We start from the raw sequence: 144,179 nt of genomic DNA, 5'->3' as shown, positions 1-144,179 counted from the left end.
TCAACAAAAAGGCTGCATCAACCTATGCCTCCGACCGGACCGACCAGGAAAAGGCCCCCTCTTTACTATCACCATCCGCACTACTAGTCCAGCCATGGTCCCCAAAGTGATTGGTGTGAACCCCTTCGTACAACCATCCGCCACACGCCTACTCAAAATCCGTCCGGCAGGAACACCTAAGCCTGAGTAGATACACCTTATTCTCGCCCATGTCCAAACACAGGAAGAAAATGACTACAACCCGATGATGAGGAACAGTTGGTACAGATACACCGCACTCACAGCCCGCGCCTCAACCAATGAGTTGTTATGTCTGTTCCCTCTTGCCTACTGCCGTAGCCCAACCACAGCTATGGTCCAACCGACAGAACGAAGAACTCGCCAACCTCACCTACAACTGTATCCTGGGTAATCTGAGAGAATCCTTCCAGCAAAGCTCGACCGCCTACATACCATGGTCGCAGTACCATTAGCAGCTACAGTCAATACCGCAACGTATGTCCAGTGCAACAACCGAACAGACTGTTATCCATCCTGTTTCAACTTCAGCGGACCGGATCCGAAGACCCCTTTGGACCAAGTTCACGTCACCAGGTGCGCCGAGATCAGACACATTCCTTCCCAATCATGGACAGTACTGGACCAAATATGGTGGCTCTGCGAATGGCAAGTGTATATGATCATCCCCACCAATACAACTGGGCTCTGTGTCCCTACATCTGCATCCGACCACACGTACGTTCTAACAGCAGACTCGATTCCAACTGTCGACGCCAACCCACATCTACCCACCAGGCGTCAACGACGGAGCTTTGATTTCTTCCCCCATGATTCAGTTTGGGGCTCGGATGTCCCCCTCTAATACAAACACTGGTCAGTCTCCTCCAAAATCATGATGGCGGTGTTCCCCAGGGTAGGAACAGCGAAGAACACCCTACGTCTGGAAACCATTGACTACAGATTCCAGGCCTGACACTAATCAATTACTTGTTGCCCTGCAAATGACTGAAACGTATCTGTCCAAAGTCTTAGGGACAACTGTCAGTTTTGCCTGTATTTAAGACACACTCACTGGTCATTCGACTAGAGTTGCAGTAACATCGCAGTGAACAGGAGCCCACTGTAGGAACTCTCACTGTCCACTTTGCAGTCTGGTCATACATATTTTCTATTTACATTTATCTCACTCTTTCTTAGCCTGCTCCTGAAGTTGTATTTTCAGACCTAACAAACATTTCAGTTTTTTTGCCCTAAGGATGCTAGTAAAGAAGAGCCGGGTCCATTGTTGGAGACCCATACCACCCTGGACACGGCCTGTTCCAGTTGCTTCCATCTGGCAGACGCTACAGGTCCTACAAAGCACGGACAAACAGGCTCAAGGACAGCTTTTTCCCAAGAGCCATCAGGTCTCTGAACCTGCAGCAACACGTGACGTGACGACTACACATATCCCTACTATGAAATTAAGTCAAGTCGAAATGAAGTAACAGGAAGGTCGTTTGGCGCAGATCTGCCTTCCAAAGGCTGACTGAGGGAGGGTAAGTATAAAGACTGAGAGGTAAGTGATCCACCTTATTCTTGTTGGCATCGGTGAGGCATCTTGCAGTCGCCGCAAAATGGCGCTCAAGGCGGAGAGCTAACAAGTATGAATATGTCATAAATAAATGTCATAAATGTGTCTGGCCTGGAAAGACGAACTTGTGGTGAAGCACTATACAATTTCGTCATACGCTGCTGAGGGTATGATGACTACTAAGCTTTTTGTCAAGTCAATGATGACGACAATGCCTATGTCTGATTTTCATTTTTTCATTTTTTCAACTACTATTTTTTATCGCAAAATGCATGTTTTGGAGACTATTTATGGTGGTAAATACCCCTAGAACCATCCTGGATCTTTATTTTTAGACAGAATAGTGAAGATACATCCACCTACACAATCAACCCTAACTCTGGGTAAAAGCACCAACCAGAACCGACTGGGCTTGGGTCTACTACAACCACCATGCAAAATAAAGTGCCCAAATGGAGGTCATTTATTCGGGCATAGAAGAACTTCTGAACATCCCTAGATGATCATTTTTATACAGAATAGTCAAAAATACAACCCCATTCCTATTGGACACACGTTAAGGGGGTATACACAAACCAGAACCGACTGGGCCTGGTTCTAATACAACCACTATTTTTGTCGCAAAATGCATGTTTTTGACACTATTTCTGGTGGGAAATAGTCTCAGAACATCCCTGGATCTTTATTCTTACAGAGAATAGTGAAAATACATCAAACCCACACAATCGACACTAATTGTGGGTAAAGCACCAACCAGAACCGACTGGGCCTGGTTCTAAACAACCACTTGTAAATAAAGTGCCCAAATTGAGGTCATTGATTAGGGCATAACAGAACTTCTGAACATCCCTAGAATATTATTTTTATAAAGAATAATAAAAAATACATCCCCATAATCATTGGACACAATTTCTGGGTAAAAACACGAACCAGAACCGACTGGGCGTGGTTCTAATACAACCACTACTTTAACCGCAAAATGCCTGTTTTGGACACTGTTTGTGGTGGGAAATAGCTCCAGAATCATCCTGGATCATTATTGTTATACAAAATAGTGAAAATACATCCACTCACACAATAAACACAAATTCTGGGTAAAAGCACCAACCAAAACCGACTGGGCCTGTTTCTAAACCACCACTTGTAAATAAAGTGACCAAATGAAAGTAATTCATTCGGGCATAACAGAACTTCTGAACATCGCTAGATGATTACTTCTATTCAGAATAGTCAAGTATACATCCCCATCATAATTGGACACAAGTTTCGTATACAAACACCCACCAGAACCGACTGGACCCTGTTATAATGCAGCCACTATTTTGTATCGCAAAATGCATGTTTTGGACACTATTTATGGAGGGAAATAGCCCCGGAACTGTCCTGGATCTTTATTTTTAGACAGAATAGTGAAAATACATCTACCCACACAATGGATACTATATCTGGGTAAAAGCACCAACCAGAACCGACTGGGCCTGGTTCTTAAAAACCACCACTTGTAAATAAAGTGCCCAAATTGAGGTCATTGATTCGGGCGTAACAAAACTTCTGAAGATCCCTAGATGATTATTTTTATACAGAATAATCAAAAATACATCCTTATCATCATTGGACACAATTTCAGGGTAAAAACACCAACCAGAATCGCCTGGGCCTGGTTCTAATACAACCACTATTTTAATCGCAAAATGCCTGTTTTGGACACTTTTTATGGTGGGAAATAGCTCCAGAATCACCTAGAATGATGCCAATGAAAGACTTACATGGATAGGACGATTTTACACTATATACACAGGAACTATGTGTCTCTGACAGTGCGTTGGCAGCAGGGGAACGTTTCAGTTTTTATTGCCTTAATGTGCTTTTCATGGCCTGATAATCACGTTTTGGCCAAGTATGATAGTTTTCATTGTAACTTAATTTCTATCACTTTGAACGATGCCAAATAAAAAACTTACTTGAATTGGACGATTTTACACTATATACACAGTAACTGTGTCTCTGACAGTTTGTTTGGCAGCAGGGGAACTTTTCAGTTTTTATTGCCTTAATGTACTTTTCATACCCTGAAAATCACGTTTTGACCAAGTATGATTGTTTTCATTGTAACTTAATTTTTAGCAATGAGAATAATGCCAAATGGATAACTTACTTGAATTGGACGATTTTACACTATATACACAGTAACTATGTGTCTCTGACAGTTTTTTTGGCAGCAGGGGAATATGTAAGATTAGACAAAGTATCTTTGCAAATGCTTGTTCATATTGTATAAGTTTTTGTGAGTATAACAGCATTGTAGTCATCCTTACGGCTGACATAGCAGCATAAACACCCAACTGTCTGACTGAATAAACAATCTTAGTCTTGTGATTGGGGTGACATGTCAGCACAAATATTCAACTGTCTGACACTGATCAATTACTTTTTGCCCTGCAAATGACTGAAATGTATCTGTCCAAAGTCCTAATGACAACTTTCAGTTTTTCCTGTATTTAAGACACACACACTGGTCATTCGACTAGAGTTTCAGGAACATCGCATTGAACAGGACCATACTGTAGGAACTCTCACTGTCCACTTTGCAGTCTGGTAATAAACCAATTGGTCCGGGACCAATGAAAGTAGAACAAGAATTAGCAAAGGCATTATAGTCTTGGTCTGTTAATAGAGTCAGGGACTTAACTAAGACAAAGTCAGGGACTTTTGGTCTTTGTGTTTTCAGAAATATTGGGTTAATCACAAAGTGGAGATCAATTTCGGGTAATTTAGAAAATAATTGTTGTTTAAACTATTAGGTAAGTAATTAATATGGGTCAGAAAGCAACAAAAGGGATGGGTTTATTGTCAGACTGCAAAATGAAAATCGGAGAGTTACCGGGAAGAGATATCATGGTCCAGCTTGGGCTAAGCCTAATGGCCACCCAAAATGGCCTCCGACCCAGGGAATTACAGACCAAAAATATCTTCCACACCACCACATCTAACAGCTTCTACTCTCTCGACATTGTCGGGAATGATTCTGCCAAGGTAGCTGAAAGTCTAAGAGAACACTCTGAAGATATCTGCCCAGCAGCACCAGGACAGGAACAACAAACATGGCCATTACATGTCACCCTGAAGTTCATGGGAGACCGGACGACAAGTGGTTAAACCAATTCTCACAGTTGCCCACTCAACGAATCATAATTAACCACGTATATGCAACTGACCTAATGGACAACCCATTGCCCCCGGACACATTGCCTATGGGGATGGATCATCATCAAAAACCCTGGATGGAGAAAAACACAACGTATATGCCGTGGTGACTCAAAAAGACAACCTCAAGACAGGACGACTCCCCGGCGACTGGTCTGCACAAGCCGCAGAAATAGTGGCACTGACAGAGGCATGTAGACTATTCCTAGAACAAGACGTGACGGTGGAAAGACACAGCCCAATCCCTGCTGAATTCCTAAGAGAAATGCAAAATCATTCCCCAGAAAAAGAGAAACTGCAATGGGAAACAGAAGGAGCCACTCAACACAAGAACGGACTCTATGCAGTAGAAAACAAGCCATGCGTGACACGATCATTGTTTGAAGTAATTGCCAAATTGAGCCATGGGAGGAGCCATGTCTCAACAGGAGGGATGATCAGTGCAGTACAACAAACAATGCATGTTCCCAGAGGTCTCCAAACTTCATTTTTTTTGGCAGAAACTGTCTGAACTGCTGTAGACACAACTCTCAAGGCAATGAACGACCCAAGCATGGAACAAGGCAAACAGGAACATATCCCTTCGAGCTTCTGAACATGGATTTCATCAAACTGAACCAAAGTGCTGGACTTGTCGAACAAACCATTAGAACAGTAAAACTCAGACTCAGAAAAACCATGGAAGACACAGGAAAACCATGGCAAGAATGCCTGAGCCTGGTAGAAACGTACATGAAAATCATTCCAACAGCACAGGGATGCACACCATTTGAGGCAGTGAACGACAGACCCTTCCACTTAACAATGTGGGAAAAAGATCTGGTGGTAGAAGAGAAAAGAGAAACAGATTCCCTCACTAAGTGGTTATGCAAAATGTTCCAAGAAAGAACTGTGATGAATGCAAAATAATCTGCCGACATCTTCTCTGTCTCCCACAGAGGAGGTCCTGTCCCCAGGAGACCTGGTACTCGTCAAGGTGATAAAAAGAAAGTGCTGGTCTTCTCCACGTTGGGACGGACCTCACCGTGTGATTTTGGCCATCATCATCACCGCTCTGTGTTCAACCACATGGGGGGAACGTACCAGAACCTTGGTACACTCCCACTGGAGGAGAATGCCCCACTAGCTGGTTCAGGAAACGATCAGGGGCCCCCAGATCTGCATCCCATTAACCAAGACACCAATCGTCGTTCAAGTACCTTTGCTCAGCCTACAGCTTACTCACTTGGGATTACACAGGACTGACTCCAGTTATTTTTATTGGTACCTACAAGCTCCCAGAGTCTGAATGGTCTGGCCAGACACCTTGGACCAGGTCCTCCTCCATACACGCTACAAAACCATCACATGGCCCCTTTCCAAAGAAGCTACCACCATGACCGCTAACTTCACCAAGTTAGCCACCACCATCAAAGATGGTAAACATATGCTAGACCTTACGACCAATATTCAACAAAAAGGCTGCATCAACCTATGCCTCCGACCGGACCGACCAGGAAAAGGCCCCCTCTTTACTATCACCATCCGCACTACTAGTCCAGCCATGGTCCCCAAAGTGATTGGTGTGAACCCCTTCGTACAACCATCCGCCACACGCCTACTCAAAATCCGTCCGGCAGGAACACCTAAGCCTGAGTAGATACACCTTATTCTCGCCCATGTCCAAACACAGGAAGAAAATGACTACAACCCGATGATGAGGAACAGTTGGTACAGATACACCGCACTCACAGCCCGCGCCTCAACCAATGAGTTGTTATGTCTGTTCCCTCTTGCCTACTGCCGTAGCCCAACCACAGCTATGGTCCAACCGACAGAACGAAGAACTCGCCAACCTCACCTACAACTGTATCCTGGGTAATCTGAGAGAATCCTTCCAGCAAAGCTCGACCGCCTACATACCATGGTCGCAGTACCATTAGCAGCTACAGTCAATACCGCAACGTATGTCCAGTGCAACAACCGAACAGACTGTTATCCATCCTGTTTCAACTTCAGCGGACCGGATCCGAAGACCCCTTTGGACCAAGTTCACGTCACCAGGTGCGCCGAGATCAGACACATTCCTTCCCAATCATGGACAGTACTGGACCAAATATGGTGGCTCTGCGAATGGCAAGTGTATATGATCATCCCCACCAATACAACTGGGCTCTGTGTCCCTACATCTGCATCCGACCACACGTACGTTCTAACAGCAGACTCGATTCCAACTGTCGACGCCAACCCACATCTACCCACCAGGCGTCAACGACGGAGCTTTGATTTCTTCCCCCATGATTCAGTTTGGGGCTCGGATGTCCCCCTCTAATACAAACACTGGTCAGTCTCCTCCAAAATCATGATGGCGGTGTTCCCCAGGGTAGGAACAGCGAAGAACACCCTACGTCTGGAAACCATTGACTACAGATTCCAGGCCTGACACTAATCAATTACTTGTTGCCCTGCAAATGACTGAAACGTATCTGTCCAAAGTCTTAGGGACAACTGTCAGTTTTGCCTGTATTTAAGACACACTCACTGGTCATTCGACTAGAGTTGCAGTAACATCGCAGTGAACAGGAGCCCACTGTAGGAACTCTCACTGTCCACTTTGCAGTCTGGTCATACATATTTTCTATTTACATTTATCTCACTCTTTCTTAGCCTGCTCCTGAAGTTGTATTTTCAGACCTAACAAACATTTCAGTTTTTTTGCCCTAAGGATGCTAGTAAAGAAGAGCCGGGTCCATTGTTGGAGACCCATACCACCCTGGACACGGCCTGTTCCAGTTGCTTCCATCTGGCAGACGCTACAGGTCCTACAAAGCACGGACAAACAGGCTCAAGGACAGCTTTTTCCCAAGAGCCATCAGGTCTCTGAACCTGCAGCAACACGTGACGTGACGACTACACATATCCCTACTATGAAATTAAGTCAAGTCGAAATGAAGTAACAGGAAGGTCGTTTGGCGCAGATCTGCCTTCCAAAGGCTGACTGAGGGAGGGTAAGTATAAAGACTGAGAGGTAAGTGATCCACCTTATTCTTGTTGGCATCGGTGAGGCATCTTGCAGTCGCCGCAAAATGGCGCTCAAGGCGGAGAGCTAACAAGTATGAATATGTCATAAATAAATGTCATAAATGTGTCTGGCCTGGAAAGACGAACTTGTGGTGAAGCACTATACAATTTCGTCATACGCTGCTGAGGGTATGATGACTACTAAGCTTTTTGTCAAGTCAATGATGACGACAATGCCTATGTCTGATTTTCATTTTTTCATTTTTTCAACTACTATTTTTTATCGCAAAATGCATGTTTTGGAGACTATTTATGGTGGTAAATACCCCTAGAACCATCCTGGATCTTTATTTTTAGACAGAATAGTGAAAATACATCCACCTACACAATCAACCCTAACTCTGGGTAAAAGCACCAACCAGAACCGACTGGGCTTGGGTCTACTACAACCACCATGCAAAATAAAGTGCCCAAATGGAGGTCATTTATTCGGGCATAGAAGAACTTCTGAACATCCCTAGATGATCATTTTTATACAGAATAGTCAAAAATACAACCCCATTCCTATTGGACACACGTTAAGGGGGTATACACAAACCAGAACCGACTGGGCCTGGTTCTAATACAACCACTATTTTTGTCGCAAAATGCATGTTTTTGACACTATTTCTGGTGGGAAATAGTCTCAGAACATCCCTGGATCTTTATTCTTACAGAGAATAGTGAAAATACATCAAACCCACACAATCGACACTAATTGTGGGTAAAGCACCAACCAGAACCGACTGGGCCTGGTTCTAAACAACCACTTGTAAATAAAGTGCCCAAATTGAGGTCATTGATTAGGGCATAACAGAACTTCTGAACATCCCTAGAATATTATTTTTATAAAGAATAATAAAAAATACATCCCCATAATCATTGGACACAATTTCTGGGTAAAAACACGAACCAGAACCGACTGGGCGTGGTTCTAATACAACCACTACTTTAACCGCAAAATGCCTGTTTTGGACACTGTTTGTGGTGGGAAATAGCTCCAGAATCATCCTGGATCATTATTGTTATACAAAATAGTGAAAATACATCCACTCACACAATAAACACACATTCTGGGTAAAAGCACCAACCAAAACCGACTGGGCCTGTTTCTAAACCACCACTTGTAAATAAAGTGACCAAATGAAAGTAATTCATTCGGGCATAACAGAACTTCTGAACATCGCTAGATGATTACTTCTATTCAGAATAGTCAAGTATACATCCCCATCATAATTGGACACAAGTTTCGTATACAAACACCCACCAGAACCGACTGGACCCTGTTATAATGCAGCCACTATTTTGTATCGCAAAATGCATGTTTTGGACACTATTTATGGAGGGAAATAGCCCCGGAACTGTCCTGGATCTTTATTTTTAGACAGAATAGTGAAAATACATCTACCCACACAATGGATACTATATCTGGGTAAAAGCACCAACCAGAACCGACTGGGCCTGGTTCTTAAAAACCACCACTTGTAAATAAAGTGCCCAAATTGAGGTCATTGATTCGGGCGTAACAAAACTTCTGAACATCCCTAGATTATTATTTTTATACAGAATAATCAAAAATACATCCTTATCATCATTGGACACAATTTCAGGGTAAAAACACCAACCAGAATCGCCTGGGCCTGGTTCTAATACAACCACTATTTTAATCGCAAAATGCCTGTTTTGGACACTTTTTATGGTGGGAAATAGCTCCAGAATCACCTAGAATGATGCCAATGAAAGACTTACATGGATAGGACGATTTTACACTATATACACAGGAACTATGTGTCTCTGACAGTGCGTTGGCAGCAGGGGAACGTTTCAGTTTTTATTGCCTTAATGTGCTTTTCATGGCCTGATAATCACGTTTTGGCCAAGTATGATAGTTTTCATTGTAACTTAATTTCTATCACTTTGAACGATGCCAAATAAAAAACTTACTTGAATTGGACGATTTTACACTATATACACAGTAACTGTGTCTCTGACAGTTTGTTTGGCAGCAGGGGAACTTTTCAGTTTTTATTGCCTTAATGTACTTTTCATACCCTGAAAATCACGTTTTGGCCAAGTATGATTGTTTTCATTGTAACTTAATTTTTAGCAATGAGAATAATGCCAAATGGATAACTTACTTGAATTGGACGATTTTACACTATATACACAGTAACTATGTGTCTCTGACAGTTTTTTTGGCAGCAGGGGAATATGTAAGATTAGACAAAGTATCTTTGCAAATGCTTGTTCATATTGTATAAGTTTTTGTGAGTATAACAGCATTGTAGTCATCCTTACGGCTGACATAGCAGCATAAACACCCAACTGTCTGACTGAATAAACAATCCTAGTCTTGTGATTGGGGTGACATGTCAGCACAAACATTCAACTGTCTGACACTGATCAATTACTTTTTGCCCTGCAAATGACTGAAATGTATCTGTCCAAAGTCCTAGTGACAACTGTCAGTTTTTCCACCCAAAATGGCCTCCGACCCAGGGACTTACAGACCAAAAATATCTTCCACACCACCACATCTAACAGCTTCTACTCTCTCGACATTGTCGGGAATGATTCTGCCAAGGTAGCTGAAAGTCTAAGAGAACAGTCTGAAGATATCTGCCCAGCAGCCCCAGGACAGGAACAACAAACATGGCCATTACATGTCACCCTGAAGTTCATGGGAGACCGGACGACAAGTGGTTAAACCAATTCTCACAGTTGCCCACTCAACGAATCATAATTAACCACGTATATGCAACTGACCTAATGGTCAACCCATTTCCCCCCCGGACACATTGCCTATGGGGATGGATCATCATCAAAAACCCTGGATGGAGAAAAACACAACGTATATGCCGTGGTGACTCAAAAAGACAACCTCAAGACAGGACGACTCCCCGGCGACTGGTCTGCACAAGCCGCAGAAATAGTGGCACTGACAGAGGCATGTAGACTATTCCTAGAACAAGACGTGACGGTGGAAAGACACAGCCCAATCCCTGCTGAATTCCTAAGAGAAATGCAAAATCATGCCCCAGAAAAAGAGAAACTGCAATGGGAAACAAAAGGAGCCACTCAACACAAGAACGGACTCTATGAAGTAGAAAACAAGCCATGCGTCCCACAATCATTGTTTGAAGTAATTGCCAAATTGAGCCATGGGAGGAGCCATGTCTCAACAGAAGGGATGATCAGTACAGTACAACAAACAATGCATGTTCCCAGAGGTCTCCAAACTTACTTCAATTATTTTGCAGAAACTGTCTAAACTGCTGTAGACACAACTCTCAAGGCAAGGAACAACCCAAGCATGGAACAAGGCAAACAGGAACATATCCCTTCGAGCTTCTGAACATGGATTTCATCAAACTGAACCAAAGTGCTGGACTCGTCGAACAAACCATTAGAACAGTAAAACTCAGACTCAGAAAAACCATGGAAGATACAGGAAAACCATGGCAAGAATGCCTGAGCCTGGTAGAAACGTACATGAGAATCATTCCAACAGCACAGGGATGCACACCATTTGAGGCAGTGAAAGACAGAATCTTCCACTAACAATGTGGGAAAAAGATCTGGTGGTAAAAGAGAAAGGAGAAACAGAATCCCTCAATAAGTGGTAATGCAAAATGTTCCAAGAAAGAACTGTGATGAATGCAAAATAATCTGCCGACATCTTCTCTGTCTCCCACAGATGAGGTCCTGTCCCCAGGAGACCTGGTACTATTTATGGACACTATTTATGGAGGGAAATAGCCCCGGAACTGTCCTGGATCTTTATTTTTAGACAGAATAGTGAAAATACATCTACCCACACAATGGATACTATATCTGGGTAAAAGCACCAACCAGAACCGACTGGGCCTGGTTCTTAAAAACCACCACTTGTAAATAAAGTGCCCAAATTGAGGTCATTGATTCGGGCGTAACAAAACTTCTGAACATCCCTAGATTATTATTTTTATACAGAATAATCAAAAATACATCCTTATCATCATTGGACACAATTTCAGGGTAAAAACACCAACCAGAATCGCCTGGGCCTGGTTCTAATACAACCACTATTTTAATCGCAAAATGCCTGTTTTGGACACTTTTTATGGTGGGAAATAGCTCCAGAATCACCTAGAATGATGCCAATGAAAGACTTACATGGATAGGACGATTTTACACTATATACACAGGAACTATGTGTCTCTGACAGTGCGTTGGCAGCAGGGGAACGTTTCAGTTTTTATTGCCTTAATGTGCTTTTCATGGCCTGATAATCACGTTTTGGCCAAGTATGATAGTTTTCATTGTAACTTAATTTCTATCACTTTGAACGATGCCAAATAAAAAACTTACTTGAATTGGACGATTTTACACTATATACACAGTAACTGTGTCTCTGACAGTTTGTTTGGCAGCAGGGGAACTTTTCAGTTTTTATTGCCTTAATGTACTTTTCATACCCTGAAAATCACGTTTTGGCCAAGTATGATTGTTTTCATTGTAACTTAATTTTTAGCAATGAGAATAATGCCAAATGGATAACTTACTTGAATTGGACGATTTTACACTATATACACAGTAACTATGTGTCTCTGACAGTTTTTTTGGCAGCAGGGGAATATGTAAGATTAGACAAAGTATCTTTGCAAATGCTTGTTCATATTGTATAAGTTTTTGTGAGTATAACAGCATTGTAGTCATCCTTACGGCTGACATAGCAGCATAAACACCCAACTGTCTGACTGAATAAACAATCCTAGTCTTGTGATTGGGGTGACATGTCAGCACAAACATTCAACTGTCTGACACTGATCAATTACTTTTTGCCCTGCAAATGACTGAAATGTATCTGTCCAAAGTCCTAGTGACAACTGTCAGTTTTTCCACCCAAAATGGCCTCCGACCCAGGGACTTACAGACCAAAAATATCTTCCACACCACCACATCTAACAGCTTCTACTCTCTCGACATTGTCGGGAATGATTCTGCCAAGGTAGCTGAAAGTCTAAGAGAACAGTCTGAAGATATCTGCCCAGCAGCACCAGGACAGGAACAACAAACATGGCCATTACATGTCACCCTGAAGTTCATGGGAGACCGGACGACAAGTAGTTAAACCAATTCTCACAGTTGCCCAATGTTAGACTATAAATATTTTACCTGACTCCAATTCCTTAACTCTGTAGTCTCCAGTCTAACAATGGAGCGTGTTCAGCATCGGAGGAGACAAACCAGGGTTGAGCGAGTTTATCCACAGATGATTTATTCCATTCAAATTGATTCATACAGAGCTCCGGGTCTCCCTCCCATAGAATAAGCCCGCTGAGTGTTGATGTCCCAAAGCGGAGGATGGAAAAGACATTGTCCAAACCCGCGTTTGCCCAGTTATAGTCCAACAAAAATGCATATTCATTCGCTGATTAATAATGAGATGTGGGCTGGTCCAGGGCTGCTGTGAGGGGGGGTTTCTCTGGGCTCCACATCTTCCAGCCTTGAATCCACATCATCCAGACCTCTGTCTCCGCTGGTCCTATAAAGTCCCGACCCTCCGCCCTGCTCTTTGTTCCTCTGCCCTTTGAAGTCCTCCATCTGGTCTCTTATCAGTGTGGATCCCACCTTGAAATAAGAATGTCAGGAAGAGCCTTTTGTTAACATTATAGTTGAGGAGTCTCAGACCCATCCTTCTGTTCATATTGTATTTGAGTTGGGAACCAGTGGCGACTCTAAAACAAGACCGCCACAACAAAAGGAATGAGTAAAATGTGATATCAAAATGAAACAGCTATACTAAAAAGAATGAGTAAAATATGATATCAAAATGAAACAGCTATACTAAAAAGAATGAGTAAAATATGTTATATTCTTCATTCCCTCTCTTGGTCTCCTAAAGAGACCACATCAACAACACCACACAGGTTAGTGTCAAATGAAATGTAAAACTATATTAGTATAAAAACAAAGAAGCACTACATTAGTATATCCATGAACACGTGCCCAGCGGGGGGTCCAGAGGGGTCAGTTTGGCGCAACTGGACATACTGACCTCTAGGGCCTGGTCCCACTGCTTTATCGATCAGTCGAGTGACTAGAGTACGAGCTAAGGGGAAGATACAACAGCTACAGAGAATAAGCAGAGTAATGAGCACTCCAGCAGATATGAGGATGTTGCCTATCAAACCTTTCCAGGCACCAAAATAATCCATCCATTGGTCCCAGATTGAGGTGTCCACACCTGACTGATCGGCCATCTTATTAGTCAGGGTTCGGAGGCCTTCTAAAGCTTTGGTGAGACGTCCATTTGGAGCAGTGTTATTAGGAATGAAAGTACAACAGGCATCACCAAAGATAGCACACACACCACCCTTCTCAGCCAATAACATGTCTAATGCTATACGATTTTGGAAGGCCATGAGGGATGTTGCCGCTAGCTGGTCACGTACCGCCTCTAACGACTCAACCGTGTAATTGCCAAGTCGCTGGACATTGTAATGAATATAATTGATGCGATCAACATTTTTGTTGGGAGTTACCCAAATTAGAATACTTTCGAATCCCGCTGAAACCTGATTAGCAAGTTTATACTCATTAGGAACGCCACGGGGGACGCCTATGGCGTCAATATAGGTGGGATCGGAGTTACCCATCCAGGTGTGTGGTGCTCTCTTTTGGCGATGCAAGACCTCCTTCAGGTTTGGAGGTAACCTTATTTCAGCTGTGAGATTCACTGAGGAAACAGAAACAGGAAGTAACAGAGACACCACAGAACACACACCCGCATCATTTGTGGGCAATCTATCATACAACTTATCACTTCCACACCATAACCAGATGTCAGCTCGGGATAAGGGGTATGGTACCGGAAAGAACATGTTTGATACACACCAGTCAGACGGAATGCTTCCCAATGATGTTCCAGTCCCTTGTAATTTGAGCCAGGTAAAATTTTGGCGTGCTACATATTTGTCAAAAATTGTTTTTTCTTTGTTCTCTCGGGTAAGTGGGAATATCGAATCGTATTTAGAGCACTTAAAGGTTGGATTGGTGTTTTTTAGGAGGTCCACAATACATTCTTTATCAATTGGGGCCGAAATGATACGGAGTACGGGTCGGGCACCCATACATACGAGACAATCATTTCGGGTTTCGCTGGCAGCTTGTTCCGCCATTAACAGCCAATTGTTAGATAACGCTGAAACACCTGTAGTCATTCTAAACCACTCGTCCACTGATGGTTTGCCATGAATTATCTGGACTATACTCGATCTAGGGGATACAAATGACGGAATCACCTTGCCGGTTGTCGCCTGAGTAATATTGGGGTTTTTACATATCCCCACTGACCAGCATGGATCGTTGTCCGAACACCATACAACAGGTTCAGGAAGCTACACTTTGTGGACGATGAAGTCCAGTCCCCCTCCCTCCACAGAGGTAAAGTGCCTTCCGACTCATTTATCCTGAGATACAAACCAGAATTATCAACAGAAAAATTTGAAACCCTCTTTTGCCATTCTTTAGCTGTTTTTGACCAGCCATAAGTACCAGGTGACCAGCGGGTCGACTGATCCATTACAAAGGTGTGTGCCCAATTACCCCCTGTGTCCTGGTACGGCCTAGCATCAATATACCATTGGTATCTGTTTCCCATTTCCATTATTTGTTGAGTATAACGCTGCATATGGAATAAACATGCGAATTTCGAACGTACCGTTGTAACAAAACCATAGCCTATTGTCATATAATAATTAATTGAAAAGATTATTGCTCAGCAAGCAATACCATAAAACTATAGGGAACTCTTTTATATTGGGTTTGACGTCTCCATATGGTTTCAATTGAGACTAAACCATCTTACAAAGGATTAGGATAACCTACCAGACAAGGGAAAATACGATGGGATCTAACAACTCCCTCAATCACCATTCTTTTGGGGAAAAGTGTTTTTACAAATGAAAAAACGTGTCCTACTTGGCAAGAAAAAAAAATATTGAAACAGTGTTTATCCTGTTACGCAGTAAATAGGAAGTCAATTTTTCCACTGTTTAATCATTTTACCTGCTTAAACCTTACAGGGCATGGTCTGAAGCTGGGGGCGATAAATGAGACGTGGTGTACCGGCGTTTTAAAACAAGCTACACCCCTGATACCACGTTCTTGCCTATGGTGGCGGGGTGGTAGATAAATTATACGACTCCTGCCAAAACGCGGCAGGACTAGGTACTTTGGTCTCACTGCTCTTACCGGTGTCTGTTTTTCCATCCACAGTGGAGGAGATACAATTGGCGGCTCAGAATTCGGAGGTGAAGGGTCGACCCTCCCGACATCGTCGAGAGGCATGGAGGGAAGGAGATCCAACATACATTGATGCGATTGGCATCCCCCGGGGCGTACCAGATGAGTATAAGCTGGCTAATCAGATCGCAGCAGGTTGGGAGTCCATCTTCCTTCTAATCACCCCAAACAAAAATGTGGATAGAATAAATTACTTACATTACAATGTCCAAAACTTGGAAATTATGTTAAACAGGGATTTGTGGCCATGAAGGAACAACTGGCAGCTACCAGTCTGATGGCGTTCCAGAATCGCATAGCGGTGGATATGATCCTTGAAACAGGGGGCGTGTGTGCAATGTTTGGAAAACAATGTTGCACCTTCATACCGAACAACACGTCACCCAGTGGATCTCTCACCAGGGCCATTACTGGCCTGCAAACACTGAACCGCAATATGCAAGAGCATTCTGGAGTAGATACGTCCGCATTGTCAGATTGGTGGGATAAGACCTTTGGAAAATATAAAGATTTGGCTACATCCTTCATGGTGACTATTGGCACAATAACCGCTATCCTAACATTGTGTGGGTGCTGTATTATCCCCTGTTTGCGCTCCTTGCTAAGCCGACTTATAAATACTGCAATTGCCCCTACAAATTCTAAAGTACATGAGTTGTATCTTATGGGACGGTTTGGGGAAAGCAGTGAGGTCCAGGAGTACGGTAAATCCGAGGACCAATTGGACGAATATAATTATGTTCTTTCTCTTTCAGACCAGCCATGGGAGTAAGGAGTAGGCGGGAAAAATCACAGGCACCCGACATTACCATTTAGTGATTACTAAGAAATGACTAATAACATACATATTATAAAAACGGGGGAATGTTGGGTTTATTCTGTTTTACTATTATAATAGTTATATTAATTCATTTCTTTATTAAATCATTCTCTTTCTATTCTCTGTATTAATTCATTACTTTGTTAAATCATTCTCTTTCTGTTTTCAAAAGTGTTGCGAGGTCACGAGTATTGCCAAGTCATCTTTAACCTGGACGGCCTGTTCCAGGATGGTTATAAAAACAATCCACCCAATCTGGGTCCTTGAGATTTGGTGGGCCCTTGGTGACGAGGCCAGGGCTATTCGGCCAATAACAAGAATGTTGTTTTCGTTATGTAACCGTGCACTTCGGGTTTTTCTGTATGTAACCATTATATGATTATGATTATATTATATGATTCATTAGGTCAAGGAGGTTGTATAATTACTCTAATCTAAATGTTGTTAGGTCTAGTCTCCTGTTTTTGTTATTAGTAAAAAACTTTGATTGTTATTGTAGTCCCAGATGTTGTTTTTACTCATACGTGATGGAATGATCAACAACTCTGTAACTTGTTTTGATTCATGACCATAAGAGTGGGACGAAAACGTCTATTCGGTGAGACGTTCGGAAGTTGTAAGGTGACACTTGCTGACTCTCCCCTTCGGAGGCTTTTATCTGTTGTATCCATTTCTATTTAATTAAATGTCAATAATTGAATAAGATGTCTTCCTGCAGTTATTGATAATTACGGACGAAGGTAATTATTAATGAACCTAATAATTTAGCATCATTCTAAGTGATAGAAATTAAGTTATAGTGAAAACTATGATACTTGGCCAAAACGTGATTTTCAGCGCATGAAACGCACGTTAAGGCAATAAAAACTGAAATGTTCCCCTGCTGCGAAACAAACTGTCAGAGACACATAGTTACTGTGTATATAGTGTATAATTGTCCAATTCAAGTAAGTTTTTTATTTGGCATCATTCTAAGTGATAGAAATTAAGTTATAGTGAAAACTATGATACTTGGCCAAAACGTGATTTTCAGCGCATGAAACGCACGTTAAGGCAATAAAAACTGAAATGTTCCCCTGCTGCGAAACAAACTGTCAGAGACACATAGTTACTGTGTATATAGTGTATAATTCTCCAATTCAAGTAAGTTTTTCATTTAGCATCATTCTAAGTGATAGAAATTAAGTTATAGTGAAAATTATGATACTTGGCCAAAACGTGATTTTCAGCGCATGAAATGCACGTTAAGGCAATAAAAACTGAAATGTTCCCTGCTGCGAAACAAACTGCCAGAGGCACATAGTTACTGTGTCTATAGTGTAAAATCATCCAATTCAAGTAAGTATTGCATTTAGCATCATTCTAAGTGCTAGAAATTAAGTTATAGTGAAAACTATGATACTTGGCCAAAACGTGATTTTCAGCGCATGAAACGCACGTTAAGGCAATAAAAACTGAAATGTTCCCCTGCTGCGAAACAAACTGTCAGAGGCACATAGTTACTGTGTATATAGTGTATAATTGTCCAATTCAAGTAAGTTTTTCATTTTGCATCATTCTAAGTGCTAGAAATTAAGTTATAGTGAAAACTATGATACTTGGCCAAAACGTGATTTTCAGCGCATGAAATGCAAATTAAGGCAATAAAAACTGAAATGTTCCCCCGCTGCGAAACAAACTGTCAGTGACACATAGTTACTGTGTATATAGTGTATAATCGTCCAAATTAAGTAGGTTTTTCATTTGATATCATTCTAAGTGATGGAAGTTAGGGTTAGGGTTAGGGTTAGGGTTAGGTTAAGTTATAGTGAAAACTATGATACTTGGCCAAAACGTGATTAACAGCACATGAAACGCACATTAGGGCAAAAAAACTGAAATGTTTGTTAGGTCTGAAAATACAACTTCAGGAGCAGGCTAAGAAAGAGTGAGATAAATTTAAATAGAAAATATGTATTACCAGACTGCAAAGTGGACAGTGAGAGTTCCTACAGTGGGGTCCTGTTCACTGCGATGTTACTGCAACTCTAGTCGAATGACCAGTGAGTGTGTCTTAAATACAGGCAAAACTGACAGTTGTCCCTAAGACTTTGGACAGATACGTTTCAGTCATTTGCAGGGCAACAAGTAATTGATTAGTGTCGGGCCTGGAATCTGTAGTCAATGGTTTCCAGACGTAGGGTGTTCTTCGCTGTTCCTACCCTGGGGAATACCGCCATCATGATTTTGGAGGAGACTGACCATTGTTTGTATTAGAGGGGGACATCCGAGCCCCAAACTGAATCATGGGGGAAGAAATCAAAGCTCCGTCGTTGACGCCTGGTGGGTAGATGTGGGTTGGCGTCGACAGTTGGAATCGAGTCTGCTGTTAGAACGTACGTGTGGTCGGATGCAGATGTAGGGACACAGAGCCCAGTTGTATTGGTGGGGATGATCATATACACTTGCCTTTCGCAGAGCCACCATATTTGGCCCAGTACTGTCCATGATTGGGAAGGAATGTGTCTGATCTCGGCACACCTGGTGACGTGAAGTTGGTCTAAAGGGGTCTTCGGATCCGGTCCGCTGAAGTTGAAACAGGATGGGTAACAGTCTGTTCGGTTGTTGCACTGGACATACGTTGCGGTATTGACTGTAGCTGCTAATGGTACTGCGACCATGGTATGTAGGCGGTCGAGCTTTGCTGGAAGGATTCTCTCAAATTACCCAGAATACAGTTGTAGGTGAGGTTGGTGAGTTCTTTGTTCTGTCGGTTGGCCCATAGCTGTGGTTGGGCTACGGCAGTAGGCAAGAGGGAACAGACATAACAACTCATTGGTTGTGGCACGGGCTGTGAGTGCGGTGTATCTGTACCAACTGTTCCTCATCATCAGGTTGTAGTCGTTTTCTTCCTGTGTTTGGACATGGGCGAGAATAAGGTGTATCTACTCAGGCTTAGGTGTTCCTGCCGGACGGATTTTGAGTAGGCGTGTGGCGGATGGTTGTACGAAGGGGTTCACACCAATCACTTTGGGGACCATGGCTGGACTAGTAGTGCGGATGGTGATAGTAAAGAGGGGGCCTTTTCCTGGTCGGTCCGGTCGGAGGCATAGGTTGATGCAGCCTTTTTGTTGGATATTGGTCGTAAGGTCTAGCATATGTTTACCATCTTTGATGGTGGTGGCTAACTTGGTGAAGTTAGCGGTCATGGTGGTAGCTTCTTTGGAAAGGGGCCATGTGATGGTTTTGTAGCCTGTATGGAGGAGGACCTGGTCCAAGGTGTCTGGCCAGACCACTCAGACTCTGGGAGCTTGTAGGTACCAATAAAAATAACTGGAGTCAGTCCTGTGTAATCCCAAGTGAGTAAGCTGTAGGCTGAGCAAAGGGACTTGAACGACGATTGGTGTCTTGGTTAATGGGATGCAGATCTGGGGGCCCCTGATCGTTTCCTGAACCAGCTAGTGGGGCATTCTCCTCCAGTGGGAGTGTACCAAGGTTCTGGTACGTTCCCCTCATGTGGTTGAACACAGAGCGGTGATGATGATGGCCAAAATCACACGGTGAGGTCCGTCCCAACATGGAGAAGACCAGCACTTTCTTTTTATCACCTTGACGAGTACCAGGTCTCCTGGGGACAGGACCTCCTCTGTGGGAGACAGAGAAGATGTCGGCAGATTATTTTGCATTCATCACAGTTCTTTCTTGGAACATTTTGCATAACCACTTAGTGAGGGAATCTGTTTCTCTTTTCTCTTCTACCACCAGATCTTTTTCCCACATTGTTAAGTGGAAGGGTCTGTCGTTCACTGCCTCAAATGGTGTGCATCCCTGTGCTGTTGGAATGATTTTCATGTACGTTTCTACTAGGCTCAGGCATTCTTGCCATGGTTTTCCTGTGTCTTCCATGGTTTTTCTGAGTCTGAGTTTTACTGTTCTAATGGTTTGTTCGACGAGTCCAGCACTTTGGTTCAGTTTGATGAAATCCATGTTCAGAAGCTCGAAGGGATATGTTCCTGTTTGCCTAGTTCCATGCTTGGGTCGTTCATTGCCTTGAGAGTTGTGTCCACAGCAGTTCAGACAGTTTCTGCCAAAAAAATTGAAGTTTGGAGACCTCTGGGAACATGCATTGTTTGTTGTACTGTACTGATCATCCCTCCTGTTGAGACATGGCTCCTCCCATGGCTCAATTTGGCAATTACTTCAAACAATGATCTTGTCACGCATGGCTTGTTTTCTACTGCATAGAGTCCATTCTTGTGTTGAGTGGCTCCTTCTGTTTCCCATTGCAGTTTCTCTTCTTCTGGGGCATGATTTTGCATTTCTCTTAGGAATTCAGCAGGGATTGGGCTGTGTCTTTCCACCGTCACGTCTTGTTCTAGGAATAGTCTACATGCCTCTGTCAGTGCCACTTTTTCTGCGGCTTGTGCAGACCAGTCGCCGGGGAGTCATCCTGTCTTGAGGTTGTCTTTTTGAGTCACCACGGCATATACGTTGTGTTTTTCTCCATCCAGGGTTTTTGATGATGATCCATCCCCATAGGCAATGTGTCCGGGGGGCAATGGGTTGTCCATTAGGTCATTTGCATATACGTGGTTAATTATGATTCGTTGAGTGGTGAAGAATATGACATATTTTACTCATTCTTTTTAGTATAGCTGTTTGATTTTGATATCATACTTTACTCATTCTTTTGAGTATAGCTGTTTCATTTTGATATCATATTTTACTCATTCTTTTTAGTATAGCTGTTTCATTTTGATATCACATTTTACTCATTCCTTTTGTTGTGGCGGTCTTGTTTTAGAGTCGCCACTGGTTCCCAACTCAAATACAATATGAACAGAAGGATGGGTCTGAGACTCCTCAACTATAATGTTAACAAAAGGCTCTTCCTCAGATTCTTATTTCAAGGTGGGATCCACACTGATAAGAGACCAGATGGAGGACTTCAAAGGGCAGAGGAACAAAGAGCAGGGCGGAGGGTCGGGACTTTATAGGACCAGCGGAGACAGAGGTCTGGATAATGTGGATTCAAGGCTGGAAGATGAGGAGCCCAGAGAAACCCCCCCTCACAGCAGCCCTGGACCAGCCCACATCTCATTATTAATCAGCGAATGAATATGCATTTTTGTTGGACTATAACTGGGCAAACGCGGGTTTGGACAATGTCTTTTCCATCCTCCGCTTTGGGACATCAACACTCAGCGGGCTTATTCTATGGGAGGGAGACCCGGAGCTCTGTATGAATCAATTTGAATGGAATAAATCATCTGTGGATAAACTCGCTCAACCCTGGTTTGTCTCCTCCGATGCTGAACACGCTCCATTGTTAGACTGGAGACTACAGAGTTAAGGAATTGGAGTCAGGTAAAATATTTATAGTCTAACAGTTTTGGTGACCCAGTCCGTGAGTCGGTTGCGTAGACAGATAGGGGTTAAGGCCGATAACTCCGTCCGTGAACCAGGGAGGAGACTGCGTAGACATATGGGTTAAGGCCAGCCGCGGACTCTAAAACACGTCGGCGAACGTGGAGTCGCGGTTATCGAAACACGTCAGCGAACGTGGGAATAAGGAAAAGTTAAACACGTCAGCGAACGTGGGAATAAGGAAAAGTTAAAACACGTCAGCGAACGTGGGAATAAAGAAAAGTTAACCATGTCAGCGAACGTGAGGGCACGCCGGCGAGCGTGAGACCTTTCTCTTGGGACTTCTCCGACAGGCGCCTGATCAACTGAAAGGTAAGCAGAATACCTATTACTGAAACGTTAAAATTCTGCTATTGGATTTTTAAATTATGGAGAAATGACTATAGAAAGGGGATATCGGGAATAGGTGATTCCGAAAAGGTTGTAATATACCTAGAGTCGGAATTAATGACGATCCCAGAACGGTCGTTTTGAGATAGAGAAAACGGTCGTATGAAACAAAGGAACAAGAGATTCCGGAAAGAGTTGTATGCAGGAGTTATTTTAAAGTCTTCAGCAGGGAAACGACTGGGTCCACAGATGTTTGATTCCTAGAATTGATTCTAAAAAAAAAAAAAAAAGTAACAATAATTCCTAGAATTGAACATACTAAAATTCCAAATTTATCCGGAGACTTGATCTAGATTGAATTGGTGAAAATGGAAGGATGTGAGAGTGCGGGAGAATGTGGAGAATGGAATGAATTGACAATTTTGTATGCAGATGTGGAAGCACATGTTCTGAGTGGTGTTCAAGTTAAAAAAAACAACCAAAAATAAGACGCGAGTTGGTGAAACAATTTAGTACTTTAAAAGAAAATGTACATTTTGTAGGTCAAAAGCATGAATGGAATATGAATAACTTGTCCATTGCTTTGCGGAAAGTAGAGCGTGACGTCACAGCTAAGGAGGTGGAACTCCGAAGGAGAAAAGAGGAGGTGTGGAGGTGGAGGCGGGGGTCGATACTGAGAAAGGAGGAGGAGTTGGAACAGCATAGATTGGCAATACACAACCTGGTAATTGCGTCAATAGCTTTGGCTGCGGTGAGGGCCCCCACCCAGATCGAACCAACTTTGACTCTTGTACCTTCAGCGCCTCCACTGAATAATAAAGCTCCATTAAAACCTCACGGTATACCCATACAAGCACATGTTTGACATATTTTACTCATTCTTTTTAGTATAGCTGTTTCATTTTGATATCATATTTTACTCATTCTTTTTAGTATAGCTGTTTCATTTTGATATCATATTTTACTCATTCTTTTTAGTATAGCTGTTTCATTTTGATATCACATTTTACTCATTCCTTTTGTTGTGGCGGTCTTGTTTTAGAGTCGCCACTGGTTCCCAACTCAAATACAATATGAACAGAAGGATGGGTCTGAGACTCCTCAACTATAATGTTCACAAAAGGCTCTTCCTGAGATTCTTATTTCAAGGTGGGATCCACACTGATAAGAGACCAGATGGAGGACTTCAAAGGGCAGAGGAACAAAGAGCAGGGCGGAGGGTCGGGACTTTATAGGACCAGCGGAGACAGAGGTCTGGATAATGTGGATTCAAGGCTGGAAGATGTGGAGCCCAGAGAAACCCCCCCTCACAGCAGCCCTGGACCAGCCCACATCTCATTATTAATCAGCGAATGAATATGCATTTTTGTTGGACTATAACTGGGCAAACGCGGGTTTGGACAATGTCTTTTCCATCCTCCGCTTTGGGACATCAACACTCAGCGGGCTTATTCTATGGGAGGGAGACCCGGAGCTCTGTATGAATCAATTTGAATGGAATAAATCATCTGTGGATAAACTCGCTCAACCCTGGTTTGTCTCCTCCGATGCTGAACACGCTCCATTGTTAGACTGGAGACTACAGAGTTAAGGAATTGGAGTCAGGTAAAATATTTATAGTCTAACAGTTTTGGTGACCCAGTCCGTGAGTCGGTTGCGTAGACAGATAGGGGTTAAGGCCGATAACTCCGTCCGTGAACCAGGGAGGAGACTGCGTAGACATATGGGTTAAGGCCAGCCGCGGACTCTAAAACACGTCGGCGACGAGCTTTGCTGGAAGGATTCTCTCAAATTACCCAGAATACAGTTGTAGGTGAGGTTGGCGAGTTCTTCGTTCTGTCGGTTGGCCCATAGCTGTGGTTGGTCTTCCATGTTTTTTCTGAGTCTGAGTATTACTGTTCTAATGGTTTGTTCGACGAGTCCAGCACTTTGGTTCAGTTTGATGAAATCCATGTTCAGAAGCTCGAAGGGATATGTTCCTGTTTGCCTTGTTCCATGCTTGGGTCGTTCGTTGCCTTGAGAGTCGTGTCTACAGCAGTTCAGACAGTTTCTGCCCAAAAAATTGAAGTAAGTTTGGAGACCTCTGGGAACATGCATTGTTTGTTGTACTGTACTGATCATCCCTCCTGTTGAGACATGGCTCCTCACATGGCTCAATTTGGCAATTACTTCAAACAATGATCGTGTCACGCATGGCTTGTTTTCTACTGCATAGAGTCCGTTCTTGTGTTGAGTGGCTCCTTTTGTTTCCCATTGCAGTTTCTCTTTTTCTGGGGCATGATTTTGCATTTCTCTTAGGAATTCAGCAGGGATTGGGCTGTGTCTTTCCACCGTCACGTCTTGTTCTAGGAATAGTCTACATGCCTCTGTCAGTGCCACTATTCCTGCGGCTTGTGCGGACCAGTCGCCGGGGAGTCGTCCTGTCTTGAGGTTGTCTTTTTGAGTCACCACGGCATATACGTTGTGTTTTTCTCCATCCAGGGTTTTTGATGATGATCCATCCCCATAGGCAATGTGTCCAGGGGGCAATGGGTTGTCCATTAGGTCAGTTGCATATACGTGGTTAATTATGATTCGTTGAGTGGGCAACTGTGAGAATTGGTTTAACCACTTTTCGTCCGGTCTCCCATGAACTTCAGGGTGACATGTCATGGCCTTGTTTGTTGTTCCTGTCCTGGTGCTGCTGGGCAGATATCTTCAGACTGTTCTCTTAGACTTTCAGCTACCTTGGCAGAATCATTCCCGACAATGTCGAGAGCGTAGAAGCTGTTAGATGTGGTCGAGTGGAAGATATTTTTGGTCTGTAATTCCCTGGGTTGGAAGCCATTTTGGGTGGCCACTAGGCTTAGCCCAAGCTGGACCATGATATCTCGTCCCGGTAACTCTCCGATTTCCTTTTGCAGTCTGACAATAAACCCATCCCTTTTGTTGCGTTCTCACCCATATTAATCACCTACTTAATAGTTTAAACAACAATTATTTTCTAAATTACCCGAAATTGATATCCACTTTGTGATTAACCCAATATCTCTGAACAGACAAAGACTAAAAGTCCCTGACTTTGTCTTAGTTAAGTCCCTGACTCTATTAACAGACCAAGACTATAAAGCCCTTGCTAATTCTTGTTCTACTTTCATTGGTCCCGGACCAAAAAATCGTCCATTTCAAGTAAGTCATTCATTGGCATCATTCTAGGTGATTCTGGAGCTATCACCCACCATAAACAGTGTCCAAAACAGGTGATACAAAATAGTGGTTGCATTATAACAGGGTCCAGTCGGTTCTGGTGGGTGTTTGTATACGAAACTTGTGTCCAATTATGATGGGGATGTATACTTGACTATTCTGTATAGAAGTAATCATCTAGCGATGTTCAGAAGTTCTGTTATGCCCGAATGAATTACTTTCATTTGGTCACTTTATTTACAAGTGGTGGTTTAGAAACAGGCCCAGTCGGTTTTGGTTGGTGCTTTTACCCAGAATTTGTGTTTATTGTGTGAGTGGATGTATTTTCACTATTTTGTATAACAATAATGATCCAGGATGGTTCTGGAGCTATTTCCCACCACAAACAGTGTCCAAAACAGGCATTTTGCGGTTCAAGTAGTGGTTGTATTAAAACCAGGCCCAGTCGGTTCTGGTTCGTGTTTTTACCCAGAAATTGTGTCCAATGATGATGGGGATGTATTTTTGATTATTCTTTATAAAAATAATATTCTAGGGATGTTCAGAAATTCTGTTATGCCCGAATCAATGACCTCAATTTGGGCACTTTATTTACAAGTGGTTGTTTAGAACCAGGCCCAGTCGGTTCTGGTTGGTGCTTTACCCACAATCAGTGTCGATTGTGTGGGTGGATGTATTTTCACTATCCTCTGTAAGAATAAAGATCCAGGGATGTTCTGAGACGATTTCCCACCATAAATAGTGTCAAAAACATGCATTTTGCGACAAAAATAGTGGTTGTATTAGAACCAGGCCCAGTCGGTTCTGGTTTGTGTCTACACCCGTAACGTGTGTCCAATAGGAATGGGGTTGATGTTTTGACTATTCTGTATAAAAATTATCATCTGGGGATGTTCAGAAGTTCTTCTATGCCCGAATAAATGACCTCCATTTGGGCACTTTATTTTGCATGGTGGTTGTAGTAAAACCAAGCCCAGTCAGTTCTGGTTCGTGCTTTTACCCAGAGTTAGTGTTGATTGTGTAGGTGGATGTATTTTCACTATTCTGTCTAAAAATAAAGATCCAGGATGGTTCTAGGGGTATTTCCCAGTGTTGGGGCTACCAGCCAACACTTAAATAAACTCGAACACAGGAACACACACTGATGCGGATGGAATGAAAGTTATAGGCCGCGTCTGCAGAAGCGGGGGAGTGGACAAATCAGAGGCCCGATAGTGTGACTACTCTCCAAGCTCCTCAAGGCTGTTTCCCGCTGAAAAGTTGCTTCAACTGTGGTTTTATTAGAGATAAGACAAGTCATAAAAATGGGAGGCGTCAATACAAATGCAGGAAGTGGAGTACAAAAGGTTTAGTGCACATTTTAACCAATAGGTGTAAATTAATATTCTATTCTAGTAACCTTTAATATATCATAGTGAAATGGGTGCAAGATTATATATATATGCATGCAAATATATTTCACATATCCCCCCTGAAGTTACTTTGAAAGAATTTTCATTTTCATCAATCTATATCCCTCCTTTGCAGGTTTTAGAATACAAGTATCATTAATAGTCACTCAACAGGGTATGAAAAATAACTAAATCACTTGTCAAGGCAGAGGCGAAAAACTCAAGTTTACTCAGGGGTACTTGAGGAAAATTCCTCTGCGTCCCCCTTAATGAGCGAACACAATTTTTTAAGTCAAGACAAGTACATTTACCCAGACGACTCGACATCCGGGGATTCATCACACTTTGGAAGAGTGCTAGAATCTCCGGCAAGGTTTGTCATGCTGTGAAACTGTATGTCACTGTAAGCTACCAGCGTGTGCTGGATATTTTTTTGAATCATAACTTTCATACAAGGGATTACACACATTGAAAAGATGCAGAATAGAATTAAAACCGCAAAAAAGGGAGTTGCAAATTTAATCAGAATAGAGAACCATGATCCGGTTGTCAACCACGACCACAGTGATGCACCTATGGCTGAGTGATCTTGGGCCATGGTGTTGGCTAAGGCTTTCATTTCAGCTATGGCACGAGTTATGTTACCTTCGTCACCGGTTTCATCTGGGATGAAGGTGCAACAGTGTTCTCCAACTATGGCACACACACCTCCATCCTTGGCTGTTATCAAATCTAGGACCATGCGGTCTTGCAACTCCATTTCTCTAAAGGCTTTTAATTCCTCTGCTATACCTTGTAGGGCTTTGATAGTTTGGTTAATGAACAATCCCATCCGATAATTCAATGGTTCTACACGGAGCATAACTTTACCCACTCCAATCTGTGGAAGTAGTGACAATATGACTTTCTCGGAGGTGGACCATAATTTGTGATCATCAGGGACATTACTACCCCAAATTGAATCATGTGGTTTAAATTGTACAGGTATAAATCTCTTATATCTTACTGGTATTTTCACTCCCCTTAAAAGGAATGCATCTTGAACCATCTGCACCATTGCACAGCGACCATTCCATACTGTGGGCAAACCCAAATACACTGTATGCCCACACATCCAATACCCATCATCTTGGGGATCAGTGCCCATTACATAAGGGAGAGTGTAATAGTCCCTGCAGGTGGCACCCATGGGTACTCCTGTGGCATTGAACCTGGCTTTGTTAGTGGTGTCTCGTCTGCACGGGGTAAGTATATCCCTACAGAATTTCATGGGGACTTCTCCTACTGGTCTAGACTTACCCCAGAATGTCATATTACTAGCGAAACACACAGCCGTAAAATCACTTGGGTATGGGACGTTGCTTAACATAACTAGATCTGTCCAATCATAGTTCAAAAGCCTTGTGAATTTTCTACCTGTTAAAGGTGGTACAGTGGCATCAACCTCGGGAACTACAGATCTAAATGCACCTTCTAGACACTGTGATCTCAGTATGTCGGGATACCATAGAGGTGTGTAGGCATTATAGGTATAGGGGTTGATTGGCTTGGGATACACTGGTGGGGTACATGTGGAATAAGGCATACGACTACACAAATAACAACTTTCTTTCACACCAGTTATTTTTTTCTGAAATACCATGAAATTATACCACATATTTTCTTCAAAATGATTCTTTGGATTGTTCTTTTCATACCACTTCACTTTCCTCTGTGACAGTAGCACGGCATCGTCTCGTTTTTCAACTCGAATGTCTGGGGGCGGGGCACTCAGCCACACCCATGCTGCCACTGATAGTACAGTCACAGTGATGAGGGTGGCAGTGGCTTTCATTTTGGCTTCTGTGTGAGGGTGTAAAAACTGTGAGAGGTCAAGGTTAGGTTAGGGGGGTGTTTGGGGCAGGTGAGCAGACGTCAGATGATTCCTTCGCGGACAAGGGTTTTGGTACCGTCCGATTTGCAATCTACTCAGGGTTGCCGATGTCTCGAACTATTTTGACTTGGGATTGGTGAATCCACGTCGACCTCTCGGCAATCTTTACTGCGGTGGGGGTGGTGAGTTGAACCACGAATGGGCCTTCCCAACATGGCGAGGACCAGGATTTCCTTTTTATGACTCGAATCAGGATCTGGTCACCAGGCTTCACCACATCCTGTAGGGGAGACAAAGGGGATAACGGCAGCTTACATGTATTTTGGACAAGTTTTTCTCTAAACATTTTTACCATCCACTCTGTGAGTGGATCTGCCTCGCCCTTAGTCTCTTGCCATGGTTCACCTTCCCATAGGGGAAGTTGGAATGGTCTTCCATGAACTATCTCAAAAGGTGTTAATCCTGAGCTAGTTGGTACAATTCTCATATATGTTTTGACCAGTGGTAAACATTCTGGCCATGGTTTTTTTGTTTCTTCCATGGTTTTTTTAAGCCTTAGTTCTATTGTACCATTTGTTCTCTCTACCAGTCCCGCGCTTTGCGGATGGTACGAGCAGTGATTTTTTAGACTTATTCCTAGGTGGTTTGCTATGTATTGTATTATGCTGTTTACAAAATGAGTTCCATTGTCGCTCCAGATGATTCTGGGGATCCCATGTTCTGGGATTATGTGTTTACAGATGGCTTTAGCCACCGTCAATGCGTCTGGTGTTTTTGAGGGGACTATTTCAGTCCATTTCGAGAATGAGTCAATCAAGACTAAACAGTATTTATACTGGTTGCTTCTGGATAATTCAATGAAATCCATGTGTATAATTTCAAATGGGTAGGTACCTTTTGGGCATTGACCTCGTTTGGGTCTGAGGTTACCTTGCACATTATGTTTGCAGCAAGTTAAACAGTCTCTACAAAAAATTTTAAAATAGGTATTTAGACCTGTTGTCACATGGAAAACACGCTGTACCATGTCTATCATCCCCCTTGTTGAGACATGAGACTTTCCATGGCTCAATTTTGCTACCATTTGGAATAATTTTTTTGGCAAGCAGGGTAGGCCTTTTATTGTATATAGGCCGTCCGCAGACTGTTCTGTGCCTTTGAGTATCCATGCATCTTTTTCATTCTGTGGTGCAATGTTTTGCATTTCAATTAATACTGTTTTTGGGATTGACTCATGTTGTTGTTGTGTATACTGAGCACTCAGTGTTTGTGCTGCTCCTTTAGCTGCTGTATCTGCTCTAGTATTTCCTCTACTAATTCTGTCGCTGCTGTTAGTATGTGCCTTACATTTGCATACAGCTATGTGGCTGGGAAGTAGTACTGCATTAAGTAATTGTTTCAGCAGTTCGGCATGCTCTACTGATTTGCCTGTGGATGTTTTCATCCCTCTTCTAATCCATTGTGCAGCAAATACATGTAGAGTGGAGTGTGCATATTGGCTGTCTGTATAAATCGTGACCTTCCTACCTTTAAACAATGTGCACGCCTTTGTCAATGCTATAATTTCTGCATCTTGCGCTGAGAGATTAGATGGCAATTTTTCTGCACATAAGACTTTGTTGTCTGTGACGACTGCAAATCCTACTTGATTTTTTCCTTGTTCTGATTTGGATGCGGATCCATCTACGTATACATAAGTGCTGTCTGGAATTGGAGTGTCTTTTAGATCTGGTCTTGGTTTACAGCTTTCACTGGTTCTTTCATCACATTGGTGTGGATCTCCGTCTTCTTCAGTTTGTATTAACGTTGCTGGGTTCAAGGTATTGCATCGCTTAATCGTGAGATGGGGTTGCGATAACAATGTGGCTGTTACGGCCAGGTGTCTTGCTGGTGACAGGAACGACATTTTGGTTTGTGTTATCAGTAGATCCACTTCATGGGGGACTTGGAGTGTGAGTGGATGGAACAGTACAAGTTCAGCTGTCATCTGGACCGCTAATGCTGCTGCGCACACTGCTCGTACTTACGGGGGTAGGGCAGCTGCAACTGGGTCCAGTCGTTTTGGGTAGAACGCTACTGGTTTAATCTTTGTTCCATGTGGTTGTAGTAACACTGATGTCATGAACGCTCCTTTGCAAGTCACTGTTTGGGTGAATGGTTTTTCATAGTCAGGAAATGCTAGGACTCCTGATTCCAAGATGTGTTCCTTCACTTCCATGAATGTTCGGTTTCCTTCTTCAGTCCATGTCACTGGGTATCTCATTGTCATCTCAGTGGCATAGATCATGTCTAGAAGTGGCTGAGTTAGTTCTACATAATTTGGAATCCAACTCCTGCAGTAGTTAGTTAGGCCTAAGAAGGCCATCATTTGTTTTTTCGTCTGTGGTTTCGGACATTGCTGGATGGCTTCTCGTCTTCCATCCGTTAGTTCCCTTCCTTTCTGTGAGACTCAGTGTCCCAAGAAGATGACTGACTCCTGACAGTACTGCAGTTTCTTCAGCGACGCCTTGTTCCCAGTTTGCTCTCGATGTTTGAATAATCTGATTGCTTCCTCTTTGTTTTCCTCTTCGGTGGGGCTGGCTATCAGTATATCGTCTACATATACTAGGATCTGTGTGGTGTCTGTGTTCATGCTGATTTATACATGCTGCAATCTCTTGTGAGAATATTGTGGGGCTGTCGCAGAATCCCTGTGGCAGCCTTGTGTATGTGTATTTGGTTCCTTCGAATGTGAAACCAAACCAGTCTTGTGCTGTTTTGTGTAATGGTATAGAGAAAAAATGCATTGCTTAGGTCAATTACTGTAAAGAATTTCTGATTTGGCTTTAACTCGTTCAACAGTATGTGTGGGTCGGGTACGCAGGGTGCTCTGGACTTCACTGCTTCATTGACCCGTCTTAGGTCTTGGACCAATCTCCACGTTCCCGTCTCCGTTTTCTTCACGGGAAAGATAGGTGTGTTACATTCGCTTGATGGACTTTCAATTAGAATGCCTGCTTCGAGCATTTCTTTAATTACTGGTCTGATGCCATTTATAGCATCTGGTTTAAGGGGGTATTGTTTAGCCCGTGGTCGAAATGATGTCTTGGGCTCAATTCTTACTTCTCTTGCTGTGGTCATTTTTCCTACATCTGCTTTTGATTTGGACCACAGTGAACTCGGTACTGTAGGGAAATCTTCAGCTTGTAGTAGTATGTAGTCTTGTCATGCAGTTAAATGCGTCTTCGGACTTGCTTGGGTCATCCACTTCAGCTTCTGTCTTGTCACTGTTCCATATGGGGTGTTTGTTAGTACGCTGACTGTGGGAGTCTGATGTGACCACGACTCCTCGTTTCTGGTCTTCAAAAATTGCACCATGCGTCCTAGGTCTTTCCAGGACCTGTGGTGTTTTCTCTTTATGGACACATGAGGTGTTATCTCAAACTGTAGTAGTTTTTTCGCTTGTAGCGGCAAGTCCACCGAAGTGGCTGCATCTCCCTCTGCTGTGGAATACAGGTACTCCAGTCGGACTAGTTGGGGTCCCAGTCGCTCGAAGTGTTTAACAAATTCTGGTCTGGCTTATCCAAATTTCATGGTGTTGTGTAGTGGCCAGTGGGTTTGTGTTTGGCCATTAATATTTTCGACTTTGGATTTTAACTGTCGGATTACGGATGAGGGCCCTTGTGTTGCTAAATCTAGGGAGTAGAACGTATGAGGTTCCTCTTGATCTTCAACTATTTGGATTTCCGCTTCCTCCCATCTGTGTACTGGTTTCATACCATCGTCTGTGGGGATAAGGCTGATTCCCAGTTTACGGAGTAGATCTCTTCCCATGAGGTTCACAGGACAGTTTTTACTCAGGACAAATTTTGCTTCATGATTTTGTCCATTTTCATCAGTTATTTTTGTTTTCTTCGACTTCTTCAATAGCTCCATGTGTCCTCCTGCTCCTATCACAGTGATCCACTCCTTTCCTGGTATCAATCCTGGCACTTTGTCTTTGATGACTGATTTATCTGCTCCAGTGTCGCATAAGAATCTTACTGGTGTTTGACTTTGTCCCACCAGTAAGGTGTAGTATGGTTTGCTATCTCTCTCCCAGAGGGTGGACATGATTTCGGTTAAGTCTAACACTTCTACTGGCGAGCAGGGGGTTTCTTCGTCCTCCCAAACGCTTTCTTCAGTTTCCTCTTCTGTGTTAGACTTCCATTTCTTCTGGCGTCATTCTTGATATTGATTTTCAGGGTTGAACGGTGGGGGTCTCTGGTTCCACCTGTGTGTATTTTTGCAGTCTCGAGCAAAATGTCCTCTCTCTTGACACTTGAAACACTTGTCATCTGGGCTTCTTCTTCTTGGTCGGCCGTGTCTTCCTCGGCCACTTACTCTTCCATGTCCTCGTTGGTAGTATACTTCTGATGACTCTTCGTCCACCGATGAGGCCATGGCTTGGGTCAGAGCGTTAACTCCTGAACTTACCTGTTTTTGGCAGTGTCTCTCCTCAGCATGAATCGCCCACTCCATGAGTTGGTTCATTGGCATGGTTCGGTATGTGACACAGTACTTCTGCACGAACCCTTTGATGTGGGGCTGGAGGCCTTCCAGGAACCCTTGTCTCAGTTGGGCTTGGTACGCCCCTTGCTCATTTTGGTCTTCCGTTATCCCACTGTGGGCTTTGAACACTTCTTCAAATCTTGCTCTGAATTTATGAATTCCTTCTCCTTGTTCCTGTCTTGTGGCTCTAATTTTGTCATAACATGGTGTTGGGCGCCACGTCTCTCGAACTCGACTCAGGACTCTTTCTACTAGCATTGTTAGGTCTGGTGAATCATGGGGGTGAATTTTTCCTTGGTTGTTTTTTTCATCGAAGTTTCCTCTCACTCTTGCCCAGTTGTGTCCCAGACTCATGGTGAACGCTTTTCTTGTCTCAGCTCCATTCAGGTGAAAACTTTGCCTTAGCTGTTCAAAATTATTGGACCATTCAGTTGGGTTTTTTATTGGGTCTCCCAGTCCCTTTCATGCTTCAGTACATTCAGACTCGGTCCATGGACGGTGGACGAGAATGGTTTGATCACGATCTCCATTCACTTGGAAGTGTGGGTTTGCAACTTCAACCATGGGATACATTTGGCTTGGTGGTGCCCATGGCTGTGGGCCAGTGTAAGGTCCTTGAAATGCTATCAAGGGAGGATAGAGTTGTCCTCCTCCCATTTTTTCTCTTTGTGCTCTTGTCTGCATTTTGATTACTCCTGCTGGTTCTGCAGCGGCACCTGTGGACTCTGGCTCACCCCTCCTTCTTCATCGTGTGGATTGTAAGAGGCCCTTTGTAACTTGAGATGTTGTTCTTGTGTGTGCATCTCAGGTCCCCCTCCCTCTTTGTGCCCTTGGCTCGTAAAAGGTGCCTGGCACAGCCTGTCCGAAGTGAGTGCACTGGAGGGGGCCAGTGTCTCTTCGTGGGGCCTAATATTAATCAAAGCTGCCATACTTGTTTTTCGTTCAGCTTGTTTAATTTTCTTCATAATTTTTTGTTTCTGTCTTAATTGGGCTTGACCGATCCAAACTTGAATATCTTGAAGTTCTTTACATATCTTCTCTTTTTTTCCTCTTTCAATAGCCTTCTCGACTTGTAATTTACGCTTTATGGCCTGTAATGGCTCCTACAACAGTCTCCCATCCCACTCTTTGTCTTTATTCTTCCTCCATTCTTTCATATATGTGCAATTATCAGGAAAATGCTTCAGCATAAACTTCATGTCGGTTGAGAGTTCTTTGCTGTTTGTTAAACCCATTTTTGCAACTTTTCTTTTGTTTGAAGATTTTTGCTTATTCAAAAATTATATTGATATATTCCGTTATTCTTATAATGTATTCATTAGTTTTTATTTAGTGTTTACTCACCTTCTCTAGGGACGTCCCGTTTAATTTACTATCTTATTTTCCCGCCTAGATAGTCATTTATACTCTTATTTTGCGCGGCAAACGACGTGATTTACGAGGGTGTCACAAGTGCTGTGGTTTAAATTTCTCCTTAGGGAGATTACTTGCAAGTTTTATATTTATTATTCTATATATATATATATATATATATATATATATATATATATATATATATATATATATATATATATATATATATATATATATATATATATATATATATATATATATATATATATATATATATATATATATATATATATATATATATATATATATATATATATATATATATGTATGTATATATATATTCTTTATTTTGAGCTTTCATTCTCTTGGCACAGTGTAATAATATTTTTTCTATATCTTTAACGCAATCCTCGGAGTCCCTGGCGGAGAGTTGCGACCTCCTCCTCTTTGTCTGGTGATTCACGCATTAGAACTCAAACCAGAAATCTCGAGATCCTTACTTGATCTCCCGTTTAATTTACCTAACTTCTCAAATCCCGAGAACGTTTCCCCTAACTTACGGGGAGCGGTAAAGAAACATTTTTCTCCGACACACGGAGCATCTTTCTTCTCTAGAAAGACAGGGTCTCAATACTGGATTGGATTCTACAAATTAATTTTAAAAGTGCCTTACCGCTCAGATGTGCTCTGTGTCCGGTGGGATGGATTCGCTTCCTTCTTCTGAACAGCGGAGAATCGATCACCCTTCTCCCCAATGGGGAGACAGCTGACGTCAGATTTTTGGATTAATTATTCGCGATCCAAAATCAGGATGCGAAACCTACCGGGTTTCGGGCACCAGAATGTTGGAGCTACCAGCCAACACTTAAATAAACTCGAACACAGGAACACACACTGATGCGGATGGAATGAAACTTAAAGCCCGCGTCTGCAGAGGCGGGGGAGTGGACAAATCAGAGGCCTGAGAGTGTGACTACTCTCCAAGCTCCTCAAGGCTGTTTCCCGCTGAAAAGTTGCTTCAACGGTGGTTTTATTAGAGATAAGACAAGTCATAAAAATGGTAGGCGTCAATACAAATGAAGGAGGTGGAGTACAAAAGGTGTAGTGCACATTTTAACCAATAGGTGTAAGTGAAATGGGTGCAAGATTAAATATATATGCATGCAAATATATTTCACACCCAGCGTAAATTTTCTCCAAAACATGCATTTTGCAATAAAAAATAGTTGTTGCATTATAACTGGGTCCAGTCGGGTCTGGTTGCTGTTTATATCTGAAACTTGTGTCCAAAGATGATAGGGATGTATATTTTACTATTCTGTTTAAAAATAATCATGCAGGGATGTTTTGGGGCTTTTTTATACAAGAATCAAAAACCTCCAATGGATCTTTATTTTGCATGGTGGTTGAATTAGAACCGGGCCCAGTCGGTTCTGGTTGCCGCTTTTACCCAGATTTAGTGTCAATTGTGTGGATGGATGCATTTTCACTATTATGTGTAAAATTAAAGATGCAGGGATGTTCTGGGAATATTTCCCACCGTCAATAGTGTCCAAAACATTTTGCGATAAAAATAGTGGTTGTATTAGAACAAGGCCCAATCGGTTCTGGTTGGTGTATTTACCCAGAATTTGTGTTGATTGAGTGCGTGGATGTAGTTTCACTATTTTCTATAAAAATAAAGTTTCCCACCATAAACATTGTCCAAAACAGGCATTTTGCGATTAAAATAGTGGTCGTATTAGAACCAGGCCCAGTCGGTTCTGGTTGGTGCTTCTACTCATAATTAGTGTTGAATGTGTAGATGGATGTATTTTCACTATTCTGTGGAAAAATAATGATCCAGGATGGTTCTGGAGCTATTTTCCCACCATAAACAGTGTCCAAAACAGGCATTCTGGGATTAAAATAGTGGTTGTATTAGAACCAGGCCCAGTCTGTTCTGGTTGGTGAATTAACCCGAAAAATTGTATCCATTGACGATGGGGATGTATTTTTGAATATTATGTATAAAAATAATCATCTAGGGCAGGGGTGGCCAACCCGCGGCTCCCGAGCCGCATGCGGCTCTTACGTCCATATCAAAGTTTGCATTTGTGTTTTATTTTTATTTGCGTGTGCGCTTCGCTTGAGTTCAATACGGTATTTTCGTCCAATGCGCATGTGCTTGGGATGAAAATACCTCAAAGTTTCCCAGTAGGAGCAAGGTCATTTGATTAAACGTTTTTAACAGAGTGGGAGAGCTCCCGTGAACCAGAAGCGACAATGAACGGCGTCTCGCAAACAAAAAGTATCCCAAAGATCGAGCGTCGGCTGAAAAAGCCACACCCCCTGCGAGGCAGACCAAGGGGAGAGTGCTCAGCCGGGAGCAGCCAATAGGAGAGCGAGGTGTACACCCACGTGGTGGGCGCGCTAGTTAAAAGCCATTCATAATAAATGACAGCTCACAAGGAGCGAATGTTGCGCAAAAATAGGCTCTGATTTTATGACAGAAGTCCCACTAAGTAACATGCATAGTAAAAGAAAAACGCTATTGTAAATTATAATATTTTTGTTTGTGGACTTGGTTGAACTGAGAGTTTGTCTGGTTGGCCACCCCTGATCTAGGGATCTTCAGAAGTTCTGTTATTCCCGAATCAATGACCTCCATTTGGGCACATTATTGACGGAGCTCACGACCATGATCCATTGTGTGGCTCGGATGTGTCCCTCAAACACAAATACTGGTCAGTCTCATCCAAAATCCTAATGGCTCAGTTCCCTTGAGTGGGAGCGGCGAGGAACACCCTGCATTTGAAGAACATTGAAGGCAGGTTCCGGGCCTGTGTCGGCGCATCAGTCAGGCTGGGTAGCCGCTATGGCCCAGGTGATTTTTCAGGGCTGCCCTGCTCTTGACGGAATGGCCACCCAGCGGGGCTGTGTGTGCGCCATGGTGGGAGACTCGTGCTGCCCCTTCATCCCTGCCGGCATGTCCTGCTCGGTCCATGATGCCCTGCAGGCTATTAGGAACATGCAGAGAGCTGTGACCGGAGATTCGGTTCCACAACGAGGATGGCTTGACTGGTTCTTCTCTGGCTCATGGAAACAGCCACTTCAATATTTTGATATTTTCACAGACACAAAAGGAGGGAATTGTGGGATGGACTGGCTAACTGGCTTAATAATTAATTATTCTTGTCGCACCATGTGGTCATACTGGTTTTACCTTTGTTTTTTTAAGATCTAGAATGCAAGGTAGACTAGCCAAACTGGTTTTACAATTGATTTAAAAGATCGTGGAATGTAAGAAAGACTAACTAGTTGGCCTTGCAATTGTTTGTTCGCCTCGCAAAATATAAGAAAGGCTGGCTAACAGGGTTTGCAATTGTTTCCTTGAATTGTGCGATGAAAAAGAGTTCAACTTCAGGAGTAACTGTCACTCTCCAGGTCATCCAGGGTCAAGTGCACACTTGGAAACTTTCATATTCGACCAAAATGTGCTTATCAGCACATAAAAAGCACATTTGGTGGTACGCGGAAAAAACGGCAGCAGACAAAAAGGGCTATTTAGAAAGGTATCACCACTACGCAGAAGATCGTCGGCTACTCTGCCTTCACTGGAAGACATTGCCAGCCCTCGTTACCTCAGCAGAGCCAGGGACATGATCAGGGACCCATGCCACCCTGGTCACAATCGGTTCCAGCTGCTGCTCTCTGGCAGAAAGACGCTGTAAGTTTCCCACATCCGTAGGGACTCTAAACTTGGGGTAACACAACACAATCCCTTCTGTGTAATAACTTCGGGTGAGGTAATATGAATAGTCATCAGGTGATCTGACACCTACATGCTGAATGAAGGTAAGTGAAAGACAGTGAGAGGTAAGTGATCCACTCAGGGGGTGGTGATGCAATTTATCCATAAAGGCAGAATTGTAAATTAAGAGTCTGGAGTCATAACTTGTAAAACTGTGTAAAACTGTCAGAGACACAAATGTCACTCTCTATATAGTGTAATATCATCAAATTTTATAATTTAATAAGTTTTTAATTTGGCATCATTCTAATGGCTAGATATTAAGTTATAATGAAAACTATGATACTTGGTCTAAACATGATTTTCAGCGCATAAAAAGCACATTCAGGCAATAAAAACTGAAATGTTCCCCTGCTGCCAAACAAACTGTCAGAGACACATAATTACTGTGTATATAGTGTATTATCGTCCAATTCAAGTAAGTTTTTCATTTAGCATCATTCTAAGTGATAGAAATTAAGTTATAGTGAAAATTGTGATACTTGGCCAAAACGTGATTTTCAGCACATGAAACGCACGTTAAGGCAATAAAAACTGAAATGTTCCCCTGCTGCGAAACAAACTGTCAGAGGCACATAGTTACTGTGTATATAGTGTAAAATCGTCCAATTCAAGTAACTTTTGCATTTAGCATCATTCAAAGTGATAGAAATTAAGTTATAGTGAAAACTATGATACTTGGCCAAAACGTGATTTTCAGCGCATGAAACGCACGTTAAGGCAATAAAAACTGAAATGTTCCCCTGCTGCGAAAAAAACTGTCTGAGGCACAAAGTTGCTGTGTATATAGTGTAAAATCGTCCAATTCAAGTAAGTTTTGCATTTAGCATCATTCTAAGTGATAGAAATTAAGTTATAGTGAAAACTATGATACTTGGCCAAAACGTGATTTTCAGCGCATGAAACGCACGTTAAGGCAATAAAAACTGAAATGTTCCCCTGCTGCGAAACAAACTGTCAGAGACACATAGTTACTGTGTATATAGTGTAGAATTGTCCAATTCAAGTAAGTTTTTCATTTGGCATCTTTCTAAGTGATAGAAATTAAGTTATAGTGAAAATTATGATACTTGGCCAAAACGTGATTTTCAGCGCATGAAACGCACGTTAAGGCAATAAAAACTGAAATGTTCCCCTGCTGCGAAACAAACTTTCAGAGGCACATAGTTACTGTGTATATAGTGTAAAATCGTCCAATTCAAGTAAGTTCTGCATTAAGCAACATTCTAAGTAATAGAAATTAAGTTATAGTGAAAATTATGATACTTGGCCAAAACGTGATTTTCAGCGCATGAAACGCACGTTAAGGCAATAAAAACTGAAATGTTCCCCTGCTGCGAAACAAACAGTCAGAGACGCATAGTTACTGTGTATATAGTGTATTATCGTCCATTTCAAGTAAGTTTTTCATTTAGCATCATTCTAAGTGATAGAAATTAAGTTATAGTGAAAACTATGACACTTGGCCAAAACGTGGTTTTCAGCGCATGAAACGCACGTTAGGCAATAAAAAATGAAATGTTCCCCTGCTGCGAAACAAACTGCCAGAGGCACATAGTTACTGTGTATATAGTGTAAAATCGGCCAATTCAAGTAAGTTTTGCATCTAGCATCATTCTAAGTGATAAAAATTAAGTTATAGTGAAAATTATGATACTTTGCCAAAACGTGATTTTCAGCGCATGAAACGCACGTTAAGGCAATAAAAACTGAAATGTTCCCCTGCTGCGAAACAAACTGTCAGAGACACATAGTTACTGTGTATATAGTGAAAAATCGTCCAATTCAAGTAAGTTTTGCATCTAGCATCATTCTAAGTGATAAAAATTAAGTTATAGTGAAAATTATGATACTTGGCCAAAACGTGATTTTCAGCGCATGAAACGCACGTTAAGGCAATAAAAACTGAAATGTTCCCCTGCTTCGAAACAAACTGCCAGAGGCACATAGTTACTGTGTATATAGTGTAAAATCATCCAATTCAAGTGAGTTTTGCATTTGGCATCATTCTAAGTGCTAGAAATTAAGTTATAGTGAAAACTATGACACTTGGCCAAAACGTGATTTTCAGCGCATGAAACGCACGTTAAGGCAATAAAAACTAAAATGTTCCCCTGCTGCGAAACACACTGTCAGAGGCACATAGTTACTGTGTATAATTATCCAATTCAAGTAAGTTTTTCATTTGACATCATTCTGATTGATAGAAATTAAGTTATAGTGAAAACTATGATACTTGGCCAAAACGAGATTTTCAGCGCATGAAATGCACATTAAGGCAATAAAAACTGAAATGTTCCCCCGCTGCGAAACAAACTGTCAGTGACACATAGTAACTGTGTATATAGTGTAAAATTGTCCAAATTAAGTAGGTTTTTCATTTGATATCATTCTAAGTGATGGAAGTTAGGGTTAGGGTTAGGGTTAGGGTTAGGTTAAGTTATAGTGAAAACTATGATACTTGGCCAAAACGTGATTTTCAGCGCATGAAACGCACATGAGGGCAAAAAAACTGAAATGTTTGTTAGGTCTGAAAATACAACTTCAGGAGCAGGCTAAGAAAGAGTGAGATAAATTTAAATAGAAAATATGTATTACCAGACTGCAAAGTGGACAGTGAGAGTTCCTACAGTGGGGTCCTGTTCACTGCGATGTTACTGCAACTCTAGTCGAATGACCAGTGAGTGTGTCTTAAATACAGGCAAAACTGACAGTTGTCCCTAAGACTTTGGACAGATACCTTTCAGTCATTTGCAGGGCAACAAGTAATTGATTAGTGTCGGGCCTGGAATCTGTAGTCAATGGTTTCCAGACGTAGGGTGTTCTTCGCTGTATCTACCCTGGGGAACACCGCGGTCATGATTTTGGAGGAGACTGACCAGTGTTTGTATTAGAGGGGGACATCCGAGCCCCAAACTGAATCATGGGGGAAGAAATCAAAGCTCCGTCGTTGACGCCTGGTGGGCAGATGTGGGTTGGCGTCGACAATTGGAATCGAGTCTGCTGTTAGAACGTACGTGTGGTCGGATGCAGATGTAGGGACACAGAGCCCAGTTGTATTGGTGGGGATGATCATAGACACTTGCCATTCGCAGAGCCACCATATTTGGTCCAGTACTGTCCATGATTGGGAAGGAATGTGTCTGACCTCCGCGCACCTGGTGACGTGAACTTGGTCCAAAGGGGTCTTCGGATCCGGTCCGCTGAAGTTGAAACAGGATGGATAACAGTCTGTTCGGTTGTTGCACTGGACATACGTTGCGGTATTGACTGTAGCTGCTAATGGTACTGCGACCATGGTATGTAGGCGGTCGAGCTTTGCTGGAAGGATTCTCTCAGATTATCCAGGATACAGTTGTAGGTGAGGTTGGCGAGTTCTTCGTTCTGTCGGTTGGACCATAGCTGTGGTTGGGCTACGGCAGTAGGCATGAGGGAACAGACATAACAACTCATTGGTTGTGGCGCGGGCTGTGAGTGCGGTGTATCTGTACCAACTGTTCCTCATCATCGGGTTGTAGTCGTTTTCTTCCTGTGTTTGGACATGGGCGAGAATAAGGTGTATCTACTCAGGCTTAGGTGTTCCTGCCGGACAGATTTTGAGTAGGCGTGTGGCGGATGGTTGTACGAAGGGGTTCACACCAATCACTTTGGGGACCATGGCTGGACTAGTAGTGCGGATGGTGATAGTAAAGAGGGGGCCTTTTCCTGGTCGGTCCGGTCAGAGGCATAGGTTGATGCAGCCTTTTTGTTGGATATTGGTCGTGAGCTCTAGCATATGTTTACCATCTTTGATGGTGGTGGCTAACTTGGTGAAGTTAGCGGTCATGGTGGTAGCTTCTTTGGAAAGGGGCCATGTGATGGTTTTGTAGCCTGTATGGAGGAGGACCTGGTCCAAGGTGTCTGGCCAGACCACTCAGACTCTGGGAGCTTGTAGGTACCAATAAAAATAACTGGAGTCAGTCCTGTGTAATCCCAAGTGAGTAAGCTGTAGGCTGAGCAAAGGGACTTGAACGACGATTGGTGTCTTGGTTAATGGGATGCAGATCTGGGGGCCCCTGATCGTTTCCTGAACCAGCTAGTGGGGCATTCTCCTCCAGTGGGAGTGTACCAAGGTTCTGGTACGTTCCCCCCATGTGGTTGAACACAGAGCGGTGATGATGATTGCCAAAATCACACGGTGAGGTCCGTCCCAACGTGGAGAAGACCAGCACTTTCTTTTTATCACCTTGACGAGTACCAGGTCTCCTGGGGACAGGACCTCCTCTGTGGGAGACAGAAAAGATGTCGGCAGATTATTTTGCATTCATCACAGTTCTTTCTTGGAACATTTTGCATAACCACTTAGTGAGGGAATCTGTTTCTCTTTTCTCTTCTACCACCAGATCTTTTTCCCACATTGTTAAGTGGAAGGGTCTGTCGTTCACTGCCTCAAATGGTGTGCATCCCTGTGCTGTTGGAATGATTTTCATGTACGTTTCTACCAGGCTCAGGCATTCTTGCCATGGTTTTCCTGTGTCTTCCATGGTTTTTCTGAGTCTAAGTTTTACTGTTTTAATGGTTTGTTCGACGAGTCCAGCACTTTGGTTCAGTTTGATGAAATCCATGTTCAGAAGCTCGAAGGGATATGTTCCTGTTTGCCTAGTTCCATGCTTGGGTCGTTCATTGCCTTGAGAGTTGTGTCCACAGCAGTTCAGACAGTTTCTGCCAAAAAAATTGAAGTTTGGAGACCTCTGGGAACATGCATTGTTTGTTGTACTGTACTAATCATCCCTCCTATTGAGACATGGCTCCTCCCATGGCTCAATTTGGCAATTACTTCAAACAATGATCGTGTCACGCATGGCTTATTTTCTACTGCATAGAGTCCGTTCTTGTGTTGAGTGGCTCCTTCTGTTTCCCATTGCAGTTTCTCTTTTTCTGGGGAATGATTTTGCATTTCTTTTAGGAATTCAGCAGGGATTGGGCTGTGTCTTTCCACCGTCACGTCTTGTTCTAGGAATAGTCTACATGCCTCTGTCAGTGCCACTATTTCTGCGGCTTGTGCAGACCAGTAGCCGGGGAGTCGTCCTGTCTTGAGGTTGTCTTTTTGAGTCACCACGGCATATACGTTGTGTTTTTCTCCATCCAGGGTTTTTGATGATGATCCATCCCCATAGGCAATGTGTCCGGGGGGCAATGGGTTGTCCATTAGGTCAGTTGCATATACGTGGTTAATTATGATTCGTTGAGTGGGCAACTGTGAGAATTGGTTTAACCACTGACGTCCGGTCTCCCATGAACTTCAGGGTGACATGTAATGGCCATGTTTGTTGTTCCTGTCCTGGTGCTGCTGGGCAGATATCTTCAGACTGTTCTCTTAGACTTTCAGCTACCTTGGCAGAATCATTCCCGACAATGTCGAGAGAGTAGAAGCTGTTAGATGTGGTGGTGTGGAAGATATTTTTGGTCTGTAATTCGCTGGGTCGGAGGCCATTTTGGGTGGCCACTAGGCTTAGCCCAAGCTGGACCATGATATCTCGTCCCGGTAACTCTCCGATTTTCATTTTGCAGTCTGAAAATAAACCCATTCCTTTTGTTGCTTTCTGACCCATATTAATCACCTACTTAATAGTTTAAACAACAATTATTTTCTAAATTACCCGAAAGTGTTCTCTACTTTGTGATTAACCCAATATCTCTGAACACACAAAGACCAAAAGTCCCTGACTTTGTCTTAGTTAAGTCCCTGACTCTATTAACAGACCAAGACTATAAAGCCCTTGCTAATTATTGTACTACTTTCATTGGTCCCGGACCAATTGGTTTATTACCAGACTGCAAAGTGGACAGTGAGAGTTCCTACAGTAGGGTCCTTTTCAACGCGATGTTCCTGCAACTCTAGTCGAATGACCAGTGTGTGTGTCTCAAATACAGGAAAAATTGACAGTTGTTACTAGGACTTTGGACAGATACATTTCAGTCATTTGCAGGGCAAAAAGTAATTGATCAGTGTCGGACAGTTGAGTATTTGTGCTGACATGTCACCCCAATCACAAGACTAAGATTGTTTATTCAGTCAGACAGTTGGGTGTTTATGCTGACATGTCAGCCATAAGGATGACTATGATGCTGTTATACTCACAAAAACTTATACAATATGAACAAGCATTTGCAAAGATACTTTGTCTAATCTCACATGTTCCCCTGCTGCCAAACAAACTGTCAGAGACACATTGTTACTGTGTATAAAGTGAAAAATCGTCCAATTCAAGTAAGTTATCCATTTGGCATCATTCTCAAGCTAGAAATTAAGTTATAATGAAAACAATCATACTTGGCCAAAACGTGATTTTCAGGGCATGAAAAGTACATGAAGGCAATAAAAACTGAAAAGTTCCCCTGCTGCCAGACAAACTGTCAGAGACACAGTTACTGTGTATGTAGTGAAAAATCGTCCAATTCAAGTAAGTTTTTCATTTAGCATCATTCTAAGTGATAGAAATTAAGTTATAGTGAAAATTATGATACTTGGCCAAAACGTGATTTTCAGCGCATGAAATGCACGTTAAGGCAATAAAAACTGAAATGTTCCCTGCTGCGAAACAAACTGCCAGAGGCACATAGTTACTGTGTCTATAGTGTAAAATCATCCAATTCAAGTAAGTTTTTCATTTAGCATCATTCTAAGTGATAGAAATTAAGTTATAGTGAAAATTCTGATACTGGGCCAAAACGTGATTTTCAGCACATGAAACGCACGTTAAGGCAATAAAAACTGAAATGTTCCCCTGCTGCGAAAGAAACATTCAGAGGCACATAGTTACTGTGTATATAGTGTAAAATCGTCCAATTCAAGTAAGTTTTGCATTTAGCATCATTCTAAGTGATAGAAATTAAGTTATAGTGAAAATTATGATACTTGGCCAAAACGTGATTTTCAGCGCATGAAACGCACGTTAAGGCAATGAAAACTGAAATGTTCCCCTGCTGAGAAACAAACTGTCAGAGACACATAGTTACTGTGTATATAGTGTATAATTGTCCAATTCAAGTAAGTTTTTCATTTGGCATCATTCTAGGTGATTCTGGAGCTATCTCCCACCATAAACAGTGTCCAAAACAGGCGATACAAAATAGTGGTTGCATTATAACAGGGTCCAGTCGGTTCTGGTGGGTGTTTGTATACGAAACTTGTGTCCAATTATGATGGGGATGTATACTTGACTATTCTGTATAGAAGTAATCATCTAGCGATGTTCAGAAGTTCTGTTATGCCCGAATGAATTACTTTCATTTGGTCACTTTATTTACAAGTGGTGGTTTATGCCTCCATTTGGGCACTTTATTTTGCATGGTGGTTGTATTAGAACCAAGCCCAGTCGGTTCTGGTTGGTGCTTATACCCAGAGTTAGTATTGATTGTGTAGGTGGATGTATTTTCACAATTATGTCTAAATATAAAGATCCAGGATGGTTGTAGGGCTATTTCCCCAGCATAAATTTTCTCCAAAACATGCATTTTGCGATAAAAAATAGTAGTTGCATTATAACTGGGTCCAGTCGGGTCTGGTTGCTGTTTATATCTGAAACTTGTGTCCAAAGATGATAGGGATGTATATTTTACTATTCTGTTTAAAAATAATCATGCAGGGATGTTTTGGGGCTTTTTTTTAATACAAGAATCAAAAACCTCCAATGGATCTTAATTTTGCATGGTGGTTGAATTAGAACCGGGCCCAGTCGTTTCTGGTTGCTGCTTTTACCCAGATTTAGTGTCAATTGCGTGGATGGATGCATTTTTACTATTATGTGTAAAATTAAAGATGCAGGGATGTTCTGGGAATATTTCCCACCGTCAATAGTGTCCAAAACATTTTGCGATAAAAATAGTGGAACTGAAACGTTCCCCTGCTGCCAAGCACACTGTCAGAGACACATAGTTCCTGTGTATATAGTGTAAAATCGTCCTATCCATGTAAGTCTTTCATTGGCATCATTTTAGGTGATTATGGAGCTATTTCCTACCATAAAAAGTGTCCAAAACAGGCATTTTGCGATTAAAATAGTGGTTGTATTAGAACCAGGCCCAGGCGATTCTGGTTGGTGTTTTTACCCAGAAATTGTGTCCAATGATGATAAGGATGTATTTTTGATTATTCTGTATAAAAATAATCATCTAGGGATGTTCAGAAGTTCTGTTATGCCCGAATCAATGACCTCAATTTGGGCACTTTATTTACAAGTGGTGGTTTTTAAGAACCAGGCTCAGTCGGTTTTGGTTGGTGCTTTTACCCAGATATAGTATCCATTGTGTGGGTAGATGTATTTTCACTATTCTGTCTAAAAATAAAGATCCAGGACAGTTCTGGGGCTATTTCCCACCGTAAATAGTGTCCAAAACATGCATTTTGCGATACAAAATAGTGGCTGCATTATAACAGGGTCCAGTCGGTTCTGGTGGGTGTTTGTATACGAAACTTGTGTCCAATTATGATGGGGATGTATACTTGACTATTCTGTATAGAAGTAATCATCTAGCGATGTTCAGAAGTTCTGTTATGCCCGAATGAGTTACTTTCATTTGGTCACTTTATTTACAAGTGGTGGTTTAGAAACAGGCCCAGTCGGTTTTGGTTGGTGCTTTTACCCAGAATTTGTGTTTATTGTGCGAGTGGATGTATTTTCACTATTTTGTATAACAATAATGATCCAGGATGGTTCTGGAGCTATTTCCCACCAGAAAATGTCCAAAACAGGCATTTTGCGGTTAAAGTAGTGGTTGTATTAGAACCAGGACCAGTCGGTTCTGGTTCGTGTTTTTACCCAGAAATTGTGTCCAATGATGATGGGGATGTAATTTTGATTGTTCTTTATAAAAATAATATTCTAGGGATGTTCAGAAGTTCTGTTATGCCTGAATCAATGACCTCAATTTGGGCACTTTAATTACAAGTGGTTGTTTAGAACCAGGCTCAGTCGGTTCTGGTTGGTGCTTTACCCACAATTAGTGTCGATTGTGTGAGTGGATGTATTTTCACTATTCTCGGTAAGAATAAAGATCCAGGGATGTTCTGAGACTATTTCCCACCATAAATAGTGTCAAAAACATGCATTTTGCGACAAAAATAGTGGTTGTATTAGAACCAGGCCCAGTCGGTTCTGGTTTGTGTCTACACCCGTAACGTGTGTCCAATAGGAATGGGGTTGTATTTTTGACTATTCCGTATTAAAAAATATCATCTAGGGATGTTCAGAAGTTTTTCTATGCCCGAATAAATGACCTCCATTTGGACACTTTATTTTGCATGGTGGTTGTAGTAGAACCAAGCCGAGTCGGTTCTGGTTGGTGCTTTTACCAAGAGTTAGTGTTGATTGTGTAGGTGGATGTATTTTCACTATTCTGTCTAAAAATAAAGATCCAGGATGGTTCTAGGGGTATTTGCCACCATAAATAGTCTCCAAAACATGCATTTTGCGATAAAAAAATAGTAGTTGCATCATAACTGGGTCGTCTCGGTTCTCGTTGCTGTTTATATCCGAAACTTGTGTCCAAAGATGATCGGGATGTATATTTTACCATTCTGTTTAAACATAATCATGCAGGGATGTTTTGTGGCTTTTTTATACAAGAATCAAAAACCTCCATTATGGATCGTTATTTTGCATGGTGGTTGAATTAGAACCGGGCCCAGTCGGTTCTGGTTGGTGCTTTTACCAAGAATTAGTGTCAATTGATTTGATGGATGCATTTTCACTATTCTGTGTGAAATTAAAGATGCAGGGAATATTTCCCACCGTCAATAGTGTCCATAACAGGCACTTTGCGATTAAAATAGTGGTCCTATTAGACCCAGGCCCAGTCGGTTCTGGTTGATGTATGTAGCCGGAACTTGTGTCAAATGATAATGGGGATGTATTTTTGACTATTCTCTATAAAAATAATCATCTAGGGATTTTCAGAAAATCTTTTATGCCCTAATCAATGACCTCCCTTTGGGCACTTTATTTTGCATAGTGGTTGTATTAGAAACAGGCCCAGTCGGTTCTGGTTTGTGTATACACCTGTAACTTGTGTCCGATGGGAATGGGATTGTATATTTTACTATTCTGTATGAAAATCGTCATCTAGGGATGTTCAGAAGTTATTTTATGCCCGAATAAATGACCTCTATTTGGACATTTTATTTTGCATGGTGGTTGTATTAGAACCAAGCCCAGTCGGTTCTGGTTGGGTCTTATACCCAGAGTTAGTATTGATTGTGTAGGTGGATGTATTTTCACAATTCTGTCTAAAATTAAAGATCCAGGATAGTTCTAGGGCTATTTCCCAGCATAAATTTTCTCCAAAACATGCATTTTGCGATAAAAAATAGTAGTTGCATTATAACTGGGTCCAGTCGGGTCTGGTTGCTGTTTATATCTGAAACTTGTGTCCAAAGATGATAGGGATGTATATTTTACTATTCTGTTTAAAAATAATCATGCAGGGATGTTTTGGGGCTTTTTTTTTACAAGAATCAAAAACCTCCAATGGATCTTAATTTTGCATGGTTGTTGAATTAGAACCGGGACCAGTCGGTTCTGGTTGCCGCTTTTACCCACATTTAGTGTCAATTGTGTGGATGGATGCATTTTCACTATTTTGTGTAAAATTAAAGATGCAGGGATGTTTTGGGAATATTTCCCACCGTCAATAGTGTCCAAAACATTTTGCGATAAAAATAGTGGTTGTATTAGAACAAGGCCCAATCGGTTCTGAATATAGTGTATTATAGTGTATATAGTGTATTATCGTCCAATTCAAGTAAGTTTTTCATTGTTGGGTTTATTCTGTATTACTATTATAAATATATTTGTATTAATTCATTTCTTTGTTAAATCATTCTCTTTCTATTTTCAAAGTGTTGCGAGGTCACGAGTATTGCCAAGTCATCTTTAACCTGGACGGCCTGTTCCAGGATGGTTATACAAACAATCCACCCAATCTGGGTCCTTGAGATTTGGTGGGCCCTTGGTGACGAGGCCAGGGCTATTCGGCCAATAACAAGAATGCTGTTATCGTTATGTAACCGTGCACTTCGGGTTTTTCTGTATGTAACCATTATATGATTATGATTATATTATATGATTCTTAGGTCAAGGAAGTTGTATAATTACTCTAATCTAAATGTTGTTAGGTCTAGTCTCCTGTTTTTGTTATTGGTAAAATACTTTGATTGTTATTGTAGTCCCAGATGTTGTTTTTACTCATACGTGATGGAATGATCAACAACTCTGTAAATTGTTTTGATTCATGGCAATAAGAGGCGTACGAAAACGTCTATTCGAGGAGACGTTCGGAAGTTGTAAGGTGACACTTGCTGACTCTCCCCTTCGGAGGCTTTTACCCATTGTTTTCCATTTCTATTTAATTAAATGTCAATAATTGAATAAGATGTCTGCCTGCAGTTATTGATAATTACGGACGAAGGTAATTATTAATGAACCTAACATTCATTTAGCATCATTCTAAGTGATAGAAATTAAGTTATAGTGAAAACTATCATACAGGGCCAAAACATGATTTTCAGCGCATGAAACGCACGTTAAGGCAATAAAAACTGAAATGTTCCCCTGCTGCGAAACAAACTGTCAGAGACACAAAGTTACTGTGTATATAGTGTAAAATAGTCCAATTCAAGTAAGTTTTGCATTTAGCATCATTCTAAGTGATAGAAATTAAGTTATAGTGAAAACTATGATACTTGGCCAAAACGCTATTTTCAGCGCATGAAACGCACGTTAAGGCAATAAAAACTGAAATGTTCCCCTGCTGCGAAACAAACTGTCAAAGACACATAGTTACTGTGTATATAGTGTATAATTGTCCAATTCAAGTAAGTTTTTCATTTGGCATCATTCTAAGTGATAGAAATTAAGTTATAGTGAAAATTATGATACTTGGCCAAAACGTGATTTTCCGCGCATGAAACGCACGTTAAGGCAATAAAAACTGAAATGTTCCCCTGCTGCGAAACAAACTGTCAGAGACATATAGTTACTGTGTATATAGTGTATTATCGTCCACTTCAAGTAAGTTTTTCATTTAGCATCATTCTAAGTGATAGAAATTAAGTTATAGTGAAAACTATCATACTCGGCCAAAACATGATTTTCAGCGCATGAAACGCACGTTAAGGCAATAAAAACTGAAATGTTCCCCTGATGCGAAACAAACTGTCAGAGGCACATAGTTACTGTGTATATAGTGTAAAATCGTCCAATTCAAAAAAGTTTTGCATTTAGCATCATTCTAAGTGATAGAAATTAAGTTATAGTGAAAATTATGATACTTGGCCAAAACGTGATTTTCAGCGCATGAAACGCACGTTAAGGCAATAAAATCTGAAATGTTCCCCTGCTGCGAAACAAACTGCCAGAGGCACATAGTTACTGTGTCTATAGTGTAAAATCATCCAATTAAAGTAAGTATTGCATTTAGCATCATTCTAAGTGCTAGAAATTAAGTTATAGTGAAAATTATGATACTTGGCCAAAACGTGATTTTCAGCGCATGAAACGCACGTTAAGGCAATAAAAACTGAAATGTTCCCCTGCTGTGAAACAAACTGTCAGAGACATATAGTTACTGTGTATATAGTGTATTATCGTCCAATTCAAGCAAGTTTTTCATTTAGCATCATTCTAAGTGATAGAAATTAAGTTATAATGAAAACTATCATACTCGGCCAAAACATGATTTTCAGCGCATGAAACGCACGTTAAGGCAATAAAAACTGAAATGTTCCCCTGCTGCGAAACAAACTGTCATAGGCACATAGTTACTGTGTATATAGTGTAAAATCGTCCAATTCAAAAAAGTTTTGCATTTAGCATCATTCTAAGTGATAGAAATTAAGTTATAGTGAAAATTATGATACTTGGCCAAAACGTGATTTTCAGCGCATGAAACGCACGTTAAGGCAATAAAATCTGAAATGTTCCCCTGCTGCGAAGCAAACTGCCAGAGGCACATAGTTACTGTGTCTATAGTGTAAAATCATCCAATTCAAGTAAGTTTTTCATTTTGCATCATTCTAAGTACTAGAAATTAAGTTATAGTGAAAACTATGATACTTGGCCAAAACGTGATTTTCAGCGCATGAATTGCACATTAAGGCAATAAAAACTGAAATGTTCCCCCGCTGCGAAACAAACTGTCAGTGACACATAGTTACTGTATATATAGTGTATAATCGTCCAAATTAAGTAGATTTTTCATTTGATATCATTCTAAGTGATGGAAGTTAGGGTTAGGGTTAGGGTTAGGTTAAGTTATAGTGAAAACTATGATACTTGGCCAAAACGTGATTTTCAGTGCATGAAACGCACATTAGGGCAAAAAACTGAAATGTTTGTTAGGTCTGAAAATACAACTTCAGGAGCAGGCTAAGAAAGAGTGAGATAAATTTAAATAGAAAATATGTATTACCAGACTGCAAAGTGGACAGTGAGAGTTCCTACAGTGGGGTCCTGTTCACTGCGATGTTACTGCAACTCTAGTCGAATTACCAGTGAGTGTGTCTTAAATACAGGCAAAACTGACAGTTGTCCCTAAGACTTTGGACAGATACGTTTCAGTCATTTGCAGGGCAACAAGTAATTGATTAGTGTCGGGCCTGGAATCTGTAGTCAATGGTTTCCAGACGTAGGGTGTTCTTCGCTGTTCCTACCCTGGGGAACACCGCCATCATGATTTTGGAGGAGACTGACCAGTGTTTGTATTAGAGGGGGACATCCGAGCCCCAAACTGAATCATGGGGGAAGAAATCAAAGCTCCGTCGTTGACGCCTGGTGGGTAGATGTGGGTTGGCGTCGACAGTTGGAATCGAGTCTGCTGTTAGAACGTACGTGTGGTCGGATGCAGATGTAGGGACACAGAGCCCAGTTTTTTCGCGTGTTCGAGATTACATGCTTTTCCTATGAGGCCTTTTGCCTCGGAGGACATAGCTTCCTCCTCATTCTCAACGTCAAGGATCAATCGTCCACCTAAAGTCACCATTGGTGCTTGTATGGGTATACCGTGAGGTTTTAATGGAGCTTTATTATTCAGTGGAGGCGCTGAAGGTACAAGAGTCAAAGTTGGTTCGATCTAGGTGGGGGCCCTCACCGCAGCCAAAGTTATTGACGCAATTACCAGGTTGTGTATTGCCAATCTATGCTGTTTCAACTCCTCCTCCTTTCTCAGTATCAACCCCCGCCTCCACCTCCACACCTCCTCTTTTCTCCTTCGGAGTTCCACCTCCTTAGCTGTGACGTCATGCTCTACTTTTCGCAAAGCAATGGACAAGTTATTCATATTCCATTCATGCTTTTGACCTACAAAATGTACATTTTCTTTTAAAGTACTAAATTGTTTCACCAACTCGCGTCTTATTTTTGGTTGTTTTTTTAACTTGAACACCACTCAGAACCTGTGCTTCCACATCTGCATACAAAATTGTCAATTCATTCCATTCTCCACATTCTCCCGCACTCTCACATCCTTCCATTTTCACCAATTCAATCTAGATCAAGTCTCCGGATAAATTTGGAATTTTAGTATGTTCAATTCTAGGAATTATTGTTACTTTTTTTTTTTTTTAGAATCAATTCTAGGAATCAAACATCTGTGGACCCAGTCGTTTCCCTGCTGAAGACTTTAAAATAACTCCTGCATACAACTCTTTCCGGAATCTCTTGTTCCTTTGTTTCATACGACCGTTTTCTCTATCTCAAAACGACCGTTCTGGGATCGTCATCAATTCCGACTCTAGGTATATTACAACCTTTTCGGAATCTCCTATTCCCGATATCCCCTTTCTATAGTCACTTCTCCATAATTTGAAAATCCAATAGCAGAATTTTAACGTTTCAGTAATAGGTATTCTGCTTACCTTTCAGTTGATCAGGCGCCTGTCGGAGAAGTCCCAAGAGAAAGGTCTCACGCTCGCCGGCGCTCCCTCACGTTCGCTGACGTGGTTAACTTTTCCTTATTCCCACGTTCGCTGACGTGTTTTAACTTTTCCTTATTCCCACGTTCGCTGACGTGTTTAACTTTTCCTTATTCCCACGTTCGCTGACGTGTTTAACTTTTCCTTATTCCCACGTTCGCTGACGTGTTTCGATAACCGCGACTCCACGTTCGCCGACGTGTTTTAGAGTCCGCGGCTGGCCTTAACCCATATGTCTACGCAGTCTCCTCCCTGGTTCACGGACGGAGTTATCGGCCTTAACCCCTATCTGTCTACGCAACCGACTCACGGACTGGGTCACCAAAACTGTTAGACTATAAATATTTTACCTGACTCCAATTCCTTAACTCTGTAGTCTCCAGTCTAACAATGGAGCGTGTTCAGCATCGGAGGAGACAAACCAGGGTTGAGCGAGTTTATCCACAGATGATTTATTCCATTCAAATTGATTCATACAGAGCTCCGGGTCTCCCTCCCATAGAATAAGCCCGCTGAGTGTTTATGTCCCAAAGCGGAGGATGGAAAAGACATTGTCCAAACCCACGTTTGCCCAGTTATAGTCCAACAAAAATGCATATTCATTCGCTGATTAATAATGAGATGTGGGCTGGTCCAGGGCTGCTGTGAGGGGGGGTTTCTCTGGGCTCCACATCTTCCAGCCTTGAATCCACATCATCCAGACCTCTGTCTCCGCTGGTCCTATAAAGTCCCGACCCTCCGCCCTGTTCTTTGTTCCTCTGCCCTTTGAAGTCCTCCATCTGGTCTCTTATCAGTGTGGATCCCACCTTGAAATAAGAATCTCAGGAAGAGCCTTTTGTTAACATTATAGTTGAGGAGTCTCAGACCCATCCTTCTGTTCATATTGTATTTGAGTTGGGAACCAGTGGCGACTCTAAAACAAGACCGCCACAACAAAAGGAATGAGTAAAATGTGATATCAAAATGAAACAGCTATACTAAAAAGAATGAGTAAAATATGATATCAAAATGAAACAGCTATACTCAAAAGAATGAGTAAAATATGATATCAAAATGAAACAGCTATACTAAAAAGAATGAGTAAAATATGTCATATTCTTCACCACTCAACGAATCATAATTAACCACGTATATGCAAATGACCTAATGGACAACCCAATGCCCCCCGGACACATTGCCTATGGGGATGGATCATCATCAAAAACCCTGGATGGAGAAAAACACAACGTATATGCCGTGGTGACTCAAAAAGACAACCTCAAGACAGGACGACTCCCCGGCGACTGGTCTGCATAAGCCGCAGAAATAGTGGCACTGACAGAGGCATGTAGACTATTCCTAGAACAAGACGTGACGGTGGAAAGACACAGCCCAATCCCTGCTGAATTCCTAAGAGAAATGCAAAATCATGCCCCAGAAAAAGAGAAACTGCAATGGGAAACAAAAGGAGCCACTCAACACAAGAACGGACTCTATGCAGTAGAAAACAAGCCATGCGTCCCACGATCATTGTTTGAAGTAATTGCCAAATTGAGCCATGGGAGGAGCCATGTCTCAACAGAAGGGATGATCAGTACAGTACAACAAACAATGCATGTTCCCAGAGGTCTCCAAACTTACTTCAATTTTTTTGCAGAAACTGTCTAAACTGCTGTAGACACAACTCTCAAGGCAATGAACGACCCAAGCATGGAACAAGGCAAACAGGAACATATCCCTTCGAGCTTCTGAACATGGATTTCATCAAACTGAACCAAAGTGCTGGACTCGTCGAACAAACCATTAGAACAGTAAAACTCAGACTCAGAAAAACCATGGAAGATACAGGAAAACGATGGCAAGAATGCCTGAGCCTGGTAGAAACGTACATGAGAATCATTCCAACAGCACAGGGATGCACACCATTTGAGGCAGTGAAAGACAGACCCTTCCACTGAACAATGTGGGAAAAAGATCTGGTGGTAGAAGAGAAAAGAGAAACAGAATCCCTCACTAAGTGGTTATGCAAAATGTTCCAAGAAAGAACTGTGATGAATGCAAAATAATCTGCCGACATCTTCTCTGTCTCCCACAGAGGAGGTCCTGTCCCCAGGAGACCTGGTACTCGTCAAGGTGATAAAAAGAAAGTGCTGGTCTTCTCCACGTTGGGACGGACCTCACCGTGTGATTTTGGCCATCATCATCACCGCTCTGTGTTCAACCACATGGGGGGAACGTACCAGAACCTTGGTACACTCCCACTGGAGGAGAATGCCCCACTAGCTTGTTCAGGAAACGATCAGGGGCCCCCAGATCTGCATCCCATCAAACAAGACACCAATCGTCGTTCAAGTCCCTTTGCTCAGCCTACAGCTTACTCACTTGGGATTACACAGGACTGACTCCAGTTATTTTTATTGGTACCTACAAGCTCCCAGAGTCTGAGTGGTCTGGCCAGACACCTTGGACCAGGTCCTCCTCCATACAGGCTACAAAACCATCACATGGCCCCTTTCCAAAGAAGCTACCACCATGACCGCTAACTTCACCAAGTTAGCCACCACCATCAAAGATGGTAAACATATGCTAGACCTTACGACCAATATCCAACAAAAAGGCTGCATCAACCTATGCCTCCGACCGGACCGACCAGGAAAAGGCCTCCTCTTTACTATCACCATCCGCACTACTAGTCCAGCCATGGTCCCCAAAGTGATTGGTGTGAACCCCTTCGTACAACCATCCGCCACACGCCTACTCAAAATCCGTCCGGCAGGAACACCTAAGCCTGAGTAGATACACCTTATTCTCGCCCATGTCCAAACACAGGAAGAAAACGACTACAACCTGATGATGAGGAACAGTTGGTACAGATACACCGCACTCACAGCCCGCGCCACAACCAATGAGTTGTTATGTCTGTTCCCTCATGCCTACTGCCGTAGCCCAACCACAGCTATGGTCCAACCGACAGAACGAAGAACTCGCCAACCTCACCTACAACTGTATCCTGGGTAATCTGAGAGAATCCTTTCAGCAAAGCTCGACCGCCTACATACCATGGTCGCAGTACCATTAGCAGCTACAGTCAATACCGCAACGTATGTCCAGTGCAACAACCGAACAGACTGTTATCCATCCTGTTTCAACTTCAGCGGACCGGATCCGAAGACCCCTTTGGACCAAGTTCACGTCACCAGGTGCGCCGAGATCAGACACATTCCTTCCCAATCATGGACAGTACTGGACCAAATATGGTGGCTCTGCGAATGGCAAGTGTATATGATCATCCCCACCAATACAACTGGGCTCTTTGTCCCTACATCTGCATCCGACCACACGTACGTTCTAACAGCAGACTCGATTCCAACTGTCGACGCCAACCCACATCTACCCACCAGGCGTCAACGACGGAGCTTTGATTTCTTCCCCCATGATTCAGTTTGGGGCTCGGATGTCCCCCTCTAATACAAACACTGGTCAGTCTCCTCCAAAATCATGATGGCGGTATTCCCCAGGGTAGGAACAGCGAAGAACACCCTACGTCTGGAAACCATTGACTACAGATTCCAGGCCCGACACTAATCAATTACTTGTTGTCCTGCAAATGACTGAAACGTATCTGTCCAAAGTCTTAGGGACAACTGTCAGTTTTGCCTGTATTTAAGACACACTCACTGGTCATTCGACTAGAGTTGCAGTAACATCGCAGTGAACAGGACCCCACTGTAGGAACTCTCACTGTCCACTTTGCAGTCTGGTAATTCATATTTTCTATTTAAATTTATCTCACTCTTTCTTAGCCTGCTCCTGAAGTTGTATTTTCAGACCTAACAAACATTTCAGTTTTTTTGCCCTAATGTGCGTTTCATGCACTGAAAATCACGTTTTGACCAAGTATCATAGTTTTCACTATAACTTAACCTAACCCTAACCCTAACCCTAACTTCCATCACTTAGAATGATATCAAATGAAAAATCTACTTAATTTGGACGATTATACACTATATATACAGTAACTATGTGTCACTGACAGTTTGTTTCGCAGCGGGGGAACATTTCAGTTTTTATTGCCTTAATGTGCAATTCATGCGCTGAAAATCACGTTTTGGCCAAGTATCATAGTTTTCACTATAACTTAATTTCTAGTACTTAGAATGATGCAAAATGAAAAACTTACTTGAATTGGACAATTATACACTATATACACAGTAACTATGTGCCTCTGACAGTTTGTTTCGCAGCAGGGGAAAATTTTAGTTTTTATTGCCTTAACGTGCGTTTCATGCGCTGAAAATCACGTTTTGGCCAAGTATCATAATTTTCTCTATAACTTAATTTCTAGCACTTAGAATGATGCTAAATGCAATACTTACTTGAATTGGATGATTTTACACTATAGACACAGTAACTATGTGCCTCTGACAGTTTGCTTCGCAGCAGGGGAACATTTCAGATTTTATTGCCTTAACGTGCGTTTCATGCGCTGAAAATCATCTTTTGGCCGAGTATGATAGTTTTCATTATAACTTAATTTCTATCACTTAGAATGATGCTAAATGAAAAACTTGCTTGTGTGACAGGGTGAAGTGTGACAGGGTGAAGTAGTTGATGTTATACATGAGTGCAGGTGTTAAGTTAAAAAGGGACTCATGCCGCTAGCATGCGTTAAACACGGGGCGATGACGTAATGATTAACCAATGGTCATAGACCTTGGTAGAGTATAATAACGGGCTATTCAGACATTTCTCTAAGTTGGTTTGAAATACAACGAAGGACCTGTCTGATTATTTCACCCGTCTTTTAAAGGTATGTTGCTTTGTTTCGAATAACGATTGAGTGTGAGATGTGCAAGAGGCAATAGTAGCATGTGAGAAAGAACGTAATGCTTAGTGATGCTTGTTAACTTTTTTATGTGTGCGCGTAAATGTGAGAGTCTCGGGTATGGTTTACAGCAAGCTACCTTCGGCCGCTGGTTATTTACTTTTTCATGTGTGCGAGTCTCGGGTATTGTTTAAAGCGAGCTACCTTCGACCGCTGGTTGTTTACTTTTTTTATGTGTGTGCGTGAATGCGCGAGTCTCGGGTGCATTGTCTACAGCAGGCTACTTTCGGCCGCCGTTGTAAGGGTAGCATAATAGTTATGCAGTATATGACGGCCGGAACAAAAGGTAACAAGTTTCAATACTCATAAGTTATACTCGTTTATGCAGCAAGTACATTGCTTTGGATTATAACGGGTTGTTAATATGTTACTATGTATATATTTGAGTGTTATTGTATATTATGTTTTGTGTGAATTGCTTTGATATAACTAAAAGTTGGTTGGAAATACAATAAAGGACCTGTTTGATTATTTCACCCGTCTTTTAAAGGCGAAATACCGCCACCCCGTGGAAAATCGCGGGTACAACACTTGAATTGGACGATAATACACTATATACACAGTAACTATATGTCTCTGACAGTTTGTTTCGCAGCAGGGGAACATTTCAGTTTTTATTGCCTTAACGTGCGTTTCATGCGCTGAAAATCACGTTTTGGCCAAGTATCATAATTTTCACTATAACTTAATTTCTAGCACTTAGAATGATGCTAAATGCAATACTTACTTTAATTGGATGATTTTACACTATAGACACAGTAACTATGTGCCTCTGGCAGTTTGTTTCGCAGCAGGGGAACATTTCAGATTTTATTGCCTTAACGTGCGTTTCATGCGCTGAAAATCACCTTTTGGCCAAGTATCATAATTTTCACTATAACTTAATTTCTATCACTTAGAATGATGCTAAATGCAAAACTTTTTTGAATTGGACGATTTTACACTATATACACAGTAACTATGTGCCTCTGACAGTTTGTTTCGCATCAGGGGAACATTTCAGTTTTTATTGCCTTAACGTGCGTTTCATGCGCTGAAAATCATGTTTTGGCCGAGTATGATAGTTTTCACTATAACTTAATTTCTATCACTTAGAATGATGCTAAATGAAAAACTTACTTGAATTGGACAATTATACACTATATACACAGTAACTATGTGTCTTTGACAGTTTGTTTCGCAGCAGGGGAACATTTCAGTTTTCATTGCCTTAACGTGCGTTTCATGCGCTGAAAATAGCGTTTTGGCCAAGTATCATAGTTTTCACTATAACTTAATTTCTATCACTTAGAATGATGCTAAATGCAAAACTTACTTGAATTGGACTATTTTACACTATATACACAGTAACTATGTGTCTCTGACAGTTTGTTTCGCAGCAGGGGAACATTTCAGTTTTTATTGCCTTAACGTGCGTTTCATGCGCTGAAAATCATGTTTTGGCCCTGTATGATAGTTTTCACTATAACTTAATTTCTATCACTTAGAATGATGCTAAATGAATGTTAGGTTCATTAATAATTACCTTCGTCCGTAATTATCAATAACTGCAGGCAGACATCTTATTCAATTATTGACATTTAATTAAATAGAAATGGAAAACAATGGGTAAAAGCCTCCGAAGGGGAGAGCCAGCAAGTGTCACCTTACAACTTCCGAACGTCTCCTCGAATAGACGTTTTCGTACGCCTCTTATTGCCATGAATCAAAACAATTTACAGAGTTGTTGATCATTCCATCACGTATGAGTAAAAACAACATCTGGGACTACAATAACAATCAAAGTATTTTACCAATAACAAAAACAGGAGACTAGACCTAACAACATTTAGATTAGAGTAATTATACAACTTCCTTGACCTAAGAATCATATAATATAATCATAATCATATAATGGTTACATACAGAAAAACCCGAAGTGCACGGTTACATAACGATAACAGCATTCTTGTTATTGGCCGAATAGCCCTGGCCTCGTCACCAAGGGCCCACCAAATCTCAAGGACCCAGATTGGGTGGATTGTTTGTATAACCATCCTGGAACAGGCCGTCCAGGTTAAAGATGACTTGGCAATACTCGTGACCTCGCAACACTTTGAAAATAGAAAGAGAATGATTTAACAAAGAAATGAATTAATACAAATATATTTATAATAGTAATACAGAATAAACCCAACAATGAAAAACTTACTTGAATTGGACGATAATACACTATATACACAGTAACTATATGTCTGTGTCAGTTTGTTTCGCAGCAGGAGAACATTTCAGTTTTTATTGCCTTAACGTGCGTTTCATGCGCTGAAAATCACGTTTTGGCCAAGTATCATAATTTTCACTATAACTTAATTTCTATCAATTAGAATGATGCCAAATGAAAAACTTACTTGAATTGGACAATTATACACTATATACACAGTAACTATGTGTCTCTGACAGTTTGTTTCGCAGCAGGGGAACATTTCATTTTTTATTGCCTTAATGTGCTTTTCATGCGCTGAAAATCATGTTTTGGCCAAGTATCATAGTTTTCATTATAACTTAATATCTAGCCATTAGAATGATGCCAAATGAAAAACTTATTGAATTATAAAATTTGATGATATTATACTATGTATAGAGAGACATTTGTGTCTCTGACAGTTTTACACAGTTTTACAAGTTATGACTCCAGACTCTTAATTTACAATTCTGCCTTTATGGATACATTGCATCACCACCCCCTGAATGGATCACTTACCTCATTCAGCATGTAGGTGTCAGATCACCTTGTACCTAATGTCTATTCATATTACCTCACCCGAAGTTATTACACAGAAGGGATTGTGTTGTGTTACCCCAAGTTTAGAGTCCCAACGGATGTGGGAAACTTACAGCGTCTGTCTGCCAGAGAGCAGCAGCTGGAACCGATTGTGACCAGGGTGGCATGGGTCCCTGATCATGTCCCTGGCTCTGCTGAGGTAACGAGGGCTGGCAATGTCTTCCGTTGAGGGCAGAGTAGCCGACGTTCTTCTGCGTAGTGGTGATACCTTTCTAAATAGCCTTTTTGTCTGCTGCCGTTCTTCCCGCGTACCACCAAATGTGCTTTTTATGTGCTGATAAGCACGTTTTGGTCGAATATGAAAGTTTTCAAGTGTGCACTTGACCCTAGATGACCTGGAGAGTGACAGTTACTCCTGAAGTTGAACCTCTTTTCATCGCAGAATACAAGGTAAAAATTGCAAACCCTGTTAGCCAGCCTTTCTTATATTTCTCGAGGCGAACAAACAATTGCAAGGCCAACTAGTTAGTCTTTCTTACATTCCACCATCTTTTAATTCAATTGTAAAACCAGTTTGGCTAGTCTACCTTGCATTCTACGATCTTAAAAAACAAAGTTAAACCAGTATGACCACATGGTGCGACAAGAATAAACAATTATTAAGCCAGTTAGCCAGTCCATCCCACAATTCCCTCCTTTTGTGTCTGTGAAAATATCGAAATATTGAAGTGGCTGTTTCCATGAGCCAGAGAAGAACCAGTCAAGCCATCCTCGTTGTGGAACCGGATCTCCGGTCACAGCTCTCTGCATGTTCCTAATAGCCTGCAGGGCATCATGGACCGAGCAGGACATGCCGGCAGGGATGAAGGGGCAGCACGAGTCTCCCACCATGAAACACACACAGCCCCGCTGGGTGGCCACTCCGTCAAGAGCAGGGCAGCCCTGGCAAATCACCTGGGCCATAGCGGCTACCCAGCCTGACTGATGCGCCGACACAGGCCCGGAACCTGCCTTCAATGGTCTTCAAATGCAGGGCGTTCCTTGCCGCTCCCACTCAAGGGAACTGAGCCATTACGATTTTGGATGAGACTGACCAGTATTTGTGTTTGAGGGACACATCCGAGCCACACACTGGATCATGGTCGTGAGCTCCGTCAATAATGTGCCCAAATGGAGGTCATTGATTCGGAAATAACAGAACTTCTGAAGATCCCTAGATGATTATTTTTATACATAATAATCAAAAATACATCCCCATCGTCAATGGATACAATTATTCGGGTAAATTCACCAACCAGAACAGACTGGGCCTGGTTCTAATACAACCACTATTTTAATCGCAGAATGCCTGTTTTGGACACTGTTTATGGTGGGAAAATAGCTCCAGAACCATCCTGGATCATTATTTTTACACAGAATAGTGAACATACATCCATCTACACATTCAACACTAATTATGGGTAGAAGCACTAACCAGAACCGACTGGGCCCGGTTCTAATACGACCACTATTTTAATCGCAAAATGCCTGTTTTGGACAATGTTTATGGTGGGAAACATTATTTTTATAGAAAATAGTGAAACTACATCTACCTACTCAATCAACACAAATTCTGGGTAAATACGCCAACCAGAACCGATTGGGCCTTGTTCTAATACAACCACTATTTTTATCGCAAAGTGTTTTGGACACTATTGACGGTGGGAAATATTCCCAAAACATCCCTGCATCTTTAAATTTACACATAATAGTGAAAATGCATCCATCCACACAATTGACACTAAATCTGGGTAAAAGCGGCAACCAGAACCGACTGGGCCCGGTTCTAATACGACCACTATTTTATTCGCAAAATGCCTGTTTTGGACAATGTTTATGGTGGGAAACATTATTTTTAAAGAAAATAGTGAAACTACATCCACCTACTCAACCAACACAAATTCTGGGTAAATACACCAACCAGAACCGATTGGGCCTTGTTCTAATACAACCACTTATTTTATCGCAAAATGTTTTGGACACTATTGACGGTGGGAAATATTCCCAAAACATCCCTGCGTCTTTAATTTTACACATAATAGTGAAAATGCATCCATCCACACAATTGACACTAAATCTGGGTAAAAGCGGCAACCAGAACCGACTGGGCCCGGTTCTAATACGACCACTATTTTAATCGCAAAATGCCTGTTTTGGACACTTTTTGTGGTGGGAAATAGCTCCAGAACCATCCTGGATCTTTATTGTTATACAAAATAGTGAAAATACATCCACTCACACAATACACACAAATTCTGGGTAAAAGCACAAACCAAAACCGACTGGGCCTGTTTCTAAACCACCACTTGTGAATAAAGTGACCAAATGAAAGTAATTCATTCGGGCATAACAGAACTTCTGAACATCGCTAGATGATTATTTCTATACAAAATAGTCAAGTATACATCCCCATCATAATTGGACACAAGTTCCGTATACAAACACCCACCAGAACCGACTGGACCCTGTTATTATGCAACCACTATTTTGTATCGCAAAATGCATGTTTTGGACACTATTTATGGTGGGAAATAGACCCAGAACTGTCCTGGATCTTTATTTTTAGACAGAATAGTGAAAATACATCTACCCACACAATGGATAAAGCACCAACCAGAACCGACTGGGCCTGGTTCTTAAAAACCACCACTTGTAAATAAAGTGCCCAAATTGAGGTCATTGATTCGGGCATAACAGAACTACTGAACATCCCTAGATGATTATTTTTATACAGAATAATCAAAAATACATCCTTATCAACATTCGACACAATTTCTGGGTAAAAACACCAACCAGAACCGCCTGGGCCTGGTTCTAATACAACCACTATTTTAATCGCAAAATGCCTGCTTTGGACACTGTTTATGGTGGGAAATAGCTCCAGAATCACCTGGAATGATGCCAATGAATGACTTACTTGAATTGGACGATTTTACACTATATACACAGGAACTATGTGTCTCTGACAGTGTGTTTGGCAGCAGGGGAACGTTTCAGTTTTTATTGCCTTAATGTGCTTTTCATGGCCTGATAATCACGCTTTGGCCAAGTATGATAGTTTTCATTGTAACTTAATTTCTATCACTTTGAACGATGCCAAATAAAAAACTTACTTGACTTGGACGATTTTTCACTACATACACAGTAACTCTGTCTCTGACAGTTTGTTTGGCAGCAGGGGAACTTTTCAGTTTTTATTGCCTTAATGTACTTTTCATGCCCTGAAAATCACGTTTTGGCCAAGTAGGATTGTTTTCATTATAACTTAATTTCTAGCTTGAGAATGATCCAAATGGATAACTTACTTGAATTGGACGATTTTTCAATTTATACACAGTAACTATGTGTCTCTGACAGTTTGTTTGGCAGCAGGGGAACATGTGAGAATAGACAAAGTATCTTTGCAAATGCTTGTTCATATTGTATAAGTTTTTGTGAGTATAACAGCATCATAGTCATCCTTATGGCTGACATGTCAGCATAAACACCCAACTGTCTGACTGAATAAACAATCTTAGTCTTGTGATTGGGGTGACATGTCAGCACAAATACTCAACTGTCCGACACTGATCAATTACTTTTTGCCCTGCAAATGACTGAAATGTATCTGTCAAAAGTCCTAGTGACAACTGTCAGTTTTTCCTGCATTTGAGACACACACACTGGTCATTCGACTAGAGTTGCAGGAACATCATGTTGAACAGGACCCTACTGTAGGAACTCTCACTGTCCACTTTGCAGTCTGGTAATAAACCAATTGGTCCGGGACCAATGAAAGTAGAACAATAATTAGCAAGGGCTTTATAGTCTTGGTCTGTTAATAGAGTCAGGGACTTAACTAAGACAAAGTCAGGGACTTTTGGTCTTTGTGTGTTCAGAGATATTGGGTTAATCACAAAGTAGAGATCACTTTCGGGTAATTTAGAAAATAATTGTTGTTTAAACTATTAAGTAGGTGATTAATATGGGTCAGAAAGCAACAAAAGGAATCGGTTTATTGTCAGAATGCAAAATGAAAATCGGAGAGTTACCGGGACGAGATATCATGGTCCAGCTTGGGCTGAGCCTAGTGGCCACCCAAAATGGCCTCCGACCCAGGGAATTACAGACCAAAAATATCTTCCACACCACCACATCTAACAGCTTCTACTCTCTCGACATTGTCGGGAATGATTCTGCCAAGGTAGCTGAAAGTCTAAGAGAACAGTCTGAAGATATCTGCCCAGCAGCACCAGGGCAGGAACAACAAACATGGCCATTACATGTCACCCTAAAGTTCATGGGAGACCGGACGACAAGTGGTTAAACCAATTCTCACAGTTGCCCACTCAACGAATCATAATTAACCACGTATATGCAACTGACCTAATGGACAACCCATTGCCCCCCGGACACATTGCCTATGGGGATGGATCATCATCAAAAACCCTGGATGGAGAAAAACACAACGTATATGCCGTGGTGACTCAAAAAGACAACCTCAAGACAGGACGACTCCCCGGCGGCGTCAGTGGCACTGACAGAGGCATGTAGACTATTCCTAGAACAAGACGTGACGGTGGAAAGACACAGCCCAATCCCTGCTGAATTCCTAAGAGAAATGCAAAATCATTCCCCAGAAAAAGAGAAACTGCAATGGGAAACAGAAGGAGCCACTCAACACAAGAACGGACTCTATGCAGTAGAAAACAAGCCATGCGTGACACAATCATTGTTTGAAGTAATTGCCAAATTGAGCCATGGGAGGAGCCATGTCTCAACAGGAGGGATGATCAGTACAGTACAACAAACAATGCATGTTCCCAGAGGTCTCCAAACTTCAATTTTTTTGGCAGAAACTGTCTGAACTGCTGTAGACACAACTCTCAAGGCAATGAACGACCCAAGCATGGAACAAGGCAAACAGGAACATATCCCTTCGAGCTTCTGAACATGGATTTCATCAAACTGAACCAAAGTGCTGGACTCGTCGAACAAACCATTAGAACAGTAAAACTCAGACTCAGAAAAACCATGGAAGATACAGGAAAACGATGGCAAGAATGCCTGAGCCTGGTAGAAACGTATATGAGAATCATTCCAACAGCACAGGGATGCACACCATTTGAGGCAGTGAAAGACAGACCCTTCCACTGAACAATGTGGGAAAAAGATCTGGTGGTAGAAGAGAAAAGAGAAACAGAATCCCTCACTAAGTGGTTATGCAAAATGTTCCAAGAAAGAACTGTGATGAATGCAAAATAATCTGCCGACATCTTCTCTGTCTCCCACAGAGGGGGTCCTGTCCCCAGGAGACCTGGTACTCGTCAAGGTGATAAAAAGAAAGTGCTGGTCTTCTCCACGTTGGGACAGACCTCACCGTGTGATTTTGGCCATCATCATCACCGCTCTGTGTTCAACCACATGGGGGGAACGTACCAGAACCTTGGTACACTCCCACTGGAGGAGAATGCCCCACTAGCTTGTTCAGGAAACGATCAGGGGCCCCCAGATCTGCATCCCATCAACCAAGACACCAATCGTCGTTCAAGTCCCTTTGCTCAGCCTACAGCTTACTCACTTGGGATTACACAGGACTGACTCCAGTTATTTTTATTGGTACCGACAAGCTCCCAGAGTCTGAGTGGTCTGGCCAGACACCTTGGACCAGGTCCTCCTCCATACAGGCTACAAAACCATCACATGGCCCCTTTCCAAAGAAGCTACCACCATGACCGCTAACTTCACCAAGTTAGCCACCACCATCAAAGATGGTAAACATATGCTAGACCTTACGACCAATATCCAACAAAAAGGCTGCATCAACCTATGCCTCCGACCGGACCGACCAGGAAAAGGCCCCCTCTTTACTATCACCATCCGCACTACTAGTCCAGCCATGGTCCCCAAAGTGATTGGTGTGAACCCCTTCGTACAACCATCCGCCACACGCCTACTCAAAATCCGTCCGGCAGGAACACCTAAGCCTGAGTAGATACACCTTATTCTCGCCCATGTCCAAACACAGGAAGAAAACGACTACAACCTGATGATGAGGAACAGTTGGTACAGATACACCGCACTCACAGCCCGCGCCACAACCAATGAGTTGTTATGTCTGTTCCCTCATGCCTACTGCCGTAGACCAACCACAGCTATGGTCCAACCGACAGAACGAAGAACTCGCCAACCTCACCTACAACTGTATCCTGGGTAATCTGAGAGAATCCTTCCAGCAAAGCTCGACCGCCTACATACCATGGTCGCAGTACCATTAGCAGCTACAGTCAATACCGCAACGTATGTCCAGTGCAACAACCGAACAGACTGTTATCCATCCTGTTTCAACTTCAGCGGACCGGATCCGAAGACCCCTTTGGACCAAGTTCACGTCACCAGGTGCGCCGAGATCAGACACATTCCTTCCCAATCATGGACAGTACTGGACCAAATATGGTGGCTCTGCGAATGGCAAGTGTATATGATCATCCCCACCAATACAACTGGGCTCTGTGTCCCTACATCTGCATCCGACCACACGTACGTTCTAACAGCAGACTCGATTCCAACTGTCGACGCTGAAGAATCTGACATATTTTACTCATTCTTTTTAGTATGGCTGTTTCATTTTGATATCACATTTTACTCATTCTTTTTGTGGCGGTCTTGTTTTAGTATCGCCACTGAAGGGTTCAGTTCTTGTTCCCAACTCAATTACAATATGAACAGAAGGATGGGTCCGAGACTCCTCGACTACAATGTTAACAAAAGGCTCTTCCTGAGATTCTTATTTCAAGGTGGGATTCACACTGATAAGAGACCAGATGGAGGACTTCAAAGGGCAGAGGAACAAAGAGCAGGGCAGAGGGTCGGGACTTTATAGGACCAGCGGAGACAGAGGTCTGGATGATGTGGATTCAAGGCTGGAAGATGTGGAGCCCAGAGAAACCCCCCTTCACAGCAGCCCTGGACCAGCCCACATCTCATTATTAATCAGCGAATGAATATGCATTTTTGTTGGACTATAACTGGGCAAACGCGGGTTTGGACAATGTCTTTTCCATCCTCCGCTTTAGGACATCAACACTCAGCGGGCTTATTCTATGGGAGGGAGACCCGGAGCTCTGTATGAATCAATATGAATGGAATAAACCATCTGTGGATGAACTCGCACAACCCTGGTTTGTCTCCTCCGATGCTGAACACGCTCCATTGTTAGACTGGAGACTACAGAGTTAAGGAATTGGAGTCAGGTGAAATAGCTTAGTCTAACAGTTTTGGTGACCCTGACGTGATTCGGTTGCGTAGACAGTTTAGGGGTTAAGGCCGATAACTCCGTCCGTGAACCAGGGAGGAAACTGCGTAGACATATGGGTTAAGGCCAGCCGCGGACTCTAAAACACGTCGGCGAACGTGGAGTCGCGGTTATCGAAGCACGTCAGCGAACGTGAGAATAAGGAAAAGTTAAACACGTCAGCGAACGTGAGAAAAAGGAAAAGTTAACCACGTCAGCGAACGTGAGGGCACGCCGTCGAGCGTGAGACCTTTCTCTTGGGACTTCTCCAACAGGTGCCTGATCAACTGAAAGGTAAGCAGAATACCTATTACTGAAACGTTAAAATTCTGCTATTGGATTTTTTTTTTAAATTATGGAGAAGATGCCAGAGAAAGGGGGTTTGGGAATAGGAGATTTCGAAAAGGTTGTAATATACCTAGAGTCGGAATTGATGACGATCCCAGGACGGTCGTTTTGAAATAGAGAAAACGTCGTATGAAACAAAGGAACAAGAGATTCCGGAAAGAGTTGTATGCAGGAGTTATTTTAAAGTCTTCAGCAGGGAAACAACTGGGTCCACAGATGTTTGATTCCTAGAATTGATTCTAAAAAAAAATAAAAAATAAAAAATAAAAAAAAAAAAAATAAAAAAAAAAAAAAGTAACAATAGTAATATTTCTAATTCCTAGAATTGAACATGCTAACATTCTAAATTTATCCGGAGACTTGATCTAGATCGAATTGGTGAAAATGGAAGGATGTGAGAGTGCGGGAGAATGTGGAGAATGGAATGAATTGACAATTTTGTAAATGGTGAAAATGGAAGGATGTGAGAGTGCGGGAGAATGTGGAGAATGGAATGAATTGACAATTTTGTATGCAGATGTGGAAGCACAGGTTCTGAGTGGTGTTCAAGTTAAAAAACAACCAAAAATAAGACGCGAGTTGGTGAAACAATTTTGTACTTTAAAAGGAAATGTACATTTTGTAGGTCAAAAGCATGAATGGAATATGAATAACTTGTCCATTGCTTTGCAGAAAGTAGAGCGTGAAGTCACAGCTAAGGAGGTGAAGGCGGGGGCCGATAAAGCACCCCACAGTGGGGCCATAGAGAGAGAGCCCCCACCAGCCCAAGGCCCCCACCCCCTGCACAAACAGCGAGGGGTGGGGGACTGAGAGAGACAGGTAGAGAGAGAAAGTTAACAGAGAGAAAGATAGAGACAGAGAGATGTAGAGAGAGAGAGACAGATAGTTGATAATGTTATGATATATTAGTCACAAATTATGGGTCCTTTATTAAACACTGAAATTTATATAAGGAAATTCTTAGTGAAAGGTTATTTTTCCTCAATTCTAATAATGGTAATAGTGAGCCCAGAAAATGGCTCTTATTTTAAATATAACCGCCTTCTTGGAGCGGATAGGAATTCAATAGGGATTCCGCTAGTGCAATTTAGCTATCCTCATAGCTAATTTAGCAATATGAGAGTGATTTGTGATTCAGATTTAAGTATTAAGAATCATCCAAATTATTAAATGAAGACAAAGCAGAAATGGCATTGATCCAAATTATTAATGATATCAAACGAGAAGTTTACAATGCAGAAATGGCATTGATCCAAATTATTAGGTAAAGTTTAGATAAAAGTTGAGATAAAATAATTAATTTAGGATAAGCATGATTTCTATAGGATGGAATAAGATGAATCATGTTTAGTGCACGAAATATAATTCATTGTTTTTCCATCACTAGATGAAATATGCTTTAGTGTGAGTCATATTAATGACTATTAACCTAGTTCTTTTGAGATCGATTAGTGCTGATAGGACAGCAAAAGGTGGTTAGCTGCCAATAAGCCCTTTTCAGGGATGGCGCTCTCCACTAGTGATAAAAAAAATTGCAGACCACTGATGTCTGATTATGAATGAGTGTGAGCGTGAATGGTTGTTTGTGTTTTTGTGTTTTTGATTGGCCAACCACCAAGATATAATTGATCCCTTAGATATCAAGGTGGAAAAGGATTTAGCAAATTGGAATCAATTTCTGAAACTGCCAATAAGCCCTTTTCAGGGATGGCAGCGAAGGATTGGGAATTTGAAATCAATTTCTGAAATCGCCAATAAGCCTTTTTGGATGGCGATGAAAAATCAAGGAAAATTGTTTAGTCCAAAGAAATTTTTTGATGATAATGAATTGGATTGGAGGAACAAATCTGCAATGCGAAATTTTGAAGCACTGAGAAAAACAAAAACAGTGCATCATATGAAATTCCAAAGTACCATTGATTTATAGGGATAATGGCATCCAAATTGTGTTAACGGATTAATTGACTGTATTGACAAAATGTTTCATATTCGTTACCATACCAAACACCATTATTCACTACACGATTGGAGCTGAATGATGAGTCTAATCTGGCTATCTGTATAAAAGAAAAACTTTAAAGAAACGCACTAATTTTGAGTTAGCAGAAGAAGACTGTTTTTCAACAGGAAACATGGAGAAGACGCACGAGCAACCCAAAATGAGAACGTCCGCACAACTGTTGCTGACCAAACAGCAGACATGAAAATAGCGGAGGATGCAGATCCATCTTTGCACTGTAAGGAGGTTATCTCAGTTGAAACGTTTGAGGAGACAGGTAAGATAAGCTTATTGACGCGATCAGACGTAATGGAAAGCATCCAATATTGATTGGAAAGATTATTGCTCGAGGAGCAATGCCATAAACCATAAGGAACTTTTATATTGTTTTGATTGTCTCCACAAAAAGTGAAAGCGTTTCAATTGAGAACAAACCTTCTTACAGATTTTTAAAAGTAAACAATTAGAGAGAAAAAGAGATTACAATGGATAGATATGTAACTAAATTTTAATTTTATGCCAGGCTATTGGAAAATGTTGATCAAGAAAGTTTTAAAGGAGATGATTGGCAAACTCCAAAGACAATGGAATGTTACATTTGGAAAAGACTACTAGTTTGGGATATTTTGAATTTCAAATAATTGAGTTTAATATGCAACGCAATACACATTGTTAATTGAATTGGGACTTGATTAGTATGCGATTTATAAGTAATGAATTTGTCCCTAAAGGACAATTATGCTAGAAAATATTAACCCTGATAAACAAGGGGTGGTTACAGTTTAGTGGGTTCAATTCTTTTCAGAATTATAAATGTTTACATTTGTTTCTGGATATTAACTGATGTGAATGTAACTGTTGCAGAGACCGGGAAAGCTGTTTTCCTGAGGAGAAAGCAGCCTGGTTCGCTTTTTGTATTTTCCTATTTTTAGCATGATTAGTTAATTGGTGTAATTGCAGGAAAGGAAAAAATCAAATATAGTTTTTGATCTTAACAAGGAAGCAGCGATCACAATAGAATAACAGCTAGTATATCCACTTTTGACTGATAAAGAATTCAGATTTTCACAAACAAAGTGATGGAATAAGTAAGATTTTTGTTCATTTGAGAATTAAGCCCAACCAAGTGGCCGTATGCAGGTGTTGAGCATGCGCTAAAGACGACAGCAGCTAAAGCAGCAGCGAAAACACTTACTGCACAGTATTCACAACAACAAAAACTGAGTCAAAAAGTATTAATTGATATGCAAAACATTGCATCACATAAGGTAGAAATGCATCTATACAGAAAGAATACAGAACAGTCTGCAGAAGACCTGTACACAGCTAAAGGCCGAGCGTGCCTCCAAAATTGAGCCATGGATTGAACCATGTCTCAACAGGGGGGATGATGGACATGGTACAGTGTGTTCCATGTCCCAGAGGTTGATGATGGACATGGTACAGTGTGTTCCATGTCCCAGAGGTTGATGATGGACATGGTACAGTGTGTTCCATGTCCCAAAGGTCTAAATACCTGCTTTTAATTGTTTTGTAGTATCTGTTTGATTTGTTGCAGTCATGGTGTGCAGGGTAACCTCAGGCCCAAACGAGGACAACGTCCAAAAGAGTATGGGACTGGTAGAGCAAACAGACGTTCATGGAAGACCATTTCAACATCCTTTATGGAAGGTGAAACATGACAAAAGGCTAAGGGCAAGGCAGACCTAATCACAGAATGGATGGTAACATGTTTGGAGAAACTTGTCCAAAGAACGGGCAAGCTGCCGTGATCCCCTTTTGTCTACTTTGCAGGAGGTGGTGAAGCCAGGTGACTGGATGCTGATCCCAGTCATAAAAAGGAAGTCCTGGTTCTCTCCACGATGGGAAGACCTATTCGTGGCCCAACTCACCAACCTCCACTGCTGCAAAGATTGTTGAAATGTCAAAGTGGATTCACCAATGCCAGGTCAAGGTAGTTCGAGACACAGGTGACTCTGAGTAGACTGGAAGTTGGACGGTATCAAAACCCTTGTCTGTAAAAACTCATCAGTCTACTCACCTGCCACGAGCACGCCTCACTTAACCTTGAGCTTCCATAGACTTTGCACCTCTACACATTGGCCACAGTGAAAGCTGTTGCCACTCACATCACAGTGACTGCACTGTCAGTGACTGCCTGGGCGTGTCTGAACGCCCCACCCACAGAGACTCGAGTTGGAATACAAGATGGTGACATACTCCTATCACAGAGGAGAGTAAATTGGTATGAAAAGGACAAACTGGAGAACTACTATGAAGAAGATGTGTGGTATCCTGACATCCTGAATTCACTGGGTCTAGACGTCACACTTAAATCTGCAGTTAGGCAGATGAGATGCATTCTAGTTACTCGATTGATCGGGTAAAAACATCGAGGTCTTGCATCGCCAAAAGAGAGCACCACACACCTGGATGGGTAACTCCGATCCCACCTATATTGACGCCATAGGCGTCCCCCGTGGCGTTCCTAATGAGTATAAACTTGCTAATCAGGTTTCAGCGGGATTCAAAAGTATTCTAATTTGGGTAACTCACAACAAAAATGTTGATCGCATCAATTATATTCATTACAATGTCCAGCGACTTGGCAATTACACGGTTGAGTCGTTAGAGGCGGTACGTGACCAGCTAGCGGCAACATCCCTCATGGCCTTCCAAGATCGTATAGCATTAGACATGTTATTGGCTGAGAAGGGTGGTGTGTGTGCTATCTTTGGTGATGCCTGTTGTACTTTCATTCCTAATAACACTGCTCCAAATGGACGTCTCACCAAAGCTTTAGAAGGCCTCCGAACCCTGACTAATAAGATGGCCGATCAGTCAGGTGTGGACACCTCAATCTGGGACCAATGGATGGATTATTTTGGTGCCTGGAAAGGTTTGATAGGCAACATCCTCATATCTGCTGGAGTGCTCATTACTCTGCTTATTCTCTGTAGCTGTTGTATCTTCCCCTTAGCTCGTACTCTAGTCACTCGACTGATCGATAAAGCAGTGGGACCAGGCCCTAGAGGTCAGTATGTTCAGTTGCGCCAAACTGACCCCTCTGGACCCCCCGCTGGGCACATGTTCATGGATATACTAATGTAGTGCTTCTTTGTTTTTATACTAATATAGTTTTACATTTCATTTGACACTAACCTGTGTGGTGTTGTTGATGTGGTCTCTTTTAGGAGACCAAGAGAGGGAATGAAGAATCTGACATATTTTACTCATTCTTTTTAGTATGGCTGTTTCATTTTGATATCACATTTTACTCATTCTTTTTGTGGCAGTCTTGTTTTAGTATCGCCACTGAAGGGTTCAGTTCTTGCTCCCAACTCAATTACAATATGAACAGAAGGATGGGTCCGAGACTCCTCGACTACAATGTTAACAAAAGGCTCTTCCTGAGATTCTTATTTCAAGGTGGGATTCACACTGATAAGAGACCAGATGGAGGACTTCAAAGGGCAGAGGAACAAAGAGCAGGGCAGAGGGTCGGGACTTTATAGGACCAGCGGAGACAGAGGTCTGGATGATGTGGATTCAAGGCTGGAAGATGTGGAGCCCAGAGAAACCCCCCTTCACAGCAGCCCTGGACCAGCCCACATCTCATTATTAATCAGCGAATGAATATGCATTTTTGTTGGACTATAACTGGGCAAACGCGGGTTTGGACAATGTCTTTTCCATCCTCCGCTTTAGGACATCAACACTCAGCGGGCTTATTCTATGGGAGGGAGACCCGGAGCTCTGTATGAATCAATATGAATGGAATAAACCATCTGTGGATGAACTCGCACAACCCTGGTTTGTCTCCTCCGATGCTGAACACGCTCCATTGTTAGACTGGAGACTACAGAGTTAAGGAATTGGAGTCAGGTGAAATAGCTTAGTCTAACAACGCCAACCCACATCTACCCACCAGGCGTCAACGACGGAGCTTTGATTTCTTCCCCCATGATTCAGTTTGGGGCTCGGATGTCCCCCTCTAATACAAACAATGGTCAGTCTCCTCCAAAATCATGATGGCGGTGTTCCCCAGGGTAGGAACAGCGAAGAACACCCTACGTCTGGAAACCATTGACTACAGATTCCAGGCCCGACACTAATCAATTACTTGTTTCCCTGCAAATGACTGAAACGTATCTGTCCAAAGTCTTAGGGACAACTGTCAGTTTTGCCTGTATTTAAGACACACTCACTGGTCATTCGACTAGAGTTGCAGTAACATCGCAGTGAACAGGACCCCACTGTAGGAACTCTCACTGTCCACTTTGCAGTCTGGTAATACTTATTTTCTATTTAAATTTATCTCACTCTTTCTTAGCCTGCTCCTGAGTTGTATTTTCAGACCTAACAAACATTTCAGTTTTTTTGCCCTAATGTGCGTTTCATGCACTGAAAATCACGTTTTGGCCAAGTATCATAGTTTTCACTATAACTTAACCTAACCCTAATCCTAACCCTAACCCTAACTTCCATCACTTAGAATGATATCAAATGAAAAATCTACTTTATTTGGACGATTATACACTATATACACAGTAACTATGTGTCACTGACAGTTTGTTTCGCAGCGGGGGAACATTTCAGTTTTTATTGCCTTAATGTTCAATTCATGCGCTGAAAATCACGTTTTGGCCAAGTATCATAGTTTTCACTATAACTTAATTTCTAGCACTTAGAATGATGCAAAATGAAAAACTTACTTGAATTGGACAATTATACACTATATACACAGTAACTATGTGCCTCTGACAGTTTGTTTCGCAGCAGGGGAACATTTCAGTTTTTATTGCCTTAACGTGCGTTTCATGCGCTGAAAATCACGTTTTGGCCAAGTATCATAGTTTTCACTATAACTTAATTTCTAGCACTTAGAATGATGCTAAATGCAATACTTACTTGAATTGGACTATTTTACACTATATACACAGTAACTATGTGTCTCTGACAGTTTGTTTCGCAGCAGGGGAACATTTCAGTTTTTATTGCCTTAACGTGCGTTTCATGCGCTGAAAATCATGTTTTGGCCCTGTATGATAGTTTTCACTATAACTTAATTTCTATCACTTAGAATGATGCTAAATGAATGTTAGGTTCATTAATAATTACCTTCGTCTGTAATTATCAATAACTGCAGGCAGACATCTTATTCAATTATTGACATTTAATTAAATAGAAATGGATAACAATGGGTAAAAGCCTCCGAAGGGGAGAGTCAGCAAGTGTCACCTTACAACTTCCGAACGTCTCCTCGAATAGACGTTTTCGTACGCCTCTTATTGCCATGAATCAAAACAATTTACAGAGTTGTTGATCATTCCATCACGTATGAGTAAAAACAACATCTGGGACTACAATAACAATCAAAGTATTTTACCAATAACAAAAACAGGAGACTAGACCTAACAACATTTAGATTAGAGTAATTATACAACTTCCTTGACCTAAGAATCATGTAATATAATCATAATCATATAATGGTTACATACAGAAAAACCCGAAGTGCACGGTTACATAACGATAACAGCATTCTTGTTATTGGCCGAATAGCCCTGGCCTCGTCACCAAGGGCCCACCAAATCTCAAGGACCCAGATTGGGTGGATTGTTCGTATAACCATCCTGGAACAGGCCGTCCAGGTTAAAGATGACTTGGCAATACTCGTGACCTCGCAACACTTTGAAAATAGAAAGAGAATGATTTAACAAAGAAATGAATTAATGCAAATATATTTATAATAGTAATACAGAATAAACCCAACATTCCCCCGTTTTTATAATATGTATGTTATTAATCATTTTTTAGTAATCACGAATGGAAATGTCGGGTGACTGGGATTTTTCCCGCCTACTCCTTACTCCCATGGCTGATCTGAAAGAGAAAGAACATAATTATATTCGTCCAATTGGTCCTCGGATTTACCGTACTCCTGGACCTCACTGTTTTCCCCAAACCGTCCCATAAGATACAACTCATGTACTTTAGAATTTGTAGGGGCAATTGCAGTAGTTATAAGTCGGCTTAGCAAGGAGCGCAAACAGGGGATACTACATCACCCACACAATGATAGGATAGCGGTAATTGTGCTTATAGTCACCACGAAGGATGTAGCCAAATCTTTAGATTTTCCAAAGGTCTTATCCCACCAATCTGACAATGCGGACGTATCTACTCCAGAGTGTTCTTACATATTGCGGTTCAGTGTTTGCAGGCCAGTAATGGCCCTGGTGAGAGATCCACTGGGTGACGTGTTGTTCGGTATGAAGGTGCAACATTGTTTTCCAAACATTGCACACACGCCCCCTGTTTCAAGGATCATATCCACCGCTATGCGATTCTGGAACGCCATCAGACTGGTAGCTGCCAGTTGTTCCTTCATGGCCACAAATCCCTGTTTAACATAATTTCCAAGTTTTGGACATTGTAATGTAAGTAATTTATTCTATCCACATTTTTGTTTGGGGTGATTAGAAGGAAGATGGACTCCCAACCTGCTGCGATCTGATTAGCCAGCTTATACTCATCTGGTACGCCCCGGGGGATGCCAATCGCATCAATGTATGTTGGATCTCCTTCCCTCCATGCCTCTCGACGATGTCGGGAGGGTCGACCCTTCACCTCCGAATTCTGAGCCGCCAATTGTATCTCCTCCACTGTGGATGGAAAAACAGACACCGGTAAGAGCAGTGAGACCAAAGCACCTAGTCCTGCCGCGTTTCGGCAGGAGTCGTATAATTTATCTACCACCCCGCCACCATAGGCCAGAACGTGGTATCAGGGGTGTAGTTTGTTTTAGAACGCCGGTACACCACGTCTCATTTATCGCCCCCAGCTTCAGACCATGCCCTGTAAGGTTTAAGCAGGTAAAATGATTAAACAGTGGAAAAATTGACTTCCTATTTACTGCGTAACAGGATAAACACTGTTTCAATATTCTTTTTTTCTTGCCAAGTAGGACACGTTTTTTCATTTGTAAAAACACTTTTCCCCAAAAGAATGGTGATTGAGGGAGTTGTTAGATCCCATCGTATTTTCCCTTGTCTGGTAGGTTATCCTAATCCTTTGTAAGATGGTTTAGTCTCAATTGAAACCATATGGAGATGTCAAACCCAATATAAAAGAGTTCCCTATAGTTTTATGGTATTGCTTGCTGAGCAATAATCTTTTCAATTAATATTGGTGTTTCCCGTATTTTATTAAGTCAGAAAGTTTATCTTACCCGTCCCCTCAATGTTTCAATTGAGACCACCCTTTTACCAAAGTAGCTCCACCTAGTGCTTGTCCTCTTTACACTCCATTAACAGCGCCCAATTATCCCCCGTTTGGGAAATCCCTGTTTCAGAAGTAAATTTCACAGGTTAATATGTCAGTCCGAGCTTTCCAATCTTGACCAATTTCTGCAACAAGGCTTTTCCCAATCTTCAATTTTTTGCTGTTAATGTACCACACATATTTCCCACCATAGATTGACCCCTTGTATGGCAACCGGGACGTCCCCGAGTCCAAATATATATTTTCAATTTGGAAATTTGATTTAGTAGGTAATGTTAATTAAATGTAAATGTGTATGTTTCTCGGTTTACCCTCCCGTAAGAAGGTGTATCCTCAATTGAAACGCCTCCGCCTTTTTCTCCAACTGGAGAAAACAACCCTACTGTGGAAAGGAATAGAATCACAATCATCATTAATCTCCTTGCCTCAAAAGCAATAATTGTTTTCAACATGACTTTTTGTCTTTGTTTAGGCATTTTTCCTCTTGAAACGTTTCAATTTAGACAACCTTCTTACTGTGGGAAAGGTGCATCCGTGTCCCCTTTCAGTAACAAGGACCCTCCCACTTTGCGTTGCTCCGATGTTTCTTCTTTTATGCTGCGTATCAGCATCCAGTCTTCAAGAATCACCGTCGCTTCGTCCGTTTCCTGTTGAGAAGCAACATCTCCCTCTGATAGTCTAAATTTGGTGTGTGCGTTTTTTTCTCTGATAGATTCGCCTCATCATCCAATTGTCATTGTGTAGTGAATAATAACAATTTGTAAGGTCTACCAAACAGGACTTCATATAAGGTCCGCCAATTGTGGATGGTAGACAACTATTATTTTAACAAAATGGGAGCCATTATCACTATAAATAGTTTCTGGAATTCCATATCGTGGAATGATATCTATATGATCTAATAAAATAAAATCTATATGTATTTTTTGAGATGGATATGTGGGTATGCATATAGATTTAAACCATAAGCCTTGTATTGTCGTTGTAGCAAGGCCACCTCCCCCTTGTCGAGACATAGGACTTCCCTTGACTCAAGCCCAAATTATTTTCTTTATTGATCTTTTATTGATAGATTATGTCTCGGTGGTCTGCCAATCAAAAAACACAAAAAGACAAACTATCATTCACGCTCACACTCATAAAAAGAAGAATTTAGTGTGTTCAACCAGTCTAGCATCCATAATTTCATTTTGTGGGAGTAAACTGGAGTACCCGGAGAAAATCCACAAATTCTCGAGGACGCCATGAATACCCCACATTCCGGAAGGTCTGGATCCACCCCGCATTCATTAGTAGATCCTTTAATATACACACCCCCACTCTAGCATTTTAACCGTTTGTAAAAAATTACCTTCAAGTTTCACACAAAGTTATATCCTTTTTAATGCTATCAGTTTAGCTGTTTGTTCCCCGAATTGAGGTGGCAATAGTTTCACATCTAAGGTTTTTATTTTCACAGCCGCCATGACCTAATGGCCCCCTATCAGGTTTTTGGAAAATCCCAATTTCCTCTAATAGCATGCCAATCACCTTTTAATGCGGCCATCCAATTTTGTTTCCACTTTTTTTTTTCCAGGTGATAAAATAATCTCCCCCATTTGTAAAACAAATTCATCCACGCCTAATTTATACAACATGACGCCTATGGCCTTTATTACGTCGCCTTGACTCCAAATTCTATGAACCAAGATAACACGCCGAATTTGTAAGCGAATTTCGCCCATCCCATTTTGTTCATAGACAACCCATTTACCTAAAGCGTCACTTGTACCTAAAGCGTCACTTGTTTCAAAACATGAAAGGCCCCACTAGAATTTGTGCATCCAGCGCCAAATAGAGCCTATTTACACATTTTTTTTAAAGTATTTTGAACAATCAAAATATTCTGAAATAGTATTAATATTATTTTATCCTCCAAAAGCTAGTTTCCTTTAACTAAGAGCCCTTTGAAATCCACAATTGCTCAAAAATGACTATTTTGGTCTATTCCCAAATCCAAAGCTTTTTACCAAAATCAACCTTTTACTAGACAGATTTTCTATCCTCTTAATATACATTTCATTTTAAAACCCAAAAAATGAATGTGAAAGCATTCGCATAACCTTGCATTTCTTGCAGACCATGTATTGTTCTTATTCTGAAAAGTCCAAACAGAAAACGCCATAAGCCGTTAACTATGACCTCCACTCTTGCTGCGAAAACAGCATTGTTATCTTATGTTTACAAACCAGCTTTTTCCCTGTGCCCAAATATAACGCTTTTTAGAGAAGACAACCATTAAACAGTCAAATTAACCCCTCTTCCGATATTCAACTACATCACAATATTTTTCCAAGACCCCATATATCCAGAATATGTATGCTGCAAGCACAACAATATGGCAAAAACCCATTTTCTGCCCTCAAGTTTGCTTCAGCACCCCCAAGGCCAATTATTATTATTATAATGTCTTCACAAAAGGGATCACAAAATTTTAGTCGTTTACACGGTCCGAACGCTCCCGAAAGCCCAACACAGTTAAATCGTCTGCCCCGCGGCCCACGTTTCACTCCCATCTAATCAGCAGCCGCTGCACCAGAACGCTTCTCCCGCAGTCGACACATTATTTGGCAAGTCTAGAGCATAATAAAAACACAGGTGACATTCCCTGCTAAACATTTAAATGATCATTTTGTATATATTCTTTTGTCTTTTTAAACACCATCTTCCCGCTAGCGGACGGGATCAAAAACCAAGCTGCAATAAGCCATCACATTGCTGTAAATTGACAGTACATATAGGTTATATTAACAAAGCACCACCAGCACTTGGAAATAACCATTCTAATTGTTGTTATACAAGCCCCAGCATCACAAAAAAACCCAATTTATTGTAATCACAAAACGTCATACCCGGATTAACCAAATCAAATACCAGTGTCCCCATTAATTTTCTAGCTCCCTTTATTTTTGTTAAACTTCCTCCGCGCCCGTCACCTATCTCGGTAAATATTTTCCCCGTCAGCCGAGGAGGCCCCGCTATTTTTCCTTACCAAACAGTACTTTCCCGCCGCCACAGTCTTAAATAGATCCCCGTTATCCGAGGGAGCCCCCACTATTTTCCAAAATAGTATTTTTAACTTCTCCCCGGCCTTATTTCGCCATTAGTGTCTGTGGAACAAGCTGTTACACTTTTATCCACGCACATATTATTTATATATGTATATTACCTCTATGCATTAGTGCATATATTATCCTGCATTTTATGCATTTTAAGCTGGCCAGCAAACCCATATTTATTTATCCATAAATATAGCTGTGTAATATTTTTAAAGCGCTTTGTCTTTCCAATTTTTTCCAATCCTTACAAGTTAGACGTATTTTTTTGGATCGTCATCCAAACCCGCCTTACAACACGTGTTTCCCATATTTTACTTTTTTGTAGTGAGTTCGTGTGCCTCACACAGTTAACTTTATTATATTTATTATTATTATTATTATTACCTCTTCGACTGTATTTCCTAGGCTTGTCTTAATTTTACTGCAGAAACCACACAAACACCATACAACATTTACAACATATTCGTGCCTACCCTTGAGACAAAGGACACTTTCCAGCCCCAACATTGTACCTCCAGTACAATATATTCGTGCCTACCCCTGAGACACAGGACACTTTGCAGCAAAAAGCCCCACCGTACCTGCCATTGACTAGTATAAACACAGGGTTTTGTCGCCGTCACCCAGGACACGAAACCAGCCCACAATGGACCTCACATACAATGTCCCTTTAACGCATTTGGAAACACCGTCACAACATGCAGACACTAATGTGGACTTACCCGAGATCCATCAGATGTCTCCCTCCAGCAGGAAAAGTCTTCAACCGCCGAGAATCCAGGCGCCCCCGTCGAAAACTCCGGCCCACCAAGGGTTTTGAAGATGCCGTGCGCACGGTCACTTACCAGATGTCGAACAGCAGCGCCTGGGTTCTCGCTCCGGTATATTGACCTCCATGGCTCAGAAGGACCAAAATGTTAGGTTCATTAATAATTATCTTCGTCCGTAATTATCAATAACTGCAGGCAGACATCTTATTCAATTATTGACATTTAATTAAATAGAAATGGATAACAATGGGTAAAAGCCTCCGAAGGGGAGAGTCAGCAAGTGTCACCTTACAACTTCCGAACGTCTCCTCGAATAGACGTTTTCGTACGCCTCTTATTGCCATGAATCAAAACAATTTACAGAGTTGTTGATCATTCCATCACGTATGAGTAAAAACAACATCTGGGACTACAATAACAATCAAAGTATTTTACCAATAACAAAAACAGGAGACTAGACCTAACAACATTTAGATTAGAGTAATTATACAACTTCCTTGACCTAAGAATCATATAATATAATCATAATCATATAATTGTTACATACAGAAAAACCCGAAGTGCACGGTTACATAACGATAACAGCATTCTTGTTATTGGCCGAATAGCCCTGGCCTCGTCACCAAGGGCCCACCAAATCTCAAGGACCCAGATTGGGTGGATTGTTTGTATAACCATCCTGGAACAGGCCGACCAGGTTAAAGATGACTTGGCAATACTCGTGACCTCGCAACACTTTGAAAATAGAAAGAGAATGATTTAACAAAGAAATGAATTAATACAAATATATTTATAATAGTAATACAGAATAAACCCAACAATGAAAAACTTACTTCAATTGGACGATAATACACTATATACACAGTAACTATATGTCTGTGACAGTTTGTTTCGCAGCAGGGGAACATTTCAGTTTTTATTGCCTTAACGTGCGTTTCATGCGCTGAAAATCACGTTTTGGCCAAGTATCATAATTTTCACTGTAACTTAATTTCTATCACTTAGAATGATGCCAAATGAAAAACTTACTTGAATTGGACAATTATACACTATATACACAGTAACTATGTGTCTGACAGTTTGTTTCGCAGCAGGGGAACATTTCAGTTTTTATTGCCTTAACGTGCGTTTCATGCGCTGAAAATCACGTTTTGGCCAAGTATCATAGTTTTCACTATAACTTAATTTCTATCACTTAGAATGATGCTAAATGCAAAACTTACTTGAATTGGACGATTTTACACTATATACACAGTAACTATGTGTCTCTGACAGTTTGTTTGGCAGCAGGAGAACATTTCAGTTTTTATTGCCTGAATGTGCTTTTCATGCGCTGAAAATCATGTTTTGGCCAGGTATCATAGTTTTCATTATAACTTAATATCTAGCCATTAGAATGATGCCAAATGAAAAACTTATTAAATTATAAAATTTGATGATATTACACTATGTATAGAGAGACATTTGTGTCTCTGACAGTTTTACACAGTTTTACAAGTTATGACTCCAGACTCTTAATTTACAATTCTGCCTTTATGGATACATTGCATCACCAACCCCTGAGTGGATCACTTACCTCTCACTGTCTTTCACTTACCTTCATTCAGCATGTAGGTGTCAGATCACCTTGTACCTAATGTCTATTCATATTACCTCACCCGAAGTTATTACACAGAAGGGATTGTGTTGTGTTACCCCAAGTTCAGAGTCCCAACGGATGTGGGAAACTTACAGCGTCTGTCTGCCAGAGAGCAGCAGCTGGAACCGATTGTGAGCAGGGTGGCATGGGTCCCTGATCATGTCCCTGGCTCTGCTGAGGTAACGAGGGCTGGCAATGTCTTCCAGTGAGGACAGAGTAGCCGACGATCTTCTGCGTAGTGGTGATACCTTTCTAAATAGCCTTTTTGTCTGCTGCCGTTCTTTCCGCGTACCACCAAATGTGCTTTTTATGAGCTGATAAGCACATTTTGGTCGAATATGAAAGTTTCCAAGTGTGCACTTGACCCTGGATGACCTGGAGAGTGACAGTTACTCCTGAAGTTGAACCTTTTTTCATCGCACAATTCAAGGAAACAATTGCAAACCCTGTTAGCCAGCCTTTCTTACATTTCGCGAGGCGAACAAACAATTGCAAGGCCAACTAGTTAGTCTTTCTTACATTCCACGATCTTTTAATTCAATTGTAAAACCAGTTTGGCTAGTCTACCTTGCATTCTACGATCTTATCAAACAAAGGTAAAACCAGTATGACCACATGGTGCGACAAGAATAAACAATTATTAAGCCAGTTAGCCAGTCCATCCCACAATTCCCTCCTTTTGTGTCTGTGAAAATATCGAAATATTGAAATGGCTGTTTCCATGAGCCAGAGAAGAACCAGTCAAGCCATCCTCGTTGTGGGACCGAATCTCCGGTCACAGCTCTCTGCATGTTCCTAATAGCCTGCAGGGCATCATGGACCGAGCAGGACATGCCGGCAGGGATGAAGGGGCAGCACGAGTCTCCCACCATGGCACACACACAGCCCCGCTGGGTGGCCACTCCGTCAAGAGCAGGGCAGCCCTGGAAAATCACCTGGGCCATGGCGGCTACCCAGCCTGACTGATGCGCCGACACAGGCCCGGAACCTGCCTTCAATGGTCTTCAAATGCAGGGCGTTCCTTGCCGCTCCCACTCAAGGGAACTGAGCCATTACGATTTTGGATGAGACTGACCAGTATTTGTGTTTGAGGGACACATCCGAGCCACACACTGGATCATGGTCGTGAGCTCCGTCAATAATGTGCCCAAATGGAGGTCATTGATTCGGGAATAACAGAACTTCTGAAGATCCCTAGATGATTATTTTTATACATAATAATCAAAAATACATCCCCATCGTCAATGGATACAATTTTTCGGGTAAATTCACTAACCAGAACAGACTGGGCCTGGTTCTAATACAACCACTATTTTAATCGCAGAATGCCTGTTTTGGACACTGTTTATGGTGGGAAAATAGCTCCAGAACCATCCTGGATCATTATTTTTACACAGAATAGTGAAAATACATCCATCTACACATTCAACACTAATTATGGGTAGAAGCACCAACCAGAACCGACTGGGCCTGGTTCTAATACGACCTCTTTTTTAATCGCAAAATGCCTGTTTTGGACAATGTTTATGGTGGTAAACATTATTTTTATAGAAAATAGTGAAACTACATCCACCCACTCAATCAACACAAATTCTGGGTAAATACACCAACCAGAACCGATTGGGCCTTGTTCTAATACAACCACTATTTTTATCGCAAAATGTTTTGGACACTATTGACGGTGTGAAATATTCCCAGAACATCCCTGCATCTTTAATTTTACACATAATAGTGAAAATGCATCCATCCACACAATTGACACTAAATCTGGGTAAAAGCGGCAACCAGAACCGACTGGGCCCGGTTCTAATTCAACCACCGTGCAAAATAAAGATCCATTGGAGGTTTTTGATTCTTGTGTAAAAAAAGCCCCAAAACATCCCTACATGATTATTTTTAAACAGAATAGTAAAATATACATCCCATCCTCTTTGGACACAAGTTTCGGATATAAACAGCAACCAGAACCGAGACTACCCAGTTATAATGCAACTATCCATCGTTCCTGCCTGCCTAAAATCTGCCACCATCATTCCTGTCCCCAAAAAGGCCAACCATCTGCAGCTTGAACGATTACAGGCCTGTTGCTCTCACGCCTGTGATCATGAAGTGCTTTGAAAAGTTGGTGGCCCGACACATCAGAAGGACAATCCCCCCCTCAGTTGACCCTCACCAGTTTGCTTATAGAGAAAACAGGTCCACTGAGGATGCTATCGCTGTGGCTCTTCACACAGCACTGAGCCACCTGGAGCACCGGGGGAACTATGTGACGATGCTTTTCATAGACTATAGCTCAGCCTTTAACACCATCAAGCTGGACATCCTGAAGGACAAACTCTACCACCTTGGACTATCCTCTTCAATCTGCTGCTGGGTAAAGAACTTCTTGACTGGTCGACCACAAACTGTCAGAATGGGTCCACACCTCTCTTCCGCCATTACACTGAACACTGGCTCACCACAAGGCTGTGTACTGAGTCCTGTCCTGTACTCCTTGTACACATACGACTGCACACCAGCCCACCAGTCAAACTCTATCATCAAATTCGCCGATGACACCACTGTGATCGGACTCATCTCAGGCGGGGATGAGTCAGCTTACAGAGACGAGGTCGACAAACTGTCTTCTTGGTGCTCGGCGAACAATCTTACACTAAATACCGCAAAGACTAAAGAAATAATCCTGGACTTTCGCAAGCGCAGCACAGACCTGGCCCCACTCCTCATTAACGGAGTATGTGTAGACAGGGTCCAATCCTTCAAATTTCTGGGAGTCCACGTCACGGATAGGCTCTCCTGGTCCACAAACACCACAGTGTTAGTAAAGAAGGCCCAGAAACGACTCCACTTTCTCAGGGTACTGAGAAGGGACAAATTGGACACCAAGCTTCTGAGAACCTACTACAGAGCCACTGTGGAGAGCATCCTGACTTACGGCATTACAGTGTGGTATACCGGAAGCACGGCAGCAGACAAAAAAGCCATACAGAGGGTGATAGACACTGCCCAGAAGATCGTCGGCTGCTCTCTGCCATCACTAGAAGACATTGCCAACCCCCGATACCTTAGAAGAGCCGGGTCCATTGTTGGAGACCCATGCCACCCTGGACACGGCCTGTTCCAGTTGCTTCCATCTGGCAGACGCTACAGGTCCTACAAAGCACGGACAAACAGGCTCAAGGACAGCTTTTTCCCAACAGCCATCAGGTCTCTGAACCTGCAGCAACACGTGACGTGACGACTACACATATCCCTACTATGAAATTAAGTCAAGTCGAAATGAAGTAACAGGAAGGTCGTTTGGCGCAGATCTGCCTTCCAAAGGCTGACTGAGGGAGGGTAAGTATAAAGACTGAGAGGTAAGTGATCCACCTTATTCTTGTTGGCATCGGTGAGGCATCTTGCAGTCGCCGCAAAATGGCGCTCAAGGCGGAGAGCTAACAAGTATGAATATGTCATAAATAAATGTCATAAATGTGTCTGGCCTGGAAAGACGAACTTGTGGTGAAGCACTATACAATTTCGTCATTCGCTGCTGAGGGTATGATGACTACTAAGCTGTTTGTCAAGTCAATGATGACGACAATGCCTATGTCTGATTTTCATTTTTTCATTTTTTCAACTACTATTTTTTATCGCAAAATGCATGTTTTGGAGACTATTTATGGTGGTAAATACCCCTAGAACCATCCTGGATCTTTATTTTTAGACAGAATAGTGAAAATACATCCACCTACACAATCAACACTAACTCTGGGTAAAAGCACCAACCAGAACCGACTGGGCTTGGTTCTACTACAACCACCATGCAAAATAAAGTGCCCAAATGGAGGTCATTTATTCGGGCATAGAAGAACTTCTGAACATCCCTAGATGATCATTTTTATACAGAATAGTCAAAAATACAACCCCATTCCTATTGGACACACGTTAAGGGGGTATACACAAACCAGAACCGACTGGGCCTGGTTCTAATACAACCACTATTTTTGTCGCAAAATGCATGTTTTTGACACTATTTCTGGTGGGAAATAGTCTCAGAACATCCCTGGATCTTTATTCTTACAGAGAATAGTGAAAATACATCAAACCCACACAATCGACACTAATTGTGGGTAAAGCACCAACCAGAACCGACTGGGCCTGGTTCTAAACAACCACTTGTAAATAAAGTGCCCAAATTGAGGTCATTGATTAGGGCATAACAGAACTTCTGAACATCCCTAGAATATTATTTTTATAAAGAATAATAAAAAAATACATCCCCATAATCATTGGACACAATTTCTGGGTAAAAACACGAACCAGAACCGACTGGGCGTGGTTCTAATACAACCACTACTTTAACCGCAAAATGCCTGTTTTGGACACTGTTTGTGGTGGGAAATAGCTCCAGAATCATCCTGGATCATTATTGTTATACAAAATAGTGAAAATACATCCACTCACACAATAAACACAAATTCTGGGTAAAAGCACCAACCAAAACCGACTGGGCCTGTTTCTAAACCACCACTTGTAAATAAAGTGACCAAATGAAAGTAATTCATTCGGGCATAAACGAACTTCTGAACATCGCTAGATGATTACTTCTATGCAGAATAGTCAAGTATACATCCCCATCATAATTGGACACAAGTTTCGTATACAAACACCCACCAGAACCGACTGGACCCTGTTATAATGCAGCCACTATTTTGTATCGCAAAATCCATGTTTTGGACACTATTTATGGAGGGAAATAGCCCCGGAACTGTCCTGGATCTTTATTTTTAGACAGAATAGTGAAAATACATCTACCCACACAATGGATACTATATCTGGGTAAAAGCACCAACCAGAACCGACTGGGCCTGGTTCTTAAAAACCACCACTTGTAAATAAAGTGCCCAAATTGAGGTCATTGATTCGGGCGTAACAAAACTTCTGAACATCCCTAGATGATTATTTTTATACAGAATAATCAAAAATACATCCTTATCATCATTGGACACAATTTCAGGGTAAAAACACCAACCAGAATCGCCTGGGCCTGGTTCTAATACAACCACTATTTTAATCGCAAAATGCCTGTTTTGGACACTTTTTATGGTGGGAAATAGCTCCAGAATCACCTAGAATGATGCCAATGAAAGACTTACATGGATAGGACGATTTTACACTATATACACAGGAACTATGTGTCTCTGACAGTGCGTTGGCAGCAGGGGAACGTTTCAGTTTTTATTGCCTTAATGTGCTTTTCATGGCCTGATAATCACGTTTTGGCCAAGTATGATAGTTTTCATTGTAACTTAATTTCTATCACTTTGAACGATGCCAAATAAAAAACTTACTTGAATTGGACGATTTTACACTATATACACAGTAATTGTGTCTCTGATAGTTTGTTTGGCAGCAGGGGAACTTTTCAGTTTTTATTGCCTTAATGTACTTTTCATACCCTGAAAATCACGTTTTGACCAAGTATGATTGTTTTCATTGTAACTTAATTTTTAGCAATGAGAATAATGCCAAATGGATAACTTACTTGAATTGGACGATTTTACACTATATACACAGTAACTATGTGTCTCTGACAGTTTTTTTTGGCAGCAGGGGAATATGTAAGATTAGACAAAGTATCTTTGCAAATGCTTGTTCATATTGTATAAGTTTTTGTGAGTATAACAGCATTGTAGTCATCCTTACGGCTGACATAGCAGCATAAACACCCAACTGTCTGACTGAATAAACAATCTTAGTCTTGTGATTGGGGTGACATGTCAGCACAAATATTCAACTGTCTGACACTGATCAATTACTTTTTGCCCTGCAAATGACTGAAATGTATCTGTCCAAAGTCCTAATGACAACTGTCAGTTTTTCCTGTATTTAAGACACACACACTGGTCATTCGACTAGAGTTTCAGGAACATCGCGTTAAACAGGACCATACTGTAGGAACTCTCACTGTCCACTTTGCAGTCTGGTAATAAACCAATTGGTCCGGGACCAATGAAAGTAGAACAAGAATTAGCAAAGGCATTATAGTCTTGGTCTGTTAATAAAGTCAGGGACTTAACTAAGACAAAGTCAGGGACTTTTGGTCTTTGTGTGTTCAGAAATATTGGGTTAATCACAAAGTGGAGATCAATTTCGGGTAATTTAGAAAATAATTGTTGTTTAAACTATTAGGTAAGTAATTAATATGGGTCAGAAAGCAACAAAAGGGATGGGTTTATTGTCAGACTGCAAAATGAAAATCGGAGAGTTACCGGGACGAGATATCATGGTCCAGCTTGGGCTAAGCCTAATGGCCACCCAAAATGGCCTCCGACCCAGGGAATTACAGACCAAAAATATCTTCCACACCACCACATCTAACAGCTTCTACTCTCTCGACATTGTCGGAAATGATTCTGCCAAGGTAGCTGAAAGTCTAAGAGAACAGTCTGAAGATATCTGCCCAGCAGCACCAGGACAGGAACAACAAACATGGCCATTACATGTCACCCTGAAGTTCATGGGAGACCGGACGACAAGTGGTTAAACCAATTCTCACAGTTGCCCACTCAACGAATCATAATTAACCACGTATATGCAACTGACCTAATGGACAACCCATTGCCCCCGGACACATTGCCTATGGGGATGGATCATCATCAAAAACCCTGGATGGAGAAAAACACAACGTATATGCCGTGGTGACTCAAAAAGACAACCTCAAGACAGGACGACTCCCCGGCGACTGGTCTGCACAAGCCGCAGAAATAGTGGCACTGACAGAGGCATGTAGACTATTCCTAGAATAAGACGTGACGGTGGAAAGACACAGCCCAATCCCTGCTGAATTCCTAAGAGAAATGCAAAATCATTCCCCAGAAAAAGAGAAACTGCAATGGGAAACAGAAGGAGCCACTCAACACAAGAACGGACTCTATGCAGTAGAAAACAAGCCATGCGTGACACGATCATTGTTTGAAGTAATTGCCAAATTGAGCCATGGGAGGAGCCATGTCTCAACAGGAGGGATGATCAGTGCAGTACAACAAACAATGCATGTTCCCAGAGGTCTCCAAACTTCAATTTTTTTGGCAGAAACTGTCTGAACTGCTGTAGACACAACTCTCAAGGCAATGAACGACCCAAGCATGGAACAAGGCAAACAGGAACATATATATCCCTTCGAGCTTCTGAACATGGATTTCATCAAACTGAACCAAAGTGCTGGACTTGTCGAACAAACCATTAGAACAGTAAAACTCAGACTCAGAAAAACCATGGAAGACACAGGAAAACCATGGCAAGAATGCCTGAGCCTGGTAGAAACGTACATGAAAATCATTCCAACAGCACAGGGATGCACACCATTTGAGGCAGTGAACGACAGACCCTTCCACTTAACAATGTGGGAAAAAGATCTGGTGGTAGAAGAGAAAAGAGAAACAGTTTCCCTCACTAAGTGGTTATGCAAAATGTTCCAAGAAAGAACTGTGATGAATGCAAAATAATCTGCCGACATCTTCTCTGTCTCCCACAGAGGAGGTCCTGTCCCCAGGAGACCTGGTACTCGTCAAGGTGATAAAAAGAAAGTGCTGGTCTTCTCCACGTTGGGACGGACCTCACCGTGTGATTTTGGCCATCATCATCACCGCTCTGTGTTCAACCACATGGGGGGAACGTACCAGAACCTTGGTACACTCCCACTGGAGGAGAATGCCCCACTAGCTGGTTCAGGAAACGATCAGGGGCCCCCAGATCTGCATCCCATTAACCAAGACACCAATTGTCGTTCAAGTACCCTTGCTCAGCCTACAGCTTACTCACTTGGGATTACACAGGACTGACTCCAGTTATTTTTATTGGTACCTACAAGCTCCCAGAGTCTGAATGGTCTGGCCAGACACCTTGGACCAGGTCCTCCTCCATACAGGCTACAAAACCATCACATGGCCCCTTTCCAAAGAAGCTACCACCATGACCGCTAACTTCACCAAGTTAGCCACCACCATCAAAGATGGTAAACATATGCTAGACCTTACGACCAATATCCAACAAAAAGGCTGCATCAACCTATGCCTCCGACCGGACCGACCAGGAAAAGGCCCCCTCTTTACTATCACCATCCGCACTACTAGTCCAGCCATGGTCCCCAAAGTGATTGGTGTGAACCCCTTCGTACAACCATCCGCCACACGCCTACTCAAAATCCGTCCGGCAGGAACACCTAAGCCTGAGTAGATACACCTTATTCTCGCCCATGTCCAAACACAGGAAGAAAACGACTACAACCCGATGATGAGGAACAGTTGGTACAGATACACCGCACTCACAGCCCGCGCCACAACCAATGAGTTGTTATGTCTGTTCCCTCTTGCCTACTGCCGTAGCCCAACCACAGCTATGGTCCAACCGACAGAACGAAGAACTCGCCAACCTCACCTACAACTGTATCCTGGGTAATCTGAGAGAATCCTTCCAGCAAAGCTCGACCGCCTACATACCATGGTCGCAGTACCATTAGCAGCTACAGTCAATACCGCAACGTATGTCCAGTGCAACAACCGAACAGACTGTTATCCATCCTGTTTCAACTTCAGCGGACCGGATCCGAAGACCCCTTTGGACCAAGTTCACGTCACCAGGTGCGCCGAGATCAGACACATTCCTTCCCAATCATGGACAGTACTGGACCAAATATGGTGGCTCTGCGAATGGCAAGTGTATATGATCATCCCCACCAATACAACTGGGCTCTGTGTCCCTACATCTGCATCCGACCACACGTACGTTCTAACAGCAGACTCGATTCCAACTGTCGACGCCAACCCACATCTACCCACCAGGCGTCAACGACGGAGCTTTGATTTCTTCCCCCATGATTCAGTTTGGGGCTCGGATGTCCCCCTCTAATACAAACACTGGTCAGTCTCCTCCAAAATCATGATGGCGGTGTTCCCCAGGGTAGGAACAGCGAAGAACACCCTACGTCTAGAAACCATTGACTACAGATTCCAGGCCCGACACTAATCAATTACTTGTTGCCCTGCAAATGACTGAAACGTATCTGTCAAAAGTCTTAGGGACAACTGTCAGTTTTGCCTGTATTTAAGACACACTCACTGGTCATTCGACTAGAGTTGCAGTAACATCGCAGTGAACAGGAGCCCACTGTAGGAACTCTCACTGTCCACTTTGCAGTCTGGTCATACATATTTTCTATTTACATTTATCTCACTCTTTCTTAGCCTGCTCCTGAAGTTGTATTTTCAGACCTAACAAACATTTCAGTTTTTTTGCCCTAATGTGCGTTTCATCCGCTGAAAATCATGTTTTGGCCAAGTATCATAGTTTTCACTATAACTTAACCTAACCCTAACCCTAACTTCCATCACTTAGAATGATATCAAATGAAAAACCTACTTAATTTGGATGATTATACACTATATACACAGTAACTATGTGTCACTGACAGTTTGTTTCGAAGCGGGGGAACATTTCAGTTTTTATTGCCTTAATGTGCATTTCATGCGCTGAAAATCACGTTTTGGCCATGTATCATAGTTTTCACTATAACTTAATTTCTATCACTTAGAATGATGCCAAATGAAAAACTTACTTGAATTGGACAATTATACACTATATACACAGTAACTATGTGCCTCTGACAGTTTGTTTCGCAGCAGGGGAACATTTCAGTTTTAATGCCTTAACGTGCGTTTCATGCGCTGAAAATCACGTTTTGGCCAAGTATCATAATTTTCACTATAACTTAATTTTTATCACTTAGAATGATGCTAAATGCAAAACTTACTTGAATTGGACGATTTTACACTATATACACAGTAACTATGTGCCTCTGACAGTTTGTTTCGCAGCAGGGGAACATTTCAGTTTTTATTGCCTTAACGTGCGTTTCATGCGCTGAAAATCACGTTTTGGCCAAGTATCATAGTTTTCACTATAACTTAATTTCTAGCACTTAAAATGATGCTAAATACAAAACTTGCTTGAATTGGACTATTTTACACTATATACACAGTAACTATGTGTCTCTGACAGTTTGTTTCGCAGCAGGGGGACATTTCAGTTTTTATTGCCTTAACGTGCGTTTCATGCGCTGAAAATCATGTTTTGGCCGAGTATGATAGTTTTCACTATAACTTAATTTCTATCACTTAGAATGATGCTAAATGAAAAACGTACTTGAATTGGACGATAATACACTATATACACAGTAACTATATGTCTCTGACAGTTTGTTTCGCAGCAGGGGAACATTTCAGTTTTTATTGCCTTAACGTGCGTTTCATGCGCTGAAAATCACGTTTTGGCCAAGTATCATAATTTTCACTATAACTTAATTTATATCACTTAGAATGATGCCAAATGAAAAACTTACTTGAATTGGACAATTATACACTATATACACAGTAACTATGTGTCTCTGACAGTTTGTTTCGCAGCAGGGGAACATTTCAGTTTTTATTGGCTTAACGTGCGTTTCATGCGCTGAAAATCACGTTTTGGCCAAGTATCATAGTTTTCATTATATCTTAATATCTAGCCATTAGAATGATGCCAAATGAAAAACTTATTAAATTATAAAATTTGATGATATTACACTATGTATAGAGAGACATTTGTGTCTCTGACAGTTTTACACAGTTTTACAAGTTATGACTCCAGACTCTTAATTTACAATTCTGCCTTTATGGATACATTGCATCACCACCCCCTGAGTGGATCACTTACCTCTCACTGTCTTTCACTTACCTTCATTCAGCATGTAGGTGTCAGATCACCTTGTACCTAATGTCTATTCATATTACCTCACCCGAAGTTATTACACAGAAGGGATTGTGTTGTGTTACCCCAAGTTCAGAGTCCCAACGGATGTGGGAAACTTACAGCGTCTGTCTGCCAGAGAGCAGCAGCTGGAACCGATTGTGACCAGGGTGGCATGGGTCCCTGATCATGTCCCTGGCTCTGCTGAGGTAACGAGGGCTGGCAATGTCTTCCAGTGAGGGCAGAGTAGCCGACGTTCTTCTGCGTAGTGGTGATACCTTTCTAAATAGCCTTTTTGTCTGCTGCCGTTCTTCCCGCGTACCACCAAATGTGCTTTTTATGTGCTGATAAGCACGTTTTGGTCGAATATGAAAGTTTTCAAGTGTGCACTTGACCCTAGATGACCTGGAGAGTGACAGTTACTCCTGAAGTTGAACCTCTTTTCATCGCACAATACAAGGAAAAAATTGCAAACCCTGTTAGCCAGCCTTTCTTATATTTCTCGAGGCGAACAAACAATTGCAAGGCCAACTAGTTAGCCTTTCTTACATTCCACGATCTTTTAATTCAATTGTAAAACCAGTTTGGCTAGTCTACCTTGCATTCTACGATCTTAAAAAACAAAGTTAAACCAGTATGACCACATGGTGCGACGAGAATAAACAATTATTAAGCCAGTTAGCCAGTCCATCCCACAATTTCCTCCTTTTGTGTCTGTGAAAATATCGAAATATTGAAGTGGCTGTTTCCATGAGCCAGAGAAGAACCAGTCAAGCCATCCTCGTTGTGGACCCGGATCTCCGGTCACAGCTCTCTGCATGTTCCTAATAGCCTGCAGGGCATCATGGACCGAGCAGGACATGCCGGCAGGGATGAAGGGGCAGCACGAGTCTCCCACCATGAAACACACACAGCCCCGCTGGGTGGCCACTCCGTCAAGAGCAGGGCAGCCCTGGAAAATCACTTGGGCCATAGCGGCTACCCAGCCTGACTGATGCGCCGACACAGGCCCGGAACCTGCCTTCAATGGTCTTCAAATGCAGGGCGTTCCTTGCCGCTCCCACTCAAGGGAACTGAGCCATTAGGATTTTGGATGAGACTGACCAGTATTTGTGTTTGAGGGACACATCCGAGCCACACACTGGATCATGGTCGTGAGCTCCGTCAATAATGTGCCCAAATGGAGGTCATTGATTCGGGAATAACAGAACTTCTGAAGATCCCAAGATGATTATTTTTATACATAATAATCAAAAATACATCCCCATCGTCAATGGATACAATTTTTCGGGTAAATTCACCAACCAGAACAGACTGGGCCTGGTTCTAATACAACCACTATTTTAATCGCAGAATGCCTGTTTTGGACACTGTTTATGGTGGGAAAATAGCTCCAGAACCATCCTGGATCATTATTTTTACACAGAATAGTGAAAATACATCCATCTACACATTCAACACTAATTATGGGTAGAAGCACCAACCAGAACCGACTGGGCCTGGTTCTAATACGACCTCTTTTTTAATCGCAAAATGCCTGTTTTGGACAATGTTTATGGTGGGAAACATTATTTTTATAGAAAATAGTGAAACTACATCCACCCACTCAATCAACACAAATTCTGGGTAAATACACCAACCAGAACCGATTGGGCCTTGTTCTAATACAACCACTATTTTTATCGCAAAATGTTTTGGACACTACTGACGGTGTGAAATATTCCCAGAACATCCCTGCATCTTTAATTTTACACATAATAGTGAAAATGCATCCATCCACACAATTGACACTAAATCTGGGTAAAAGCGGCAACCAGAACCGACTGGGCCCGGTTCTAATTCAACCACCGTGCAAAATAAAGATCCATTGGAGGTTTTTGATTCTTGTGTAAAAAAAAGCCCCAAAACATCCCTACATGATTATTTTTAAACAGAATAGTAAAATATACATCCCCATCCTCTTTGGACACAAGTTTCGGATATAAACAGCAACCAGAACCGAGACTACCCAGTTATAATGCAACTATCCATCGTTCCTGCCTGCCTAAAATCTGCCACCATCATTCCTGTCCCCAAAAAGGCCAACCATCTGCAGCTTGAACGATTACAGGCCTGTTGCTCTCACGCCTGTGATCATGAAGTGCTTTGAAAAGTTGGTGGCCCGACACATCAGAAGGACAATCCCCCCCTCAGTTGACCCTCACCAGTTTGCTTATAGAGAAAACAGGTCCACTGAGGATGCTATCGCTGTGGCTCTTCACACAGCACTGAGCCACCTGGAGCACCGGGGGAACTATGTGACGATGCTTTTCATAGACTATAGCTCAGCCTTTAACACCATCAAGCCGGACATCCTGAAGGACAAACTCTACCACCTTGGACTATCCTCTTCAATCTGCTGCTGGGTAAAGAACTTCTTGACTGGTCGACCACAAACTGTCAGAATGGGTCCACACCTCTCTTCCGCCATTACACTGAACACTGGCTCACCACAAGGCTGTGTACTGAGTCCTGTCCTGTACTCCTTGTACACATACGACTGCACACCAGCCCACCAGTCAAACTCTATCATCAAATTCGCCGATGACACCACTGTGATCGGACTCATCTCAGGCGGGGATGAGTCAGCTTACAGAGACGAGGTCGACAAACTGTCTTCTTGGTGCTCGGCGAACAATCTTACACTAAATACCGCAAAGACTAAAGAAATAATCCTGGACTTTCGCAAGCGCAGCACAGACCTGGCCCCACTCCTCATTAACGGAGTATGTGTAGACAGGGTCCAATCCTTCAAATTTCTGGGAGTCCACGTCACGGATAGGCTCTCCTGGTCCACAAACACCACAGTGTTAGTAAAGAAGGCCCAGAAACGACTCCACTTTCTCAGGGTACTGAGAAGGGACAAATTGGACACCAAGCTTCTGGCAACCTTCTACAGAGCCACTGTGGAGAGCATCCTGACTTACGGCATTACAGTGTGGTATACCGGAAGCACGGCAGCAGACAAAAAAGCCATACAGAGGGTGATAAACACTGCCGAGAAGATCGTCGGCTGCTCTCTGCCATCACTAGAAGACATTGCCAACCCCCGATACCTTAGAAGAGCCGGGTCCATTGTTGGAGACCCATGCCACCCTGGACACGGCCTGTTCCAGTTGCTTCCATCTGGCAGACGCTACAGGTCCTACAATGCACGGACAAACAGGCTCAAGGACAGCTTTTTCCCAACAGCCATCAGGTCTCTGAACCTGCAGCAACACGTGACGTGACGACTACACATATCCCTACTATGAAATTAAGTCAAGTCGAAATGAAGTAACAGGAAGGTCGTTTGGCGCAGATCTGCCTTCCAAAGGCTGACTGAGGGAGGGTAAGTATAAAGACTGAGAGGTAAGTGATCCACCTTATTCTTGTTGGCATCGGTGAGGCATCTTGCAGTCGCCGCAAAATGGCGCTCAAGGCGGAGAGCTAACAAGTATGAATATGTCATAAATAAATGTCATAAATGTGTCTGGCCTGGAAAGACGAACTTGTGGTGAAGCACTATACAATTTCGTCATACGCTGCTGAGGGTATGATGACTACTAAGCTTTTTGTCAAGTCAATGATGACGACAATGCCTATGTCTGATTTTCATTTTTTCATTTTTTCAACTACTATTTTTTATCGCAAAATGCATGTTTTGGAGACTATTTATGGTGGTAAATACCCCTAGAACCATCCTGGATCTTTATTTTTAGACAGAATAGTGAAAATACATCCACCTACACAATCAACACTAACTCTGGGTAAAAGCACCAACCAGAACCGACTGGGCTTGGTTCTACTACAACCACCATGCAAAATAAAGTGCCCAAATGGAGGTCATTTATTCGGGCATAGAAGAACTTCTGAACATCCCTAGATGATCATTTTTATACAGAATAGTCAAAAATACAACCCCATTCCTATTGGACACACGTTAAGGGGGTATACACAAACCAGAACCGACTGGGCCTGGTTCTAATACAACCACTATTTTTGTCGCAAAATGCATGTTTTTGACACTATTTCTGGTGGGAAATAGTCTCAGAACATCCCTGGATCTTTATTCTTACAGAGAATAGTGAAAATACATCAAACCCACACAATCGACACTAATTGTGGGTAAAGCACCAACCAGAACCGACTGGGCCTGGTTCTAAACAACCACTTGTAAATAAAGTGCCCAAATTGAGGTCATTGATTAGGGCATAACAGAACTTCTGAACATCCCTAGAATATTATTTTTATAAAGAATAATAAAAAATACATCCCCATAATCATTGGACACAATTTCTGGGTAAAAACACGAACCAGAACCGACTGGGCGTGGTTCTAATACAACCACTACTTTAACCGCAAAATGCCTGTTTTGGACACTGTTTGTGGTGGGAAATAGCTCCAGAATCATCCTGGATCATTATTGTTATACAAAATAGTGAAAATACATCCACTCACACAATAAACACAAATTCTGGGTAAACGCACCAACCAAAACCGACTGGGCCTGTTTCTAAACCACCACTTGTAAATAAAGTGACCAAATGAAAGTAATTCATTCGGGCATAAACGAACTTCTGAACATCGCTAGATGATTACTTCTATACAGAATAGTCAAGTATACATCCCTATCATAATTGGACACAAGTTTCGTATACAAACACCCACCAGAACCGACTGGACCCTGTTATAATGCAGCCACTATTTTGTATCGCAAAATGCATGTTTTGGACACTATTTATGGAGGGAAATAGCCCCGGAACTGTCCTGGATCTTTATTTTTAGACAGAATAGTGAAAATACATCTACCCACACAATGGATACTATATCTGGGTAAAAGCACCAACCAGAACCGACTGGGCCTGGTTCTTAAAAACCACCACTTGTAAATAAAGTGCCCAAATTGAGGTCATTGATTCGGGCGTAACAAAACTTCTGAACATCCCTAGATGATTATTTTTATACAGAATAATCAAAAATACATCCTTATCATCATTGGACACAATTTCAGGGTAAAAACACCAACCAGAATCGCCTGGGCCTGGTTCTAATACAACCACTATTTTAATCGCAAAATGCCTGTTTTGGACACTTTTTATGGTGGGAAATAGCTCCAGAATCACCTAGAATGATGCCAATGAAAGACTTACATGGATAGGACGATTTTACACTATATACACAGGAACTATGTGTCTCTGACAGTGCGTTGGCAGCAGGGGAACGTTTCAGTTTTTATTGCCTTAATGTGCTTTTCATGGCCTGATAATCACGTTTTGGCCAAGTATGATAGTTTTCATTGTAACTTAATTTCTATCGCTTTGAACGATGCCAAATAAAAAACTTACTTGAATTGGACGATTTTACACTATATACACAGTAACTGTGTCTCTGACAGTTTGTTTGGCAGCAGGGGAACTTTTCAGTTTTTATTGCCTTAATGTACTTTTCATACCCTGAAAATCACGTTTTGGCCAAGTATGATTGTTTTCATTGTAACTTAATTTTTAGCAATGAGAATAATGCCAAATGGATAACTTACTTGAATTGGACGATTTTACACTATATACACAGTAACTATGTGTCTCTGACAGTTTTTTTGGCAGCAGGGGAATATGTAAGATTAGACAAAGTATCTTTGCAAATGCTTGTTCATATTGTATAAGTTTTTGTGAGTATAACAGCATTGTAGTCATCCTTACGGCTGACATAGCAGCATAAACACCCAACTGTCTGACTGAATAAACAATCTTAGTCTTGTGATTGGGGTGACATGTCAGCACAAATATTCAACTGTCTGACACTTTTACTTTTACTTTTTGCCCTGCAAATGACTGAAATAAATCTGTCCAAAGTCCTAGTGACAACTGTCAGTTTTTCCTGTATTTAAGACACACACACTGGTCATTCGACTAGAGTTTCAGGAACATCGCGTTGAACAGGACCCTACTGTAGGAACTCTCACTGTCCACTTTGCAGTCTGGTAATAAACCAATTGGTCCGGGACCAATGAAAGTAGAACAAGAATTAGCAAAGTCATTATAGTCTTGGTCTGTTAATAGAGTCAGGGACTTAACTAAGACAAAGTCAGGGACTTTTGGTCTTTGTGTGTTCAGAGATATTGGGTTAATCACAAAGTGGAGATCAATTTCGGGTAATTTAGAAAATAATTGTTGTTTAAACTATTAAGTAAGTGATTAATATGGGTCAGAAAGCAACAAAAGGGATGGGTTTATTGTCAGACTGCAAAATGAAAATCGGAGAGTTACCGGGACGAGATATCATGGTCCAGCTTGGGCTAAGCCTAGTGGCCACCCAAAATGGCCTCCGACCCAGGGAATTACAGACCAAAAATATCTTCCACACCACCACATCTAACAGTTTCTACTCTCTCGACATTGTCGGGAATGATTCTGCCAAGGTAGCTGAAAGTCTAAGAGAACAGTCTGAAGATATCTGCCCAGCAGCCCCAGTACAGGAACAACAAACATGGCCATTACATGTCACCCTGAAGTTCATGGGAGACCGGACGACAAGTGGTTAAACCAATTCTCACAGTTGCCCACTCAACGAATCATAATTAACCACGTATATGCAACTGACCTAATGGACAACCCATTGCCCCCTGGACACATTGCCTATGGGGATGGATCATCATCAAAAACCCTGGATGGAGAAAAACACAACGTATATGCCGTGGTGACTCAAAAAGACAACCTCAAGACAGGACGACTCCCCGGCGACTGGTCTGCACAAGCCGCAGAAATAGTGGCACTGACAGAGGCATGTAGACTATTCCTAGAACAAGACGTGACGGTGGAAAGACACAGCCCAATCCCTGCTGAATTCCTAAGAGAAATGCAAAATCATTCCCCAGAAAAAGAGAAACTGCAATGGGAAACAGAAGGAGCCACTCAACACAATAACGGACTCTATGCAGTAGAAAACAAGCCATGCGTGACACGATCATTGTTTGAAGTAATTGCCAAATTGAGCCATGGGAGGAGCCATGTCTCAACAGGAGGGATGATCAGTACAGTACAACAAACAATGCATGTTCCCAGAGGTCTCCAAACTTACTTCAATTATTTTGCAGGAACTGTCTAAACTGCTGTAGACACAACTCTCAAGGCAATGAACAACCCAAGCATGGAACAAGGCAAACAGGAACATATCCCTTCGAGCTTCTGAACATGGATTTCATCAAACTGAACCAAAGTGCTGAGCTCGTCGAACAAACCATTAGAACAGTAAAACTCAGACTCAGAAAAACCATGGAAGATACAGGAAAACCATGGCAAGAATGCCTGAGCCTGGTAGAAACGTACATGAGAATCATTCCAACAGCACAGGGATGCACACCATTTGAGGCAGTGAAAGACAGACCCTTCCACTTAACAATGTGGGAAAAAGATCTGGTGGTAGAAGAGAAAAGAGAAACAGATTCCCTCACTAAGTGGTTATGCAAAATGTTCCAAGAAAGAACTGTGATGAATGCAAAATAATCTGCCGACATCTTCTCTGTCTCCCACAGAGGAGGTCCTGTCCCCAGGAGACCTGGTACTCGTCAAGGTGATAAAAAGAAAGTGCTGGTCTTCTCCACGTTGGGACGGACCTCACCGTGTGATTTTGGCCATCATCATCACCGCTCTGTGTTCAACCACATGGGGGGAACGTACCAGAACCTTGGTACATTCCCACTGGAGGAGAATGCCCCACTAGCTGGTTCAGGAAACAATCAGGGACCCCAGATCTGCATCCCATTAACCAAGACACCAATCGTCGTTCAAGTCCCTTTGCTCAGCCTACAGCTTACTCACTTGGGATTATACGGGACTGACTCCAGTTATTTTTATTGGTACCTACAAGCTCCCAGAGTCTGAGTGGTCTGTCCGGACACCTTGGACCAGGTCCTCCTCCATACAGGCTACAAAACCATCACATGGCCCCTTTCCAAAGAAGCTACCACCATGACCGCTAACTTCACCAAGTTAGCCACCACCATCAAAGATGGTAAACATATGCTAGACCTTACGACCAATATCCAACAAAAAGGCTGCATCAACCTATGCCTCCGACCGGACCGACCAGGAAAAGGCCCCCTCTTTACTATCACCATCCGCACTACTAGTCCAGCCATGGTCCCAAAAGTGATTGGTGTGAACCCCTTCGTACAACCATCCGCCACACGCCTACTCAAAATCCGTCCGGCAGGAACACCTAAGCCTGAGTAGATACACCTTATTCTCGCCCATGTCCAAACACAGCAAGAAAACGACTACAACCTGATGATGAGGAACAGTTGGTACAGATACACCGCACTCACAGCCCGCGCCACAACCAATGAGTTGTTATGTCTGTTCCCTCTTGCCTACTGCCGTAGCCCAACCACAGCTATGGGCCAACCGACAGAACGAAGAACTCGCCACCCTCACCTACAACTGTATTCTGGGTAATTTGAGAGAATCCTTCCAGCAAAGCTCGACCGCCTACATACCATGGTCGCAGTACCATTAGCAGCTACAGTCAATACCGCAACGTATGTCCAGTGCAAACACCGAACAGACTGTTATCCATCCTGTTTCAACTTCAGCGGACCGGATCCGAAGACCCCTTTAGACCAAGTTCACGTCACCAGGTGTGCCGAGATCAGACACATTCCTTCCCAATCATGGACAGTACTGGACCAAATATGGTGGATCTGCGAATGGCAAGTGTATATGATCATCCCCACCAATACAACTGGGCTCTGTGTCCCTACATCTGCATCCGAACACACGTACGTTCTAACAGCAGACTCGATTCCAACTGTCGACGCCAACCCACATCTACCCACCAGGCGTCAACGACGGAGCTTTGATTTCTTCCCCCATGATTCAGTTTGGGGCTCGGATGTCCCCCTCTAATACAAACAATGGTCAGTCCCCTCCAAAATCATGATGGCGGTGTTCCCCAGGGTAGGAACAGCGAAGAACACCCTACGTCTGGAAACCATTGACTACAGATTCCAGGCCCGACACTAATCAATTACTTGTTTCCCTGCAAATGACTGAAACGTATCTGTCCAAAGTCTTAGGGACAACTGTCAGTTTTGCCTGTATTTAAGACACACTCACTGGTCATTCGACTAGAGTTGAAGTAACATCGCAGTGAACAGGACCCCACTGTAGGAATTCTCACTGTCCACTTTGCAGTCTGGTAATACATATTTTCTATTTAAATTTATCTCACTCTTTCTTAGCCTGCTCCTGAAGTTGTATTTTCAGACCTAACAAACATTTCAGTTTTTTTTGCCCTAATGTGCGTTTCATGCGCTGAAAATCACGTTTTGGCCAAGTATCATAGTTTTCACTATAACTTAACTTAACCTAACCCTAACCCTAACCCTAACTCTAACCCTAACCCTAACCCTAACTTCCATCACTTAGAATGATATCAAATGAAAAACCTACTTAATTTGGACGATTATACACTATATACACAGTAACTATGTGTCACTGACAGTTTGTTTCGCAGCAGGGGAACATTTCAGTTTTTATTGCCTTAACGTGCGTTTCATGCGCTGAAAATCACGTTTTGGCCAAGTATCATAGTTTTCACTATAACCTAATTTCTAGCACTTAGAATGATGCAAAATGAAAAACTTACTTGAATTGGACAATTATACACTATATACACAGTAACTATGTGCCTCTGACAGTTTGTTTCGCAGCAGGGGAACATTTCAGTTTTTATTGCCTTAACGTGCGTTTCATGCGCTGAAAATCACGTTTTGGCCAAGTATCATAGTTTTCACTATAACTTAATTTCTAGCACTTAGAATGATGCCAAATGCAAAACTTACTTGAATTGGACGATTTTACACTATATACACAGTAACTATGTGCCTCTGGCAGTTTGTTTCGCAGCAGGGGAACATTTCAGTTTTTATTGCCTTAACGTGCGTTTCATGCGCTGAAAATCACGTTTTGGCCAAGTATCATAATTTTCACTATAACTTAATTTCTATCACTTAGAATGATGCTAAATGCAAAACTTACTTGAATTGGACGATTTTACACTATATACACAGTAACTATGTGCCTCTGACAGTTTGTTTCGCAGCAGGGGAACATTTCAGTTTTTATTGTCTTAACGTGCGTTTCATGCGCTGAAAATCACGTTTTGGCCAAGTGTCATAATTTTCACTATAACTTAATTTCTGTCACTTAGAATGATTTCAAATGAAAAACTTGCTTGAATTGGACGATTTGACACTATATACACAGTAACTATGTGTCTCCGACAGTTTGTTTCGCAGCAGGGGAACATTTCAGTTTTTATTGCCTTAACGTGCGTTTCATGCGCTGAAAATCACGTTTTGGCCAAGTATCATAGTTTTCACTATAACTTAATTTCTATCACTTTGAATGATGCTAAATGCAAAAGTCACTTGAATTGGACGATTTTACAATATATACACAGTAACTATGTGCCTCTGACAGTTTGTTTCGCAGCAGGGGAACATTTCAGTTTTTATTGCCTTAACGTGCGTTTCATGCGCTGAAAATCATGTTTTGGCCGAGTATGATAGTTTTCACTATAACTTAATTTCTATCACTTAGAATGATGCTAAATGAAAAACTTACTTGAATTGGACGATAATACACTATATACACAGTAACTATATGTCTCTGACAGTTTGTTTCGCAGCAGGGGAACATTTCAGTTTTTATTGCCTTAACGTGCGTTTCATGCGCTGAAAATCACGTTTTGGCCAAGTATCATAATTTTCACTATAACTTAATTTCTATCATTTAGAATGATGCTAAATGCAAAATTTACTTGAATTGGACGATTTTACACTATATACACAGTAACTATGTGCCTCTGACAGTTTGTTTCGCAGCAGGGGAACATTTCAGTTTTTATTGCCTTAACGTGCGTTTCATGCGCTGAAAATCATGTTTTGGCCGAGTATGATAGTTTTCACTATAACTTAATTTCTATCACTTAGAATGATGCTAAATGAAAAACTTACTTGAAATGGACGATTTTACACTATATATACAATAACTATGTGCCTCTGACATTTGTTTCGCAGCAGGGGAACATTTTAGTTTTTATTGCCTTAACGTGCGTTTCATGTGCTGAAAATCACGTTTTGGCCAAGTATCACAATTTTCACTATAACTTAATTTCTATCACTTAGAATGATGCTAAATGCAAAACTTACTTGAATTGGACGATAATACACCATATACACAGTAACTATGTATCTCTGACAGTTTGTTTCGCAGCAGGGGAACATTTCAGTTTTTATTGCCTTAACGTGCGTTTCATGCGCTGAAAATCACGTTTTGGCCAAGTATCATAGTTTTCACTATAACCTAATTTTTATCACTTAGAATGATGCTAAATGCAAAACGTACTTGAATTGGACGATTTTACACTATATACACAATAACTATGTGCCTCTGACAGTTTGTTTTGCAGCAGGGGAACATTTCAGTTTTTATTGCCTTAACGTGCGTTTTATGCGCTGAAAATTACGTTTTGGCCAAGTATCATAATTTTCACTATAACTTAATTTCTATCAATTAGAATGATGCTAAATACAAAACTTACTTGAATTGGGCGATTTTACACTATATACACAGTAACTATGTGCCTCTGACAGTTTGTTTCGCAGCAGGGGAACATTTCAGTTTTTATTGCCTTAACGTGCGTTTCATGCGCTGAAAATCACGTTTTGGCCAAGTATCATAGTTTTCACTATAACTTAATTTCTAGCACTTAGAATGATGCCAAATGCAAAACTTACTTGAATTGGATGATTTTACACTATATATACAGTAACTATGTGCCTCTGGCAGTTTGTTTCGCAGCAGGGGAACATTTCAGTTTTTATTGCCTTAACGTGCGTTTCATGCGCTGAAAATCACGTTTTGGCCAAGTATCATAGTTTTCACTATAACTTAATTTCTAGCACTTAGAATGATGTCAAATGCAAAACTTACTTGAATTGGACGATTTTACACTATATACACAGTAACTATGTGCCTCTGGCAGTTTGTTTCGCAGCAGGGGAACATTTCAGTTTTTATTGCCTTAACGTGCGTTTCATGCGCTGAAAATCACGTTTTGGCCAAGTATCATAATTTTCACTATAACTTAATTTCTATCACTTAGAATGATGCTAAATGCAAAACTTACTTGAATTGGACGATTTTACACTATATACACAGTAACTATGTGCCTCTGACAGTTTGTTTCGCAGCAGGGGAACATTTCAGTTTTTATTGTCTTAACGTGCGTTTCATGCGCTGAAAATCACGTTTTGGCCAAGTGTCATAATTTTCACTATAACTTAATTTCTGTCACTTAGAATGATTCCAAATGAAAAACTTGCTTGAATTGGACGATTTGACACTATATACACAGTAACTATGTGTCTCCGACAGTTTGTTTCGCAGCAGGGGAACATTTCAGTTTTTATTGCCTTAACGTGCGTTTCATGCGCTGAAAATCACGTTTTGGCCAAGTATCATAGTTTTCACTATAACTTAATTTCTATCACTTTGAATGATGCTAAATGCAAAAGTCACTTGAATTGGACGATTTTACAATATATACACAGTAACTATGTGCCTCTGACAGTTTGTTTCGCAGCAGGGGAACATTTCAGTTTTTATTGCCTTAACGTGCGTTTCATGCGCTGAAAATCATGTTTTGGCCGAGTATGATAGTTTTCACTATAACTTAATTTCTATCACTTAGAATGATGCTAAATGAAAAACTTACTTGAATTGGACGATAATACACTATATACACAGTAACTATATGTCTCTGACAGTTTGTTTCGCAGCAGGGGAACATTTCAGTTTTTATTGCCTTAACGTGCGTTTCATGCGCTGAAAATCACGTTTTGGCCAAGTATCATAATTTTCACTATAACTTAATTTCTATCATTTAGAATGATGCTAAATGCAAAATTTACTTGAATTGGACGATTTTACACTATATACACAGTAACTATGTGCCTCTGACAGTTTGTTTCGCAGCAGGGGAACATTTCAGTTTTTATTGCCTTAACGTGCGTTTCATGCGCTGAAAATCATGTTTTGGCCGAGTATGATAGTTTTCACTATAACTTAATTTCTATCACTTAGAATGATGCTAAATGAAAAACTTACTTGAATTGGACGATTTTACACTATATATACAATAACTATGTGCCTCTGACATTTGTTTCGCAGCAGGGGAACATTTCAGTTTTTATTGCCTTAACGTGCGTTTCATGTGCTGAAAATCACGTTTTGGCCAAGTATCACAATTTTCACTATAACTTAATTTCTATCACTTAGAATGATGCTAAATGCAAAACTTACTTGAATTGGACGATAATACACCATATACACAGTAACTATGTATCTCTGACAGTTTGTTTCGCAGCAGGGGAACATTTCAGTTTTTATTGCCTTAACGTGCGTTTCATGCGCTGAAAATCACGTTTTGGCCAAGTATCATAGTTTTCACTATAAACTTAATTTCTATCACTTAGAATGATGCTAAATGCAAAACTTACTTGAATTGGACGATTTTACACTATATACACAATAACTATGTGCCTCTGACAGTTTGTTTTGCAGCAGGGGAACATTTCAGTTTTTATTGCCTTAACGTGCGTTTTATGCGCTGAAAATTACGTTTTGGCCAAGTATCATAATTTTCACTATAACTTAATTTCTATCACTTAGAATGATGCTAAATACAAAACTTACTTGAATTGGGCGATTTTACACGATATACACAGTAACTATGTGCCTCTGACAGTTTGTTTCGCAGCAGGGGAACATTTCAGTTTTTATTGCCTTAACGTGCGTTTCATGCGCTGAAAATCACGTTTTGGCCAAGTATCATAGTTTTCACTATAACTTAATTTCTAGCACTTAGAATGATGCCAAATGCAAAACTTACTTGAATTGGATGATTTTACACTATATATACAGTAACTATGTGCCTCTGGCAGTTTGTTTCGCAGCAGGGGAACATTTCAGTTTTTATTGCCTTAACGTGCGTTTCATGCGCTGAAAATCACGTTTTGGCCAAGTGTCATAATTTTCACTATAACTTAATTTCTGTCACTTAGAATGATTCCAAATGAAAAACTTGCTTGAATTGGACGATTTGACACTATATACACAGTAACTATGTGTCTCCGACAGTTTGTTTCGCAGCAGGGGAACATTTCAGTTTTTATTGCCTTAACGTGCGTTTCATGCGCTGAAAATCACGTTTTGGCCAAGTATCATAATTTTCACTATAACTTAATTTCTATCATTTAGAATGATGCTAAATGCAAAATTTACTTGAATTGGACGATTTTACACTATATACACAGTAACTATGTGCCTCTGACAGTTTGTTTCGCAGCAGGGGAACATTTCAGTTTTTATTGCCTTAACGTGCGTTTCATGCGCTGAAAATCATGTTTTGGCCGAGTATGATAGTTTTCACTATAACTTAATTTCTATCACTTAGAATGATGCTAAATGAAAAACTTACTTGAATTGGACGATTTTACACTATATATACAATAACTATGTGCCTCTGACATTTGTTTCGCAGCAGGGGAACATTTCAGTTTTTATTGCCTTAACGTGCGTTTCATGTGCTGAAAATCACGTTTTGGCCAAGTATCACAATTTTCACTATAACTTAATTTCTATCACTTAGAATGATGCTAAATGCAAAACTTACTTGAATTGGACGATAATACACCATATACACAGTAACTATGTATCTCTGACAGTTTGTTTCGCAGCAGGGGAACATTTCAGTTTTTATTGCCTTAACGTGCGTTTCATGCGCTGAAAATCACGTTTTGGCCAAGTATCATAGTTTTCACTATAAACTTAATTTCTATCACTTAGAATGATGCTAAATGCAAAACTTACTTGAATTGGACGATTTTACACTATATCCACAGTAACTATGTGCCTCTGACAGTTTGTTTCGCAGCAGGGGAACATTTCAGTTTTTATTGCCTTAACGTGCGTTTCATGCGCTGAAAATCATGTTTTGGCCGAGTATGATAGTTTTCACTATAACTTAATTTCTATCACTTAGAATGATGCTAAATGAAAAACGTACTTGAATTGGACGATTTTACACTATATATACAATAACTATGTGCCTCTGACATTTGTTTCGCAGCAGGGGAACATTTCAGTTTTTATTGCCTTAACGTGCGTTTCATGTGCTGAAAATCACGTTTTGGCCAAGTATCACAATTTTCACTATAACTTAATTTCTATCACTTAGAATGATGCTAAATGCAAAACGTACTTGAATTGGACGATAATACACCATATACACAGTAACTATGTATCTCTGACAGTTTGTTTCGCAGCAGGGGAACATTTCAGTTTTTATTGCCTTAATGTGCGTTTCATGCGCTGAAAATCACGTTTTGGCCAAGTATCATAGTTTTCACTATAACCTAATTTTTATCACTTAGAATGATGCTAAATGCAAAACTTACTTGAATTGGACGATTTTACACTATATACACAATAACTATGTGCCTCTGACAGTTTGTTTTGCAGCAGGGGAACATTTCAGTTTTTATTGCCTTAACGTGCGTTTTATGCGCTGAAAATCACGTTTTGGCCAAGTATCATAATTTTCACTATAACTTAATTTCTATCACTTAGAATGATGCTAAATATAAAACTTACATGAATTGGGCGATTTTACACTATATACACAGTAACTATGTGCCTCTGACAGTTTGTTTCGCAGCAGGGGAACATTTCAGTTTTTATTGCCTTAACGTGCGTTTCATGCGCTGAAAATCACGTTTTGGCCAAGTATCATAGTTTTCACTATAACTTAATTTCTAGCACTTAGAATGATGCCAAATGCAAAACTTACTTGAATTGGATGATTTTACACTATATACACAGTAACTATGTGCCTCTGGCAGTTTGTTTCGCAGCAGGGGAACATTTCAGTTTTTATTGCCTTAACGTGCGTTTCATGCGCTGAAAATCACGTTTTGGCCAAGTGTCATAATTTTCACTATAACTTAATTTCTATCACTTAGAATGATGCTAAATGCAAAACTTACTTGAATTGGACGATTTTACACTATATACACAGTAACTATGTACCTCTGGCAGTTTGTTTCGCAGCAGGGGAACATTTCAGTTTTTATTGCCTTAACGTGCGTTTCATGCGCTGAAAATCACGTTTTGGCCAAGTATCATAATTTTCACTATAACTTATATTCTATCACTTAGAATGATGCTAAATGCAAAACTTACTTGAATTGGACGATTTTACACTATATACACAGTAACTATGTACCTCTGGCAGTTTGTTTCGCAGCAGGGGAACATTTCAGTTTTTATTGCCTTAACGGGCGTTTCATGCGCTGAAAATCACGTTTTGGCCAAGTGTCATAATTTTCACTATAACTTAATTTTTGTCACTTAGAATGATTCCAAATGAAAAACTTGCTTGAATTGGACGATTTTGCACTATATACACAGTAACTATGTGTCTCCGACAGTTTGTTTCGCAGCAGGGGAACATTTCAGTTTTTATTGCCTTAACGTGCGTTTCATGCGCTGAAAATCACGTTTTGGCCAAGTATCATAGTTTTCACTATAACTTAATTTCTATCACTTTGAATGATGCTTAATGCAAAAGTTACTTGGATTGGACGATTTTACACTATATACACAGTAACTATGTGCCTCTGACAGTTTGTGTCGCAGCAGGGGAACATTTCAGTTTTTATTGCCTTAACGTGCGTTTCATGTGCTGAAAATCACGTTTTGGCCAAGTATCACAATTTTCACCATAACTTAAATTCTATCACTTAGAATGATGCTAAATGAAAAACTTACTTGAATTGGATAATTATACACAGTAACTATGTGCCTCTGACAGTTTGTTTCGCAGCAGGCGAATATTTCAGTTTTTATTGCCTTAACTTGCGTTTCATGTGCTGAAAATCACGTTTTGGCCAAGTATCACAATTTTCACCATAACTTAAATTCTATCACTTAGAATGATGCTAAATGAAAAACTTACTTGAATTGGACGATTTTACACTATATACACAGTAACTATGTGTCTGTGACAGTTTGTTTCGCAGCAGGGGAACATTTCAGTTTTTATTGCCTTAACGTGCGTTTCATGCGCTGAAAATCACGTTTTGGGCTAGTATCATAATTTTCACCAGAAATTAATTTCTGTCACTTAGAATGATGCTAAATGCAAAACTCACTTGAATTGGACGATTTTACACTATATACCCAGTAACTATGTGTCTCTGACAGTTTGTTTCTAAGCAGGGGAACATTTCAGTTTTATTGCCTTAACGTGCGTTTCATGCGCTGAATATCACATTTTGGCCAAGTATCATAGTTTTCACTATAACTTAATTTCTATCACTTAGAATACACAGTAACTATGTGTCTCTGACAGTTTGTTTCGAAGCAGGGGAACATTTCAGTTTTTAATGCCTTAACGTGCGTTTCATGTGCTGAAAATAACGTTTTGGGCAAGTATCACAATTTTCACTATAACTTAATTTCTATCACTTAGAATGATGCTAAATGCAAAACTTACTTGAATTGGAAGATTTTACACTATAAACACAGTAACTATGTGTCTCTGACAGTTTGTTTCGCAGCCGGGGAATATTTCAGTTTTTATTGCCTTAACGTGCGTTTCATGTGCTGAAAATCACGTTTTGGCCAAGTATCACAATTTTCACTATAACTTAATTTCTATCACTTAGAATGATGCTAAATGAAAAACTTACTTGAATTGGACGATAATACACTATATACACAGTAACTATGTGTCTCTGACAGTTTGTTTGGCAGCAGGGGAACATTTCAGTTTTTATTGCCTGAATGTGCTTTTCATGCGCTGAAAATCATGTTTAGGCCAAGTATCATAGTTTTCATTATAACTTAATATCTAGCCATTAGAATGATGCCAAATTAAAAACTTATTAAATTATAAAATTTGATGATATTACACTAAATATAGAGAGACATTTGTGTCTCTGACAGTTTTACAAGTTATGACTCCAGACTCTTAATTTACAATTCTGCCTTTATGGATACATTGCATCACCACCCCCTGAGTGGATCACTTACCTCTCACTGTCTTTCACTTACCTTCATTCAGCATGTAGGTGTCAGATCACCTGATGACTATTCATATTACCTCACCCGAAGTTATTACACAGAAGGGATTGTGTTGTGTTACCCCAAGTTTAGAGTCGCTACGGATGTGGGAAACTTACAGCGTCTGTCTGCCAGAGAGCAGCAGCTGGAACCGATTGTGACCAGGGTGGCATGGGTCCCTGATCATGTCCCTGGCTCTGCTGAGGTAACGAGGGCTGGCAATGTCTTCCAGTGAGGGCAGAGTAGCCGACAATCTTCTGCGTAGTGGTAATATCTTTCTAAATAGCCTTTTTGTCTGCTGCCGTTCTTTCCGCGTACCACCAAATGTGCTTTTTTTGCGCTGATAAGCACATTTTGGTCGAATATGAAAGTTTCCAAGTGTGCACTTGACCCTGGATGACCTGGAGAGTGACAGTTACTCCTGAAGTTGAACCTTTTTTTCATCCCACAATTCAAGGAAACAATTGCAAACCCTGTTAGCCAGCCTTTCTTATATTTCGCGAGGCGAACAAACAATTGCAAGGCCAACTAGTTAGTCTTTCTTACATTCCACGATCTTTTAATTCAATTGTAAAACCAGTTTGGCTAGTCTACCTTGCAGTCTACGATCTTATCAAACAAAGGTAAAACCAGTATGACCACATGGTAAGACAAGAATAAACAATTATTAAGCCAGTTAGCCAGTCCATCCCACAATTCCCTCCTTTTGTGTCTGTGAAAATATCGAAATATTGAAATGGCTGTTTCCATGAGCCAGAGAAGAACCAGTCAAGCCATCCACGTTGTGAAACCGAATCTCCGGTCACAGCTCTCTGCATGTTCCTAATAGCCTGCAGGGCATCATGGACCGAGCAGGACATGCCGGCAGGGATGAAGGGGCAGCAGGAGTCTCCCACCATGGCACACACACAGCCCCGCTGGGTGGCCACTCCGTCAAGAGCAGGGCAGCCCTGGAAAATCACCTGGGCCATGGCGGCTACCCAGCCTGACTGATGCGCCGACACAGGCCCGGAACCTGCCTTCAATGGTCTTCAAATGCAGGGCGTTCCTTGCCGCTCCCACTCAAGGGAACTGAGCCATTACGATTTTGGATGGGACTGACCAGTATTTGTGTTTGAGGGACACATCCGAGCCACACACTGGATCATGGTCGTGAGCTCCGTCAATAATGTGCACAAATGGAGGTCATTGATTCGGGAATAACAGAACTTCTGAAGATCCCTAGATGATTATTTTTATACATAATAATCAAAAATACATCCCCATCGTCAATGGATACAATTTTTCGGGTAAATTCACTAACCAGAACAGACTGGGCCTGGTTCTAATACAACCACTATTTTAATCGCAGAATGCCTGTTTTGGACACTGTTTATGGTGGGAAAATAGCTCCAGAACCATTCTGGATCATTATTTTTACACAGAATAGTGAAAATACATCCATCTACACATTCAACACTAATTATGGGTAGAAGCACCAACCAGAACCGACTGGGCCTGGTTCTAATACGACCTCTTTTTTAATCGCAAAATGCCTGTTTTGGACAATGTTTATGGTGGGAAACATTATTTTTATAGAAAATAGTGAAACTACATCCACCCACTCAATCAACACAAATTCTGGGTAAATACACCAACCAGAACCGATTGGGCCTTGTCCTAATACAACCACTATTTTTATCGCAAAATGTTTTGGACACTATTGACGGTGTGAAATATTCCCAGAACATCCCTGCATCTTTAATTTTACACATAATAGTGAAAATGCATCCATCCACACAATTGACACTAAATCTGGGTAAAAGCGGCAACCAGAACCGACTGGGCCCGGTTCTAATTCAACCACCGTGCAAAATAAAGATCCATTGGAGGTTTTTGATTCTTGTGTAAAAAAAGCCCCAAAACATCCCTACATGATTATTTTTAAACAGAATAGTAAAATATACATCCCCATCCTCTTTGGACACAAGTTTCGGATATAAACAGCAACCAGAACCGAGACTACCCAGTTATAATGCAACTATCCATCGTTCCTGCCTGCCTAAAATCTGCCACCATCATTCCTGTCCCCAAAAAGGCCAACCATCTGCAGCTTGAACGATTACAGGCCTGTTGCTCTCACGCCTGTGATCATGAAGTGCTTTGAAAAGTTGGTGGCCCGACACATCAGAAGGACAATCCCCCCCTCAGTTGACCCTCACCAGTTTGCTTATAGAGAAAACAGGTCCACTGAGGATGCTATCGCTGTGGCTCTTCACACAGCACTGAGCCACCTGGAGCACCGGGGGAACTATGTGACGATGCTTTTCATAGACTATAGCTCAGCCTTTAACACCATCAAGCCGGACATCCTGAAGGACAAACTCTACCACCTTGGACTATCCTCTTCAATCTGCTGCTGGGTAAAGAACTTCTTGACTGATCGACCATAAACTGTCAGAATGGGTCCACACCTCTCTTCCGCCATTACACTGAACACTGGCTCACCACAAGGCTGTGTACTGAGTCCTGTCCTGTACTCCTTGTACACATACGACTGCACACCAGCCCACCAGTCAAACTCTATCATCAAATTCGCCGATGACACCACTGTGATCGGACTCATCTCAGGCGGGGATGAGTCAGCTTACAGAGACGAGGTCGACAAACTGTCTTCTTGGTGCTCGGCGAACAATCTTACACTAAATACCGCAAAGACTAAAGAAATAATCCTGGACTTTCGCAAGCGCAGCACAGACCTGGCCCCACTCCTCATTAACGGAGTATGTGTAGACAGGGTCCAATCCTTCAAATTTCTGGGAGTCCACGTCACAGATAGGCTATCCTGGTCCACAAACACCACAGTGTTAGTAAAGAAGGCCCAGAAACGACTCCACTTTCTCAGGGTACTGAGAAGGGACAAATTGGACACCAAGCTTCTGGCAACCTTCTACAGAGCCACTGTGGAGAGCATCCTGACTTACGGCATTACAGTGTGGTATACCGGAAGCACGGCAGCAGACAAAAAAGCCATACAGAGGGTGATAAACACTGCCCAGAAGATCGTCGGCTGCTCTCTGCCATCACTAGAAGACATTGCCAACCCCCGATACCTTAGAAGAGCCGGGTCCATTGTTGGAGACCCATGCCACCCTGGACACGGCCTGTTCCAGTTGCTTCCATCTGGCAGACGCTACAGGTCCTACAAAGCACGGACAAACAGGCTCAAGGACAGCTTTTTCCCAACAGCCATCAGGTCTCTGAACCTGCAGCAACACGTGACGTGACGACTACACATATCCCTACTATGAAATTAAGTCAAGTCGAAATGAAGTAACAGGAAGGTCGTTTGGCGCAGATCTGCCTTCCAAAGGCTGACTGAGGGAGGGTAAGTATAAAGACTGAGAGGTAAGTGATCCACCTTATTCTTGTTGGCATCGGTGAGGCATCTTGCAGTCGCCGCAAAATGGCGCTCAAGGCGGAGAGCTAACAAGTATGAATATGTCATAAATAAATGTCATAAATGTGTCTGGCCTGGAAAGACGAACTTGTGGTGAAGCACTATACAATTTCGTCATACGCTGCTGAGGGTATGATGACTACTAAGCTTTTTGTCAAGTCAATGATGACGACAATGCCTATGTCTGATTTTCATTTTTTCATTTTTTCAACTACTATTTTTTATCGCAAAATGCATGTTTTGGAGACTATTTATGGTGGTAAATACCCCTAGAACCATCCTGGATCTTTATTTTTAGACAGAATAGTGAAAATACATCCACCTACACAATCAACACTAACTCTGGGTAAAAGCACCAACCAGAACCGACTGGGCTTGGTTCTACTACAACCACCATGCAAAATAAAGTGCCCAAATGGAGGTCATTTATTCGGGCATAGAAGAACTTCTGAACATCCCTAGATGATCATTTTTATACAAAATAGTCAAAAATACAACCCCATTCCTATTGGACACACGTTAAGGGGGTATACACAAACCAGAACCGACTGGGCCTGGTTCTAATACAACCACTATTTTTGTCGCAAAATGCATGTTTTTGACACTATTTCTGGTGGGAAATAGTCTCAGAACATCCCTGGATCTTTATTCTTACAGAGAATAGTGAAAATACATCAAACCCACACAATCGACACTAATTGTGGGTAAAGCACCAACCAGAACCGACTGGGCCTGGTTCTAAACAACCACTTGTAAATAAAGTGCCCAAATTGAGGTCATTGATTAGGGCATAACAGAACTTCTGAACATCCCTAGAATATTATTTTTATAAAGAATAATAAAAAATACATCCCCATAATCATTGGACACAATTTCTGGGTAAAAACACGAACCAGAACCGACTGGGCGTGGTTCTAATACAACCACTACTTTAACCGCAAAATGCCTGTTTTGGACACTGTTTGTGGTGGGAAATAGCTCCAGAATCATCCTGGATCATTATTGTTATACAAAATAGTGAAAATACATCCACTCACACAATAAACACAAATTCTGGGTAAAAGCACCAACCAAAACCGACTGGGCCTGTTTCTAAACCACCACTTGTAAATAAAGTGACCAAATAAAAGTAATTCATTCGGGCATAAACGAACTTCTGAACATCGCTAGATGATTACTTCTATACAGAATAGTCAAGTATACATCCCCATCATAATTGGACACAAGTTTCGTATACAAACACCCACCAGAACCGACTGGACCCTGTTATAATGCAGCCACTATTTTGTATCGCAAAATGCATGTTTTGGACACTATTTATGGAGGGAAATAGCCCCGGAACTGTCCTGGATCTTTATTTTTAGACAGAATAGTGAAAATACATCTACCCACACAATGGATACTATATCTGGGTAAAAGCACCAACCAGAACCGACTGGGCCTGGTTCTTAAAAACCACCACTTGTAAATAAAGTGCCCAAATTGAGGTCATTGATTCGGGCGTAACAAAACTTCTGAACATCCCTAGATGATTATTTTTATACAGAATAATCAAAAATACATCCTTATCATCATTGGACACAATTTCAGGGTAAAAACACCAACCAGAATCGCCTGGGCCTGGTTCTAATACAACCACTATTTTAATCGCAAAATGCCTGTTTTGGACACTTTTTATGGTGGGAAATAGCTCCAGAATCACCTAGAATGATGCCAATGAAAGACTTACATGGATAGGACGATTTTACACTATATACACAGGAACTATGTGTCTCTGACAGTGCGTTGGCAGCAGGGGAACGTTTCAGTTTTTATTGCCTTAATGTGCTTTTCATGGCCTGATAATCACGTTTTGGCCAAGTATGATAGTTTTCATTGTAACTTAATTTCTATCACTTTGAACGATGCCAAATAAAAAACTTACTTGAATTGGACGATTTTACACTATATACACAGTAACTGTGTCTCTGACAGTTTGTTTGGCAGCAGGGGAACTTTTCAGTTTTTATTGCCTTAATGTACTTTTCATACCCTGAAAATCACGTTTTGACCAAGTATGATTGTTTTCATTGTAACTTAATTTTTAGCAATGAGAATAATGCCAAATGGATAACTTACTTGAATTGGACGATTTTACACTATATACACAGTAACTATGTGTCTCTGACAGTTTTTTTGGCAGCAGGGGAATATGTAAGATTAGACAAAGTATCTTTGCAAATGCTTGTTCATATTGTATAAGCTTTTGTGAGTATAACAGCATTGTAGTCATCCTTACGGCTGACATAGCAGCATAAACACCCAACTGTCTGACTGAATAAACAATCTTAGTCTTGTGATTGGGGTGACATGTCAGCACAAATATTCAACTGTCTGACACTGATCAATTACTTTTTGCCCTGCAAATGACTGAAATGTATCTGTCCAAAGTCCTAATGACAACTGTCAGTTTTTCCTGTATTTAAGACACACACACTGGTCATTCGACTAGAGTTTCAGGAACATCGCGTTGAACAGGACCATACTGTAGGAACTCTCACTGTCCACTTTGCAGTCTGGTAATAAACCAATTGGTCCGGGACCAATGAAAGTAGAACAAGAATTAGCAAAGGCATTATAGTCTTGGTCTGTTAATAGAGTCAGGGACTTAACTAAGACAAAGTCAGGGACTTTTGGTCTTTGTGTGTTCAGAAATATTGGGTTAATCACAAAGTGGAGATCAATTTCGGGTAATTTAGAAAATAATTGTTGTTTAAACTATTAGGTAAGTAATTAATATGGGTCAGAAAGCAACAAAAGGGATGGGTTTATTGTCAGACTGCAAAATGAAAATCGGAGAGTTACCGGGACGAAATATCATGGTCCAGCTTGGGCTAAGCCTAATGGCCACCCAAAATGGCCTCCGACCCAGGGAATTACAGACCAAAAATATCTTCCACACCACCACATCTAACAGCTTCTACTCTCTCTACATTGTCGGGAATGATTCTGCCAAGGTAGCTGAAAGTCTAAGAGAACAGTCTGAAGATATCTGCCCAGCAGCACCAGGACAGGAACAACAAACATGGCCATTACATGTCACCCTGAAGTTCATGGGAGACCGGACGACAAGTGGTTAAACCAATTCTCACAGTTGCCCACTCAACGAATCATAATTAACCACGTATATGCAACTGACCTAATGGACAACCCATTGCCCCCGGACACATTGCCTATGGGGATGGATCATCATCAAAAACCCTGGATGGAGAAAAACACAACGTATATGCCGTGGTGACTCAAAAAGACAACCTCAAGACAGGACGACTCCCTGGCGACTGGTCTGCACAAGCCGCAGAAATAGTGGCACTGACAGAGGCATGTAGACTATTCCTAGAATAAGACGTGACGGTGGAAAGACACAGCCCAATCCCTGCTGAATTCCTAAGAGAAATGCAAAATCATTCCCCAGAAAAAGAGAAACTGCAATGGGAAACAGAAGGAGCCACTCAACACAAGAACGGACTCTATGCAGTAGAAAACAAGCCATGCGTGACACGATCATTGTTTGAAGTAATTGCCAAATTGAGCCATGGGAGGAGCCATGTCTCAACAGGAGGGATGATCAGTGCAGTACAACAAACAATGCATGTTCCCAGAGGTCTCCAAACTTCAATTTTTTTGGCAGAAACTGTCTGAACTGCTGTAGACACAACTCTCAAGGCATCGAACGACCCAAGCATGGAACAAGGCAAACAGGAACATATCCCTTCGAGCTTCTGAACATGGATTTCATCAAACTGAACCAAAGTGCTGGACTTGTCGAACAAACCATTAGAACAGTAAAACTCAGACTCAGAAAAACCATGGAAGACACAGGAAAACCATGGCAAGAATGCCTGAGCCTGGTAGAAACGTACATGAAAATCATTCCAACAGCACAGGGATGCACACCATTTGAGGCAGTGAACGACAGACCCTTCCACTTAACAATGTGGGAAAAAGATCTGGTGGTAGAAGAGAAAAGAGAAACAGATTCCCTCACTAAGTGGTTATGCAAAATGTTCCAAGAAAGAACTGTGATGAATGCAAAATAATCTGCCGACATCTTCTCTGTCTCCCACAGAGGAGGTCCTGTCCCCAGGAGACCTGGTACTCGTCAAGGTGATAAAAAGAAAGTGCTGGTCTTCTCCACGTTAGGACGGACCTCACCGTGTGATTTTGGCCATCATCATCACCGCTCTGTGTTCAACCACATGGGGGGAACGTACCAGAACCTTGGTACACTCCCACTGGAGGAGAATGCCCCACTAGCTGGTTCAGGAAACGATCAGGGGCCCCCAGATCTGCATCCCATTAACCAAGACACCAATCGTCGTTCAAGTACCTTTGCTCAGCCTACAGCTTACTCACTTGGGATTACACAGGACTGACTCCAGTTATTTTTATTGGTACCTACAAGCTCCCAGAGTCTGAATGGTCTGGCCAGACACCTTGGACCAGGTCCTCCTCCATACAGGCTACAAAACCATCACATGGCCCCTTTCCAAAGAAGCTACCACCATGACCGCTAACTTCACCAAGTTAGCCACCACCATCAAAGATGGTAAACATATGCTAGACCTTACGACCAATATCCAACAAAAAGGCTGCATCAACCTATGCCTCCGACCGGACCGACCAGGAAAAGGCCCCCTCTTTACTATCACCATCCGCACTACTAGTCCAGCCATGGTCCCCAAAGTGATTGGTGTGAACCCCTTCGTACAACCATCCGCCACACGCCTACTCAAAATCCGTCCGGCAGGAACACCTAAGCCTGAGTAGATACACCTTATTCTCGCCCATGTCCAAACACAGGAAGAAAACGACTCCAACCCGATGATGAGGAACAGTTGGTACAGATACACCGCACTCACAGCCCGCGCCACAACCAATGAGTTGTTATGTCTGTTCCCTCTTGCCTACTGCCGTAGCCCAACCACAGCTATGGTCCAACCGACAGAACGAAGAACTCGCCAACCTCACCTACAACTGTATCCTGGGTAATCTGAGAGAATCCTTCCAGCAAAGCTCGACCGCCTACATACCATGGTCGCAGTACCATTAGCAGCTACAGTCAATACCGCAACGTATGTCCAGTGCAACAACCGAACAGACTGTTATCCATCCTGTTTCAACTTCAGCGGACCGGATCCGAAGACCCCTTTGGACCAAGTTCACGTCACCAGGTGCGCCGAGATCAGACACATTCCTTCCCAATCATGGACAGTACTGGACCAAATATGGTGGCTCTGCGAATGGCAAGTGTATATGATCATCCCCACCAATACAACTGGGCTCTGTGTCCCTACATCTGCATCCGACCACACGTACGTTCTAACAGCAGACTCGATTCCAACTGTCGACGCCAACCCACATCTACCCACCAGGCGTCAACGACGGAGCTTTGATTTCTTCCCCCATGATTCAGTTTGGGGCTCGGATGTCCCCCTCTAATACAAACACTGGTCAGTCTCCTCCAAAAGCATGATGGCGGTGTTCCCCAGGGTAGGAACAGCGAAGAACACCCTACGTCTAGAAACCATTGACTACAGATTCCAGGCCCGACACTAATCAATTACTTGTTGCCCTGCAAATGACTGAAACGTATCTGTCCAAAGTCTTAGGGACAACTGTCAGTTTTGCCTGTATTTAAGACACACTCACTGGTCATTCGACTAGAGTTGCAGTAACATCGCAGTGAACAGGAGCCCACTGTAGGAACTCTCACTGTCCACTTTGCAGTCTGGTCATACATATTTTCTATTTACATTTATCTCACTCTTTCTTAGCCTGCTCCTGAAGTTGTATTTTCAGACCTAACAAACATTTCAGTTTTTTTGCCCTAATGTGCGTTTCATCCGCTGAAAATCATGTTTTGGCCAAGTATCATAGTTTTCACTATAACTTAACCTAACCCTAACCCTAACCCTAACTTCCATCACTTAGAATGATATCAAATGAAAAACCTACTTAATTTGGATGATTATACACTATATACACAGTAACTATGTGTCACTGACAGTTTGTTTCGAAGCGGGGGAACATTTCAGTTTTTATTGCCTTAATGTGCATTTCATGCGCTGAAAATCACGTTTTGGCCATGTATCATAGTTTTCACTATAACTTAATTTCTATCACTTAGAATGATGCCAAATGAAAAACTTACTCGAATTGGACAATTATACACTATATACACAGTAACTATGTGCCTCTGACAGTTTGTTTCGCAGCAGGGGAACATTTCAGTTTTAATGCCTTAACGTGCGTTTCATGCGCTGAAAATCACGTTTTGGCCAAGTATCAAAATTTTCACTATAACTTAATTTCTATCACTTAGAATGATGCTAAATGCAAAACTTACTTGAATTGGACGATTTTACACTATATACACAGTAACTATGTGCCTCTGACAGTTTGTTTCGCAGCAGGGGAACATTTCAGTTTTTATTGCCTTAACGTGCGTTTCATGCGCTGAAAATCACGTTTTGGCCAAGTATCATAGTTTTCACTATAACTTAATTTCTAGCACTTAGAATGATGCTAAATGCAATACTTACTTGAATTGGATGATTTTACACTATAGACACAGTAACTATGTGCCTCTGGCAGTTTGTTTCGCAGCAGGGGAACATTTCAGTTTTTATTGCCTTAACGTGCGTTTCATGCGCTGAAAATCACGTTTTGGCCAAGTATCATAGTTTTCACTATAACTTAATTTCTATCACTTAGAATGATGCTAAATACACAACTTGCTTGAATTGGACTATTTTACACTATATACACAGTAACTATGTGTCTCTGACAGTTTGTTTCGCAGCAGGGGGACATTTCAGTTTTTATTGCCTTAACGTGCGTTTCATGCGCTGAAAATCATGTTTTGGCCGAGTATGATAGTTTTCACTATAACTTAATTTCTATCACTTAGAATGATGCTAAATGAAAAACTTACTTGAATTGGACTTTAATACACTATATACACAGTAACTATATGTCTCTGACAGTTTGTTTCGCAGCAGGGGAACATTTCAGTTTTTATTGCCTTAACGTGCGTTTCATGCGCTGAAAATCACGTTTTGGCCAAGTATCATAATTTTCACTATAACTTAATTTATATCACTTAGAATGATGCCAAATGAAAAACTTACTTGAATTGGACAATTATACACTATATACACAGTAACTATGTGTCTCTGACAGTTTGTTTCGCAGCAGGGGAACATTTCAGTTGTTATTGGCTTAACGTGCGTTTCATGCGCTGAAAATCACGTTTTGGCCAAGTATCATAGTTTTCATTATAACTTAATATCTAGCCATTAGAATGTTGCCAAATGAAAAACTTATTAAATTATAAAATTTGATGATATTACACTATGTATAGAGAGACATTTGTGTCTCTGACAGTTTTACACAGTTTTACAAGTTATGACTCCAGACTCTTAATTTACAATTCTGCCTTTATGGATACATTGCATCACCACCCCCTGAGTGGATCACTTACCTCTCACTGTCTTTCACTTACCTTCATTCAGCATGTAGGTGTCAGATCACCTTGTACCTAATGTCTATTCATATTACCTCACCCGAAGTTATTACACAGAAGGGATTGTGTTGTGTTACCCCAAGTTCAGAGTCCCAACGGATGTGGGAAACTTACAGCGTCTGTCTGCCAGAGAGCAGCAGCTGGAACCGATTGTGACCAGGGTGGCATGGGTCCCTGATCATGTCCCTGGCTCTGCTGAGGTAACGAGGGCTGGCAATGTCTTCCAGTGAGGGCAGAGTAGCCGACGTTCTTCTGCGTAGTGGTGATACCTTTCTAAATAGCCTTTTTGTCTGCTGCCGTTCTTCCCGCGTACCACCAAATGTGCTTTTTATGTGCTGATACGCACGTTTTGGTCGAATATGAAAGTTTTCAAGTGTGCACTTGACCCTAGATGACCTGGAGAGTGACAGTTACTCCTGAAGTTGAACCTCTTTTCATCGCACAATACAAGGAAAAAATTGCAAACCCTGTTAGCCAGCCTTTCTTATATTTCTCGAGGCGAACAAACAATTGCAAGGCCAACTAGTTAGCCTTTCTTACATTCCACGATCTTTTAATTCAATTGTAAAACCAGTTTGGCTAGTCTACCTTGCATTCTACGATCTTAAAAAACAAAGTTAAACCAGTATGACCACATGGTGCGACAAGAATAAACAATTATTAAGCCAGTTAGCCAGTCCATCCCACAATTTCCTCCTTTTGTGTCAGTGAAAATATCGAAATATTGAAGTGGCTGTTTCCATGAGCCAGAGAAGAACCAGTCAAGCCATCCTCGTTGTGGACCCGGATCTCCGGTCACAGCTCTCTGCATGTTCCTAATAGCCTGCAGGGCATCATGGACCGAGCAGGACATGCCGGCAGGGATGAAGGGGCAGCACGAGTCTCCCACCATGAAACACACACAGCCCCGCTGGGTGGCCACTCCGTCAAGAGCAGCCCTGGAAAATCACTTGGGCCATAGCGGCTACCCAGCCTGACTGATGCGCCGACACAGGCCCGGAACCTGCCTTCAATGGTCTTCAAATGCAGGGCGTTCCTTGCCGCTCCCACTCAAGGGAACTGAGCCATTAGGATTTTGGATGAGACTGACCAGTATTTGTGTTTGAGGGACACATCCGAGCCACACACTGGATCATGGTCGTGAGCTCCGTCAATAATGTGCCCAAATGGAGGTCATTGATTCGGGAATAACAGAACTTCTGAAGATCCCAAGATGATTATTTTCATACATAATAATCAAAAATACATCCCCATCGTCAATGGATACAATTTTTCGGGTAAATTCACCAACCAGAACCGACTGGGCCTGGTTCTAATACGACCTCTTTTTTAATCGCAAAATGCCTGTTTTGGACAATGTTTATGGTGGGAAACATTATTTTTATAGAAAATAGTGAAACTACATCCACCCACTCAATCAACACAAATTCTGGGTAAATACACCAACCAGAACCGATTGGGCCTTGTTCTAATACAACCACTATTTTTATCGCAAAATGTTTTGGACACTATTGACGGTGTGAAATATTCCCAGAACATCCCTGCATCTTTAATTTTACACATAATAGTGAAAATGCATCCATCCACACAATTGACACTAAATCTGGGTAAAAGCGGCAACCAGAACCGACTGGGCCCGGTTCTAATTCAACCACCGTGCAAAATAAAGATCCATTGGAGGTTTTTGATTCTTGTGTAAAAAAAAAGCCCCAAAACATCCCTACATGATTATTTTTAAACAGAATAGTAAAATATACATCCCCATCCTCTTTGGACACAAGTTTCGGATATAAACAGCAACCAGAACCGAGACTACCCAGTTATAATGCAACTATCCATCGTTCCTGCCTGCCTAAAATCTGCCACCATCATTCCTGTCCCCAAAAAGGCCAACCATCTGCAGCTTGAACGATTACAGGCCTGTTGCTCTCATGCCTGTGATCATGAAGTGCTTTGAAAAGTTGGTGGCCCGACACATCAGAAGGACAATCCCCCCCCCTCAGTTGACCCTCACCAGTTTGCTTATAGAGAAAACAGGTCCACTGAGGATGCTATCGCTGTGGCTCTTCACACAGCACTGAGCCACCTGGAGCACCGGGGGAACTATGTGACGATGCTTTTCATAGACTATAGCTCAGCCTTTAACACCATCAAGCCGGACATCCTGAAGGACAAACTCTACCACCTTGGACTATCCTCTTCAATCTGCTGCTGGGTAAAGAACTTCTTGACTGGTCGACCACAAACTGTCAGAATGGGTCCACACCTCTCTTCCGCCATTACACTGAACACTGGCTCACCACAAGGCTGTGTACTGAGTCCTGTCCTGTACTCCTTGTACACATACGACTGCACACCAGCCCACCAGTCAAACTCTATCATCAAATTCGCCGATGACACCACTGTGATCGGACTCATCTCAGGCGGGGATGAGTCAGCTTACAGAGACGAGGTCGACAAACTGTCTTCTTGGTGCTCGGCGAACAATCTTACACTAAATACCGCAAAGACTAAAGAAATAATCCTGGACTTTCGCAAGCGCAGCACAGACCTGGCCCCACTCCTCATTAACGAAGTATGTGTAGACAGGGTCCAATCCTTCAAATTTCTGGGAGTCCACGTCACGGATAGGCTCTCCTGGTCCACAAACACCACAGTGTTAGTAAAGAAGGCCCAGAAACGACTCCACTTTCTCAGGGTACTGAGAAGGGACAAATTGGACACCAAGCTTCTGGCAACCTTCTACAGAGCCACTGTGGAGAGCATCCTGACTTACGGCATTACAGTGTGGTATACCGGAAGCACGGCAGCAGACAAAAAAGCCATACAGAGGGTGATAAACACTGCCCAGAAGATCGTCGGCTGCTCTCTGCCATCACTAGAAGACATTGCCAACCCCCGATACCTTAGAAGAGCCGGGTCCATTGTTGGAGACCCATGCCACCCTGGACACGGCCTGTTCCAGTTGCTTCCATCTGGCAGACGCTACAGGTCCTACAAAGCACGGACAAACAGGCTCAAGGACAGCTTTTTCCCAACAGCCATCAGGTCTCTGAACCTGCAGCAACACGTGACGTGACGACTACACATATCCCTACTATGAAATTAAGTCAAGTCGAAATGAAGTAACAGGAAGGTCGTTTGGCGCAGATCTGCCTTCCAAAGGCTGACTGAGGGAGGGTAAGTATAAAGACTGAGAGGTAAGCGATCCACCTTATTCTTGTTGGCATCGGTGAGGCATCTTGCAGTCGCCGCAAAATGGCGCTCAAGGCGGAGAGCTAACAAGTATGAATATGTCATAAATAAATGTCATAAATGTGTCTGGCCTGGAAAGACGAACTTGTGGTGAAGCACTATACAATTTCGTCATACGCTGCTGAGGGTATGATGACTACTAAGCTTTTTGTCAAGTCAATGATGACGACAATGCCTATGTCTGATTTTCATTTTTTCATTTTTTCAACTACTATTTTTTATCGCAAAATGCATGTTTTGGAGACTATTTATGGTGGTAAATACCCCTAGAACCATCCTGGATCTTTATTTTTAGACAGAATAGTGAAAATACATCCACCTACACAATCAACACTAACTCTGGGTAAAAGCACCAACCAGAACCGACTGGGCTTGGTTCTACTACAACCACCATGCAAAATAAAGTGCCCAAATGGAGGTCATTTATTCGGGCATAGAAGAACTTCTGAACATCCCTAGATGATCATTTTTATACAAAATAGTCAAAAATACAACCCCATTCCTATTGGACACACGTTAAGGGGGTATACACAAACCAGAACCGACTGGGCCTGGTTCTAATACAACCACTATTTTTGTCGCAAAATGCATGTTTTTGACACTATTTCTGGTGGGAAATAGTCTCAGAACATCCCTGGATCTTTATTCTTACAGAGAATAGTGAAAATACATCAAACCCACACAATCGACACTAATTGTGGGTAAAGCACCAACCAGAACCGACTGGGCCTGGTTCTAAACAACCACTTGTAAATAAAGTGCCCAAATTGAGGTCATTGATTAGGGCATAACAGAACTTCTGAACATCCCTAGAATATTATTTTTATAAAGAATAATAAAAAATACATCCCCATAATCATTGGACACAATTTCTGGGTAAAAACACGAACCAGAACCGACTGGGCGTGGTTCTAATACAACCACTACTTTAACCGCAAAATGCCTGTTTTGGACACTGTTTGTGGTGGGAAATAGCTCCAGAATCATCCTGGATCATTATTGTTATACAAAATAGTGAAAATACATCCACTCACACAATAAACACAAATTCTGGGTAAAAGCACCAACCAAAACCGACTGGGCCTGTTTCTAAACCACCACTTGTAAATAAAGTGACCAAATGAAAGTAATTCATTCGGGCATAAACGAACTTCTGAACATCGCTAGATGATTACTTCTATACAGAATAGTCAAGTATACATCCCCATCATAATTGGACACAAGTTTCGTATACAAACACCCACCAGAACCGACTGGACCCTGTTATAATGCAGCCACTATTTTGTATCGCAAAATGCATGTTTTGGACACTATTTATGGAGGGAAATAGCCCCGGAACTGTCCTGGATCTTTATTTTTAGACAGAATAGTGAAAATACATCTACCCACACAATGGATACTATATCTGGGTAAAAGCACCAACCAGAACCGACTGGGCCTGGTTCTTAAAAACCACCACTTGTAAATAAAGTGCCCAAATTGAGGTCATTGATTCGGGCGTAACAAAACTTCTGAACATCCCTAGATGATTATTTTTATACAGAATAATCAAAAATACATCCTTATCATCATTGGACACAATTTCAGGGTAAAAACACCAACCAGAATCGCCTGGGCCTGGTTCTAATACAACCACTATTTTAATCGCAAAATGCCTGTTTTGGACACTTTTTATGGTGGGAAATAGCTCCAGAATCACCTAGAATGATGCCAATGAAAGACTTACATGGATAGGACGATTTTACACTATATACACAGGAACTATGTGTCTCTGACAGTGCGTTGGCAGCAGGGGAACGTTTCAGTTTTTATTGCCTTAATGTGCTTTTCATGGCCTGATAATCACGTTTTGGCCAAGTATGATAGTTTTCATTGTAACTTAATTTCTATCACTTTGAACGATGCCAAATAAAAAACTTACTTGAATTGGACGATTTTACACTATATACACAGTAACTGTATCTCTGACAGTTTGTTTGGCAGCAGGGGAACTTTTCAGTTTTTATTGCCTTAATGTACTTTTCATACCCTGAAAATCACGTTTTGGCCAAGTATGATTGTTTTCATTGTAACTTAATTTTTAGCAATGAGAATAATGCCAAATGGATAACTTACTTGAATTGGACGATTTTACACTATATACACAGTAACTATGTGTCTCTGACAGTTTTTTTGGCAGCAGGGGAATATGTAAGATTAGACAAAGTATCTTTGCAAATGCTTGTTCATATTGTATAAGTTTTTGTGAGTATAACAGCATTGTAGTCATCCTTACGGCTGACATAGCAGCATAAACACCCAACTGTCTGACTGAATAAACAATCTTAGTCTTGTGATTGGGGTGACATGTCAGCACAAATATTCAACTGTCTGACACTGATCAATTACTTTTTGCCCTGCAAATGACTGAAATGTATCTGTCCAAAGTCCTAATGACAACTGTCAGTTTTTCCTGTATTTAAGACACACACACTGGTCATTCGACTAGAGTTTCAGGAACATCGCGTTGAACAGGACCATACTGTAGGAACTCTCACTGTCCACTTTGCAGTCTGGTAATAAACCAATTGGTCCGGGACCAATGAAAGTAGAACAAGAATTAGCAAAGGCATTATAGTCTTGGTCTGTTAATAGAGTCAGGGACTTAACTAAGACAAAGTCAGGGACTTTTGGTCTTTGTGTGTTCAGAAATATTGGGTTAATCACAAAGTGGAGATCAATTTCGGGTAATTTAGAAAATAATTGTTGTTTAAACTATTAGGTAAGTAATTAATATGGGTCAGAAAGCAACAAAAGGGATGGGTTTATTGTCAGACTGCAAAATGAAAATCGGAGAGTTACCGGGACGAGATATCATGGTTGAGCTTGGGCTAAGCCTAATGGCCACCCAAAATGGCCTCCGACCCAGGGAATTACAGACCAAAAATATCTTCCACACCACCACATCTAACAGCTTCTACTCTCTCGACATTGTCGGGAATGATTCTGCCAAGGTAGCTGAAAGTCTAAGAGAACAGTCTGAAGATATCTGCCCAGCAGCACCAGGACAGGAACAACAAACATGGCCATTACATGTCACCCTGAAGTTCATGGGAGACCGGACGACAAGTAGTTAAACCAATTCTCACAGTTGCCCAATGTTAGACTATAAATATTTTACCTGACTCCAATTCCTTAACTCTGTAGTCTCCAGTCTAACAATGGAGCGTGTTCAGCATCGGAGGAGACAAACCAGGGTTGAGCGAGTTTATCCACAGATGATTTATTCCATTCAAATTGATTCATACAGAGCTCCGGGTCTCCCTCCCATAGAATAAGCCCGCTGAGTGTTGATGTCCCAAAGCGGAGGATGGAAAAGACATTGTCCAAACCCGCGTTTGCCCAGTTATAGTCCAACAAAAATGCATATTCATTCGCTGATTAATAATGAGATGTGGGCTGGTCCAGGGCTGCTGTGAGGGGGGGTTTCTCTGGGCTCCACATCTTCCAGCCTTGAATCCACATCATCCAGACCTCTGTCTCCGCTGGTCCTATAAAGTCCCGACCCTCCGCCCTGCTCTTTGTTCCTCTGCCCTTTGAAGTCCTCCATCTGGTCTCTTATCAGTGTGGATCCCACCTTGAAATAAGAATGTCAGGAAGAGCCTTTTGTTAACATTATAGTTGAGGAGTCTCAGACCCATCCTTCTGTTCATATTGTATTTGAGTTGGGAACCAGTGGCGACTCTAAAACAAGACCGCCACAACAAAAGGAATGAGTAAAATGTGATATCAAAATGAAACAGCTATACTAAAAAGAATGAGTAAAATATGATATCAAAATGAAACAGCTATACTAAAAAGAATGAGTAAAATATGTTATATTCTTCATTCCCTCTCTTGGTCTCCTAAAGAGACCACATCAACAACACCACACAGGTTAGTGTCAAATGAAATGTAAAACTATATTAGTATAAAAACAAAGAAGCACTACATTAGTATATCCATGAACACGTGCCCAGCGGGGGGTCCAGAGGGGTCAGTTTGGCGCAACTGGACATACTGACCTCTAGGGCCTGGTCCCACTGCTTTATCGATCAGTCGAGTGACTAGAGCAGTGTATCCCGACCTTTTTTTAGCCGTGGCACACTTTTTGCATTGAAAAAAATCTGAAGGGACACCACCATCTGAAATTCTTTTACTTCAAAACTATGTCGCCTATATTTACAATGGTCATTCTCGTCAAAGTTTTATCAGCAGAAATCGCATGACAGTCTAAAATTATTCCAAAATCAAATTTTTCACACTGACCTAATGTCATCAAAATTTGGTCTGTGGATCCTGAACAACTTCCGGTTTAAGTGATGCAAAAAACAGAGTAATGTTATTAATTGCCTAATTTTATGATTTTTCGACAAATATTACTTAAATCTCCTAATATTACGCAAATAATGTTGTGCTCACACAGACTTCACGCCGGCAAAAGTTGATGCCCTAGAAACCAGACAACTTCCGTTTCGACTAAGAGAAAGAGCAAAAAATTACGGTTTGACAACTTGAATCTAATAATAGTATAATCTACAATTTAACGTCCATCATATTTTGATTTAAACCTTGCAATAGTTCCTTTATAATCTCCTTATATTCATATAAATTTTTCTCTCTCAATATCACATTGTATGACTTCTTGCAATTTCCCACGGCACACCTGACCATTGCTCACGGCACACCAGTGTGCCGCGGCACAGTGGTTGGGAAACACTGGACTAGAGTACGAGCTAAGGGGAAGATACAACAGCTACAGAGAATAAGCAGAGTAATGAGCACTCCAGCAGATATGAGGATGTTGCCTATCAAACCTTTCCAGGCACCAAAATAATCCATCCATTGGTCCCAGATTGAGGTGTCCACACCTGACTGATCGGCCATCTTATTAGTCAGGGTTCGGAGGCCTTCTAAAGCTTTGGTGAGACGTCCATTTGGAGCAGTGTTATTAGGAATGAAAGTACAACAGGCATCACCAAAGATAGCACACACACCACCCTTCTCAGCCAATAACATGTCTAATGCTATACGATTTTGGAAGGCCATGAGGGATGTTGCCGCTAGCTGGTCACGTACCGCCTCTAACGACTCAACCGTGTAATTGCCAAGTCGCTGGACATTGTAATGAATATAATTGATGCGATCAACATTTTTGTTGGGAGTTACCCAAATTAGAATACTTTCGAATCCCGCTGAAACCTGATTAGCAAGTTTATACTCATTAGGAACGCCACGGGGGACGCCTATGGCGTCAATATAGGTGGGATCGGAGTTACCCATCCAGGTGTGTGGTGCTCTCTTTTGGCGATGCAAGACCTCCTTCAGGTTTGGAGGTAACCTTATTTCAGCTGTGAGATTCACTGAGGAAACAGAAACAGGAAGTAACAGAGACACCACAGAACACACACCCGCAGCATTTGTGGGCAATCTATCATACAACTTATCACTTCCACACCATAACCAGATGTCAGCTCGGGATAAGGGGTATGGTACCGGAAAGAACATGTTTGATACACACCAGTCAGACGGAATGCTTCCCAATGATGTTCCAGTCCCTTGTAATTTGAGGCAGGTAAAATTTTGGCGTGCTACATATTTGTCAAAAATTGTTTTTTCTTTGTTCTCTCGGGTAAGTGGGAATATCGAATCGTATTTAGAGCACTTAAAGGTTGGATTGGTGTTTTTTAGGAGGTCCACAATACATTCTTTATCAATTGGGGCCGAAATGATACGGAGTACGGGTCGGGCACCCATACATACGAGACAATCATTTCGGGTTTCGCTGGCAGCTTGTTCCGCCATTAACAGCCAATTGTTAGATAACGCTGAAACACCTGTAGTCATTCTAAACCACTCGTCCACTGATGGTTTGCCATGAATTATCTGGACTATACTCGATCTAGGGGATACAAATGACGGAATCACCTTGCCGGTTGTCGCCTGAGTAATATTGGGGTTTTTACATATCCCCACTGACCAGCATGGATCGTTGTCCGAACACCATACAACAGGTTCAGGAAGCTACACTTTGTGGACGATGAAGTCCAGTCCCCCTCCCTCCACAGAGGTAAAGTGCCTTCCGACTCATTTATCCTGAGATACAAACCAGAATTATCAACAGAAAAATTTGAAACCCTCTTTTGCCATTCTTTAGCTGTTTTTGACCAGCCATAAGTACCAGGTGACCAGCGGGTCGACTGATCCATTACAAAGGTGTGTGCCCAATTACCCCCTGTGTCCTGGTACGGCCTAGCATCAATATACCATTGGTATCTGTTTCCCATTTCCATTATTTGTTGAGTATAACGCTGCATATGGAATAAACATGCGAATTTCGAACGTACCGTTGTAACAAAACCATAGCCTATTGTCATATAATAATTAATTGAAAAGATTATTGCTCAGCAAGCAATACCATAAAACTATAGGGAACTCTTTTATATTGGGTTTGACGTCTCCATATGGTTTCAATTGAGACTAAACCATCTTACAAAGGATTAGGATAACCTACCAGACAAGGGAAAATACGATGGGATCTAACAACTCCCTCAATCACCATTCTTTTGGGGAAAAGTGTTTTTACAAATGAAAAAACGTGTCCTACTTGGCAAGAAAAAAAAATATTGAAACAGTGTTTATCCTGTTACGCAGTAAATAGGAAGTCAATTTTTCCACTGTTTAATCATTTTACCTGCTTAAACCTTACAGGGCATGGTCTGAAGCTGGGGGCAATAAATGAGACGTGGTGTACCGGCGTTTTAAAACAAGCTACACCCCTGATACCACGTTCTTGCCTATGGTGGCGGGGTGGTAGATAAATTATACGACTCCTGCCAAAACGCGGCAGGACTAGGTACTTTGGTCTCACTGCTCTTACCGGTGTCTGTTTTTCCATCCACAGTGGAGGAGATACAATTGGCGGCTCAGAATTCGGAGGTGAAGGGTCGACCCTCCCGACATCGTCGAGAGGCATGGAGGGAAGGAGATCCAACATACATTGATGCGATTGGCATCCCCCGGGGCGTACCAGATGAGTATAAGCTGGCTAATCAGATCGCAGCAGGTTGGGAGTCCATCTTCCTTCTAATCACCCCAAACAAAAATGTGGATAGAATAAATTACTTACATTACAATGTCCAAAACTTGGAAATTATGTTAAACAGGGATTTGTGGCCATGAAGGAACAACTGGCAGCTACCAGTCTGATGGCGTTCCAGAATCGCATAGCGGTGGATATGATCCTTGAAACAGGGGGCGTGTGTGCAATGTTTGGAAAACAATGTTGCACCTTCATACCGAACAACACGTCACCCAGTGGATCTCTCACCAGGGCCATTACTGGCCTGCAAACACTGAACCGCAATATGCAAGAGCATTCTGGAGTAGATACGTCCGCATTGTCAGATTGGTGGGATAAGACCTTTGGAAAATATAAAGATTTGGCTACATCCTTCATGGTGACTATTGGCACAATAACCGCTATCCTAACATTGTGTGGGTGCTGTATTATCCCCTGTTTGCGCTCCTTGCTAAGCCGACTTATAAATACTGCAATTGCCCCTACAAATTCTAAAGTACATGAGTTGTATCTTATGGGACGGTTTGGGGAAAGCAGTGAGGTCCAGGAGTACGGTAAATCCGAGGACCAATTGGACGAATATAATTATGTTCTTTCTCTTTCAGACCAGCCATGGGAGTAAGGAGTAGGCGGGAAAAATCACAGGCACCCGACATTACCATTTAGTGATTACTAAGAAATGACTAATAACATACATATTATAAAAACGGGGGAATGTTGGGTTTATTCTGTTTTACTATTATAATAGTTATATTAATTCATTTCTTTATTAAATCATTCTCTTTCTATTCTCTGTATTAATTCATTACTTTGTTAAATCATTCTCTTTCTGTTTTCAAAAGTGTTGCGAGGTCACGAGTATTGCCAAGTCATCTTTAACCTGGACGGCCTGTTCCAGGATGGTTATAAAAACAATCCACCCAATCTGGGTCCTTGAGATTTGGTGGGCCCTTGGTGACGAGGCCAGGGCTATTCGGCCAATAACAAGAATGTTGTTATCGTTATGTAACCGTGCACTTCGGGTTTTTCTGTATGTAACCATTATATGATTATGATTATATTATATGATTCATTAGGTCAAGGAGGTTGTATAATTACTCTAATCTAAATGTTGTTAGGTCTAGTCTCCTGTTTTTGTTATTAGTAAAAAACTTTGATTGTTATTGTAGTCCCAGATGTTGTTTTTACTCATACGTGATGGAATGATCAACAACTCTGTAACTTGTTTTGATTCATGACCATAAGAGTGGGACGAAAACGTCTATTCGGTGAGACGTTCGGAAGTTGTAAGGTGACACTTGCTGACTCTCCCCTTCGGAGGCTTTTATCTGTTGTATCCATTTCTATTTAATTAAATGTCAATAATTGAATAAGATGTCTTCCTGCAGTTATTGATAATTACGGACGAAGGTAATTATTAATGAACCTAATAATTTAGCATCATTCTAAGTGATAGAAATTAAGTTATAGTGAAAACTATGATACTTGGCCAAAACGTGATTTTCAGCGCATGAAACGCACGTTAAGGCAATAAAAACTGAAATGTTCCCCTGCTGCGAAACAAACTGTCAGAGACACATAGTTACTGTGTATATAGTGTAAAATCGTCCAATCCAAGTACCTTTTGTATTTAGCATCATTCAAAGTGATAGAAATTAAGTTATAGTGAAAACTATGATACTTGGCCAAAACGTGATTTTCAGCGCATGAAACGCACGTTAAGGCAATAAAAACTGAAATGTTCCCCTGCTGCGAAACAAACAGTCAGAGACGCATAGTTACTGTGTATATAGTGTATTATCGTCCATTTCAAGTAAGTTTTTCATTTAGCATCATTCTAAGTGATAGAAATTAAGTTATAGTGAAAACTATGACACTTGGCCAAAACGTGGTTTTCAGCGCATGAAACGCACGTTAGGCAATAAAAAATGAAATGTTCCCCTGCTGCGAAACAAACTGCCAGAGGCACATAGTTACTGTGTATATAGTGTAAAATCGGCCAATTCAAGTAAGTTTTGCATCTAGCATCATTCTAAGTGATAAAAATTAAGTTATAGTGAAAATTATGATACTTTGCCAAAACTTTCGCCTGTTCTTGTTCCCTTTCTCTCAAGAATGTAACTTTTTGCAGCTTCAATAATTCAAGCTCCTCTTTCAGTACTTCCTCCCTCTGGAGAGATGCCATAATCTCTCTTTCTGTTGCTTGCTTGGTCTGAAAAAGTTTCTCCTTCTCCCCAACAAACATGTCCACCTGTTTCTCCAGAGCCATTTTCTCTTCTTGCAGTACGCTAATCTCATCAGTTTTCTGCTGCTCAGCTTGTTCAAACTGAAGTTCAAGATGGTCAATCTTTTTCTGAAAGGCTTCTCTCTGTTGCAATATGTCCTCTTCCAGTTTTTTGATGATGTGATCTTTAGATTGAACAATTTCATCAGTATGCAAGTTTTCTAGCGCCAAGAGTTTTTTCTGTCGGGCTATTTCCTCTTCATAAGATGAAAGCTTCAATTCTTTTGCTTCCACATCTGCTGCTGCCTTTGCTAAACAGCCAACTGTTTTGTCAAGCTGGTTCTTCAACTCTACATTTTCGTACTGCCGATTTTCTACAGCTTCATTTCTCGCAGAGAGCTGCTCCAACAAATCTCTTCTTTGCTTATCGCTCTCTCCATTATGCCTAGCTTGTTCTTGTTTCATGGCTTCAAGGTCCCTCTTGAGAATTTTTTCACGCTCAAGAGAGGCCAAGTGTTCACTATTTATTGCCTGCTTTGCCCCAAAAAGTCTCTGCCACCCCAGTCTTCTGTCTTCATACAACATCCTTATCCCCTCTTTTAATTTTAACAACTCAGACATACCTTTGTCCTCGTCTTTGAGTTCGTTCCTTTCCAGGTGGTTATCGATGTGACACAACAATTTGCATACTGATATGCGTTTCGTTTTCCCTATGTTAAGGAAATCACATATTTCTAACAGGTCATTAACTGTTAGCTTGTACAACATTTCTTCTACCTCTATGCGTACTTGCTCCCGTTCCATTTCCATTTTCTCAACACGGTAGGAGTTTGGTTTATGATGCAAAAGTGAACACTGAACTGGCACGTTTTTACCGTCTCTCTGATGATCTCTACTGGCCTCAGATGACGAGTACTCTGCCAACTTCACGTTCCTTTTAACAGCAACACCTCTTCTCACTGTCTTGATCCTGGTTGTGGTTTAGGTTTTGCGGGCTCAGCATTCAGTACTCAGGTTGTGAATACTGGTCATCAAAGCAGCAATCCCAGCAGCGGTGCCTCCAAAAATGTTGTACCCGTGATTTTCTTCCACGGGGTGGTAGTATTTCGCCTTTAAAAGACGGGTGAAATAATCAGACAGGTCCGTTGTTGTATTTTCAAACCAACTTCAGTTATTTAAGCAATTCACACAAAACATAATATACAATATATACATAGTAACATATTAACAACCCGTTATAATCCAAAGCAATGTACTTGCTGCATAAACGATTATAACTTATGAGTATTGTAACTTGTTACCTTTTGTTCCGGCCGTCATTTACTGCATACTATTATGCTACTGTTATAACGGCGGCCGAAAGTAGCCTGCTGTAGACAATGCACCCGAGGCGCGCACATTCGCGCACACACATAAAAAAAAGTAAACAACCCACGGTCGAAGGTAGCTCGCTTTAAACAATACCCGAGACTCGCACATTTACTCGCACACATGAAAAAGTAAATAACCAGCGGCCGAAGGTAGCTTGCTGTAAACAATACCCGAGACTCGCACATTTACGCGCACACATAAAAAAGTAAACAAGCATCACTAAGCATTACTTTCTTTCTGACATGCTACTATTGCCTCTTGCACATCTCACACTCAATCGTTATTCAAAACAAAGCAACATACCTTTAAAAGACGGGTGAAATAATCAGACAGGTCCGTTGTTGTATTTTCAAACCAACTTGGAGAAATGTCTGAATAGCCCGTTATTATACCCTACCAAGGTCTATGACCATTGGTTAATCATTACGTCATCGCCCCGTGTTTAACGCATGCTAGCGGCATGAGTCCCCTTTCAACTTAACACCTGCACTCATGTATAACATCAACTACTTCACCCTGTCACATTATAGTGAAAATTATGATACTTGGCCAAAACGTGATTTTCAGCGCATGAAACGCACGTTAAGGCAATAAAAACTGAAATGTTCCCCTGCTTCGAAACAAACTGCCAGAGGCACATAGTTACTGTGTATATAGTGTAAAATCATCCAATTCAAGTGAGTTTTGCATTTGGCATCATTCTAAGTGCTAGAAATTAAGTTATAGTGAAAACTATGATACTTGGCCAAAACGTGATTTTCAGTGCATGAAACGCACGTTAAGGCAATAAAAACTAAAATGTTCCCCTGCTGCGAAACACACTGTCAGAGGCACATAGTTACTGTGTATAATTATCCAATTCAAGTAAGTTTTTCATTTGACATCATTCTGATTGATAGAAATTAAGTTATAGTGAAAACTATGATACTTGGCCAAAACGAGATTTTCAGCGCATGAAATGCACATTAAGGCAATAAAAACTGAAATGTTCCCCCGCTGCGAAACAAACTGTCAGTGACACATAGTAACTGTGTATATAGTGTATAATTGTCCAAATTAAGTAGGTTTTTCATTTGATATCATTCTAAGTGATGGAAGTTAGGGTTAGGGTTAGGGTTAGGGTTAGGTTAAGTTATAGTGAAAACTATGATACTTGGCCAAAACGTGATTTACAGCGCATGAAACGCACATGAGGGCAAAAAAACTGAAATGTTTGTTAGGTCTGAAAATACAACTTCAGGAGCAGGCTAAGAAAGAGTGAGATAAATTTAAATAGAAAATATGTATTACCAGACTGCAAAGTGGACAGTGAGAGTTCCTACAGTGGGGTCCTGTTCACTGCGATGTTACTGCAACTCTAGTCGAATGACCAGTGAGTGTGTCTTAAATACAGGCAAAACTGACAGTTGTCCCTAAGACTTTGGACAGATACCTTTCAGTCATTTGCAGGGCAACAAGTAATTGATTAGTGTCGGGCCTGGAATCTGTAGTCAATGGTTTCCAGACGTAGGGTGTTCTTCGCTGTTCCTACCCTGGGGAACACCGCGGTCATGATTTTGGAGGAGACTGACCAGTGTTTGTATTAGAGGGGGACATCCGAGCCCCAAACTGAATCATGGGGGAAGAAATCAAAGCTCCGTCGTTGACGCCTGGTGGGCAGATGTGGGTTGGCGTCGACAGTTGGAATCGAGTCTGCTGTTAGAACGTACGTGTGGTCGGATGCAGATGTAGGGACACAGAGCCCAGTTGTATTGGTGGGGATGATCATAGACACTTGCCATTCGCAGAGCCACCATATTTGGTCCAGTACTGTCCATGATTGGGAAGAAATGTGTCTGACCTCCGCGCACCTGGTGACGTGAACTTGGTCCAAAGGGGTCTTCGGATCCGGTCCGCTGAAGTTGAAACAGGATGGATAACAGTCTGTTCGGTTGTTGCACTGGACATACGTTGCGGTATTGACTGTAGCTGCTAATGGTACTGCGACCATGGTATGTAGGCGGTCGAGCTTTGCTGGAAGGATTCTCTCAGATTACCCAGGATACAGTTGTAGGTGAGGTTGGCGAGTTCTTCGTTCTGTCGGTTGGACCATAGCTGTGGTTGGGCTACGGCAGTAGGCATGAGGGAACAGACATAACAAATCATTGGTTGTGGCGCGGGCTGTGAGTGCGGTGTATCTGTACCAACTGTTCCTCATCATCGGGTTGTAGTCGTTTTCTTCCTGTGTTTGGACATGGGCGAGAATAAGGTGTATCTACTCAGGCTTAGGTGTTCCTGCCGGACAGATTTTGAGTAGGCGTGTGGCGGATGGTTGTACGAAGGGGTTCACACCAATCACTTTGGGGACCATGGCTGGACTAGTAGTGCGGATGGTGATAGTAAAGAGGGGGCCTTTTCCTGGTCGGTCCGGTCAGAGGCATAGGTTGATGCAGCCTTTTTGTTGGATATTGGTCGTGAGCTCTAGCATATGTTTACCATCTTTGATGGTGGTGGCTAACTTGGTGAAGTTAGCGGTCATGGTGGTAGCTTCTTTGGAAAGGGGCCATGTGATGGTTTTGTAGCCTGTATGGAGGAGGACCTGGTCCAAGGTGTCTGGCCAGACCACTCAGACTCTGGGAGCTTGTAGGTACCAATAAAAATAACTGGAGTCAGTCCTGTGTAATCCCAAGTGAGTAAGCTGTAGGCTGAGCAAAGGGACTTGAACGACGATTGGTGTCTTGGTTAATGGGATGCAGATCTGGGGGCCCCTGATCGTTTCCTGAACCAGCTAGTGGGGCATTCTCCTCCAGTGGGAGTGTACCAAGGTTCTGGTACGTTCCCCCCATGTGGTTGAACACAGAGCGGTGATGATGATTGCCAAAATCACACGGTGAGGTCCGTCCCAACGTGGAGAAGACCAGCACTTTCTTTTTATCACCTTGACGAGTACCAGGTCTCCTGGGGACAGGACCTCCTCTGTGGGAGACAGAGAAGATGTCGGCAGATTATTTTGCATTCATCACAGTTCTTTCTTGGAACATTTTGCATAACCACTTAGTGAGGGAATCTGTTTCTCTTTTCTCTTCTACCACCAGATCTTTTTCCCACATTGTTAAGTGGAAGGGTCTGTCGTTCACTGCCTCAAATGGTGTGCATCCCTGTGCTGTTGGAATGATTTTCATGTACGTTTCTACCAGGCTCAGGCATTCTTGCCATGGTTTTCCTGTGTCTTCCATGTTTTTTCTGAGTCTAAGTTTTACTGTTCTAATGGTTTGTTCGACGAGTCCAGCACTTTGGTTCAGTTTGATGAAATCCATGTTCAGAAGCTCGAAGGGATATGTTCCTGTTTGCCTAGTTCCATGCTTGGGTCGTTCATTGCCTTGAGAGTTGTGTCCACAGCAGTTCAGACAGTTTCTGCCAAAAAAAATTGAAGTTTGGAGACCTCTGGGAACATGCATTGTTTGTTGTACTGTACTAATCATCCCTCCTGTTGAGACATGGCTCCTCCCATGGCTCAATTTGGCAATTACTTCAAACAATGATCGTGTCACGCATGGCTTATTTTCTACTGCATAGAGTCCGTTCTTGTGTTGAGTGGCTCCTTCTGTTTCCCATTGCAGTTTCTCTTTTTCTGGGGAATGATTTTGCATTTCTTTTAGGAATTCAGCAGGGATTGGGCTGTGTCTTTCCACCGTCACGTCTTGTTCTAGGAATAGTCTACATGCCTCTGTCAGTGCCACTATTTCTGCGGCTTGTGCAGACCAGTAGCCGGGGAGTCGTCCTGTCTTGAGGTTGTCTTTTTGAGTCACCACGGCATATACGTTGTGTTTTTCTCCATCCAGGGTTTTTGATGATGATCCATCCCCATAGGCAATGTGTCCGGGGGGCAATGGGTTGTCCATTAGGTCAGTTGCATATACGTGGTTAATTATGATTCGTTGAGTGGGCAACTGTGAGAATTGGTTTAACCACTTGACGTCCGGTCTCCCATGAACTTCAGGGTGACATGTAATGGCCATGTTTGTTGTTCCTGTCCTGGTGCTGCTGGGCAGATATCTTCAGACTGTTCTCTTAGACTTTCAGCTACCTTGGCAGAATCATTCCCGACAATGTCGAGAGAGTAGAAGCTGTTAGATGTGGTGGTGTGGAAGATATTTTTGGTCTGTAATTCGCTGGGTCGGAGGCCATTTTGGGTGGCCACTAGGCTTAGCCCAAGCTGGACCATGATATCTCGTCCCGGTAACTCTCCGATTTTCATTTTGCAGTCTGAAAATAAACCCATTCCTTTTGTTGCTTTCTGACCCATATTAATCACCTACTTAATAGTTTAAACAACAATTATTTTCTAAATTACCCGAAAGTGATCTCTACTTTGTGATTAACCCAATATCTCTGAACACACAAAGACCAAAAGTCCCTGACTTTGTCTTAGTTAAGTCCCTGACTCTATTAACAGACCAAGACTATAAAGCCCTTGCTAATTATTGTACTACTTTCATTGGTCCCGGACCAATTGGTTTATTACCAGACTGCAAAGTGGACAGTGAGAGTTCCTACAGTAGGGTCCTTTTCAACGCGATGTTCCTGCAACTCTAGTCGAATGACCAGTGTGTGTGTCTCAAATACAGGAAAAATTGACAGTTGTTACTAGGACTTTGGACAGATACATTTCAGTCATTTGCAGGGCAAAAAGTAATTGATCAGTGTCGGACAGTTGAGTATTTGTGCTGACATGTCACCCCAATCACAAGACTAAGATTGTTTATTCAGTCAGACAGTTGGGTGTTTATGCTGACATGTCAGCCATAAGGATGACTATGATGCTGTTATACTCACAAAAACTTATACAATATGAACAAGCATTTGCAAAGATACTTTGTCTAATCTCACATGTTCCCCTGCTGCCAAACAAACTGTCAGAGACACATTGTTACTGTGTATAAAGTGAAAAATCGTCCAATTCAAGTAAGTTATCCATTTGGCATCATTCTCAAGCTAGAAATTAAGTTATAATGAAAACAATCATACTTGGCCAAAACGTGATTTTCAGGGCATGAAAAGTACATGAAAGCAATAAAAACTGAAAAGTTCCCCTGCTGCCAGACAAACTGTCAGAGACACAGTTACTGTGTATGTAGTGAAAAATCGTCCAATTCAAGTAAGTTTTTCATTTAGCATCATTCTAAGTGATAGAAATTAAGTTATAGTGAAAATTATGATACTTGGCCAAAACGTGATTTTCAGCGCATGAAATGCACGTTAAGGCAATAAAAACTGAAATGTTCCCTGCTGCGAAACAAACTGCCAGAGGCACATAGTTACTGTGTATATAGTGTAAAATCGTCCAATTCAAGTAAGTTTTGCATTTAGCATCATTCTAAGTGATAGAAATTAAGTTATAGTGAAAATTATGATACTTGGCCAAAACGTGATTTTCAGCGCATGAAACGCACGTTAAGGCAATGAAAACTGAAATGTTCCCCTGCTGAGAAACAAACTGTCAGAGACACATAGTTACTGTGTATATAGTGTATAATTGTCCAATTCAAGTAAGTTTTTCATTTGGCATCATTCTAGGTGATTCTGGAGCTATCTCTTACCATAAACAGTGTCCAAAACAGGCGATACAAAATAGTGGTTGCATTATAACAGGGTCCAGTCGGTTCTGGTGGGTGTTTGTATACGAAACTTGTGTCCAATTATGATGGGGATGTATACTTGACTATTCTGTATAGAAGTAATCATCTAGCGATGTTCAGAAGTTCTGTTATGCCCGAATGAATTACTTTCATTTGGTCACTTTATTTACAAGTGGTGGTTTATGCCTCCATTTGGGCACTTTATTTTGCATGGTGGTTGTATTAGAACCAAGCCCAGTCGGTTCTGGTTGGTGCTTATACCCAGAGTTAGTATTGATTGTGTAGGTGGATGTATTTTCACAATTATGTCTAAATATAAAGATCCAGGATGGTTGTAGGGCTATTTCCCAGCATAAATTTTCTCCAAAACATGCATTTTGCGATAAAAAATAGTAGTTGCATTATAACTGGGTCCAGTCGGGTCTGGTTGCTGTTTATATCTGAAACTTGTGTCCAAAGATGATAGGGATGTATATTTTACTATTCTGTTTAAAAATAATCATGCAGGGATGTTTTGGGGCTTTTTTTTAATACAAGAATCAAAAACCTCCAATGGATCTTAATTTTGCATGGTGGTTGAATTAGAACCGGGCCCAGTCGTTTCTGGTTGCTGCTTTTACCCAGATTTAGTGTCAATTGTGTGGATGGATGCATTTTTACTATTATGTGTAAAATTAAAGATGCAGGGATGTTCTGGGAATATTTCCCACCGTCATTAGTGTCCAAAACATTTTGCGATAAAAATAGTGGAACTGAAACGTTCCCCTGCTGCCAAACACACTGTCAGAGACACATTGTTCCTGTGTATATAGTGT

The sequence above is a fragment of the Stigmatopora nigra genome, chromosome 18 (assembly GCF_051989575.1).
Source record: "Stigmatopora nigra isolate UIUO_SnigA chromosome 18, RoL_Snig_1.1, whole genome shotgun sequence".
Taxonomy (NCBI): domain Eukaryota; kingdom Metazoa; phylum Chordata; class Actinopteri; order Syngnathiformes; family Syngnathidae; genus Stigmatopora; species Stigmatopora nigra.
The sequence above is the reverse complement of the archived record's forward strand: the minus strand, read 5'-3'. Positions refer to the sequence as shown.